Here is a 144179-nt window from a genome sequence, read left to right as displayed (position 1 = left end):
ATATTTAAATCATCAACATACACGGTGATTAAAATAAATTTAGATCCGGATCTTTTTATAAAGACACAAGGACAAATTGAATCATTCGTGTACCCTTCTTTCAACGGGTACTCACTCAGGCGATTATACCACACGCGCCCTGATTGTTTCAATCCGTATAAGGATTTTTAAAGTTTTATTGAATAAATTTCTTGGAAACCTTAATATGCTTCAGAACAATTTAAATCCTCAATGATATTTATTATACGCATATCACATTTTTCTTGTATTGCCAGATTAAAACCTGAAATGGCGACATCCACCACAGGAGAACATGTTTCTATATAATCAATGCCAGGATATTTACAAATTTTCTTGTGACACAAATCGTCGTTATGTTTATCGACTTGACCTTTTTTTTTTCCGCACAAGAACACATTTATACCTCCACTGGCTTTATACTTTCAGATGTTGGGACTATCCGTCCAACTTCATATTTTTCAGGTGAAATTAATTTTCACTGCGTATTTTTCATTTGGCCAATCATTTATCTGTCCAAATTTCATGACAGATTTGAGCTCAAGATCCTCGTCAATATTAATAATATTGAGCGCTACATTATATTAACAATATCGTCAAGATCATTTTATATCGGTTCTACTATTACCCAATAAAGACATAACTTATTGAAATCTCTTTATCTTATTATCTTCAGGTACATGAGCCTCTCCCATGAGGTCTTATGAAGTGTTATGTCGTGGTGCTCTTCTAGAGCACTTGCCTCCTTATTATGACCATCTTGAACATTTGCTCCTCTCCTTCTTCAAGGAGTTTTATCTTTGAAACCGATTAGTCTATTATGCTTCATGCATGCCATAGACTCTATTCATTATGAACTTTATTTTATTTGGAACATTAGCAGCTGAATATGACATTTAGTTTTGGGTCAGCAAATACGCCTGGCAATATTTTGCAAATGAATTATCACTTGAACTTCAAGTTCACATTTTCTCGTACGAGGATCTAGATGTACTCATAATAATTCATTACATGCATTACTTTTTCAGCTGCCCATTTTCTTCCCCTATTGTTGGGATTACCAACAAATATCCCTAGCCTTATTTGGGGATCTATCTTTGTGCATTGTGGTGGAACAATTAAATCATATAGCACATTCATATTTCTAGATAGAAATTATTTGGTTTCTGACCGTGAACCGATTGTGATAGGGAGAACTTATCATAACTTGGCTAGATGCGTAAAAGTATTGTTGTATATTAAATAATATATCACATTCCAAATTTTATTTTGGCAATTTTGTTCTCATTACTAATGGTTTAGATATAATTGGAGGCATACAATTTCTGCTAAACCAACTTGGATTTAAACCAGTATTATCAAGATAAATCATCAAAATTTATATTATGGAACTGTGCTCTAATAATTTGAGCAATCAATCTTGCAAAAGCCAAACTGCAAGTTGATAACAAATGCACATGCGACCATAGAATAGATGCATCTATTAAAATCATATAATAGTAAACGGTCCACATGGAAGGTGACTGGGCCCATATTTCTCACCTTTTATTCGTTTCATAAATCAAGGGATTCAATCCCAACCTTAACTGGTATATCATGAGAATAAGCAGCAGAAGAGAATTCTTGAAGAATCTTATATTTCTTCAATATATGCCAATGTAATTCTCAATTAAATTTTCGCATCATAATTAAACCGAGATGGTCAACCGGTCATGCCAACTAATATTTATTTCAGTAAACCTCTAGTTTACTTGTGGCTTGTGATTGCATCATCATGCTTATACTTGTGTAGTACAAATAGAAGAAAAGTCAGGTAACATTTTATATTTACCCGGTATGATTATAGTAATATAAAGATATTCAATATTTTTTTCATTTATAGTTTCAATATGCTAACCACTTTGGCTAATATATTTGTAAATCAAAATATTTTTTTTGACACTTACTACAAGATTAATGTCATGAACAATTTCATTCATTCGGGTAGTAACAAATTAGTTCTTTCAGATCTTTTAACTTCTTTTATACTACAAGATCTTTTGTCACACCATCAATATATATAATGAATGTCTCCTTCACAAAGAGAATCATATCATAATAATTGTCATGTTCAAAATCATCATAAGCTAAATAATTTCTTGCTTTAATTTTGCTTTTAATAACTTTCATAAGGCTTGACAAAATATTTGGCGTATCACATGTATGCGACCAATGATATATTCATGTAAGTACACAATAATATTCATTATCTTTCTTTGTCTCAAACCCCCATTAGAGGTGAGTTGTAGTATTTATCCAACCATGCACTAGTACATTATTATGCATAATCTTTATCACATATATATTTTCACATTCACTTTCAGGAATGAGTATGCATTCTCAATGTTTATCACATGTCATATTCTCTTCAAAGAATGGAGTATAATCATACAATGCGCTTTATTTTATTTTATTTTTTTTATACTAATTTGATAGTAAACATTGTCTTGTTCTCCCATTTTATAATTATCATAGTGATAACTATTATTATTTTGGCCTTTCGCACGCCCACATTTATTTTTCAACCACTTGTATTTATTTAGACTTATCATGCACTGCTCTCACATTTACTTCAAGAATTGAGCAAATCAAGTGGGACAAGCTTTGGAATTAAATGATGTGTATATAATAGGAATTGGCAAAGGGTGTGTTTTTGTCTAGTTAGATTGAGATGCATATATTGGAATTACAAGGACTGTTAGGCCATAATACGTTGGAACTTGAATCCAGCGTCTTTTTATCAACATAGTGCGTTGGGACTTGAACCCATCGTGTTACCCTCAATCTTTGGCATAATAGTCTAAAATTCACTAGGACTCGCACTCGAGCCTTTAAAATATTATTATTTCATAATTATAGACATAAGTAAATTAATTTTTAAGAAGACATATATAACTATTTCAATCTTGAAACAATTTCTCTACAACAAAAATGCTAGTTAGGATATATGCCATTTTTTTAAATGATACAATCACTTTTATATTTTAATAAATTAATTAGGGGAAAGATGCAGATAGCCTATAACCACTTTTATTTCAAAGACTATAAGAACTTCACCAAAAAATTCAATACGGAGGAATGAGCCTTATGTTTCCAGCAAAAATATTTAAGGCTTAATGCATAACTGTGACTATTATAAATTATAACTATAATGAGTTTATATTGATTGTATATTCGAATGCCAAATTTGTAAGGTACTGTAAAATCGCCTACATATTTGATAATTTTGCTTTCAATGAAATACATCATGTGATGGTAAAAATATTATTACTAAATTACCTTAATAATTATCTATCATAGTATGTAAAATGTCAGAACATATATATACGTTGGAATATTATATTTGTCCTATAAGAGATGTGGCAAATAAAGACGTACCTTTCCAGTTCTTTATTTCAGTGGATATAATTGAAAAAAATATTTTAACTAAATACTGCACATAAAACTAATGCAAAGATATGAAAATATGAATGGGTTTAGATGGATGTAAAATTTATCTTTGTATTATCATCCAAGATATTTTTCATCGTACTTGATCTCATTGTCTGCTTATAATTTACATAATCTTGACGTAGAAGATCATGAAATGAGCAATTCGTGCTGATAACGTGTTATAAAATAAAAGCAATTTAGTAAAACATGAACAAGATATGTTGTTATGAAATAAAAACAATTTAGTAAAACATGAACAAGAAATAGAGATAGAGAGAAGGAAGAGATTTTCTTCTTCAATTGTGTGTATTTTCTTATCTATTACAAGGCCTTTATATAGGCATGAAAAGTGAAGAAAAATATGTCATTAAGCATAGAAATATGTCATTGAATATGTTATTAAACATTTAAGAAGATCATGGATGAAGAGTAAACATCCACCATAATTTGATTTTTCTTATAACACTATAAACCTTTTCTTTTTCAGAATATTTTAGATACTTATTGGAATCAACCAAATATTCTACTAGTTTAATTTGCCGGTAGGTTTAGTAACCACCGACTTGTCCTACTAACCTTGTTTATTCCTTTTGAAAGGTTCTTTCAATTTGGAAGTCATTTTTTAATTATAAATTCGGTAAGATAGAGCACCTTTGCAGTCCCAACCTCACATTTTAAAACAAGACAGATAATATTTAATTAAAAAAATTTGCATTTGGTCAATCGTCCAATTTCCTTGAATACTCAAAACAAGATGACAAGATGGACCATCAACTATGTTATTTTAATATTTATTTTTTCCACATCGAATTGTCAATAAGTTTTACTCAGACGACAAACAATAAGGGTCGTTAGGTAATATATATTATGAAAAATAATATATGTATTAGTTTTGATATTATTATTTTTTTGTTTGGTAGTATTTTTTAATCTATGTATTAGTTATATACTCTATTCAGTACTATTCTTATACATAACAAACTATATCATTAGTAATACCATGAGTTTTAATTTATGGATAAGTATGTATAAAGATAAAACTATCCTTTCAAAACCTTTTTCAAATCCATTCCAAAGAATATTGAGAGTATTTTTGTAAGCAAATAATTTTTATGCAATACATGTTATTTTTAATACACCAAATTAAAGAAATAATCCCAACATAACTAATTCATGTATTATTAATCCCAACATTACTAATATGCCATACTCAATATTATTCTTATACAAGGGTCACAATCCAACTTTCAAGAATTATTGCGTTGACTATTTGTTTTTTTTAAGCATGGAAGATTGACTCTAGACCATTAATCAATACTTTGATTAAATGATTAAGTCCCTGCTCCTAAAACCCTTTCATTTAGATCCGAAATAAAAAGAAAGAGGAAGGTAATGGTGCCAATATTTGTCTAATCTTTTTTTTTTCTCCTTCTAAATCCTTCTGAATCTTTTCATCCAGAAGTGGAGTACTAAGACCTAAGTATTTCATTAGCTTTTCTTTGTTCCTTTTATTTTTGGGTTGTTTCTCATATATCTTTTATCTTTTATAGAAGAAAAAGGAAACTGAAACAAGAATAAGATACAATTGCATCCACACAAAACAATCAAATAACAGCCAAACACAAGCCCACACGTAAATCCTAAGAACCAAAGACACAGCTATCTGGCACTTCAATTATTATCATTATTATTACAGTATTTTTTAACATGATAATAATTGATTGCATATTTCACCATTTCCCACCACAACATACGAGTAACTAATTACATTTTCATATTCGCCCTTCTTTTTCATTCATTGCTTCGGTTGTCAGATTCCATTTTACAGTGCAAAAATACACTAACATCACGAAATCATAACATATTGATTGTATCTCACGTTTTTGCCCCCCTTTCACGGGTTCTTTGCCTTTTCTTCATCATTTCCCTTTCGGTCTCTTTCTTCAACACCCCATTTTGCAACAAATCTTTCTCTAAATACTCTTTTTTATTTGGCATTCTTATCCGTTTTTGTTTCTGGGTTTTCTGTTATGTGGTGGGCTGCATGCTGTTGGTTTCTGAAATCTGCATATTTTCGCGGGGTAAGAAGCAATGTGTGTGTGTGTGTGTGTGTGTTTTATTTTGATCTGCAAGCTTTTGTATGTATATTGCTTATGTATCTTTGCTTTACTTTTTTGGGTATTGATCTGATCTCTTGCATTATTCAAGATTTGACCTTTGATTTGGCAGCATCTAGTGGTCATAAAAACACAATCTTTGAAATGGGGTCGGTGAATATAGCAACTAGTGCCGTTGTTTTTGACCAGGGAGGGGGTGGGGAGGTGTTGTGCGGAAAAAGGTTAAATTACTTTGCTAGTAATTCACTGTCCATAATGTTATAATGCTGTGATTTTGTTTTTGAGGTACAATTTGTTCTCTGTTTATCTTAAGGTTTCTGTGAGCTGGAATTTCTGGTGATTTTAGTGGTATGATAGTTTGCAGGACTATTTGTTGTTTTTGTGTTAATATTACCAAGTGGCTTAGGAGTCTTAGCAGACAAGTAATTTTAAGTTGTGCATGATCCTTATCATGAGCTCTTTTACTTCCAGTAAGGTGTCAAAAAGATCGAGTCAAGCTGGATCATGATTGTATCATTGTGATTTTGGAGGCTCGGACTCTCCAACAATTTAGGAGGCAAAAAGAGGAGGGAATATAAGGCAAAGTATAGTAAATGATGTTTGTTGCTTATATTTGAGTTTATCATTAGTTTAGTTGAAATCTATTTGGGATACTGCCTGTATGTGGTTTGATCTTTAAGATATTTGTAGTTACTCATTTTCATTTGAAAGATTTCGAAATATTTGCTCCAATTCTTTTTCACAACGCACATCCAATACATTTATTATGCTCAAACTCCTCACTAAACTGATATTTATAATGCTCATACTATATCAAATAACTCTGCAGGCTGATAGATATATTGCTAAATTTTCCATTTCAGGAAGCTGGGGGATGTATTTGCAGTGTACATGTGTAGGTGATGTTCATTTTATAATCGGAGATAGTAGTTAAAAAGAGAGCTAAAGACATGGCAACTGCAATGGGTAGAAAGGCAGCTCCTGCACGGAATATAGTGGCATTTAGATCTTATCAGAGTCGGGCTGAGATATTGGTTAAAACTTATTTGTTAGCAGATCCTTTTATACCTTACACTTCTGTCTTTGCTGGCATATTTGCTTGCAAAATGGTAATGTTTATCGATCATATATCTTTTATCTTTCTTGTGACTATTGAAGAAAGGACTTCCCTTTTTTGATTCAAAGCTGACACATATTTGATGAAGAAACTTTACATGTTCTTGATCTTCTTTGTCACGGTAGTGATGAAACATACAAAAGAAAAAGAAAGAAAATATAAAGATTTGGGGGAAATTATAATATTTCTAATTGGTTTTTCGGAAAATAAAAGAAGTATAGAACATGTCCTACATAAGTTACTTTCATTTGCTGCACAATTTTCCCCCTGTACTTCCATTCCTTTTAAAACTGTTTTGGCTCTTCACAGGTCTATGATCTATGTCAGCTGATCAGCAGTTTTTACTTCAGGACGTACACTACCCTAACAAAAATTCAAAGGATTGAGTGGAACAACCGGTAAATATTCTATCTTTATACTTCCCAAGGTTTTATTAATTCACTACTCATGTTTGTGAGACTTATTTTTCTGCAGTGGCATGTCAACAGTCCATGCCATTTTCATATCTGTTGTGTCCACGTATTTTGCATTCTGGTCCAATCTTTTCTCTGATCACAATCCTGATGGCCTTTTAATCACCAGAAGTTCACCGCTATCGACTTTTACGTTAGGGGTAAGTAATCTTCTACTGTATATGCTGAGTATTGTCTTGTGATACCCCTTCCCCTTCGGGTTTCCTTGAAAGGTCTTGATTCAGGCATTCAAAATCCAGTGGCGTATCTCTCTGGTTGTAGAATAAAGATGACTCTGGTATTTATCCTTGTAATGCTAATGTAGATGGAACTTCAATTATAAATAATTAATTAAGTATGTAATATCTGAATTCACCTCTATGTATGCTTCTTAACTAGAAAAAGTTAGGGCTCAATTTTTCTTTGGCAAAAACGTTATTGGTTTGTTGTTTCCTGTATGGACCTGTTACTCTTAGGGGAAAACAATCGAATTTTGGGTTTAAAGGGATTCAAATTTACACTTTGCACGGGGTAGAATCCCTTTGGTGCCAGCTAAGCTAAGGCTTGTTTTCTTATGTGTCTTTTATGTTCTTCTTTTGTTTCTTTTTCCCTTGCCTTTTTTTGTGTGCAAACCAGGTGGTGAGGGTGCAGTGGTAGAGCCTTGATGCATGTTATTTGAAATATGGTGACATTTCCTTTTAAGATTGTTCTCACTTCTCTGATTTCAACTCGAATAACTTTCCTTGCATCAAGTATTTGATACTGAAATCTTAACCAAAGAAAAAAACCCAATTATACTTACTAAAATCATCTTTTGAGTTGAACATATTAAAATTCTTAGCAATATCCCAATTCTGAAGACCCGCATTGTTATATAGACATTTGCTGAGTCTTATATTCGGACCGCAATCCCTGTGGCCAGGGGCAGATTTAGGGGGGCGGAAGGGGGTTTGTCCGACCCCCCTTTGTCGGAAAACTGTACTATGTATATAGGGTTAATTTTCTTTTTTATGTATATATATAATATGCTGAATCCCCTTGACACAAGTAAAAAACTTAGATCAATGGTCAAGGGGGTCCAAATTTTCTAAAAGGTTGGAGGTTCAATTCCCATTGAGCACAGTTATCCTTTTAAATTTTTGAATCCCCTTCACAAATATCCTGCCTCCACCATTGTCTGTGGCCTGGCCCTCCAGGACAGAACACGTACATGCACACACACCACACACACTCACATTTATATATGGACACTTATATTTGGAATTAGGGGACGATATTTGAGACTGACTAATTACTTTTCGAAATAAGCTTAAAATAGTCTATTATTAACTTAACACTTTTGTTTTCCCCCCGGGTAAACCAGCCACTTATTGGAGTGAAATAATACATCAATAAATCGGTTATACGATAATATATTAAGATTTATAACCTACATGAAAAGGTTGGTCTCATACATGGATATATTAGATTCACACAGGATTGAGTGAGAAGGGATAATGAAGATGAAAAACCAGTTTTTGGAGTATCAGCACCTTGTGTAATGGGGTGAGGTTTGACTTTGGAAGATATGTGGTGTTGCAGAATTGGAATAAAATGGACCTGATAGAGCGAAATGGATGTAGATGATTCATATGATGAACTCTAAGTAATTCAGAATGAGGCATAGTTGATTTATGCACGGTTTAATTGCATGGTTCGGGATGTTATTTTTAGGAGGTTAATCAAGATTGAGAAAAGGAGGAGATAAGGAACTATTTTGGAAGCTCTAACTGGTCCAGAGGGAATTCAAGAAGGATGTGATGTTGTTGAGGCCTGAGGGTCAAAGGAATGAAGATGTTCGTGAAATCATATAATTGGGTGTTATATCGAGAGAGGGATAGGAGGGAGGTGTGGAAGAACATGTATGACACCAAAGCACGTAAGAAGGTTGTAATTTTCACTTTGGTGGACAACGTAATATTGAAGGTGGACAACATAAGGAAGAGGAGGAGAAGAATTGTGGTGATTTAATGCTGCTTGTGTAAGGAAATTGGTGAAAACACCGACCAATTCCTGTTACATTTTATATTCACTACACAGTTGTGGAATTCTGCTAGTTCTCTGTCAATGTTGCTTGGTTAGCACCAACAACAGCAAAAGAAACCATCATGAGCTGGAGGAATCAACATATCAGTAAAGAGAGACAGTGTGAAGAACTATGTTTTAATTTAAGCTAATGAGAGATGAAAGAAATAGGAGATTGTTCTACAGTAGTGAAGGAACAGAAGTAGTATAAGATGAACTTTTTTGCCTTTTTTACTTTAATAGTTAGAGGAACACAAGTAGGGGAAAAGGATCTCTTTTGTTTCATGTAATTTATTGGTTTGAGTAGAAATTATCAGTATTATAACTGATTAGGATAGCACAAATGAACTGTGGTTGAGTCACTCTCACTTTTTTACATATTGTCCACACCAGCTTGGCATCTCAATGGATGACCTTTTCTATTTAGCCCCCCCACCCCACCACCAGCACCACGCACACACACAAAAAAAATATTAAGATAGCCGAGAACTAAAAGTCTTTCCTTTTTCTTAAAATGTTTTCTATAAATACAAAATACAAAAACGTATTGTTTCTTTTGTTTCCTTGTTATCCTATTGCAACAGTTTCCTGAAAGATATATAGCTTCAGCAACAAATAAATCGGTCCAAAAGTTGGTTATTATTTCTTTAAGCTGGTATTATGTCTCTTAGAATTCCATTATGTGGCTCATTAGCTTTACACCATGGTATTTGCACTATATCATTTGGTTTTGTGGATTGGGCTATGTGGTCATGTTGCATTATCTTGCTTAACGTAATAGAGTCAATATAGCAGGCATGCTGGTCAGGACTTGCTAACCTAATTAGCTTAGAACTTGATTTACCTTTCTTATTTTCATGTGTCAGTAAGTAAATTAGATGTCAAATTCTCTTGTCACCTGGCTATTTTAATCCTCAGCTTGTGACGTTGTCAGGTATCAGCTGGGTACTTCCTTTCAGACCTTGGAATGATTTGCTGGTTTTATCCTTCTTTGGGCGGATTAGAGTATGTAAGTATATATTCTCAAGTGCAAGACACTCCACTTAACATTGAAATTATTTTCTTAGTTTTGAACAAGCAATAGTTGTGTTTCCTGAAATCAGCCAGGCAGATATCTCCACCAATCTATCTCATTCATTTTTTTCTTTCTTTTTCTTTCTTTTCCCTGTCGCGGTGCATCACAAAGTGGTTATCTTTGTTATGTGGCAAGTGATCCCCTTTGTTCCCTACTCTCTGATAGGATCTTTCTGTTGCTAGGCTTAATGCTTGAATTTAAGGATAGATGCCAGACTGTTTGGATCTTGGGTCTAGGTGTGAAAATGAAAAATAAACTTAATTACCTGTAAATACTGTTGAGTGTTAATATTCACGTAATATTAGGTAGATATGAATGTGTTTGTGATACATGCTAGCTTTTTAGCTTGTTGTACAAGTATGTAACACAAGGAACTTCACTTGATGAAGACTTCAGCATTTGATCTTCAACAACTACTAAAAAAGTTCAAAAAGTTCATACCTTTAAAGTAGATTCTGTGTTGTATACTGGAAATATTGACCCATAGACAGCCATGTTTGGCTTTTAAACATTTGTACAGTGGAGGTGCTAGAAAAGTAAAAGGGATCTTTTTATTTTGTTGTTATATGGACTAAATGATATGGTCGTAAGATGGAAGTACTAACCAGATAATTTAATTAAAATCAGACGTGTTGGGTGGTGGGTTACAAAATTTAAAGTTTAACCTACCACATCTGTTTCTCAATGAATGCTTCTGCCAATCAGCTTGCAAATCACCAGTAAATTCACAAATTTTATTATGTTTTGGATTCTGGGTACTCCACATTGATTTCTATCTCGAAATATTATTTTGGAAAAAGTTCAGAGGCATGGCAAATTATTTTGGCGGGGTGTAGTTTCTTGACAAAGGGATGACATTTATCTCCTTGTTCTAATCTTTGGCTCGTTTAACAAGTTCTGGTGCACTTCTAGTGGAAACTGGGAAAAGATAGAAAAGAAGATTGACCGCTCCTTAGTGACTTGGTGATTAACAATGTTCAAGAAGTGTTTCATATGTAGGACTTTAGAGGACAATAATTGTTAAGGTAGTTGCCGGAGACTTAAGTCGATAATGGAGAATCTAATTTTAGCCTCGCTGAATGTTTTTGTTGAGAAGACAAATTTCAGGTGCAGTGATGATTAATCACCAAGTTAATTTGTGGACTCGTGATTAAATAGTGAAGTACCTCGAGGAGTATTATGCAAGTTGGATATTGAAAAGGCATATCATATTCTATTAGGAGTTTCTGTTGTATATTAAAGGGGTTTGAACTTTGAAGTGGGGATTGAAAGGAAATGGATAATGGGTTTCTATCTTTTGCTATTCCCTGAATGATGCCTTGATTTTTGTGGGCCATAATGCAGAAACTTATAATATTTGTGTTGAAATTGATTCAGTTTGCAGCCGAATTAGGACTATATACTAACACACAGAAGTCTGAGTTGGTAGAGATGGGAGATTTGCAAAATATTCACACTGGCGAGTATTTTGTGGTTGTAGGACAACAACATCACACATCATTTATCTGGGATTACCACTCAGAAAAAAACTCAAAGTAAAGATTTCTAACAACAGGTAATTGATAATTTTAAGAGGTTGAACAGTTGAAAGAGACATATATGCTTAAAGGGGAAAAATACACTATGGAGGTCTATTTTAGATAATGTACCTACTTGTATTTGTTTCATATGCCGAGAGTACTGTCAGACAGATCGGAAAAAATGATGAGGGGCTTCTTATGGGAAGGAAAAAGGGAGAGAAAATGCATTTAGTAGATTGGAGGTAAATAATATTTAATTGATAATTTTAAGAGGTTGAACAGTTGAAAGAGACATATATGCTTAAAGGGGAAAAATACACTATGGAGGTCTATTTTAGATAATGTACCTACTTGTATTTGTTTCATATGCCGAGAGTACTGTCAGACAGATCGGAAAAAATGATGAGGGGCTTCTTATGGGAAGGAAAAAGGGAGAGAAAATGCATTTAGTAGATTGGAGGTAAATAATATTTACCAGTTTGCAGTGACCAATTCAATGTAGTTCGTATATATAATGCAGCTTATGGCAACTAGTTTTCCCTGGACTTCTCCGTTTTGATTGGAACTGAAAAACGGTCATGTCTTGTGTTTCGTTAGTATAATTGGAAGAGTGGCCATTAAATCTCTGGAAATACGATGTGCAGATTTATGTGTAGTATGTCAAATTTTAACTGTTGGATTTCAGGTTGTCCATCATTCTCTTTCAGCAATTGCTGTAGCATACTCCATGTACACTGGAGAAGGACAGCTTTATACATTCATGGTACTGATATCTGAGGTGACAACACCAGAGATCAACATGAGATGGTAGGTGCTAAGAAGAAGACACGTTGGTGAAGTTCAGCAGCATCCATGTTGCAGCACCCTATGAACTTATGTCTCTTTATGGCTTTCTTTCAGGTTTCTTGATACAGCTGGACTGAAAAGATCTAGTGCATATCTGATCAATGGCGTGGTGATATTTTTTGCATGGCTGGTAAGTGAGGTCTTCAATTCTTCATGTGGCATATACAATGCCATTTTGCATAAAAGGATTTGTAGCATGGTTTGTTACGTGGATGTAGGAACGGGTATTATCTGGGGTACACTACTTTTAGCAGGTTTTGTTATATGCTGAAGAATCTGCCTCATGTACCCTGAATCATGTCATAACCGTTTAACAGGGGTATGTCAAAGCAAATGAAGAGTCCATTTAACATAAGCTGCATGACATATAGAAGGGACTGTTACACTTTGCAGTGCATTGCTACCCCTCTCTCATCCAAAATTTTCTATTCTAGATAAGAGTGGGGAGGCGGTGAGGAATAGAGGTGATTTGTGGTGAATTGGAATGGTTGCTCCTTATAATTGACACATGCCATGATTCCATTGTCTTTGAGACATTTAACCATTTCATTGATCCCTATTTAGTATTTGCTAACTGAATTCTATTACTAAATGCAGGTTGCAAGAATTTTGCTGTTCATTTACATGTTTTACCATGTTTATTTGCACTATGATCAGGTGACTCTTTGTTTATTGACAACTCTCTCTCTCTCTCTCTCTCTCTCTCAATCAACAAGGTCTTAACTTTTTCTTCCAGAGAAATTCGGCTATTTTGAAATATGTTTTACCAACACTCTTTAAGCCCAAGGAAATTCCCTCAATCAAAATCCAAGTATTTTGGTTGTTAACTTTATTTGACGGTAAAATCCATTAAAGTTTTGATCTTAAATATTTTATGGCCTGAATTGTAAGACCAACTATATTATATGAGAGTGAATCCTCTATGATTCAACACATCCTTAAGATGAGTGTCCTAGAAATGCAAATATTAAGATGGATGTGCAATAATACAAGGTTACATAGACAATAAATTGAGAGGTTGCTTGAGATAGTTGGTCATGTCTTACGTAGACCTCCAAATGCGCCGTCCGTAGAAGTGAAACCATGACGATTGAAGGCGTTGTAAGCGGACAGGGTAGACTAAAATCACATGGAACGGAGTTGTCTGTTGTCTTAAAAGACCTACAATCTCTTGGAATCCAAGCATACTTGGAAAAGGTAAAACATAACGGAAGCAAAAGATCATATAGGTTATTCCCATTAGCTGGGATGAAGACGTAGACATATTGGTATGCTTACATTATCTCCATTTTTTTTTGAGAAGGTAATATGTTGTATGTATTAAACACAAAAAAGTACATGGGTTGTACTGAAACCATATATACAAGTGAGCATAAAGAGTAAACCAGTCTACATTTCTAACAGGAACCTAATGTGTCTAAGATAGATACATTATCTCCATTTCTTGGTGGTTTTCTTTTAATCTTTTACATATTTATATGTCTGTCGATTATGTACGGAACTTGTAGTGTTATAACATCCCAAACTATTTAATATTGGAATGAAACAGGTCATTATTGAAATGGATAGTTAGGATCCATATGGCTGACATCAGTTAGCTTGGAATTGAGGCGTAATTATCGTTAGTTTGAATTAAAATGGCCGGTTATTTGCAGTAAAGGATTTTGAAGAAATTGTTCAAAAACACATTATATTCTTTAAAGTATCCTCTAGGCAAGATTCTGTAGGGATTTCCCATATAACCACCAACTCATTGATATGGGTTTTATTATAAGTAAAGCATCTTCCCTCCGATAACATTATATATAGTTTATCATCAAAAAGTCTATCATTGTGATTACTTTTAGAATGCTGTCAATCCTTCACTTATGATGATTATTTGTTACATTACCTTTTCTTTCAGAATACATGCTTTCCATTTCTATTTTAATTGTTGTTTAGTTTTGAACGAATAAATCGCGGCGCTGTAGTTGCACAAAATATAAATTGTAAATACATCATAATGCAAGTTTGTATAGCACCTAAGTTTTAAAATTGTTATTATTCAACATTAATAGAAAATAAAATATATGCATATTTACAAATGCAGATCAACCAAAAATAGCAGCAGACAATCTAATCTTTTATTAACTGAGAAAATTGGAAGTAAAGATATAATTATACGCTTTAAACAGTTGATATACTAGTAAAGAGAACTATATGGATCTATAGAAAATTCACGTGAAGGAGTAAGCATTAAGCTTAACCTTGTAATTTTAAGATTGTCCATCTCCCTTGTTGAAATTTTGGCTCGGTGCAAACTATGTTCTTCACTTATAGTTTGTATATAGATTACACAGTATATGAGACAAACCTTTTGCTGGTAAAAGTATCTGCTTACTGCAAAAAAGTTATTGGCTGGTGAGTAATACTGTTACTGAAATTGATCAAGGGGTTTTATCACTCTATTATTTCTGAAACATGGATCAACATGAATATCTCTGCAATGGTGTATGAGGTTCGGAAATAGAAGAGAGGGTTTGGAAATAGTATACGAGGATCTTTTTTTAATATTCTTTTTCTTTTCCCCTCCTTTTTCCTTTCCTTTTGCATACTTTAAGGAGTTTAGGGCAGTATCTGGAATTCCAGAATCTAGCTTCATTTCCTTTCTTTGCCAAGAAGTGCATTCTATTTATCTTCTCTTATTATGTGCTAGTATCAAATGATTTCTAATTTAATTACTAAAAATTTTCTTTTTTGAAATATGAATAAATGATTGCAGGTCATTCACATGCACATTTTCGGTATTCTTTTGGTTTTTGGAGTCCCCTCAGCTCTTGGTGTGATGAACCTGATGTGGTTCGGCAAAATCATTAAGGGGTTGAAAAAGAATCTTGCAAAAAGGCTGTGACAAGATGTCAGCATGATCAGTGCCCATTGATGCATTTTTCCCACGAACTCCTCTATACTGTACAAATAGGTTATAGGGTAGCTGAAAGGGGAAGAGAGAAGGGTTAAAGACGTCGGAAGAATAGAGGGTTAGTAGAATCAACAGAAACCAACACATGTAATTGGCTACTGGCAAAGCATGTTCAAGACGTTCACATGTCCTATATCTGTTTTGAGAAGGAAAGTATAACAATGCAATGAGAAACACCACGGGAAGTAAGTAATACATGAGCCCTGTATATGTGATCTGTTCAAATGATACAGTTGTTTCCATGCGATAAACATCTCAGAGCCAGTAACTTCACTTGCATGTTAGCGTGTTCATATAATTTTGTTGTTTCCTTCAACTTTGATTTACTCGTGTACGAGCCATCTTATTTAGTTCCATATTCTACTCCTATTTTTTGCTTTTATTCTTTGATTGGCATCACTTCTTGCAAGTGTGGAAACTATTTGTTGAACTACCAGGTTTTCATTTACTTGTAAAGATATAAGTGTTCAAAAGTGAAAGATGTGAACTTAGATTCTCGTGCGAGTATTTCCTTAATGTTGCATTGGTCAGAGACTCAGTTTTTGTTTGATAAATGAAATATATTCTGGTGGGGATAGATTGCAGTTTAGGATGTTTAGCTAAATAAGAACATCCACATCCCTATTTCTGTAGCTATTGTTGGTAAGGAAGAATGTGTTAGAATATTGGAATGTTCCAATTACTTTTAAACTTTCATTGCAAGGGATAGAAAGAGGGAAAGGAAAAGACAGTTGTAAATTTCCCTCTAGTTTGGCATGTTAAAGTAAAGATTGGTTAAGTATCTTCTTCAGGCACAAATTTTCTTCCCAAAACAAGTGTACGACCATTTCCTTTTGGTATCCAAAAGATGGAAGTGTTAATTTTCCTCTCTTTCTCTCTTTTCCTCCCCTTGTAGAAACGTTTTCAGAGACCAACTATTTGGACTCTAATTTGAGTTGATATTTTAAATCTAAAACTTTCGTCTATTGATTTTGAAAATTACTATCGGAAATTGTTGCTCTCTGATTGTTACTATTTGATGCTACTCTTCCTTTAACTAACTGATGCTACTTTTTCTCCTCTTTTTCCTTATCGTCTTTTGTCTCCCCCGTCTTTCTTTCTCCCCCATCTTTCTTCTGCTTCTTTTTTTCCTTTTCTTCTTTTCTTCTTTTTCACCTTATCTTGAGCCGCGAGTCTATCGAAAACAGTCTCTCTACCTCTCCAGACAGGGGTAAGGTCTGTGTACACACTACCCTCCCTAGACCCCATTTGTGGGATTATACTGGGTATATTATTGTATTTTAAATTTAAAACTTATACACATAACCAAACAAGTACAGTGGAATGGTGAGTGCACGGATGGCAATGGGGCAGGGCAAAAGTTGGGTCGGGCAGGGCAAAGCCTTAATGGGGTAGGGCAGGGTAATTCTTAAATGGGGCAGGGCGGGTCAAAACAATTTCATAGAAAATTTTAGATTGGATAGGGCAGGTAACGGGTTTTAGCTTTATTAAAAAGGTCGAAAAGTTATAAAAACTTGAATAGAATCTTGCAAAATAAAATAAAAAAGTTAAAAAAAAATGAAGGAGAGTATAAATAGGGCATGACAGCGCAGGACTTAATATGGCAAACTTGAAAAATGCTAAATAGGACAGGGCGGATCAAAAGCTTAGCATGTCACAACTTGCCATGCCCTGCCCTACCCAATTGCCATTCCTAAGTGAATGTGGAATGTAAGGCAAAATCCCTCCATCCAAACAGGTAAGAACTTGGGGTTCATTTGGATGGCGAAATTCGGATTTAAGAGGAGATTTCAGAATATAAAACTGTAAAATGACATTAAATGTAATCTCAAATGAAATAAAAATTAGAGGCGGAGATGAACCTCTATTCTAGTTTGTATTTGTTATTCCGTTTTGGGTTTCAAATCTAAATTTTCTTAGGTATGAAAATCCAAAAACTTAAGCTTATGAATTTAAAATACATAGGGCTAATTCTTCCATCCAAACGAGCCCTATTGAATTTGCAAGACTAGAGGTATGCTAATTTGCGCCAATGCTAAAATCTGTCGAATCTTTTCATGCTCTAACGATATTATAATTTGCAGAATTAACATAAAAAGGTTGTTATAGATGATATAAAATAGCATCAGGAGTAATAATTCAATACTAATTTGCTTTTGGCTGACCTATAGCTGCATATCCAAATAATTATGTTAAATTTTATAATGCAAAGTGACAAAAATCTAATGTATTTTAAAATAGACATGTTCTATCTTGTTAGACAAGAACAAGTGCAGTCAGTTACATAACCTTAACTTTGATTCTCCAATTTCCAATAGTTCATGTCATTTTCCAATATCCCAAATTTACTATAAAAAGCGCAGCCACCTTTTTATTTAACAAATATTAGAAAGTACAATTCATTGTATAAACCATATTCATGAAAGTGACTAACTCATTATTTAATCAAAATTAGTATAAAGCAGTGAATTCAGTGGCGTTTTTCTACAAATAGAAAAAGGTATACTGCATAGTTAATAATATATATGTCCTTCTAATTCCTTTTTTCTTTTTCTTTTTGTTTTCAAATTTTATTGAAAAATACTACCTAACCCCTTACCTTTTCAAGTTTTGTGTGTTTGCCCCATGTAGTCAGGTCTTGGGCATTTAGCCCACTTGTTATTCTAGAATCTAGAACATTCAGTACGTACATTACAGATCAATATCTTAAATAGTTGGGAATTTTGACATAAGCATGATATTCTCAAACAAATGCTCATTTCTCTTATAAGTAGAGTGATGAAAGCACGGTTCACCTATTATCATAGAGATTACAACTTCCTCCCCCAATAATTATAATAAACCTTATACACACACTAATACAAGGAGAGAACTAAATTGTAGTACAATAAAACTTACACCATTATTTAGGAAATTATAACTCAAAATCTCAATAAACTTGAGATCTTAACATTCAACTCAAATACGGCCTCACTACTGTAAGTATATAAATTAACCAAAAAGACAAAAAGACCAAAAAAACAAAAAAGAATCATTCTTCACCATGCAACATCTGTTAGCGCAAAAAAACCTAAGTAGAAGTTCAGAAACCCTAATTTCCACCATTAACACTAGAATTGGCTATAAATACCAACTTCCCTTTGCCTTATTTCATGTGAAGAAATCATTTTTAAGAAAAATGACAACACCTTTCTGCCTCTCAACTTGCTTCTTAATCTTCTCTTTTCTTTCTAGTGCATTGGTTCATGTTAACCAATGCTATGCTAAGGAAAAAAACCCTTCTTCTTCCTTGGTGTTAAGTTTAAGTCGTTCGAAAAATAGCCTTTCGATTCCTAAGTCTTCGTATAACTTAGTGAAAAAAACCTCAGAAACGTTGGACGGCGTAATTGAGCCATTAAGAGAAGTGAGAGATGGTTATTTGATAACTTTGAATTTGGGAACACCCCCACAAATTATCCAGGTTTATATGGATACAGGGAGTGACCTTACTTGGGTACCTTGTGGAAACTTATCCTTTGATTGTATAGATTGTGATGACTATAAGAATCACAAGCTAATGTCAAGCTTCTCTCCTTCATTTTCATCTTCTTCCTCTAGGGATTTTTGTGATAGTCACTATTGTATTAATATCCATAGCTCTGATAACCCTTTCGATCAATGCACAGTCGCCGGATGCTCTTTAAGTAGCCTACTTAAGGGCACTTGCTCAAGGCCATGTCCTTCTTTTGCTTACACTTATGGTGAAGGTGTTGTAACTGGAACCCTAACTAAGGATACCCTAAGAGTACACTCAAACCCTAATTCTAATATTAGAGAAGTCCAAAAGTTTGTATTTGGATGTGTTGGAACAACTTATAGAGAGCCTATTGGGATTGTAGGGTTTGGGAAAGGACCACTTTCTTTACCTTCTCAATTAGGGTTTCTTCAAAAAGGTTTTTCACATTGCTTCTTGCCTTTCAAGTTTGCAAATAATCCTAATATGTCTAGCCCTCTAGTTGTGGGTGAACAAGCCATTTTTTCTAAAGAAAATTTTCAATTTACTCCTATGTTGAAAAGCTCTATGTACCCTAACTTCTATTACATTGGCCTAGAGGCCATAACTGTGGGGAATGGCGGTGCCACTACACAAGTACCCTTAGCCTTGAGAGAATTTGATTCTTTAGGTAATGGAGGAATGTTGATTGATTCTGGAACCACATACACACACCTACCCGAGCCATTCTACTCGAATCTTCTCACCACCTTTCAATCATCAATAAATTACACACGAGCAAAGGAAGCCGAGGCACAAACAGGATTTGATCTTTGTTATAGACTCCCATGCCCTAATAACAACATTAATACTCTAGTTACCGATGATTTCCCTTTAATTACGTTCCATTTCTTGAACAATGTGAGCCTTATTTTGCCCAATGGGAATAACTTCTATGCCATGGGTGCACCAAGAAACTCAACGGTGGTGAAATGCTTGTTGTTCCAAAGCATGAAAGATTCTAAAGAGGGGCCAGCTGGGATTTTTGGAAGCTTCCAACAACAAAATGTGGAAGTTGTGTATGACTTGGAGAGGGAAAGAATTGGGTTGCAAAACACTGATTGTGCCTCAGCTGCAGCTTCTCAAGGACTTCACAAGAAATAAATAATGAAAATTTTCGATCTGTTACCTGCTTTTGTCCAAAAAGACTATATATGGATCTTAGCTTGAAATTGTGAGTTTGAATTTAGTGTTTTTTTTTTAAATGATGCGTTTATGTATTGATGAAGAAAGTTTTCTTATTTTAAAAAGGCACAAGCAAAAATGATTCTCTTTCAATCCGAAGGATTGAGATGGATGTATATTCTAGCTAGTTGCTTGGAAATAAAGAAACATGCATATTGAAATTAAATGTATCTTCTTGTTCTTTTTCTTTTAAGAAAAGAATTAGTTCACATGATTTTTTCTTCACGGGGAAATGATGATTTTTAATATTTTAGATGTAACTAGTGATTGTATTGCTGCAAAGATGGGATATCAAAATCTTGGATCCTTATAATCACTGTAAGATTTGCTTCAGTTTTATAACTTGACAATGATGATAAATAATAAGTATAGGATTATGTGTGTCACATAATAGAAAACGATTGATATGATCCTCTTATATTAAGAAGATTCAAACACTATTATAACTCTTGTAAACATCAAAGACATCTTGTTTTGGCTTTGAACGGTTATTAAGAAGAAAATTATTAAAAGTAGATCTCTTAGCCTTTCACAGGACAGATGACGAACGAATATCTTTTTGTTAAGGAATAGAACAGATATTATAAAGTCACATTGAGAAGAGTAAAACGGAGGCTAGTACTATTTATTTGTATCGTGTTATTATTGGAACCTTCTTTGATTTTCGATACGAATATCTTTTTGTTAAGGAATAGAACAGATATTATAAAGTCACATTGAGAAGAGTAAAACGGAGGCTAGTGTACGACCATTTCCTTTTGGTATCCAAAAGATGGAAGTGTTAATTTTCCTCTCTTTCTCTCTTTTCCTCCCCTTGTAGAAACGTTTTCAGAGACCAACTATTTGGACTCTAATTTGAGTTGATATTTTAAATCTAAAACTTTCGTCTATTAATTTTGAAAATTACTATCGGAAATTGTTGCTCCCTGACTGTTACTATTTGATGCTACTATTCCTTTAACTAACTGATGTTACTTTTTCTCCTCTTTTTCCTTATCGTCTTTTGTCTCCCTCGTCTTTCTTTCTCCCCCATCTTTCTTCTGCTTCTTTTTTTCCTTTTCTTCCTTTCTTCTTTTTCACCTTATCTTGAGCCGAGAGTCTATCGTAAACAGTCTCTCTACCTCTCCAGGCAGGGGTAAGGTCTGTGTACACACTACCCTCCCTAGACCCTACTTGTGGGATTATATTGGGTATATTGTTGTATTTTAAATTTAAAACTTATACACATAACCAAACAAGTACAGTGGAATGGTGAATGCACGGATGGCAATGGGGCAGGGCAAAAGTTGGGTCGGGCAGGGCAGGGCAAAGCCTTAATGGGGTAGGGCAGGGTAATTCTTAAATGGGGCAGGGCGGGTCAAAACAATTTCATAGAAAATTTTAGATTGGATATGGCAGGTAACGGGTTTTAGCTTTATTAAAAAGGTCGAAAAGTTATAAAAACTTGAATAGAATCTTGCAAAATAAAATAAAAAAGTTAAAAAAAAAATGAAGGAGAGTATAAATAGGGCATGACAGCGCATGACTTAATATGGCAAACTTGAAAAATGCTAAATAGGGCAGGGCGGATCAAAAGCTTAGCATGTCACAACTTGCCATGCCCTGCCCTACCCAATTGCCATTCCTAAGTGAATGTGGAATGTAAGGCAAAATCCCTCCATCCAAACAGGTAAGAACTTGGGGTTCATTTGGATGGCGATATTCGGATTTAAGAGGAGATTTCAGAATATAAAACTGTAAAATGACATTAAATGTAATCTCAAATGAAATAAAAATTAGAGGCGGAGATGAACCTCTATTCTAGTTTGTATTTGTTATTCCGTTTTGGGTTTCAAATCTAAATTTTCTTAGGTATGAAAATCCAAAAACTTAAGCTTATGAATTTAAAATACATAGGGCTAATTCTTCCATCCAAACGAGCCCTATTGAATTTGCAAGACTAGAGGTATGCGAATTTGCGCCAATGCTAAAATCTGTCGAATCTTTTCATGCTCTAACGATATTATAATTTGCAGAATTAACATAAAAAGGTTGTTATAGATGATATAAAATAGCATCAGGAGTAATAATTCAATACTAATTTGCTTTTGGCTGACCTATAGCTGCATATCCAAATAATTATGTTAAATTTTATAATGCAAAGTGACAAAAATCTAATGTATTTTAAAATAGACATGTTCTATCTTGTTAGACAAGAACAAGTGCAGTCAGTTACATAACCTTAACTTTGATTCTCCAATTTCCAATAGTTCATGTCATTTTCCAATATCCCAAATTTACTATAAGAAGCGCAGCCACCTTTTTATTTAACAAATATTAGAAAGTACAATTCATTGTATAAACCATATTCATGAAAGTGACTAACTCATTATTTAATCAAAATTAGTATAAAGCAGTGAATTCAGTGGCGTTTTTCTACAAATAGAAAAAGGTATACTGCATAGTTAATAATATATATGTCCTTCTAATTCCTTTTTTCTTTTTCTTTTTGTTTTCAAATTTTATTGAAAAATACTACCTAACCCCTTACCTTTTCAAGTTTTGTGTGTTTGCCCCATGTAGTCAGGTCTTGGGCATTTAGCCCACTTGTTATTCTAGAATCTAGAACATTCAGTACGTACATTACAGATCAATATCTTAAATAGTTGGGAATTTTGACATAAGCATGATATTCTCAAACAAATGCTCATTTCTCTTATAAGTAGAGTGATGAAAGCATGGTTCACCTATTATCATAGAGATTACAACTTCCTCCCCCAATAATTATAATAAACCTTATACACACACTAATACAAGGAGAGAACTAAATTGTAGTACAATAAAACTTACACCATTATTTAGGAAATTATAACTCAAAATCTCAATAAACTTGAGATCTTAACATTCAACTCAAATACGGCCTCACTGGCCAATCTAAAATGTTCTATTAGTACTTTGAATATAGCTGAGATGAGAAATAAAGAAATAATAATTTCTTACAATAAGGTTTTTGCCCTATAATTTTGTTATTGTAGCTAGTGAGCTAGGAAGCCAATGATAAAAATTTTCAAATTATAGGTGTGTTAAGTGCTTTATTCTGACTGTATGAGTGTGAAGTGCAAAAGCGGAATATTAAAATAAAAAAGATGAAGAAGAAGAGATGATGACAAGATGGCGTAGTTTAAGGAATTTAGCATTATATCCACATCAGATCAAACTTGCTGCATTATCATCTGTCTAGAAGGTACTTTGATTTATGGCCTCTTTGTTTTCAAATATAGAATAAAACAAAATCAAGACTGGTAACTTAGTGGCCACTTTCTCTAATTCATGATCATTTGAGAATCATGCCTTCTACTTTTTCGTCATAATATATTTTGTTTTTTCTTCATTGTTTATTCCATGGTAGATTTTGATGCATGTCTCATGTTAAAACAGTTTAAGATCGTTTGGTGCCAGCTAATTTAAGGCTTGTTTTCTTATGTGTCTTTTATGTTCTTTTGTTTCTTTTTCCCTTGCCTTTTTTTGTGCGCAAACCAGGTGATGAGGGTGCAGTGGTAGAGCCTTGATGCATGTTAATTGAAATATGGTGACATTTCCTTTTAAGACTGTTCTCTGATTTCAACTCGAATAACTTTCCTTGCATCAAGTATTTGATAATGAAATCTTAACCAAAGAAAAAAAAACCAATTATACGTACTAAAATCATCTTTTGAGTTGAACATATTAAAATTCTTAGCAATATCCCAATTTTGAAGACCCGCATTGTTGTATAGACATTTTGCCGAGTCTCATATTGGAACCGCAATCCCCATGGTCAGGGGCAGATATAGGGGTGGAAGTGGGTTCGTCCGTGATGGGTCCATCTCATTCAAAAGCAAAAGTAATAGACATGTGCCTTAGAAAAAATATTTGGCTGAGAATTTCTTTGGATTGTTAGCCAACTTTATTGAATTTCTTTGGTTTGGTAGCCAACTTTGTTGAATTGTCAACATTGAAGAAAAAGAAGGAAAAGTGTGTGCAAATTGTCAAATATAGTAGGCTTTAGAGAGTGAGGCTTCGGCTATAAAAGGAGAGCTTCAGCTCTCATTTCTATACACCAATAAAGAGAAAAAGAAAGAGTGAGGTTTCACAAACAAGGTATCAAATAATAGTCTGTGAGAAAAATAAAGAGTAAGTGATATTGTAGTGAGGTGGGAATATCAAAAGAGGGTTATTTCTTTTGAGTGTTGTAGTGGTCTTTGGAGTATTTTACTCGGATCTACAAAGTGTAATTTTTTTTTGCTATAGTGATATCAGTTGCTCGTCTCGGGGCCGTAGTTTTTCCCCTATTCAAAAGGGTTTTTCACGTAAAAATCTTGGTGCCGTTGTCACTCTTTTATTCTTGTTAATTATCGTATGTCGGTGCTACGTTATTATTCTGCTTTTATTACTGTGAATATTATTTCTGTAGGGGTTTATTCCCATCAGTCCGAACCCCATTTGTCGAAAAACTGTACTATGTATATAAGGTTAATTTTCTTTTTTATGATATATATATATATATATATATATATATATATATATATATATATATATATATAATACGGCAAATAGCCATATATGCTAGTGAACTATGCGAATTAGGACAAATATGCTCGTAATTATTAGTTCGGCCCAGATTTGCCCAAACCGTCCAATATTTACTTATTCATACCCTTAGTTAGACGGAACTACTATTTTATCTTTCTTAAATAATTAATAACCGGATCCAACTAAATTCTACTGACCAGATCCGTTATGACCCGACCCAACCTTATTTCTAGATGACCCCACTAGTTATTCCTTATTTACAACCCTTCCTTTTCATATTCTCTCTTTATGAAGATGGCTCCTTTCTAAAATCCTCAATTAGGGTTGAATCTGCTCGCTATATTGAGTTTATTCTTAAGTAGGTTATCTATCTTGTGTGATTTCTACTCACTTTGCTCTCTTACTTCTTTCATTTACTTTTGAAATGTCGGAATGTTCCAGTTCTTCAACAGTCATAGAAGGATTTGTGGATGTGGAGTTGCTACACTCCATCTCACGTCGCGGACTGAAATGAATTCTGGGAGACGCTTTTTCAAGTGTCATAAGCCTAATGTAAGTTTTCTCTTTTTCCTTGTTAATCTTTGTTTTGACAGATTTGTATTGATGATTTTGACAGATTTATAACCGATTTTTGTTATGATGTTAATGTTTTATTGTAGAAAACTGGATGTGGTTATTGGGAATGGGAAGATAATGAATTTTCACCAAGAGCTATTGCTGTCATCAACAAATTGAAAAGGGAAAAGGATGCTCTTCGTAAAGAAAGAATTGGAAACAGGGGGAAAATTATATAGAATGAATTATCTAGATCTGGAAATAAGGAATAACTAGTGGGGTCATCTAGAAATAAGGTTGGGTCGGGTCATAACGGATCGGGTCAGTAGAATTTGATTAGGTCTGGTTATTATTTATTTAAGAAATACAAAATAGTGGTTCTGTCTGACTAAGGGCATGAATGAGCAAGTATTGGACGGTCTGGACAAATCTGGGCCGAACTAATAACGACAGGTATATTTGTCCTAATTCGTATAGTTCACTGGCTTATACGGCCATTTACCGTATATAATATGATGAATCCCCTTAACACAAGTAAAAAATATAGATCAATGGTTAAGGGAGTCAAAATTTTCTAAAAGGTTGCAGGTTCAGTTCCCATTAAGCACAATTATCCTTTTAAATTTTTGAATCCCTTTCACAAATATCCTGCCCCCACCATTGTCTGTGGCCTGCCCTCCAGGACAGAACATGTACATGCACACACACCACACACATATTTATATATGGACACTTATATTTGGAATTGGGGGATGATATTTGAGACTCACTAATTACTTTTCGAAATAAGCTTAAACTAGTCTATTATTAACTCTATAACACTTTTGTTTTTCCCCCGGGTAAACCAACCACTTATTGGAGTGAAATAATACATCAATAAATCGGATATACGATAATATATAAAGATTTATGTATACGGTCAAAATCGAGTTTGCCCTTCGTATGACTAATCGGGATTGGAACATGATGGTTCGAGGTTCATCATTGTAATATCGAGCCATGATGCGAAGTTAGGTTGTCGAGCTCGAGCCTCAGTGACCGATCAATATCGAGGTCAGCCAAGACCGAGCTCGAGACCCAGAGACCAATCAAGATTGAGATTGACCAAGATCAAGATCGAACCAAGAAATTAAAAAGTCGTTATAGCCGCAATTGGGGGGAGAATCTTGGCGGAAATCACGGCGGAAATCAAGGAGAGACTAATTAATTAATCTATCATGAGATTCCCACTATGTATTTTTAATTATATCCAAAATAGGTTTTTTTCACTATATTAACGGTTGTTATCATTTGTAGAAGGGAGGTCAGATTCATTAAGATTTATAGAATATAAAGCAAATACTATCCTTTTCTTGTTTTGATATTTAATCATATTGTTCTTCTACCAATCACTCTCTATTCAATTTGGAGAAGATAAAACTTGAAGGCTTGAGCTAACTAATTTATTCGATTTTCATTCTTTTCTTTTACAGCTAATTTCGATATTCATTTACTTATTTTTCCCAATTTATACCAATTTATACCATGTATCCTTAGAACTACGTAGAAATTCAATTGATATCCGTTTTTCGAGTAAACAGTTTGGCGCCCACCTTGGGGCTAAGGATAATAGTGGTTATTTGATACAAATCTCTGTAAAACACACTATTTTACACTTGCTCTTGGAAGTGTCTTTGATTTCAGGCTGAAAATGACGAACTCTCAATTATTGGCCCTACCTATCGACAACGAATCTGGCCATCAAGATGAGAATAACAACTTGACGCCCGGGGATGAAAGGCCACACGTTGGCCCTATTGGGACTCGGGCTGTGGACCCAATTGACGTTAATTCGCATGTGGCCATCGAAGCGAACCAACATTCCGGTCCTGAAAACAACATTCATGATGGAACTCGATTTGCAGTTCGAAATATGCAAAATATTGGAGAGGATGGGATCAACTTGTGTATGATTTTTGAAATGTTGCAAGCTCAATAGGTAGCGATAGCTCAGTTACAGAGCCAAACCTAGGCACTAAGCAGGCCTGGGCCCGATCCACCCTAAGAAGTCACCCACAGAACATGGCTAGCTATAGTAAGGTCAATTGAACAAAGAATCGAGGACTAACCCCGAAATTATAAAGATGCTCGAGGAACTGACACAACAGATAGAGTTAGGAGGAAAGAGGATTGAAGCAAACGACAAGAAAATAGAAACTTATAACTCTAGGGTTGATAAGATCCCGGGGGCACCACCAATATTGAAGGGTTTGGATTCCAAAAAAGTTCGTACAAAAGCCTTTCCCCCCAAAGGCAGCTCCCAAACCGATCCCCAAGAAGTTCCGCATGCCCGAGATTCCTAAATATAATGGAATGACCGACCCCAACGAACATGTCACCTGTTACAAGCGTGCCATTAAATGGAACGACCTAGAGGATGATGAGATTGAATCCGTATTATTAAAGAAATTCGGGGAAGGGAGCAATGATATGGTATCATAATTTACCACCTAACTCTATCGATTCTTTTGCCATGCTTGCATATTCTTTTGTAAAAGCACACGCCAGAGCCATAAAGGCCGAGACCAGGAAGTTAGACCTTTTCAAGGTAAGGCAAAAAGAGAACGAGATGCTAAGAGAGTTTGTATCTCGTTTCCAAATGGAACGAATGGATCTGCTATCAGTCATGGACAATTGGTCCGTTCAAGCTTTCACCCAAGGACTAAACAAACGAAGCCCGGTGGCTTCACAAGAGTTGAAGCAGAACTTGATTGAGTACCCAGCTGTTACCTGGGCCGATGCACATAATCGATATCAATCGAATATTAGAGTCGAAGATGACCGGTTGGGGCCCCTTCTGGATCCGTTACCAAAAGGGACATCGACCTAGAATCGAGGTTGAACAGGGACCGATACCAGTCGTATAATAGAGATCGTAAGGTCAGCGGACCAGGACACAACCCCGTACGAGGTGAAAGGAGAAGCGATCGAGGCTAAGGGTCTCGAGGGCTGATAAGAAAGAATGGTTTCGACAGGCATATTGGACCTAAGGAAGCACCGCAATTGTCAGAGTATAACTTCAACATCGATGCATCTGCCATCGTATCTGCTATCGGACGCATCAAAGATACTAAATGGCCTCGACCTCTGCAGAACGATCCAGCCCAGAGAAATCCCAAACGAATGTGCAAGTATCATGGCACCCATGTACACAGAACGGAATATTGCAGGCAGTTGAGAGAAGAATTAGCCCGGTTATTCAATGAAGGGCACCTTCGAGGTTTTTATGTGATCGGGCAAAGAATCACTTCAAACAGAGAGTTCAATAGAGAAAACGAACAAGAAGAGCTGCAACACATTATCCACATGATCATCAGAGGGATCGATGTCCCCCAAGGGCTAGTGTTTAAAGACACTAAGGTGTCGAATGCAAGAGAGAAGCAATCTCGAGCTCAGGATTACATACCAAAAGGAACCTTGTCCTTCAATGACGAAAACGCAGAAGGAATCATGCAGCCCTATAACGGTGCACTGGTAATATATGTACTTATGAATAAAACTCAAGTTAAGCGTGTGTTAATTGATCCAGGTAGTTCAGCCAATATCATTCGATTGAGGGTCGTAGAGCAACTCGGTCTACAAGACAAGGTCGTGCCCACAGCCCTAGTGCTAAACGGATTCAACATGGCATGTGAAACTACTAAGGGCGAGATAACTCTGCCAGTAAACGTAGCTGGAACCATCAAAGAAACGAAGTTCCACGTGATCGAGGGCGACATGAGGTATAATGCCCTGTTCAGGAGACCGTGGATCCACAACATGATAGCAGTACCCTCGACCCTTCACTAGGTTCTAAAATTCCCAACACCAGAGGGAATCAAAATAATCTACGGGGAACAACCAACCAAAAAGGAAATGTTTGCCATCGACGAAGTGATTCCGATATCATCACTCTCATCGACAAAGGGGTCAAATTCAAAGGAAAAACATGATACCAAATAGCAATCACAAACGCCAGCCTCGACCCAACTAGAGAAGCAGGTGACTGACGAAGATGATGATTATGGGATCCCTAGATCCTTTGTGGTCCCCGATGATTCTGACGCTATCAAATCAACGGTCGAAAAAATGGAGCAAATCACACTAATCGAACATCTGCCTGAATGAAAGGTATACCTAGGCACGAGGTTAAACCTCGAGCTCAGGAAAAAGCTTATTCAATTTCTTATAGCTAACATGGATTGTTTCACTTGGTCCCATCTTGACATGACAAGTATCCCACCGGAAATCACCACTCATAGACTAAGCTTGGATCCAAAATTCCATCCGGTGAAGCAAAAAAGAAGGCCCCAGTCCGAGGTCAAACATGCCTTCATCAAGGATGAGGTAACCAAACTTCTCAAAATAGGATCCATTCAGGAAGTAAAGAAAGTACCCCGAATGGTTAGAAAACGTGGTGGTAGTCCCTAAGAAGGGAAACAAACTTAGAATGTGTGTATATTATAAAGACCTGAATAAAACATGCCCCAAGGATTCTTTTCTTTTGCCTAATATCGATTGTATGATCGATGCCACAGACGGCCATGAGACTCTCAGTTTTCTCGATGCCTACTTCGGGTAAAACCAGATACAGATGAACCTAGAGGATCAGGAAAAGACCTCGTTTATCACTAAGTACGGTACCTACTATTATAATTGAATGTCATTCGGTCTAAAAAATGCTTGTGCAACTTATCAACGCCTATTAAACCGAATGTTCGAAGAACAAATAGAGAAATAAAAGGAAGTTTATATTGATGACATGTTAGTCAAGTCCCTGCGAGCAGAGGACCATTTAAAGCATTTATAGGAGACTTTCGATAAGCCGAGGGAGTACAATATGAAGCTCAACCCCAAAAAATATGCATTTCGGGTTGGCTCGGGCAAGTTTCTTGGTTTCATAGTATCCAAACGGGGGATTTATCGAGCCCGTCCTTGCTTCACACCCCGAAAGTGGACGAACAACTTTACATGTACTTGGCAGTCTCGGAGATAGCGGTAAGTGGAGTCCTGGTCCGAGAAGAACAAGGTAAACAATTCCCTGTCTATTACGTTAGTCGGACCTTAGGTGAGGCCGAAACTAGATATCCACACTTAGAAAAATTAGCGCTTGCTTTACTAAGCGCTTTTAGGAAACTAAAACCATATTTCCAATGTCATCCAATATGTGTTGTAACAACTTGTCCTCTCCAAAATATTTTGCACAAACCTGAGCTTTTAGGTCAATTGGCCATAGAAATCAGTGGGTATGATATTGAGTATCGACCCCGAACCGCCATCGAGTCTCAAATCTTGGCGGACTTCGTGGTTGACTTTACGTCGGCCTTCGTACCTGAGATTGAAAAAGAACTACTGATAAAATCGGGTACATCTTCGGGAGTCTAGAACCTCTTTATGGGTGGTGCTTTGAACGCAAAGGGGTCCGGACTAGGCATCGTACTAAAATCACCCATAGGTAATGTAGTTAGATAGTCTATCAGAATTACAAAATTGACTAACAATAAGGCCGAGTATGAGGCCATGATTGCAGGTCTCAAACTAGCTAGAAGCTTGGGAGCGGAGGTCATAGAGGCTAAGTGTGATTCCCTCCTCGTGGTAAACCAAGTTAACGGGATTTTTGAAGTCCGAGAAGACCGAATGCAGAGGTACTTGGATAAACTACAGGTGACTCTACATCAATTTAAGGAATGGACCTTGCAACACGTACCTCGAGAAGAGAACATCGATGCCAACACTCTTGCAGACTTAGGTTCATCGGTCGAAGACGACGAACTCAGCTCAGGGACTATCGTACAGCTCATGAGATCGGTAATTGAAGAAGGTCACCGAGATAAACTCTACAAGTTTAACCTGGATTGGAGAAATAAATACATAAAATACTTAAAGAACGAGAAACTTCTATCAGATCCAAAGGAGTCAAGATCTCTGCGTACAAAGGCAGCACGGTTCATTTTGTCCGAAGACGGAACGTTATTTAGAAGGACGTTCAATGGACCATTGTCAATATGTTTGGGACGGGGAGATACCGACTACATCCTACGGGAAATTCACGAGGGCACTTGTGGAAATAATTCCGATTCCGATTCGCTGGTCCACAAAGTAATCAGAGCAGGGTACTATTGGACCGATATGGGCAAGGATGCAAGGGAATTCATTCAAAAATGCAACAAATGCCAAAGGCATGTGCCCATGATTCATCAACCCGGGGAACTACTCCACTTGGTCCTGTCCCTATGGACCTTCATGAAATGGGGAATGGACATCGTTGGCCCTCTCCCATCGGCGCCAGGTAAGGTTTAGTTTATTTTGTTTATGACTAATTATTTCTCTAAATGGGTTGAAGCACAGGCTTTCGGAAAAGTCATAAAAAAAGAAGCCATAGACATCATTTGGGACCATATTATATGTCGATTCGGGATACCCTCTGAGATTGTATGTGATAATGAAAAACAATTCATCTGCAGCAAAGTAACTAAATTTCTTGAGGATCATAAGATCAAAAGGATCCTATCAACACCTTATCATCCCAGCGGGAACGGACAAGCCGAATCGACCAACAAAACCATCATCCAAAATCTTAAGAATATATTGACCGATGCTAAAGGAAAATGGAGAGAAATACTACCCGAGGTTCTATGGGCATACCGCACAACATCGAAATCCAGTACCGGAGCAACACCATTCTCATTAGTTTATGGCGCTGAAGCTCTGATCCCGGTCGAGGTCGGAGAACCTAGCATCAGGTTTCGATATGCAACAGAGGAGTCGAATAACGAGACCATGAATACGAGACTAGAATTTTTGGACGAAAGACGCGAAGCCACCCTCGTCCGGTTGGCCACCCAAAAATAGTAGATCGAAAGGTACTACAATCGAAGAGCCAATCTTCGACATTTTAATATCGGGGACTTGGTGCTAAGAAAAGTCACTCTCAACACCCGAAACCCGAATGAACGGAAACTGGGTCCGAACTAGGAAGGATCGTACCAGGTTCTCAAAATCATCGGAAAAGGATCCTACAAGGTCGACACGATAAACGACAAACAACTACAGAGCAATTGGAATTTATCGCACCTAAAATTATACTACTGCTAAGGTACGACCCCTCTCATTTTTATTTTTATTTTAAATTAACCCTTGCAGGTGTTCAGCCAGAAACAACGATGAATTCTTCCACATGAAGCCTTTAGGTCTGAAAGCACGCGTTGCACTCTTTTTTCCATCGACCAGTTTTATCTCAAATAGGTTTTCCGACGAGGTTTTTAATGAGGCAACCATTGATCGTGCTAACTTAAAACAATTCAACAGTATCTAAGGCCTCTTTACAATCAACCTCGAATACTGGGGGCATTTTCCTCGAATATCAACTTTGATGGGAGGAAGTTACTTCATGGCAGCAGGGTCTCGATAGGAAAAATTTGTAAGGGCCAAACGGTCAAACGAACCATGCCCGCGTAGTTTGCTCGAGCCCTGGCACAGAACATGTATGCATGTATAATCATTTATAAAGAGAAGTATTTTTCTTTACCGATATCTCGTGCCTTAGAAAATATTTTCTACTTTACAATATCATACTCTCGATCTATTATGTACACATGCTTAAGGGCTGACCATGACCAGAGTTCGGATGATTACCCCCACGCTCGGGGACTGCCATCCAAAAAATAAACGAGATCGAATCATTAAAACTCCGAGATCATAAGACCTTTTGGGCAACTCTCGATTTTTATAGGCCACGACCACCACACTCGGGGAATGACACTTCAGGCAAGCTCGAAGTAAAATGGGAAAATAATCCCAAGGGGCAAATCCCGAATGAAAGAGGCTATGACCGAATTAACACGGGTCGGAGGCGTTCGAATTCCGTAACAAAATAGGCCTTCAAATCCTTTCATAAACCGGTTAAAAATGCTTCCCCCGGCAAAATCATAAAAGGCTTTGATAATATCAAGCTTCAAAAACTCTAATGAGTACAAAATTGTTCGAACTCTCGAACAATTCCTTATTTCATGCTAAGGCATTACAAGTTTTGCAAATACAAATGATAAAAAACTTTTTTAAGCCGAAAAGGGGAGAAAGCCATAAACAATCTTTTTACAAAATCCTAAGGGTTGTTTTTTGATTTGGTTTCGAGAGACCATCCTCACTCAAATAAAAAACCTAAGGGTTACCTTACTTGGAGTTCGAGCAAGCACTCACTCGATCATAAAGCCTAAGGGCTATACTAGTTCGGTTTCAATCAAATTGTCTAAACCTCGGACCTTAGAATACAACTTCATAATTTTATAAGGCCGAAAGGAAATAAAGGAAAAGGTTTTTTCAAACCCTCGAACACAAATTTATACTCAAAAGCTTTTTACAAAAGGCCGAATCGGCCCCAGAAAAAATACAATAGAAAAACAAGAAACTTAATGTCCTAAGTGGCTTGGTATTCATCGGAGGTTGCGTCCTCGAGATTTTCTCCGTCTTTAGATTCATTCGAGCTATTGGATTCTTCCTTAGGGAAGGCCAAACTTCGGGCCCTGGCTTCCTCCGCCTTAATATTTTCAATTTCGGCCGCAACATCAAATCCCTGAGCACTGACCCCTTCGAGAGTTTCCCTCTGAGCCTGCCATTTAGCATGTTCGACCATGTTCTTGGCCTTCGCCTGGTTGACCTCAACATCGATCCTGAACTGGGCCACTTTAGCATCAGCTCTTTTATTAGCCTCGGCCACCTCAGATCTGGCTACGGCCACTTCAGATTTGGCTACGGCCACCTCAGATCTAGCCACTTCGAGTTCATCGGCTAAGCTTACCTTATCAGAAGTGGCCAAGTCCAACCGATGCAGAAGCTCCTTAATCTTCTCGATCTGCACCGAGGCATTTTCTTTTGCAGCCCAAAGCTGGGCCTCAGCTAACTCCATTTGCACTTGAACAGTCTCCTTTTTAGAGGCGAGGATGTCCATATTCTTTTTGAATTTTTCAGCCTCGGCCAATAGCTCATCTACCTGCGAATTGAGCCATCCGATCTGTTCGAGCCTCTGTCAAACTTGCAGAATCGGATCATTAGTGGTTATTTCCAATTCATCTTCACTATCGTGAAGAATTCAGAATACCTACTCAGCCATCTTCTCGTGCTCGTTCCGAGCCATTTCCAAGTCTGTAGGAGTCATTCTTTTCAGTAAGGTTCTGAACTTCCGCCTCGTGCTCCTCCCGGATTTGGAGGAAAGCCTTGTGATGCAACACTGAAGCCTTCAAACATGGAAAAAGATGTTAGAATTATATATAATTCTAAGTATAAAAGAAACAGCATAGATACCATCAAAGTTACCCGATTCAGAGCATGTTGGGCCTCGTTGAAAAGGCAAGCGGGTCCTACCGCATTCATCATGGTTTGATCCTCTTCGATCACCAAGGACCGAATGTAACTAGCAATCCCCACAGGGGTAGAGAAAATTCGGGCATCCTCCGGGACGGAGAGCACTATCTTCCGCTTATGATCGGGATTAACGCTTGGGGCCGGGAATCAGTCCACCAGTTTTGGGACCAATGAAGACCCGAAAAAGCCCGACCATGATGCTTTCTTCGGTACCGGTAATACACCCAACCCGATAATCTCCTCTGAGGTAGATGACTCGAGCCTATCCAGAAATTTGTGGATATCATTCAACTCCTGAATACCCTCGTAAGATCGACCTTCCAACATGTTGGCCTCACGGATCATAGCATTCGAAATCTGAGGGGATCCACTAATGTCAATTATCCCAAGCTCATCCCTCGAGATATCTTCTAGTGCCCGAGAAGTCTTGCCCTCGGTCTCCCCTTCAACCATTTCAGATCTAGACGGGATAGTCTCGGCTTTTCCTTGTTCAGGAATTATGGCTAGGGTTCCCTTATCTACCTCCGCCAATTCGGAGGATTGTTGTATCACAACATTAGCCCGTACACAGGCTAATTCCTCTTCTCCTTATTCGGGCTCATCCCTTAATCGGCAAATCGAGTCCAGAGGCATGATACCGGAGCCCCCTTGGGCTTGCGAGATTTCTTCGCCGGGTTTTTCTTTTCCGAGACCGGGGAACTGGGTGCATCTTTTCTCTTCTTCTATTTAACCTGCTTCGGGGCAGTGACCTCTTCATCACCAGATGGGGGCCTTATAGAAACGTCCTTCCCAAGTCCTACAAAAGGAAAAAGGGGGTAAGCAAGTGAAGAAGATCAAACGACAAACAAACTAAGAAAGAGACTTACCATGACTGTGGGCCTCCCGTCAACCCTTTGCTAGTTCCACCCAAGCGCGCTCGGAGTACGGTCTCTGCAGCACCAAACCTTCAACCCATTGTTTAAGTTTCGGAATAGGTTCCGGTATCCGATCCACATCTATAACAAGAAAGAAAAAGTGGATTAAGAAAATGAAAGGCAGTCACAAATTAAATCGCTCGAAGGGAAATAAGTACTCATGGTTCATATTCCATTTCTCATGAAACGGCATGTCATCGGCAGGGATCAGGTCCGAGGTTTTGAACAAACAAATCGGCCCATCCAACCTCGATCACGAGTCTCATCTATACTCGAGAACGGTGCTTTGGTGGCTCGACGAGCAAGCTTGATTAACCCTCCTCGATAGAGTCGGAGACTATAAAAGCACATAAGGTGATTGAGGGTGAAAAGACACCCCTCGATTTTGCTTGAGAAGAATTGGAGGAGAATCACTATTCTCCAAAAAGAAGGGTGGATCTGGCCAAGAGTCACGTCATAGCTTTTGAAAAGGCGACGATGACAGGGTCTAATGGACCCAACGTGAAAGGATAAGTATAAATTCTTAAGAACCCTTCCACATGGGTAGTAATTGATTTCTCAGGCGATGGGACTACCATGTGCTTGTAGCCCAGTTGCATTCCTGTTTTACTTTGTCAAGAATTGTCTCGGTGATTGTACACTGGTACCTTGAGATCGGCTCACATCGGCCCGGTACCGAAGAAGGTTTTTCAACCTTAAAATCGATGACAATTGAGCACCCTGCCGGAACAAATTCCTCGGGGCGAGGCTCCGCCGCATCCTCGCCGCCGGCGGGTCAAGATAAGGTTCAGGAATTGCAAATTCAACTGAATGGCATGCATAAATCTACTAGTCATAGTTCCGTCAAGTCTAACTAGGCAACTTACAAGTAAACTAGAAAAGAACTAATTCCTTAAGTACTAACACTGGTGATAGATCAAAAACTGGATTAATCAATGTGTGTTATTACTGTAATAAAGTTGGACATAAATATTCCTTTTGTAGATTTCAAAAGTCTAATATTTCAGGATGGATTTGGAAACCCAAAGACAAACCTGATTCCAGTAGAACTATCCAACAAGGACCCAAGCAAGCTTGGGTACCTAAAAGAAGGTGATAATTCAATTCTGCAGGAACACCACAGAAAGAGTCGCAAAGGAAAATGGTACTTAGACCGTGCGGGTTCCAGTCACATGACATGTGACAAAAACCTGTTCAAAGAAGTTACAAAGATAAATGGAGGAAGCATCAAATTTCGTGATGATTCAAGAGGAAAGATAGTTGGCACCGGCAAAGTTCCATTCAATACCAATTGCGATATTACTGAAGTATACCTTGTAAATGGACTCAACTATAATCTCCTGAGTATAAGTCAGCTATGTGATTTAGGGTATGAAGTCAAAGCCATTGAAGATGATTCAGGTAAAACAATACTTCCAGGGAAAAGATGAAGCTTTGAATTTTTTTGAGATTTTCTGTAAAAGAGTTGAAATAGAAAAAATGTATCTCATTACAACCATCCAAAGTGACCATGGATGAGAATTTGAAAGAAGATCATTTGAAGATTTCTACGATGATCAAGGATATACCCACAACTTTTCAGCTCCAAGATCACCTCAATATAATAGAGTAGTTGAAAGGAAAAATCGAACTCTGCAAGATATGGCTAGAACAATGATATTAGAACATTCCCTATAAAATCACTTTTGGGAAGAGGCATTAAGAACAATGTTACATCCCGTACTTCAGACGTCACTATCATCATATGATTATTTAATGTGAGCTCAAAAAGGACGAAATCCTTCTACAAGGATAAGAAAGGATTATCGAAGTCTTAAGTAAGTTAAGATGAATATGAGACTTTTTAATAACGATTTAAATGAGTTTAAAGTCATGATATGACTATATATGATGTTTTTATATAAAATATAAAATTTGGGAAAAATCGGATTTAAGTTGCGGAAAAACCGACTAAGGATTAGCCTTGTAATTGAGGTTTTTGAGCAATATATTTTATGTGCTATATGGGGTCTTTTTGGGACATATTATATATCAAAGTTAAGTTCTTGGAATGTAGTTTTCAACGCTCTTAACTGTTTGTTCATATGATATCCAGATAAAAAGATATAAGTATCTGAAGAAGAGCCAATCATAGGGTGCCAAGTAGCACTTTTTTGACTTTTTAAAATATGGGATATTTACATCCCTTAACTCGTATCTTTATCCATTTTTTCCAGAGAGCACGTACAAATAACACCCCTAACCTTACCCTTAATCTCTCTACAAGTGCTTCAAACAAGATTATCATCCCGGGCACGAAATCAAGTAGCGATAACATTAAAACGATCCCTACGACGTAAGTATCGCTATATCGCCTCTCTTTTTCTTTGTAATTTGAGTTTTGGAAGGTATTTAATAGTTAAGAAAATTCTTACTTTCTGTATTTTTAAATATCAAGGAAGGTTGATAAATTCGTTTCCTAATAGTTAGAACTCACAGGACGGTGATCGGAAGCCGTGAGTTCCATTTATTTCACTTTTAGTGGACTGTTTTGTAGTCCACCCGTGTTGTCCTCTTGTACTGATGTTTTATGGAGTTTTGGAGTAGAGACGGTGTGGATAAACACCACATAATGACTGAATGGTGGGCTGGTCGTTCGTCATTACATTTTTAGGTTGTTTGACACTACTTTGGTCGTCGTTTTATGTATGAAGTGATTAGGGTGTGTGGGCTGTTTTGTGGTATATTATGATGGAGATAAGATTGGAAAATGATGCTTACATGTTGTTATTGTTGTGTTCTTGTTGTTTTTGGTATATGGTATTGGCGGAGGGCCTAGTTACAGGGGAGATGCTGCCCAAATTTATGTAAACGAGCTACTAGTTTAAGTTGCGGACTTAGCCTTTACTCAGCACTGATTTTGAATCTCCTTATGCTGTGGTAGATTGAGTTGAGTTGTTTGAAGAATTTCTTGGAAGGTATTAAGGACTCAATGGATTTAAGGTATGTTAAGGCTACACATTTCCTTCATTTTAGTATGATCCCGTAACTACATATGTTTGATAACGAGACATAAAGAGAAGTTCGTATTCATGAATTTATTCACATTATCCTAGTCTCAGAAGTTATAGTATTCTCCCTTATTGGGAATTTATATTCAATTGAGTATTGTCTTCTTCCAGTCAATAGAGCAGAGGGTGTGTATATATATATATATATATATATATATATATATATATATATATATATATATATATATATATATATATATATATATATATATACACACACACACACACAGTATTACATTATTTTCACCACCATTGAGCTATAATCGGTGGGCAGGCCCCTATTGGGCAACCTCTGATCAGATGGTAAGTTATATACCGAGCCTACTGTGGCCGAGCACCTATGAGCGAGCCCAGGATGGCCGAGATACATAGCCTAGTATGGTCGAGCGCCTACGATCGAGCCTACTACGGCTGAGCAGTTACACGTACCAAGCCTTATAGGGTCGAACATTTATTTTACTTACTATATTTAAGGAGTTGAGTCAGTATCAATAGGTAAGTACATCTCCAGATCATCTTTGACTCCCAGTTACTTTCAGTTATTATATTATCAGTTCAGTTTCAGCTTTCGGTTATGTTATTGCCTTACATACATGGTACATTATTTCGTACTTATGTCACTTTTCTGGGGACGCTACATTTCATGCGTGCTGGTTCAAATAGACAGACAGGTAGACCTCCTCAGTAGGTATTTCTCGAGTTCAGCATGATCGGTAAGCTCTACGTCCTTCGGAGTTGCCAAGTCTAGGGTTTTGTGTACATCTTCTGTATGTATGTATATATGTTATGGGTAGGTCGGGGCCCTGTTCCGATCACAATACATCCATCAGTAGAGGCTTGTAGACGAGTCCTGTATATTTTGTATATCATTAGATGTTCATGGTGGCTTCGCCGGCCTGCATAGTTATATATATCACCTTTTAGGTATGTTTACCCCATAGACAAGAGAGACGTTATTTTCAGCCGATTCAGAATATGGCATCATCGACTTAAGTTTAGGGTTACCCCTCCAGAGGTCACAGTTACAGAGTGGTACGCTCAGGCCGAGTATGGCACCGGGTGCCGGCCACGCCTCTTCAGGTTTGGGGCATGACAAACTTGGTATCAGAGTAGTTCTGTCCTAGGGAGTCTACAAGCCGTGTCTAGTAGAGTCTTTTTTATGGGTGTGTTGTGCACCATACTTATAAGCAGGAGGCTACAGAGCATTTAGGACTGTCATTCTTTCTTCTTACTCTAGATCGTGTGGTAGAGATTAGTTGTAGGAATTCAAACTCCTAAATTTTATTTTATCGTAATACAACGATACCTACATCTAGAAAGATAATTTTTAAGAGATTGAATGTAGCTGTGGAAGAGTTGAGTTAGAGGAACTCGATTTTGCATCATGCTTATGATGAGTAAATGTGAGATCTTCAGCAGATCATGTGTGTACTAATATGTGTAAGCTTCTTGATAAGGAGACCTAAGGCAAGAATATCTATCCACCTATATCGTAAAAAGAAATAAGAGAATCAGAAGGTAGATACAAGTTTCAACAAGTAAAAGAAGCAAGATGAAGAAGGGCACGAGGTACCTAGTTAATGGAGATTATCAATATTTGCAATTCAGACAGAGAAATACAAGCATTATGAGTTACTTTTAACAGTAATAGAGTTCTATACAATTGGCCACACTCATCATAATTATGCCCTCTGGGGGCCAACAGATATAATTTAAGAGAAGGATAGGATATCAGAATCCAGCTGGGGTTAGAGTAACCCAAAAATAGTGGATGAATTGTTATCATTAGCTAACATTTCCGAAGATAGTGCAAATATGGTAATAGATCTCTTTGTGAGACACCCAGATGGTGAACTATAGAATAATACAGTCAGATATGAATACTAAAATTTTCAGAAATTTCAGAAGATAGGCAGTGGAATCCTATAAGGGATAAATATTTACCTTAGTATGACTCCAGCCCCGAGTAAAACAAAAAGGAGAATGTTAGGCATTCCGAAGAGCCAGTAAGATGAAGCAAGGGGAGCTAAAAGTGAAAGAACATTTTGTTGAAGTTTTCAGAATAAAGTGATAGACAAAAATATTATCCAGAGAATAAGAAGGGAGTAAATGAAGTATCATGAGTAAGATATGATATATGGGTGATAACGTTAAATCAAAATATGACACGATGACAAAGTCTATAGTCAAGTGAAGGAAAAGACAAGTGAAGACATGCCTTGAAACAATAGAAGAGTATAATCCATAAAGTAATATCCTTCTTTTGAGAAATAAGTTGGTGACTCCAACGTGATTGCCGAAAGGAAATGCTAGACCCCGGAGTAATAGAAATTAGTATGAGCTGGTGAACAAGATAAAATGAATATGAATTAGGGACCGAATGATTTGACAATAGCCAACATCGTGAGAATTTTAGAGATCACGTTCTGGCGATAAAAGAATGGACAACAGAAGAATAACCTTTAAAGGTCATTCAGGAAGACGCTTCCCTAAAACGAGCACTGTGAGCAAAGTTAAGCTTAAGGGACTAAGTGTGTCAGTTACATTAGGTGTCACCCTCATGTGTAAGAATTTTAGTTATCCTTGGTACAGAAGGGTTACTGCAAGGTGGTTAAGATGTCAGTAAATATGCGAAAAGATTACAAAGATGAAGAGGTAACTATAGAATAGTAAATAAAGAATGTAGTAAAAAGGTGAAAGGAATGAGATTGCATTTATTCAGATCCTACAGATATGATACGACTCTAGAAAATTATGCAAGAATGACACCGAGGAGGGGCAGTAAGGGTTCCGCACCAGATGATACTGATAAATAAGTGGGAATGAACACTCGATACATAAGGAGCCAGTACGAGAGGTAAGTTAAGACAAAAGACATAACCCAAAAAGGGTTACGCAGAATATAGATATGAGAATGGACCAACGAGTAGTCTGTAGTGGATTCAGGAAGAGTCTAGTTATGACTAGACAAGAGGATACAAATAAATCAATAGATCGTGCAAGATAAACATAGTGAACCCAACATAGGGAATCCAGTCTCGTAGATACGAGATCGCAATTGTTGAAAAGATTTCAGATAAAAGTTAGGGTAGTTAAAGGTACTGTATAAGTGTTCCAGAAATAAAAGAGAGTGCCACTGGAGAGACATTCAAAATTTCAGTTTAGAAGCAACCCTACGAGCACAAGGGCATGAAGGTATGCAACTAGGGATAATTATAGGCGAGTAAGAAGCTCAAAGATTCCTTCGGGTATGCGATGTAATAAGCTCCTAGCTTTACAGGAGTCAAAGGGTCTCCACTACGTGCTACAAAGAAAGAATAGCTGAGGAAATAAGGAAGAAGGCTTCCACCTAAGCATAGTGACATAAAGAAGAAATGGTCTTGTAACAACAATTCCACTACAACATTGTATGCACTCAATAAGAAAGTGGCACATATCGTGGCTAATGAACGGGAAGAAGAAAAAAATCAAAGGTGATATTTGAGATCATATGAGTTACAGGAAATTCCAGTATTCGTGGGCAACAAGATAAGCCAAGTATTCATGCAACAAGTGGCAGAACGACTAGGAAAAGTAATTGCTTACATTTAAAGATAGCTGAGAAGGCACGAAAGGAAATCTATGGTTCTAGCAATTTAAAACAAGATTGCGGGTAGTATAAATAGATATGTGTAGGTCGCAAGCTAAAGTATGATAGAGCGACAATGTTTTAGGTAGACAAGAGTAAGGTTATGAAAAGGTGAGTGGGAAGGTGACGAGAACAGGTAAGGCCTAGAGATTAAGCCTATCAAAACAAGAAAGCTGATGGTTTCCATAAGTTATAGAAAGCTTGGTACAATCTAAAGGAACTTAGAGGAGTCTAAGAATATGAGCAATTAGAAGAGATGAAATGTTGTCCTGGTAGTAGAATAAGGGTGTAATGGTGATAGATAAGAGGATGACGTTTAGGATTTTGAATGAGTAATGATTTTAAGAAAAGGGATTTCATGAATTGCATGGGATTAAAATAGCCATATAAGATGAATCACGTCAGGATGCTATGAAATACGGTTATTGAAGTATAGTATTACCACTAGGTGGATCAGGAAAATCACTTTAGATGTTCCCCGATGAGACGTGAGTCCTAGTGATAATGTATTACGTAAGAGGTCTCAAGTTATCAGTGGTAGAAATAGATCAACATTAAGGTGAATCAACAATAGATGGACAAAAATTCCAAAGTATAAGAGGAGATTATAATGCCATTCTTTAGATGAACAGTAATAAGGAAGCATTAAAGGACTTAGATTTATACATATGGGATAAGCAGTGAGAAAGTAATCTAGAGTTGTGTAGCACACCTCAGTAATAATAAGCTGAAGTAAGTGTTATAGTACAGTACGACCTACCTAGATGCACTAAAGCCATAAGGAGAGATAACCAAGGCTAGAAAATAAAAAATAGCAATAGTGGTATATTCGACAAAGTACCAAGCAAAGAACTCTAGTACACATATATATGCTCTGAGGGACATCTTGTCATAGTTTTGTATAAGTTCACAAAGTGAGGCCAAGAGATTGGCAAAAAGCTGGAGAAAAAAGAGAGAAGATCCGCGCATAAAAGGACAGAGTCACACAGGTTGCATCGCAGAAGGTAGTCAAAGTTACGAGATTGGAAGAATTATGATCACAAGTCGTGATGTGAGAAGAGGCCTATAAGGGAAATGCCCCGGTCTTTGAATTTATTCACAGAACAATTGCCTAGATGGCAAGGACAATATTAAAGTATTTGCAAGAGCTATAGGCTATGAGACTGATAAGCACATTAGTCAATATATTGGAGAAGTTCGTATTCATGAATTTATTCACATTATCCTAGTCTCAGAAGTTACAGTATTCTCCCTTATCGGGACTTTATATTCAATTGAATATTGTCTTCTTCCAGTCAAGAGAGCAGATACATACATATATATATATATATATATATATATATATATATATATATATATATATATATATATATATATATATATATAGTATTACAGTATTTTCACCACCATCGAGCTATAATCGGTGGGCAGGCCCCTATTGGGCAACCTCTTATCAGATGATAAGTTATATACCGAGCCTACTGTGGCCGAGCACCTATGAGCAAGCCCAGGATGGCCGAGATACAGAGCCTAGTATGGCTGAGCTCCTATAAGCGAGCCTACTACGGCCGAGCAGTTACACGTACCGAGCCTTATAGGGCCGAACATTTATTTTACTTACTATATTGAAGGAGTTGAGTCAGTATCAACAGGTAAATATATCTCTATATCATCTTTGACTCCCAGTTACTTTCAGTTATTATATTATCAGTTCAATTTCAGCTTTCAGTTATGTTATTGTCTTACATACTCGGTACATTATTTCGTACTGACATCACTTTTTTGGGGACGCTGCATTTCGTACGTGCAGGTTCAGATAGACAGACAAGTAGACCTCCTCCGTAGGTGTTTCCCGAGTTCAGCCTAATCGGTAAGCTCTACGTCTTTCGGAGTTGTCGTGTCTAGGATTTTGTGTACATCTTCTATATGTAAGTATATATGTTATGGGTAGATCGGGCTCTGTTTCGATCATAATACATCCATCAGTAGAGGCTTGTAGACGAGTCCTATATATTTTGTATATCAATAGATGTTCATGGCGGCTTTGTCGGCCTACACAGTTATATATATCAGCTTTTAGGTATGTTTACCTCATAGATAAGAGAGACGTTATTTTCAAACGATTCAGAATATGGCCTCATCGGCCTAAGTTGAGGGTTACCCCTCCAGAGTTCACAGTTACAGAGTGGTACGCTCGGGCTGAGTATGGCACCGGGTGCCGGCCACGCCTCTTCGGGTTTTGGGGCGTGACACACAATCTGCCACATTCTCAACATATGTCTTATAAGACCTATTCTGAAGAAAACTCCATATGAATTATGGAAAGGGAAACGGCCCAACATAGGCTACTTTCATCCATTTGACAATAAGTGTTTAATTCACAATAACGGTAAGGACAACCTTGGAAATTTGATCCAAGGAGTGACGAAGGTATCTTTTTGGGTTATTTTATCAATAGTAGATCTTTTAGAATTTATAATAAACGTATTTTATCTATAGAAGAATCAAAGCATGTCATATTTGATAAAAATAACACTACAGACGAGAAAGGAATTATTGCAGGTGATGAAGATATCAGCCAAGAAACATCATAGACAAGCAAGTCACAAAAGTCAACTGATAGCTCAAACGCACTCATAGAGTCGACTAATGAACCTGCCAATAATCAACCTGAACCACAAAAGAAGTCAACTACTCCTACGATTGGAACACATCCAAATTAGTGGAAAAGTGAACAGAATATCCCCAAAGGTTTATCATAGAATATCTAAGTGAAGGAATGAAAATCAGGGGAGCTCTCAAGAAAAAGAAAAATGTAGCAGTCATCTCTCAAATCGAACCAAAGAAAGTTGAGGAAGCCTTAAAAGATTCCAATTAGGTACAAGCAATGCAGGAGGAACTCGCTCCATTTGATAAAAATCAAGCCTGGGAACTGCTACCTAAGCTTCAAATGCTGCCATAGTTGGAACCAAATGGGTTTTTAGAAACAAGCTGAATGAAGATGAAAAAGTCGTACGAAATAAAGCCAAATTAGTAGCCCAAGGCTACTCACAACAGGAAGGAGTCAACTATGATGAAACTTTTGCTCCAGTAGCTCGACTAGAGTCTATACAGATTCTTCTTGCATATGTATCTTTCAATGGGTTTAGACTTTTCCAGATGGATGTCAAAAGTGCCTTCTTAAATGGCTTTATTGATGAGGAGGTGTATGTAAAACAACCTCCTTGTTTTGAAGACTCAAAATTTCCTTACCATATGTATAAGTTAACTAAAACTCTGTATGGACTCAAACAAGTTCCTCAAGCCTGGTACAAAAGGCTTAGCTCATTTCTACTTGATCATGGTTTTACAAGAGGTAAAGTAAACACCACATTATTTATCAAAAGATCATCATGAGGTAATCTTATTATCCAAGTCTATGTTGATATTATTTTTGGAAGTTCTAATCCTCTTTCGTGCAAGGAAATTGCTAATCTCATGCAAAGTGAGTTTGGAATGAGCATGATAGGAGAGCTTATGTTTTTCCTTGGATTTCAAATTCAACAATATGAGGAAGGAACTTTTGTATGTCAGACCAAATATACAAAGGAATTGATTCAAAAGTCTGGCATGAGCAGTGCTAAAACAATTGGCACACCAATGAGCCCATCAACAAGTCTCGACAAAGACGAAAAGAGAAATCCATTTGATGAAACTAAATATCGTGGAATGATTGGCTCTTTACTTTACTTAACTGCCAGTTGACTAGATATTATGTTCAATGTGTGTAAATATATCGGGTTTCAGTCAGCTCCTAAGGAATCGCATTTAACGGCAATAAGAGAATAATTCGCGATCTCATCGTAACTGTTTCATATGGACTATGGTACCCACGTTCTAACAATTTTAAACTTGAATGTTTTTCAGATGTTGATCTTGCAAGTGATAAGGAAGATATAAAAAGCACTAGTAGAACATGTCAATTACTGGAAAAGGCATTAATATCATGGAACAGTAAGAAACAGTGCTCAGTTGCATTATCAATAACTGAGGCAGAGTATACTGCCATTTGACAGTGTTGTGCACAGTTATCATAGATTTCTCATCAACTGGGTAACTATGAATCATCTTTTAAACCTATTCAAATATTTTGTGATAATTCTAGTACTATATGTCTCTCAAAGACTCATGTGCATCATTCTAAGGCTAAGCATATAGATATTAAACATCATTTCATTAGAGATCATGTCATTAAGGGGGATATAGATTTATCATTTGTTAGCACCACTGATCAACTTGCAGATATTTTTACTAAGCCTTTACTTGAAGATAGATTATGCTCACTAAGAGAACTACTTGGTATTATTTCGCTTGATCATAAAAATTAGGACCTATGTGTGAATTTTAATTCATGTGTATCTAATGTTTTTAGTTTTCATTTCTTCTGTAAGTACGCATTTATTAAGCGCCTTCAATTTCTCTCTCTTTTCCCATCAGTCACAGCTTTCAAGAAAGAAAAATCAATCATCATGTCCTTTCACTGACACCCTTTCCTTTTCTGTACTCAACCGTCAAACATTTTCTTTTTTTAACCCCCTAAACCATCTTCTTTATTATTCATTGTTCTTATCGCTCAGAAACCCAATTCCAAAATTCCTTCAGTGGCTAAACACTTCAAGAATCCCTCTGGCTCTACAAGAAAATGTACTCATTCTAAAGGAAAACCTTCTTCTCAGCCTCCATACAAGTAGACCTAGGGTCTGACAACTCTGAAGGGTTTGCCTCTTCTTAGGAAGAGCTATCTAACCGCTCACACCAAATAGGAGAAAAGGCTCTTGGCAAAAGACCCATGGAAGACCCCCTTGAATCTTTTACCCCCAAGAAATCCAAAGTAGACCTCTCGAGTTCATTAGAGCTCGAACCTCAATTTCTGGGATACCCCAAATAGAGATTTCTTTGTTGCACTCAAAGATAAGTCCATTGCTCACGGCAGAGTAATCGACCTTGACAACGTGAAGGCCCTTAATTGTAAGGTAAAGGATCGATTTTGCTTTTCAAGGATGGTCAAAATTCTTCTCTTTACCCCCCTCCCAAAGTTTATGAACCTGTAGTGAGGATGTTCTATACCAATCTTTGTTCTAGCAAGCCTGATAATTAGAATCCCTAGTTCTAGGAAAATAAATTATCCTTGATATATTGTGCCATGTTTGACTCAATTTTTCATTGTAAGTGCTCTAGTTTTCCCATGATTTTCAAAAATACATGGCCTGAAGATTTTGAAATTTCTTTTGATCAAGCAAAACATTGTATAGTTGAGTGTCCATCTGATTTTCTCTCTAACCAGTTAGGTCCTAGTGATGTTAGTTTCGAAACCCGAGTTCTGGCCCACATTGTTGCAACTACCCTTTTTCCTCGCACTGGCTCATTCTCCACCTTCTCTCAACGAGACACCTTTCTTGTCTACTGTCTAGTGACCAAGCTTAAGGTTAAACTGTCCTCATGGGTCATAAATTTTATGATTGAAAGTGTTGATGATCCCACTAGTCTACCCTATGGTATGGTTATCACCCATCTCTTGGAAGCCCACAACATCTTTATCTCAGAATACCCTTTTGTCTCTGACTCAAAATCCTACAACTTTAGAGCCTTTGCCAGTATGGAGTATGTGTGTATTAAAGGTTCCTGGTGAAGAAATAAGAGGGTGAAGTCAAGAATGTTCAGCTTGATTCAAAGATCAAAGCCTCTGGTTCCCATCATAGCGTAAGTGATCATGATCTTGTAGAAAAATTAACTGCTATTGACAACAAGCTGACCATCATCAAGGACCTTCTTGCTGCAACTCAATCAACTATTGGGGACATACATGCCATATTCGAAGAGACTGGGTCCGAATTTTCAAAGATAAAGGTCAAAATTCTCAAGCTTGCAGAAAACGCAGTCAAAGCCTTAATGGAAATACATGACAGGACCGATGGGGTGACAATTTCAGCAAATGCCAGCTTTGAGCGTCTGAAGGAAGCTATTTGCGACACTCTCACTTATTTCTTGCGTCGTTAGTTGTGGATGTTTCAGACAATCGTTTGATCTTTTGGATTGGATAACCAGTCGCTGGATATTTTCTTTATTTTTGCTAAACTATGCATGCCTACAATTGCCCAAATTGCTTGTCTCTGTTTATTTTACTTTATATATATATATATATATATATATATATATATATATATATATATATATATCCCTCTTTGCTGATGCCAAAAGGGGGAGAAAAGGTAGTTATATAGTGCAGTACAAATAGCAGCACTTGTTGAGGGGGAGTCGACTGCAGCATATGAAGCACATCACAAACAACGGCACCTTTTGTGGGGGAGTCGACTGTCACGTTATGGAAGTCAACTTAAAGGTCAACTACAGCAAAGCAAGCACCAATAATAACAGAGAAGTAAATTGATTTTATATATTATTTTGTCATCATCAAAAAGGGGGAGAATGTTAAATATAAGTTTCAATAATGAAAAATAATATATCACTATTGGTGCAGGATCACAAGGGATAAAACAAAGGAATCAAGAATCCCTATCATTCAAGTATGGATTAAGGAAACAATCTATCAACGGGAGCTCGAGAAGCAAAGGAAATGAAAAGTATCAATGCTTAGAGATGAAAAAGGAAGAAGAAACGGAGATCTGAAAGAAGAATCAATCAATGATTTAATAGATGATTGACAGAAGCTATTATAGTAAGGTCCCAAATCAAAGGAAAACAAGATTGCGAAGCTCTGCACTGGATATCGTTGAAGCCCGAAATCAAAGGATCCATCGTTGATCACTCAAGTAACAAAAAGATCTGCCTAGCGGAAATTAAGCCTGCCAAGACCACAAGTCAAAGAAGATCAACAACAACTTGACCTTATTCTTGGAAAGAATCAATTTATGACTCCTTTCAAGGATCAACTCCCTTGGGTTTGTAATCTCTCAAGATTCACGTCAATCAAGAGTCAAGAAAGTCTCAAGAAGTATATATACATTTGTTCCAGGCTTGAAGCAAATATACTTTGACTGAACCACTATCACTCTTTTTGTTCTACTCCAAACAAGCATTGTAGTTCTCTTTAGATCTGTTGTGTAATTAGCAAGAGAAGAAAAATGAGATAAACATTGTTGGGGCATTGTATTTAGAAGAGAGAAGTGACTTAGTAACTAAGTTGTTAGTGTAAAGCTACATCAACCATATTGTAATCGAGAAACTTCAAATACTGAAAGAGAGCACCCTTGCAACCCAAGGGGATTGGGTGTAGGATTCACATTGAATCCGAACCAGTATAAAAATCCCGGTGTCTTTAATTTCTGCACTTTATTTCTGCATTATTACTTTTCTGTTCTTATCTCTAGTCGAATAATTGGTAAACTAGTCAACTATTTAGAATACAGAAAAGAAAACTCGATAATTCACCCCTCCCCCCTTGTACTTCCAGTTTGTTTAAGATATTTTTGGATGTTATAGCGAATTGTTGTCATAGAAAATATATATTCTAACAGAACATGAAATTTGATTTCGGAAAAATTAGGTTTTATGGTGAAGTGTTGTTATATAAGGATGTTGTTATAGAGAGGTTTGAGTGTCTGACTGTATCTATACCCGGAGGCCGCCTTTACTAAATCTAAAACCAGTCATATTAGGAAGCCTGACATAGGAAATTCTGAAACATGCTTTAGAAAATAAAGTTAAGAAAACACATTATGCATCGTATCACAAGCATAATATCAATCTAAGCACTTAAAATATTAGCCGAAATTAAAAACTCATCTTTCTTCGTCTGAATAAATGCATATTTCAATAGAAATCATGCTAGTTATGAAAAAATAATTACGGGTAGGTTTGTACTCATCTCTAACTCGAATACTTAGCTGGAATTAAAATCAATTTAAATAGCCCAGTCGCGTTTCTGAGTAGTTTAATTGAAAATAAGAGGAATTAATATAATGCCATCATCAAGGTTAACAATCTCAACTAACTCATGTTTAGAACAAAAGAGATAGTCCAGTACATAAAGTATCCCGCACTCATGCGGGGTTCGCTGAAGGATCGTACACAAGGGTTGTAACGTAGACATCCTACCCTAATACAAACATCAATTACTGGTTATATGACTCGAACCCGTAACTTATAGCTCATGCTTTGAACAGTGATAAAAATAGCAAGTGCTTTCGTGGGTTCAACTGACCGACCCCAGAACTAGCCAGCCTTCATACTACTAATTAGTCTCAACGAGAAACCATTTTAACGCTGTAATCTAACTTGCTAGTTACTACATTCTGTGAATTCGTGCACCTACTTTTGAAATTCATAACTACAATTGTTAGAAAAGTGGTCCAAATATTATACAAATCTCTGTCAGATGCGCAGCTTCTCGCGTCATCATCTGCTAGTATGAATTAGAAAAACGATCTGTTAATAGCACTCCTAGCATTTTTTGTGTGCATTTCCACGTGCATTGCTCGTGCAAGCCACTCTTCCATCTAATTTGCTTTCACAAGGCAGCCTCTAGACTCAAACATGATACCCTCTTCACTTTATTAACAACTAATGAACTGTCCTAAATAAAAATGATACTACCAATAATAATTGATAGAAATAAAATAACAGCATGCCTAACAATTTTTCAATACATTGGTATGTACGGAATCGATCCATTCAGGTAATGCCGCCTATTATCCCTTTCTAGAATGAGTATAAGCCATGCAAAGCTTAGTCATAATTTTCACTGCCGCAAACATTTGAAGAAAGAAAACAAATATTGAACTTAAAATATTTGTAGAACAAGAATCCGCTGTACACTTTCTTATTTTCTTTCCTAACACGAAAATATTGAACTACTATAAGTCTATAAATTAACCAAAAAGACAAAAAGACAAAAAAAATAAAGATTCATTCTTCACCATGCAACATCTGTTAGCGCAAAAAAGCTTGAGTAGAAATTCAGAAACCCTAATTTCCACCATTAACACTAGAATTGGCTATAAATACCAGCTTCCATTTGCCTTATTTCATGTGAAGAAATCATTTTTAAGGAAACTGACAACACCTTTCTGCCTCTCAACTTGCTTCTTAATCTTCTCTTTTCTTTCTAGTGCATTGGTTCATTTTAACCAATGCTATGCTAAGGAAAAAAACCATTCTTCTTCCTTGGTGTTAAGTTTAAGTCGTTCGAAAAATAGCCTTTTGATTCCTAAGTCTTCGTATAACTGAGTGAAAAAAACGTCAGAAATGTTGGACGACATAATGGAGCCATTAAGAGAAGTGAGAGATGGTTATTTGATAACTTTGAATTTGGGAACACCCCCACAAATTATCCAGGTTTATATGGATACAGGGAGTGACCTTACTTGGGTACCTTGTGGAAACTTATCCTTTGATTGTATAGATTGTGATGACTATAAGAATCACAAGCTAATGACAAGCTTCTCTCCTTCATTTTCATCTTCTTCCTCTAGGGACTTATGTGATAGTCACTTTTGTATTAATATCCATAGCTCTGATAACCCTTTCGATCAATGCACAGTTGCCAGATACTCTTTAAGTAGCCTACTTAAGGGCACTTGCTCAAGGCCATGTCCTTCTTTTGCTTACACTTATGGTGAAGGTGTTGTAACTGGAACCCTAACTAAGGATACCCTAAGAGTACACTCAAACCCTAATTCTAATATTAGGGAAGTCCAAAAGTTTGTATTTGGATGTGTTGGAACAACTTATAGAGAGCCTATTGGGATTTTAGGGTTTGGGAAAGGGCCACTTTCTTTACCTTCTCAATTAGGGTTTCTTCAAAAAGGTTTTTCACATTGCTTCTTGCCTTTCAAGTTTGCAAATAACCCTAATATGTCTAGCCCTCTAGTTGTGGGTGAACAAGCCATTTCTTCTAAAGAAAATTTCCAATTTACTCCTATGTTGAAAAGCTTTATGTACCCTAACTTCTATTACATTGTCCTAGAGGCCATAACTGTGGGGAATGGTGGTGCCACTACACAAGTACCCGTAGCCTTGAGAGAATTTGATTCTTTAGGTAATGGAGGAATGTTGATTGATTCCGGAACCACATACACACACCTACCCGAGCCATTCTACTCGAATCTTCTCACCACCTTTCAATCATCAATAAATTACACACGAGCAAAGGAAGTCGAGGCACAAACAGGATTTGATCTTTGTTATAGACTCCCATGCCCTAATAACAACATTAATACTCTGGTTACCGATGATTTCCCTTTAATTATGTTCCATTTCTTGAACAATGTGAGCCTTATTTTGCCCAATGGGAATAACTTCTATGCCATGGGTGCACCAAGAAACTCAACGGTGGTGAAATGTTTCTTGTTCCAAAGCATGGAAGATTCTAAAGAGGGGCCAGCTGGGATTTTTGGAAGCTTCCAACAGCAAAATGTGGAAGTTGTGTATGACTTGGAGAGGGAAAGGATTGGGTTTCAAAACACTGATTGTGCCTCAGCTGCAGCTTCTCAAGGACTTCACAAGAAATAAATACTGAAAATTTTGATCTACTACCTGCTTTTGTCCAAAAAGACTATATATGGATCTCAGCTTGAAATTGTGATTTTAAATTTAGTGGTTTTTTTTTTTAAATGATGCGTTTATGTATTGATGAAGAAAGTTTTCTTATTTTAAAAAGGCACAAGCAAAAATGATTCTCTTTCAATCTGAAGGATTGAGATGGATGTATATTCTAGCTAGTTGCTTGGAAATAAAGAAGCATGCATATTGAAATTAAATGTATCTTCTTGTTCTTTTTCTTTTAATAAAAGAATTAGTTCACATGATTTTTTCTTCACGGGGAAATGATGATTTTTAATATTTTAGATGTAACTAGTGATTGTATTGCTGCAAAGATGGGATATCAAATCTTGGATCCTTATAATCGCTGTAAGATTTGCTTCAGTTTTATAACTTGGCAATGATGATAAATAATAAGTATAGGATTATGTGTGTCACATGATAGAAAACGATTGGTGTGATCCTATTATATTAAGAAGTTATTATAACTCTTGTAAACATCAAAGACATCTTGTTTTGGCTTTGAACGATTATTAAGAAGAAAATTATTAAAAATAGATCTCTTAGCCTTTCACAGGACAGATGACGAACGAATATCTTTTTGTTAAGGAATAGAACAGATATTATAAAGTCACATTGAGAAGAGTAAAACGGAGGCTAGTACAATTTGTTTGTATCGTGTTATTATTGGAACCTTCTTTGATTTTCGGTATGAATATCTCTTTGTTAAGGAATAGAACAGATATTATAAAGTCACATTGAGAAGAGTAAAACGGAGGCTAGTGTACGACCATTTCCTTTTGGTATCCAAAATATGGAAGTGTTAATTTTCCTCTCTTTCTCTCTTTTCCTTCCCCTGTAGAAACGTTTTCAGAGACCAACTATTTGGACTCTAATTTGAGTTGATATTTTAAATCTAAAACTTTCGTCTATTGATTTTGAAAATTACTACCGGAAATTGTTGCTCCCTGATTGTTACTATTTGATGCTACTCTTCCTTTAATTAACTGATGTTACTTTTTCTCCTCTTTTTCCTTATCGTCTTTTGTCTCCCTCGTCTTTCTTTCTCTCCCATCTTTCTTCTGCTTCTTTTTTTTCTTTTCTTCTTTTTCACCTTATCTTGAGCCGAGGGTCTATCGAAAATAGCCTCTCTACCTCTCCAGACAGGGGTAAGGTCTGTGTACACAGTACCCTCCCTAGACCCCACTTGTGAAATTATACTGGGTATATTATTGTATTTTAAATTTAAAACTTATACACATAACCAAACAAGTACAGTGGAATGGTGAATGCACGGATGGCAATGGGGCAGGGCAAAACACTACTAGAAATTCGCTAAAAATCGATCAAAAATACCGACCAACGTTGGTCGGTTATGGCAAATTACCGACCAAAACGCGACCATTACGGTGTGGACGGTGTTTTGATGGTCGGAATGGCTTACACCAAAGTTGGTCGGGAAATTACCGACCAACTTTGGTCGGCATATTAAAACGACCATCTGACAAGTTTAATTACTTACTGACCAACTTTGGTCGGAAATATATTTTATTAATTTAATTTTACCGACCAAAGTTGGTTGGTTTAACTAAATTATGTTATTTTTATTAATTATTAAAATTAAAAAAAACCAACCAACTTTGGTCGGTAATTGAAAATATATATTTTTTAAAACTAATTAAAATTAAACATTACCGACCAACTATGTTCGGTAATCTCAACAATGCAAGCAAAATACCGACCAAAGTTGGACGGTAGTGTTGAATTCTGGGAATTCAATGTTCATTAACCGACCAACTTTGGTCGGTATTTTGGAATAATTTATTTATTTTTAATTAAAAACCGACCAACTTTGATCAGTTTTTCTGGGTTTAATTTTGGCATAAAATGCATGTTTTGTCAGCTAAACCACCTGCCAGCATACCAATACAACAACAACAACAACACAACAACAACAACAACAACAACAACAACAAAAACACAACAACAACAAAACAACAACAACAACACAACAACAACAACAACAACAACAACAACCAAAACATTCAATAAATACTTTAAAACTAACAAATTAAAGTTCAATTGAACATAAAAATCCAAAACCAAGTTAAAACTAATTACAACTAGTTCAAAACTGATTCTATTTGTCTAGTTCAAAGTATATAAAAGTCAAGGGGTGTTTTGTACAATATCATCATCACCGTCTGATGAACTTTCATCTACAAGACGATATAGAGAACGGTCTTGTGGAGTACGGGAAGCACGATCACGGGGAGGACGGGAGGAACGATCACGAGCAGGGCGGGAGAAACGATCACGTGGAGGTCAACCCTCTGGAGATGACTCACGAGATCGGGGCAACGGAAAAGCTCCACTAGATAGGAGAGTTCTGATCTGAGCTTGCATGCCAAGGAATTGAGCATCTCTAAGCCTTTCTCTTTCCTTGGCCGCTTCTATCTCTGATGTGAGCTTTGTCACTGTCTCCCGCATAGCGGAGAGGCTCTCCCTATTAAGTTTCTCGCCTTGCGAGGAAGTCCCTATTCCTCGTATTCCACACTTATAGCGATGGAAGTTTTTAGTAGGAAGCCCGTATACCTTCCCCCATTTTGGACCGCCAACAGACTCCAACCATATTCTTTCAGCATCCTCGTCCGAAGGTTGGGTTGGTTCACCCGATTCACCAGCTGGATGACTACGGATGAATTCCTCCACGTTACTTTGGTAGCGACCCTATATTATTTTAAATTAAATCAGTATTTTAAGTTTTTTATAAAAGTAAATTATAATACTTAAATAAAATTGAAAGCTTACATATGCAGTCGAGGCCCGATCCTCGACCCACCTATCTTGATCCCTCTCTTTCTTCTTCTTCACAACACGTGTCTCCTTGAATAGCTCATCATGACTCATTGGACGCCCAAACTTCTTTTCCTGAAAATAAATTAATTTAGTTAATAAACAGAATAGATATACTTAGAAAAGTAAAATAATTTAAGCAATTACGTACCAATCTTCTTTTTATTGTCCCTAGGCTGATCGCACCTCCAGTGTGCAAGGAGCCTCCCTTCTCGGATGCGCGAGCTTTCTTTCCTTTTTCCTCCTCTCTAAGAACTCTGCGGTAAGCCATTTCCTTTGCAAATCATTCCACAAATTCTCAAGTAACCAGCCAGGCCTCTTATTCTTCTTTCTAGCATCCGAGAAAGCATCCGCCAATCTCTTGCGAGCCTTATGATGAAAATTTGTAGCCACTTCCGCGCTATAGCGGTCTTCCCATACACACTTGCTCTGTATTTAAAAAGTTAAATATTAGATGGAAACATCATAAATATAAATTATTAAACTGTTTAAAAGAACATTTATACCTTAAATTAATTGAAAATTTGCTCTTTCAGTGAGAATGGGCAATCAGTCCAAGTCGTATAAGGGCCATCATAAAGCTTTTTGATAGCATTGGTGATTATCCTCGTAGTCTTATTACCCGGCCTGAACTTGCAATTTAACAATAAAAACACATTAATATCTTAGTAAAAATGTTACAAATCAATAGACGCAAAAATAATGAATAACACTTACCCATCACCCTCAGGGACTATGATGATCCTGCCATATCGATCATAATGTACTACCTCGTCATCACCATCCGAAGCATGTGTATTAGAGGCATGTGAAGACGGTGTAGGAGGGTCAGAGCTAATGCCTCCCAGGCGAAGGCCTGCAATAGATAGAGTCGATGATGAAGATGGTTGTGATCCCTGTGACTGCGACATAGCTGGATGCGACCCAAGTGGATGTGATACCGATGGCTGTGACCCGAGTGGCTGTGACGTGGGTGGATGCGATCCATGTGGCTGTGATATGTAAGGATGTGATCCATGTGGATGTGATGCAGATGGCTGTGAGGCAGCTAGACTGTATGTCGGACGTATAGTCCTGTGGCCCTGTGATGGAAGACTGGGTGTCTGAATGAAGGTGTACGGCTCGTGATGCTGTGGCAGCTCAGTATAGCCGTGTGGTGGAGGATAAGACATAGGCATCTCTGAAAAGGGTGGACACGAGGGAGTATTATTTTCTACCCTCCTCTTTCCCTTCCTACCCTTTTCTCGACCCCGAGAACTAGTAGGGTCATTGTTACCTTGACCCTTGCCTGCCATCTGCATAATATAATACACATTTAGATTGAAATATATAAGAAACTAGCTATAAAATGAGAGTGCTTTAAAAAACCAACTTTTTAATCCTCATCGACGTATTGTTCCTCATCCGAGAATTCTTCGTCCTCACTTGTTTGAGCTTCATCAGTTGATTCTTCGTCCTCATTTTCTATAATTGTTACTTCATTTATATCAACTTCTTCCAATATGCGTTCAGGATATTCCAAATTATTTTCTAACTGATCGTCCACTATTTGGTGAATATTGGAGATATCGTTTTGATATGCAACATCTAACACATTCTCGACTTCCACCCTACCTACATGCTTAGTTTTTATTACAACCCACCAATCGGACTTATTCCGCCGCAATGGATAAGGAGCATAATACACTTGCCTAACGTTATGTGCAATTATGAAAGGATCATAGCGATCATACTCCCTCGTATGATTAACCTCAATTATGTTGTATTGGTTGTGTACTCTTGTACCTCTTATTGGATTTGGGTCAAACCACTTGCATCTAAAGAGTATCAATTTCTTATATGGCCAACCTGTATATTCTAGTTGTAATATTTCTTTGAACACACCATAATAATCAATATCTCCAACTTGGTTGCTATCACCACCTTGAACCCACACCCCGCTGTTGTTGCTATTTTTATTTTTAGAGCAATCCTCTGTATGAAACTTATAACCATTCACTACGTACTTAGACATTGTTGTGACCTGAAGCCCAGGCCCCTAAGATATATCTTTTAAAAATTGATTTACACCATTATTTGGATTATTTACCAACATAGAGTTAAAAAAAGTCATAAGTTAGCACAACTTATGAATCAATTTTTATACATTCACTACATATGTATATATATATATATATATATATATATATATACTACATATATATATACACACACTTACAAACTGTTTGAACCACGTATCAAATCTCGTATATACAACATCATAGCCAAATTGACCCACGAAGTGACTGTGACATATCAAATATTTTTAGTAGTTGCATCAATATGTAGTCACAGTAAATTTTACATTTTGATAACTAATAAATCAATACTTACTTGAGAAATGGTACAACTTCGGGACAATTTAGCAACACATGAAGTGTAGCTGACTTGTACTCCATATCACTCAAACTTCTCTTTCTAACATCCTTAGAACATCGGCCTGGTTGATTGAATATGGACATTGGTGGATATAATGGATCATTCACACATTCGACCTTGTGCCTATTCCTAGAACATGGCACGTTACTCTCAAAATAATAAGAACAAAAATGTGCAGTTTCTTTTGCAAGATAGGCTTCGCATATAGATCCTTCAATCTTATTCCTCTGCTTAACAAATTGTTTGCATTTTCTAATTGTCCTACATAATCTCATATTAGCCAAGAACATTCAAATAAAATAGAATATTACATCAAACTTATAATATTACCTCTCAAAGGGATACATCCATCTGCATTGAACAGGCCCTCCAAGTCGTGCCTCGTGTACAAGGTGTATTGGAAGGTGTTCCATCACATCAAATAAACCACATGGGAATATTTTTTCCATCTTACTAGAAATTACACAGATGTTCTGGTCCATCCAAAGTAGGTTTTCTTCCTTTAATGTGGTAGAACACAAGTCTTTAAAAAATAAACTAATCTCTGTGATAGGTTTTCAGATTCTTTCAGGCAAACCACAAAATGCAATAGGCACTAAGGTCTCCATGAAAACATGGCAGTCATGACTTTTCAAATGGCTCAACTTCCCTACCTCCATATCTACTTTTTTTCCAAGATTCGACACATAACCCTCACGCATCTTTAATTTCGTAACCCAATCACAAATTTGTCGTCTTTCCTCCAAAGTGAATGTGTAACTTGCTTTGGGCTTGAACACCTTACCATTGTTTGCTGTCTGCAAGTATAATTTAGGCCGCCTGCAATATTCTTGTAAGTCCATTCTAGCCTTCGGGTTATCTTTTGTCTTACCTTTAACATCCATCACTGTGTTGAACAAATTATCAAAATAATTCTTCTCAATATGCATGACATCAAGGTTGTGTCGGAGAAGATTATCCTTCCAATAAGACAACTTCCAAAATATACTCTGTTTTGTCCAATTATGATTAACACCATATCCGGGGAATCTATAAGGTGGAGCCTCAGTAACTTTACTGAAGTTCTGGACCCTCTCCCAAATTTCCTCACCTGAAAGTATCGGAAGTGGAGAATCATATTCCACTTTATTCTTTTTGAATGCATTTTTTATCCTTCTAAACTCATGATCATCAGGCAAGAATTGACGGTGACAATCAAACCATGATTGCTTTCGGCCATATTTCAAAGTGAACGCTTTACTACTTTCCATGCAGTAAGGACAAGCTAGCTTCCCAGCAGTCATCCACCCAGACAATATTCCATACGCAGGAAAATCATTAATAGTCCACATTAAATTAGCACGCATATTAAAATTCTGCTTGGTTGATATGTCATATGTTTCAATACCATCATACCACAATTGTTTTAGCTCATCAATCAAAGGTTGCAAATATACATCAATCAAACTTTTCGGATTACGTGGACCGGGGATAATACAATTTAAGAATATATATGGACTAGTCATACACAACTCAGGTGGTAGATTATAAGGTGTAAGAAAGACAGACCAACATGAATATGGTGTCGCAGATATAGAAAAAGGCGTGAAGCCATCAGCACACAGACCTAACCGAATGTTCCTTGGTTTACTAGCAAAATCTGGATATGTCCTATTAAAGTGCTTCCAAGCTTCTCCATCTGAAGAATGACACATAACACCAGGTGGTCTTCTATTTTCAAAATGCCATCTCATATGAGGAGCAGAACTCATCGACGCATATAACCTCTTTAACCTAGGTATAAGAGGTAAATAATGCATTACCTTGACAGCGACCATATTCCCGCTGGAAAGCCTCTTGAAACGAGGCTTTTCGCAAAATTTACAACTGTCTAAAGTTGCATCATCTTTATAATATAACATGCAACCATCTTCACAACAATCAATTCTCATTGACGAAAATCCTAACTTAGAAACCAATCTCTTCGCCTTATAGAAATCACCAGGTAAGTTGATATTAGGGTCAACTAGTTCACTCATAAGGTCAATGAAACAGTCCATGGCTGTTTGAGAAATATTCCAATTAGATTTGATACTTAGTAATCTAACTGCAACAGACAGCTCAGAGTGCGGACTTCCTTCACGTAGTGGACGACTAGCTTCCTCTAACTGTTCATAAAAATATTTTGCGTCATCATTAGGAGTTTGTTCAACATTTTCATTGGGCTCACCCCCAAAAGCATCCGCAACCATATCCTGAATTCTAGAATCAAGATTTGTATTCTCCACCGACCTACTACTTTTACCAACAACCATGTTATGAAATATCCCACGGCTACCATCGATCTCTCCATGATTAGTCCACACAAAGTAATTCTCTATAAACCCCTTCCTATAAAGATGAAGCTTAACTTCCTCCGATTTTTTAAACTTCATACAATCGCACCTGACACAAGGGCACCTAATTACTCCTTCACTTTGGTATGGTGGAAGTGACATTGCATGTCTAATAAAGTCATCAACCCCTTCTACAAAATCCTCCCGCAATCCCCGCCGATTAGGATAATTTCTATTGTACATCCAAGTACGATGTTCCATCTATACAAATAAAACAACAACAAATTAATTTATTCTACAATTATAAATTAATTATATCTTTTTTAGTTATTTCAAGATAATTATTTTTTCCTAATTACACCAATTTATATCCTAAAAGTTCAATTCATATCCAAAAGGTCCAATTCATATCTTAAAAGTTTAATTCATATCCTAAAAGTTCAATTCACAAGAACAAATCCTAAAAACTAAAATTTCAATTCATATCCTACGAGTTTAAACATAAACTAACTAAACTAAAGAAATTCAACCCATACCCTAAAAGTTCGATTCACAAGAACAAATTAATTTATTCTATAATTATAAATTAATTATATCTTTTTTAGTTAATTCAAGATAATTATTTTTTCCTAATTACACCAATTTATATCCTAAAAGTTCAATTCATATCCAAAAAGTCCAATTCATATCTTAAAAGTTTAATTCATATCCTAAAAGTTCAATTCACAAGAACAAATCCTAAAAATTAAAATTTCAATTCATATCCTACGAGTTTAAACATAAACTAACTAAACTAAAGAAATTCAACCCATACCCTAAAAGTTCGATTCACAACAACAAATTAATTTATTCTACAATTATAAATTAATTATATCTTTTTTAGTTAATTCAAGATAATTATTTTTTCCTAATTACACCAATTTATATCCTAAAAGTTCAATTCATATCCAAAAGGTCCAATTCATATCTTAAAAGTTCAATTCATATCCTAAAAGTTCAATTCACAAGAACAAATCCTAAAAATTAAAATTTCAATTCATATCCTACGAGTTTAAACATAAACTAACTAAACTAAAGAAATTCAACCCATACCCTAAAAGTTCGATTCACAACAATAAATTAATTTATTCTACAATTATAAATTAATTATATCTTTTTTAGTTAATTCAAGATAATTATTTTTTCCTAATTACACCAATTTATATCCTAAAAGTTCAATTCATATCCAAAAGGTCCAATTCATATCTTAAAAGTTCAATTCATATCCTAAAAGTTCAATTCACAAGAACAAATCCTAAAAACTAAAATTTTAATTCATATCCTACGAGTTTAAACATAAACTAACTAAACTAAAGAAATTCAACCCATACCCTAAAAGTTCGATTCACAAGAACAAATTAATTTATTCTACAATTATAAATTAATTATATCTTTTTTATTTAATTCAAGATAATTATTTTTTCCTAATTACACCAATTTATATCCTAAAAGTTCAATTCATATCCAAAAGGTCCAATTCATATCTTAAAAGCTCAATTCATATCCTAAAAGTTCAATTCACAAGAACAAATCCTAAAAACTAAAATTTCAATTCATATCCTACGAGTTTAAACATAAACTAACTAAACTAAAGAAATTCAACCCATACCCTAAACTAAACTAATTCATAAATAATTGACTAATTAATAAAACTAATTAGTTAATAAAACCAATTAACAAAACTAATTAAAACAAGACCTAAACCCTAATCCTCAATAAAATGCAATGTTCAAATAATTGAAACACTAATCAATTGAAACTAATTCATAACTAATTAACAAAAGCTAAAAATAATAAATAAATGGGTTGTAATTCAAACCTAGAATTTTTAGGAGATGGAGAAGGAGATCGAGGGGCGGCAGTGGCAGCGGCAGCGGCAGCGGCGACGACGACGGCGCGGCGACGGCGAGGGTGAGGGCTGGACGGCGAGGGGGAGGGGGAGGGATAGACGATGAGGGGGAGGGCTGGGAGAAAGAGAGAGGGGAATGAAGGTTTAGAGTGACGAAGAGGGAAAAATTTCAGAGAAATGGGGGTTTTTTCCGTTTTTCACTTCTCTAATTTTAGAATTACCGACCAAAGTTGGTCGGTAATTTTGGTCGGTACATTAAGTGATGACCGTTTGACCAAAAACCGACCAACTTTGGTCGGTTTTTTTTAAAAAAATTTAAATTCTTTAACCGACCAATGTTGGTCGGTAATTTTAAATATAAATTCTTAAATATTATAAAATATTTTAAATAATAAAATAATTATTAAAATTTAAAAAATTGAATCTAGATTACCGATCAACGTTGGTCGATAATCCAAAATTTTCTTGTCTGACCAGCTATTGACCAATTTACCGACCAACGTTAGTCGGTATTTTATTTTTAAAAAATGTAAATATTTTTTTTCCCCAGTTTGCGTCCAACCTGAACGGTTTTTGGTCGCATTTTTTGACCGACCAACGTTGGTCGGAAATAGTTGGTCGATTTTTAGCAGATTTTTAGTAGTGAAAGTTGGGTCGGGCAGGGCAAAGCCTTAATGGGGTAGGTCAAGGCGGCTCAAAACAATTTCATAGAAAATCTTAGATTGGATAGGGCAGGTAACGGGTTTTAGCTTTATTAAAAAGGTCGAAAATTTATAAAAACTTGAATAGAATCTTGCAAAATAAAATAAAAAAGTTAAAAAAAATGAAGGAGAGTATAAATAGGGCATGGCAGCGCAGAACTTAATAGGGCAAACTTGAAAAATGCTAAATAGGGCAGGGCAGATCAAAAGCTTAGCATGTCACAACTTGCCATGCCCTGCCCTACCCAATTGCCATTCCTAAGTGAATGTGGAATGTAAGGTAAACTCCCTCCATCCAAACAGGTAAGAACTTGGGGTTCATTTGGATGGTGATATACGGATTTAAGAGGAGATTTCAGAACATAAAACTGTAAAATGACATTAAATGTAATCTCAAATGAAATAAAAATTAGAGGCGGAGATGAACCTCTATTCTAGTTTGTATTTGTTATTCCGTTTTGGGTTTCAAATCTAAATTTTCTTAGGTATGAAAATCCAAAAACTTAAGCTTATGAATTTAAAATACATAGGGCTAATTCTTCCATCCAGACGAGCCCTATTGAATTTGTAAGACTAGAGGTATGCGAGTTTGCGCCAATGCTAAAATTTTCGAATCTTTTCATGTTCTAACGATATTATAATTTGTATAATTAACATTAAAAAAGTTGTTATTGATGATATAAAATAGCATCAGTAGTAATAATTCAATACTAATTTGCTTTTGGCTGACCTATAGCTGCATATCCAAATAATTATGTTAAATTTTATAATGCAAAGTGACAAAAATCTAATGTATTTTAAAATAGACATGTTCTATCTTGTTAGACAAGAACAAGTGCAGTCAGTTACATAACCTTAACTTTGATTCTCCAATTTCCAATAGTTCATGTCATTTTCCAATATCCCAAATTTACTATAAAAAGCGCAGCCACCTTTTTATTTAACAAATATTAGAAAGTACAATTCATTGTATAAACCATATTCATGAAAGTGACTAACTCATTATTTAATCAAAATTAGTATAAAGCAGTGAATTCAGTGGCGTTTTTCTACAAATAGAAAAAGGTATACTGCATAGTTAATAATATATATGTCCTTCTAATTCCTTTTTTCTTTTTCTTTTTGTTTTCAAATTTTATTGAAAAATACTACCTAACCCCTTACCTTTTCAAGTTTTGTGTGTTTGCCCCATGTAGTCAGGTCTTGGGCATTTAGCCCACTTGTTATTCTAGAATCTAGAACATTCAGTACGTACATTACAGATCAATATCTTAAATAGTTGGGAATTTTGACATAAGCATGATATTCTCAAACAAATGCTCATTTCTCTTATAAGTAGAGTGATGAAAGCATGGTTCACCTATTATCATAGAGATTACAACTTCCTCCCCCAATAATTATAATAAACCTTATACACACACTAATACAAGGAGAGAATTAAATTGTAGTACAATAAAACTTACACCATTATTTAGGAAATTATAACTCGAAATCTCAATAAACTTGAGATCTTAACATTCAACTCAAATACGGCCTCACTGGCCAATCTAAAATGTTCTATTAGTACTTTGAATATAGCTGAGATGAGAAATAAAGAAATAATAATTTCTTACAATAAGGTTTTTGCCCTATAATTTTGTTATTGTAGCTAGTGAGCTAGGAAGCCAATGATAAAAATTTTCAAATTATAGGTGTGTTAAGTGCTTTATTCTGACTGTATGAGTGTGAAGTGCAAAAGCGGAATATTAAAATAAAAAAGATGAAGAAGAAGAGATGATGACAAGATGGCGTAGTTTAAGGAATTTAGCATTATATCCACATCAGATCAAACTTGCTGCATTATCATCTGTCTAGAAGGTACTTTGATTTATGGCCTCTTTGTTTTCAAATATATAATAAAACAAAATCAAGACTGGTAACTTAGTGGCCACTTTCTCTAATTCATGATCATTTGAGAATCATGCCTTCTACTTTTTCGTCATAATATATTTTGTTTTTTCTTCATTGTTTATTCCATGGTAGATTTTGATGCATGTCTCATGTTAAAACAGTTTAAGATCGTTTGGTGCCAGCTAATTTAAGGCTTGTTTTCTTATGTGTCTTTTATGTTCTTTTGTTTCTTTTTCCCTTGCCTTTTTTTGTGCGCAAACCAGGTGATGAGGGTGCAGTGGTAGAGCCTTGATGCATGTTAATTGAAATATGGTGACATTTCCTTTTAAGACTGTTCTCTGATTTCAACTCGAATAACTTTTCTTGCATCAAGTATTTGATAATGAAATCTTAACCAAAGAAAAAAAAACCAATTATACGTACTAAAATCATCTTTTGAGTTGAACATATTAAAATTCTTAGCAATATCCCAATTTTGAAGACCCGCATTGTTGTATAGACATTTTGCCGAGTCTCATATTGGAACCGCAATCCCCATGGTCAGGGGCAGATATAGGGGTGGAAGTGGGTTCGTCCGTGATGGGTCCATCTCATTCAAAAGCAAAAGTAATAGACATGTGCCTTAGAAAAAATATTTGGCTGAGAATTTCTTTGGATTGTTAGCCAACTTTGTTGAATTTCTTTGGTTTGGTAGCCAACTTTGTTGAATTGTCAACATTGAAGAAAAAGAAGGAAAAGTGTGTGCAAATTGTCAAATATAGTAGGCTTTAGAGAGTGAGGCTTCGGCTATAAAAGGAGAGCTTCAGCTCTCATTTCTATACACCAATAAAGAGAAAAAGAAAGAGTGAGGTTTCACAGACAAGGTATCAAATAATAGTCTGTGAGAAAAATAAAGAGTAAGTGATATTATAGTGAGGTGGGAATATCAAAAGAGGGTTATTTCTTTTGAGTGTTGTAGTGGTCTTTGGAGTATTTTACTCGGATCTACAAAGTGTAATTTTTTTTTGCTATAGTGATATCAGTTGCTCGTCTCGGGGCCGTAGTTTTTCCCCTATTCAAAAGGGTTTTCCACGTAAAAATCTTGGTGCCGTTGTCACTCTTTTATTCTTGTTAATTATCGTATGTCGGTGCTACGTTATTATTCTGCTTTTATTACTGTGAATATTATTTCTGTAGGGGTTTATTCCCATCAGTCCGAACCCCATTTGTCGAAAAACTGTACTATGTATATAAGGTTAATTTTCTTTTTAATGTATATATATATATATAATACGGCAAATAGCCATATATGCTAGTGAACTATGCGAATTAGGACAAATATGCTCGTAATTATTAGTTCGGCCCAGATTTGCCCAAACCGTCCAATATTTACTTATTCATACCCTTAGTTAGACGGAACTACTATTTTATCTTTCTTAAATAATTAATAACCGGATCCAACTAAATTCTACTGACCAGATCCGTTATGACCCGACCCAACCTTATTTCTAGATGACCCCACTAGTTATCAGTGATAAAAATAGCACGTGCTTCCGTGGGTTCAACTGACCGACCCCAGAACTAGCCAGCCTTCATACTACTAATTAGTCTCAACGAGAAACCGTTTTAACGCTGTAATCTAACTTGCTAGTTACTACATTCTGTGAATTCGTGCACCTACTTTTAAAATTCATAACTACAATTGTTAGAAAAGTGGTCCAAATCTTATATAAATCTCTGTCAGATGCGCAGCTTCTTGCGTCATCATCTGCAAGTATGAATTAGCAAAACGATTTGTTAATAGCACTCCTAGCATTTTTTGTGTGCATTTCCACGTGCACTGCTCGTGCCAACCACTCGTCCATCTAATTTGCTTTCACAAGGCAGCCTCTAGACTCAAACATGATACCCTCTTCACTTTATTAACAATTAATGAACTGTCCTAAATAAAAATGTTACTTGATAGAAATAAAATAACAGCACGCCTAACAATTTTTTAATACATTGGTACGTACGGAATCGATCCATTCAGGTAATGCCGCCTATTATCCCTTTCTAGAATGAGTATAAGCCATGCAAAGCTTAGTCATAATTTTCACTGCCGCAAACATCTGAAGAAAGAAAACAAATATTGAACTTAAAATATTTGTGGAACGTCAAGAATCCGCTGTACACTTTCTTCTTTTCTTTCCTAACACGAAAATATTGAACTACTATAAGTCTATAAATTAACCAAAAAGACAAAAAGACAAAAAATAAAATAAAGAATTATTCTTCACCATGCAACATCTGTTAGCGCAAAAAAGCCTAAGTAGAAGTTCAGAAACCCTAATTTCCACCATTAACACTAGAATTGGCTATAAATACCAGTTTCCCTTTGCCTTATTTCATGTGAAGAAATTATTTTTAAGGAAAATGACAACACCTTTCTGCCTCTCAACTTGCTTCTTAATTTTCTCTTTTCTTTCTAGTGCATTGGTTCATTTTAACCAATGCTATGCTAAGGAAAAAACCCCTTCTTCTTCCTTGGTGTTAAGTTTAAGTCGTTCGAAAAATAGCCTTTCGATTCCTAAGTCTTCGTATAACTTAGTGAAAAAAACCTCAGAAACGTTGGACGACATAATGGAGCCATTAAGAGAAGTGAGAGATGGTTATTTGATAACTTTGAATTTGGGAACACCCCCACAAATTATCCAGGTTTATATGGATACAGGGAGTGACCTTACTTGGGTACCTTGTGGAAACTTATCCTTTGATTGTATAGATTGTGATGACTATAAGAATCACAAGCTAATGTCAAGCTTCTTTCCTTCATTTTCATCTTCTTCCTCTAGGGATTTTTGTGATAGTCACTTTTGTATTAATATCCATAGCTCTGATAACCCTTTCGATCAATGCACAGTTGCCAGATACTCTTTAAGTAGCCTACTTAAGGGCACTTGCTCAAGGCCATGTCCTTCTTTTGCTTACACTTATGGTGAAGGTGTTGTAACTGGAACCCTAACTAAGGATACCCTAAGAGTACACTCAAACCCTAATTCTAATATTAGGGAAGTCCAAAAGTTTGTATTTGGATGTGTTGGAACAACTTATAGAGAGCCTATTGGGATTGTAGGGTTTGGGAAAGGACCACTTTCTTTACCTTCTCAATTAGGGTTTCTTCAAAAAGATTTTTCACATTGCTTCTTGCCTTTCAAGTTTGCAAATAACCCTAATATGTCTAGCCCTCTAGTTGTAGGTGAACAAGCCATTTCTTCTAAAGAAAATTTCCAATTTACTCCTATGTTGAAAAGCTCTATGTACCCTAACTTCTATTACATTGGCCTAGAGGCCATAACTGTGGGGAATGGTGGTGCCACTACACAAGTACCCTTAGCCTTGAGAGAATTTGATTCTTTAGGTAATGGTGGAATGTTGATTGATTCTGGAACCACTTACACACACCTACCCGAGCCATTCTACTCGAATCTTCTCACCACCTTTCAATCATCAATAAATTACACACGAGCAAAGGAAGTCGAGGCATAAACAGGATTTGATCTTTGTTATAGACTCCCATGCCCTAATAACAACATTAATACTCTAGTTACCGATGATTTTCCTTTAATTACGTTCCATTTCTTGAACAATGTGAGCCTTATTTTGCCCAATGGGAATAACTTCTATGCCATGGGTGCACCAAGAAACTCAACGGTGGTGAAATGCTTCTTGTTCCAAAGCATGGAAGATTCTAAAGAGGGGCCAGCTGGGATTTTTGGAAGCTTCCAACAGCAAAATGTGGAAGTTGTGTATGACTTGGAGAAGGAAAGGATTGGGTTTCAAAACACTGATTGTGCCTCAACTGCAGCTTCTCAAGGACTTCACAAGAAATAAATAATGAAATTTTTTGATTTTCGATCTGCTACCTGCTTTTGTCCAAAAAGACTATATATGGAACTAGCTAGTTGCTTGGAAATAAAGAAGCATGCATATTGAAATTAAATGTATCTTCTTGTTCTTGTTCTTTTAAGAAAAGAATTAGTTCACATGATTTTTTCTTCACGGGGAAATGATGATTTTTAATAATTTTAGATGTAACTAGTGATTGTATTCCTGCAAAGATGGGATATCAAAATCTAGGATCCTTATAATCACCGTAAGATTTGCTTCAGTTTTATAACTTGGCAATGATGATAAATAATAAGTATAAGATTATGTGTGTCACATGATAGAAAACGATTGATGTGATCCTCTTATATTAAGGAGATTCAAACACTATTATAGCTCTTGTAAATATCAAAGACATCTTGTTTTGGCTTTAAACGGTTATTAAGAAGGAAATTATTAAAAGTAGATCTCTTAGCCTTTCACAGGACAATGACGAACGAATATCTTTTTGTTATGGAATAGAACAGATATTATAAAGTCACATTGAGAAGAGTAAAACGGAGGCTAGTACAATTTGTTTGTATCGTGTTATTATTGGAACTTTCTTTGATTTTCGGCGATTTTGAGGTTGTATTCTGATATAATCTTTTTAGAATTTCCAGCTTTCCATTTTCATAAGGTTTGTTCTTAATCTTAACTTAATCAGTCTCTTTAGCGTAGTTGGTGCTATTCTATTATTTCAGTGAAAGTGATTAATATTATGCATATAATAGAAAAGGATTCACATAATCCAAAACAAACAGTGGTTGTCGAGTTCTAGAATTCAGATTGATTAGCTCAACAATATCGATTACTGATAGCTGACTGATGGTTGCTCCAATACAACAACGACTGTTACCCTTCAATCGAACCAACAACAACTATTATTCCAATCCCAAGTTACTAACTAATGGCCTGAATACTAAATAGTGATACGAGGTTGGTGTATATGTGATTAGTGTAGTCAAGATGAGGACAGCTCGACCAAGTGATATCATCGATAATGGCAGATTTACGGGCCCATTTGGCCATAAAATAAAAAAAAAATTCTTTTTTCCGAATTTTTTTTCACTTTTTTTTCGGAAGGAGTGTTTGGCCATAAAAAATTCAAATTTCACCTGAAGTTAAATTTCGAATTTTTTTTGGAATTTGAAAAACTCCAAAAAATTATTTTTCAAAATTCACTTCACTCACAAAAATTCAAAAACAGCTCCAAATTATATTTATGTCTAAACACAAATCTAATTTTCAAATACCATTTTCAACTTTGAAAAAAAGATTCACTTTTTTCGGAATTTCACAATTGTTATGTCCAAACGCCTGATCACCAACAGGACTCACCACAGTGAGACATGCAGTAAACTGCTTTGCCGTAGACAGGTGAAACCAGAAAATGAAAGAAAAAACTAACTTCTTGTTTGACAGCTCGTTTTTAACAATTTTTAATCTTTCATAGTGGCCAGACTAGGGTCAGTAAGAATTAAGAAAGTTGGTACGGGAAGACATCTCTTGGGATCTAAGTTTGATTTTGTGGCACTAGCTTTGGCACCAGATCAAAGGTCAGCTTTCTTTTCCAGTTTTTGTACATGAAATAGTTTTCCACTGAGTAAGCTAGTCTTCGAAACGATAACTTACCCCCAGTCATTTCCTCCAAAAAAAGATGCTCGTCCACAAGAGGACTCAAACTATAGCTAGTATTTTACTAACCAAAACTATAGTTTAACGTAATATGCACCGACTTGAGCAATTACTCTACTTGCTATATATTACAGCTACTATTTGGAAACCATTATATATATACTATTACAGGAGTTGTAAATTAGCTTCATCTTGTACTACACGTGGGCGACCCAACTAATGATCCTAATCTCATTAGCTATGTTGTGTGGACTCTCTAAAATGATGCCGCACCCGTGTCGGATCCTCCAAAAATACATTATTTTTGGAGGATCCGACACGGGTTCGGCATCATTTTGGAGAGTCCGAGCAACATAGCTCATTAGAATTGGAACCCATAAGAAAGAGCACATATTATTATATATTGTTAAATAGCATACTGAAGCATGTCATATATATATATAGAGAGAGAATCTCATTACATAAGGAGGATTCATAGAAAAGAGCCGATCATCTTGAAGAATTTTTCATGAAATATCTGTACAATGATGGACAAATGGCACAACAAACTCTTAACAATCAGCACAAACACATTAAACAAAAAACAGCATTGTAGTGAGAAGCACTAACAGACATTTAAGAGCAACAAGAAGCACTAGCCGGTGTTTGAGCAGGCCTATCCATAAGAACCATCCCAGATGGATTTTGTGTTGGCTGAAGCCGAGGCAGTCTCTTTGCTGCAAGTGAATAAACAGTTTAAGAACTATTCAGATTGATAAAAATCACAAGTCCCCTGTTATATGCACAAGTCGAACACAAAACAAAATTCAACTTGGACAGAGATATTTAATAGGTAAGATCAACCACCCACTACGCCTTGGAAGTTCCAAAGTGTATTTGTCATTGGGAGTTTTGGTTCATTGTATTAAAATCTGGATATGTAGTATCATATAAACGTGTCTGTTCTTAAATCAAACAGAGATTTGTTACCAATAATATACTCAACCTGTATTAAATCACTTTTTACACTCTAGTATTTGCGTTTATCATCATATTTGAATAAAAATAATTAGTGTAATATTGTTAATTATATTTTTTAATATATCAAATTAAGAACATCACTAAGAGGAAGAGGAAGATTTAGATATACTGGAATACTAACTAAAAGAAATATGAGATTTACTAAAATATGGATGAATGAATAACACTGTGCTCTCCAGAAAGTAACTCTTCTCATAACTAAATAAAATACTATAAACATTAGTAAAAACAAATGAGAGATAATAGGTAAGAGGTGATTAACTAAACAACTTTAAAGGCATTTTGTTACTTCTTTTATATGTATTGCTGCAACATGTATTATTACTCCGCATCAGCATGTCAATTGCAACATAAACAATACAAGGTTTCTAATAAGTGGACGAACATGGCACCCGAACATAGTATTATTAATTGTTTCCAATGAACACATCTAACTAATCTAAAGATCCAATAACTGAAAATTACTAAAAACACATTTTACAAGCATTATCCATTGACTTCCTCATCATAAACAATTGTCTAGACCAATTAATAATTTATTTTTCCTCTACTTTATTAAAATGTATCAAAGTAATTACTCAATTTTGTTCCCAGTAACGTCATGTCATACAAAATGCATATAAGTAGTGGTTCAAAACCGATAGCACGCGATAATGATATGCATAGCCAACAAGAGCAGAACATTGACTTCATACGCAAATGACCTCTTACCACAAAAGCTGGCAGCCCATAACACAGAAAATGAATGCAAGTATTTACCTATTTCATAGAAAATGTCATTAACATTAGATGCAGTTTTTGCAGATGTTTCCATGAAGAAAAGGCCATTCTCCTGTGCATATGTTTGTGCTTCCTGAAACAGCATTAGTAACGTATCAGTAATGATGCTCTTCCAGTGAAAAAACTGTTATTTAGAATATCAATTCCGATATAATGCTAATGCCTTGAGAACTTTGAGATCTTGTGGATGGTGTATTTAAGTAAGTGAATAGATAGACTAAAACTCATAGAGACAGATTTATATTTGTAAAATGGGTCATAGGCAACAAGAATTGACATTCAGTAACCAATTGAATTTTGGACCATGATGCTATCTTTAACTACCAACCCAGTTTATAAGAAAAATTCAAAATGTGTGGTTTAATGTTTTCTACAGAAACATCTAAATTGCAAGTTTCACAAACTCACAGGTTTTCTGCCATATAGAACCTCTTTTCTCATAGCTGGGTCAGAGGACCTGTATATGAGTTTAGGCCCCAAGGAAGTGGCCTAACAGTAGAGGAACTGGAGTAACAATCTTGGAACCAAGGTTCCGTATCCAACCGAAAGAACACTAGGTAAGTCTTCTCATTTGTCAAAACCTTACAGTTTGGAGTTACTCGATGACTACGCTGGTAGTAGGCAGCCGATAAACTAATCGAGGTGCACAAGCTAGCCTTGATCCCACCGTTATCAATAACTACAGTTGAGGTTTTGAATACTGATTATCCATTTCACTTTGTTTGAAACCATTTCATTCCAAGATTCAATCATATAGGCTCTCCAACAGAATAATTTTTCTATATTTTCTACTGATGTACAAATATCACCACTATTAAGAAATGGAAACTGTATGAGTGCCTGTTAGGGAATTTTCTTGATCTAGATTTAATGGGAGCCACTAATCCTATTTTGGCAACAACATTTTTATTTTCTTTAATGTGTTTGGGGTGGGGTGTTTCCAAGCGTGATCCAAAGTGGCATAATCTGGACGTGTTTCCTCCAGTGTGCATCATTGTATATTTGGACAGCACCCAGATCAAACTTAGTCCAAAAAGATGTGAAGCCAAAGTTTGAAGGATTAAGCTCACCTATTCTAATTTTCTTTTGAGAAGTCTAATTTTCCACAAAACCCGTAATTAGCTTTGTTACTCTCTCTGTTTCCAGTTCCCACCCTGCCAGCACTTTCTTTGTGCTGATGAATAATTGTTACCTTTCTCAAAATTAAAGATTGCTCATTAAATTTTTTCAAACAATTCCAACATTACTGAGAAAGAGAGAGAGGAAGAGAGAGAGAGAGAGAGAGAGAGAGAGAGAGAGAGAGAGAGAGAGAGAGAGAGAGAGAGAGAGAGAGAGAGAGAGAGAGAGAGAGAGAGAGAGATACCAATTTTTTTCAATAAAAAAGCAACCCAAGAAAAGGAAGAAAAAAAAAAAAGAAACACAACAGCGTAGACCAAGAATGATGGTTTAAGCACATGCATGTTGTAAATTTCTAATTTTCGGGTCTAGGCAGTAACATGAGGTTGAGAAAAGAGCACTGAAGAACACCTCCATACCGTAGGGTATCCGGTATAACCTTGCAAACCTTGAATAACTGGTCATGTCGGCCATGTAGTTGAAACTATCATTCACGCAATTCTTAAAAACTTGGGCAAATAACAACATCATGTGTAAATTGACACCCATATCTCCGGCTAATCTTTTGGTGGTGCTTTTGCACATTACTATCGATGGTATGGAAAGCAGTGTTGAGTCATAGGTACGAAAACACTAACCTCTGCAGCCACTTTTCTTGCATCTAACAAATCTGCCTTATTTCCGGCAAGTGCCATCACCATATTTGGATTACCTGGGGCGTAGTTTGAGGAAGAGAAAAGTAAGATACATGAAAAGACAATACGTTATACTGAAAAAACACTGCTGCATGCATCATCCCCATTCTGGCTTCATTGTGTGACAATGTTCAACTTTCGCCTCACCCATATGTGAAGCACCAAGTCCAATCGATCCCCTCCTATTACACACTAATTGATTGTTTCAGCATTTTTTGCCATAAGATTCTACCTTACTCCTAATCATACATCACCAAGTATTTCAGACATACTAATTTAAGTTAGGATATTTCGATACAGCCTTACAGGAATAAAGTCAGACAAGGATGCAACTTAAGATGTCACAGGTACCTTGTGCCTGAAGCTCCTGAACCCACTTTTTTGCCCTATCAAATGATGCCTATAAATAAAGAATTAAGAAACTAAGTTAACAAGTTCACATGCTAGCAAATATTTTCAGAGCAGCACCGAGTAATTATAACGAATAGTTGGAATCAGGTGAGAGAGTTACTTGATTTGTGATATCATAAACAATTATAGCAGCTGCAGCTCCTCTATAATACATTGGAGCAAGACTGTGGTATCTCTCTTGGCCTGCTGTGTCCCATATTTCAAATTTTACAGTAGCATCATTTACTGCTACTGTTTGGGAGAAAAATGCTGCACCAATAGTTGATTCCTACACATAACATAAGCTGAGTTAAATCGAAAGGTCCAAATATAAAATAGGAAACGCAGAACTAGACTCGATTTTACAGCTCACATATCAAATGGTAAACCAAGAACCTACCTGAAATTCAATAAATTGTCCTTTAACAAAACGCAGAACTAGACTAGATTTTCCAGCTCCAACATCTCCAAGAAGCACCTACAACCAAAAAACACTTCATTACCTTATCCAAACTTCAGTACAACCGCAAAAGGCATAAAAGATATCATAATAGCTACAATGGAAAAAATACATAACCAGGTTTACTATGAAAACATAGCATTAACAAATGAATAATAAGCAAGTGAAAAATCAAATTGAGCATATTACTGTACAAACTAATTCTAACCATAACCAATTTTATTATGACAACATAGCATCAGCAAATAGTAACCAACATGAATAATAAACTTACTGGCAAAGCACAAAAATAAAGAGAAATACCATATTTAAACTTTACAGATAAGGAAACAAGGAGCAATAGAAATCCAAATTGAAGAACTTTTCGTGATCAAACCCCAAAAAAAAAAAAAAAAAAAAATTTCTAAGGCAAGAATCAAAATTCTGAAGAACTAAAAAAGACCCAGATCATATAAGCCAAAAAGAAGGAATCTTTATGGAATTAAAGCTGAACCCATAAGGAAAAATTGATAAAATCAAAGATGAGAGAACAAACCAATTTGGCGTTCATATTCTTGTTTCCACTGGTTGCCATAGTTGTTAATTGATCGAAATTTGCAAAAGAGAAGTGATTATTTGGTCGTGATTGAGATTTATGTGGTTGTTCGATTAGGGTTCTGATTAGAATTAGGACTTGAAAGAAGGAAGAGGAAGAAGAGAGGTTGACGTCAAGAAATAGCAAAAAAAGGGACACTCAACCAAAGTTCCTCTCTCTTGTTGATGATGAGAAGATTCCTTTATTTTTATCTGGAATTTTCCAACTCTTTTTTTCCTATTAACTTATTAATTTGGACTTGGAATTTTCTATCAATAAGAAAATAATGCAAATTGTGCCAGTTATTTTTCCACCGTCCAGTCCCCCTTCCCCTATGTAAAATAATCTAAAAAGAAAAGATTTTTGTGTGGTGCATATCTTTTAGGTTAAACTTTAATTTGGTCTCTAATGTTTCTTTATTGTTTCAGATTGAACTGACGGTCCAATATTCAGTATATTCATACTGTTTTGGTGGTCCCTTCAGGTACATCCAATAAAAAAAATATAGGCTTGGTGAAAAGTTTTCTGTTTTTTTTCTAAGTTAGTCAGTATGGACTCATGGAGATTGGAGTATTTGAGTTGAAATGTTGAACTATAAATCTTCCCTCTAACTTGGCTTAATTTGTCATAACACAAGATTTAACTGAAGAAATGAAATATTATCTTTATGAATTGTTATGAACAAGTTAGACCTTCTAATCGATGAAGGAAAACATGAAAAAATATTAAATATGTATTATTTTCTTTACACTCACCAAAAAAATACCATAGAATTACGTGACAATTTAAACTTTTCAAACTTGTATCTTTTATACTTGTTTTTTAAATTGGGGTGGAATTAAATTACAAAGTCGAGGGAGATGCATGTAATTTAACCCAGGACCTTTCCTTTCTTCTTTTTTTTGTGTGTGTGTGTTTTTTTTTTTTTTTTGGGGGGGGGGGGGGGGGATGTAATAAGACGCCGCGACTACCTACCAGTTTGACTTCTGTTGGAACCTTCCCAGTTTTAGCGTCGGCTCTTGACTAACAACAAGCAGTAATTAGGAGAAAACCAACTAAAAATAATACTCCTTAACAATCAGTATTATATCAACAAGCATATTGAAACTCTTTTAAAAAAGTAAAGGAGAGGGGAATGCAGGTGTTATGCTCACTTCACCTTCAGCATCTAAAGAATAGTATAACCTGCGAGATGTAACATCCTCTCCCCCCCCCCCCCCAAACTCCCCCAAAATAACTTTTAACTTTGTTAAACTAAAATTACAGATAGCATTTTACTGATGAGGTTCCTCTGGTACTATACAAGGTAACAAAAAAACCAAGCATTTTGTCAAATCTCCACTAACAAAGGGCGACTGCTAAGTCACTCGAATAAGTAATACAACCATGACAAAGACTAATGTCATCACAAAGATCAAAAGCCATTGGAAGCATGTAGTCTTGAAGCTTCGGGAATACACATCCATAGCCCTGGAAGTTGCATGCCCTGTACTTGCTAGGCTATGCTCAACTGCTTTCTCAGTTGAATCAAGTATCTGCATCCACATTATATGTGACAACAACTAAGAGGCCAATATACACAAAGTGACCAAGTTTAATAAGAGACAAAAGGAAAACATTATAACTGGACAAGATAACTCAGAATCCAAGTGAATCCAAACAGATTGAACACTGAAGTATTCCATTTCTTATTTCACACAGAACTAGTAAAGAATCATCAAACATGTAGTAATGCCAGAGTTAAGACTAATAAATAAATGTTGTGTGCCAGAAAAGATGGTATCAGCTACCAAATAGTCTCAATTGCCTCCTTCAGGCAAAATAGTTTATATGATTTGGAGACGGCAAAATCATCTCAAAGCAAAAATTGCTGAGATAGTTCCCAACAATTTAAGCAGGGTGGAAAGAAATGGAGTATAAAACTTACTTTCTCAGTGTTTTTGATGGATTGATTCATCACGAGACTACTCTCTTTGAGCTGCCGTGCTAAAACAACCATTTCATCAGTCAAGTCCTCCTGAAGTTTCCTGCAAAAGATGAGAATATCTGATAATTGATCAGGACTCTCCCTAACTACCCTCACCCCTCTCCAGAGAAAAGAAAAGCTGCACAAATAAGTGATTAATTTCTCTTGTAACTTTTCTCCTACAACGGAAGAAAACTGGACAAACATATACGTAGCAGCAAAATGCAGCTGTAAGTCTATTATCTGCCTCCATTCACAAAAGCATATTGAGAATCAGACTAATTTAGTAAATGCTAATTTCAACCTTTCAACTAGCTTTGTTAGTATGTTATCAATAAAACATATATAAAACTTATGGAATATAATCTTCTAATTGCAACGCCCTTTCTTTTTTGCATTAACTCAATGAAAGAAGCATTAAAGCTCCTTCCTATGATGTTGATCAAGCCAGATTTCAGAGCAGCCCCCACCTTTAATGAAAGGCAATTTTCAAACCATCAGTCTGAAGACTCCAACTATAGTTTAAGCAAAAGGTGTTGGAGCTTGATAGGCTCTATATTGCATTGATCATTTATTTATTTACTTATTGTGATAGAAATGTGTGTGTCAAACAGTGCGTACTGCGAGTGTGGGCATTTCATGTGGATTCTTAAAAATACACTATAAATTAGCAAAAAAAGACTGCCTGTGTAGCCAAGTCCATCAAACATAACTGGGAATTGGGGTGCATATAACCTCAGAGCTAAGATTAGTTTAGTATGTCAAATTGATGCAATTTCAGAACACTCAAAGCACAAAAAGAAATTCTAAAACTTACACAAATGAAGATGAACAGTTAGCTAAAAGATACTTCTCTTCAGCTCAATCAATTTGAAATGCTACCTTAACTAGAATGTCAAAACTGCCAACCTACATCATCTAAGAGAACTTCAGAAAGGCAAGCTGTTACCCATACAGCATATACCTGATAGGCCAACAAAGTGAAAGAATTGTATGTAGCTCATAAAGGCTTACTCGGTGTGCTCCATCTCTTCTACTTAGTAAATAAAAGAGAAAAAAAAAAGAAATGGAGTATCCTAAAAGAAAGGATTATCATGCTTCCTTTATACAGGGACTTTTCTGGTTATATTTTATAGCATATCAACTATTTTTTCTAATAAGTAAAGAAGAGCACATACCCACTGTCACTTTTAATCACATGGAAAGCTGCTTCTTTACAGGAACAAACACACACCAGAAATCCCTTGGTGGAACAGATGCCAACACATAAAAACTGTCTATAAGTATCAATACGGAAAAGAAGTACAGATAGAGCACCTGTGCTTCTCAATATGTGTCCATGCAGCATCATCCAGTTTGACTGCAGCTGATTGACCAGAATCAATGGAGTCTCGAGATCTCTCCTCATTGTTTGAATGGACCCTGTTTCACTCAAAAAGAAAATCACGTTCAAGCGAGATAATGATAAATGGCACATTACAATGGCTATAAATGACAAAAGAGCCATGCAGGTACCCGACTCTTCTTCTCAGTCCTTCAGAAGCAGAACTCACACTGTCTTCTGCTTTGGGAGTTCCGCTGCTCGAAGTCTCAGCCACAGGTTCCTCAGGTGTTTGCACATCAGACTGGATTTGCTTAAACGACAATAGCAGATCATTGATATGTTAATCATACAAATAGAAGCAAAAACATTTACGACAGACTACTTGCGTATGACTATACAAGTTGATCTAATATAAGTTGAAAGATAGACTCCAGAAGAGAAGATTGAACCACGTTCAAAGACATCAATAGAACGGAGTTCTGGAAACAACAGTAGCAGTAAGGCCAAAAGAATGGTGAAGTCTGAAATGCTGAGTACTATGGACTAACAATGCAAATAATGCACTAAACTTCAGTGACAGCCTATTGATAAAAAAAATGCCAGCTCTTTCATATTCCGTAAAAAACAGTAAAATACCTCCATATGATATGTTTTCGTATAAGAAAGCAAGGTGAATCGGAATGATAAATCACAAAAAATGAAACTAGCTTGCGCATACCATGGGCATAGCTAACTTGGCAGCAATGACTTCAATGTTCTCTGCATATTCGTTCACCTTGGCTTTTGAAACTCTGTTTTGGGAAACAACATGAAAATTGAACGCAAATCAGGAAAAAAGCATCTGGTAACTTAAAAAAAAATAAGAGACCACTAAGAATATATACCCCGGCAAGCAAAGTTAATAAACATTTAAAACATTCTCCTGGTGCAGTAGATTAAGAAAAAGTAAAGTTATCTGTGGAATGACCAGGGATGCATGAAAGGAATTATTGTCCTCCTGTGGTATGGCACTGCACACCACCAAATGGTCAGCACAAAGATTACTAATCCCATCATCATGACTTCCAGTGTCACAGTACTAGGCTATAAGCCATGCTCAGGATGCAGATTTTTCATTATAGGCAGGATATTTGTCCACGGACTCAAAAATATAACTGTAATATGTCCAACTTTGGAGAAGTGTAGGAGTTGAGAGTGAAAGAGGGTGATTTTCCTTTTATTCGATCCTGAGAAGGTTTCCAATTTATTACTTAGGTAGAGTGAAATGACTAGGCAGCATACATTTAAATTTAAACGATAACTCCAACTAAAGAAACAGAACGCAGGGACTTTATTAAAAAAATCACCGAAGGTAAGGAAGGCAAAAGTGCTGGAAATTTGTGTAGCAACATGTAATTTTATTCAAATTATATAATTGGAAAAGAATAAAGCATATAGACCTTGGTAATCCGTCTGAATTCCTCTCTTCAGCCACCTGCTCCAGCAGTTCACGCAAAGTAGCAACATACTGTGAAAGATGTAACAAACAGAAATAATAAATGCATATCCCTGTTGAAAGAAAAATCGAGATGACAAAAATTGCACAATTCCCTACATTAGCAATTGCCTATGCCATGATTTTCTGAAAAGCTTTTCATAGAAACAACCTATGTCACAGTTTGCAGCTGCGTGCACGTAGAATTATTAACTTTCACAAATAACAACTATGTCAGAGAATATACAACTGAAAGGGAAAAGATCAGATTCCTGAAACAAATAGTATCTACCCGAGACATCAAAAAATCAGTTTGATGCATGTTAATTCCGAAGATTTGGGGAGACAAGGAGGTATTACTATGACTCTCTATCTCTTATCCTATATCAGATTTTTTTTTAAAAACAGTAGATGGATGAGTCATCCTAAGCCATGTTTATCCTGGATATCGTGATATTGCAGTATTACTAATCTTAATCACCATGTCGAGATCAGAAAAAAGTACTTTTGCTCCAAACAAAATTTTTTACAGGTAAAATGTGTTGAAGGCATGCAAGTGGGGTGCAACATTGTATACAAAATTTGTATGCAAAGTCTGCGTACATCTTACCCTCACCAAACCCCACTTGTGGAAACTCACTGGGTTTGTTGTTGTTGTTGTTGTTGTTAAAGTCCGAAAAGATGTATACTTAGAGAAGGCAAGTATTTTATACCAGTGCACTCCAGTCCAAATACTGAACCCCTAGAACACTATGACTGGACTACACTCTTACCAACACTAACTAAAATAGGAGGAAGTATATTTAACAAGCGGACAGAGTTAACCATTAGTCCTCTCTGTCCATCAAATGCACAATGGTTCATCTCTTTCCAAACGGTCCATATAAAATTACTTGAGGAAAGACCCACTTAATCAGTAGCATTATGCCTTTATCTGATATTAACCCAAAGTAGGATGAAAATACATAGCCTTTTTTAAGGATGAATTCATATGGGGATTGGACAATGGAAATCCCCGTCATCCTCCATTGTCTTAGTGAATCAACAGAGCTACTAGTTCACTCGAAGCTGCCCAAATATTTAAAGCTTCCAAAATACAAAGAAGACATACTTTTAAATGCTCACAGCCCCCACAGATAATATGAGCTCCATTAAATAGCACAATTTTTTAAATTCTTAAAAACCTCGAGCAAAATAATCAACAAGATGAAGAGAATTTTTTTTTAAAAAAAAACAAAAGCATATAGCTACTGAACTATTGTTAGTCAAAGAAACCTATTAGGTTCTTTTACACAAGCCTAGTGTTTCAAAGTAAGTTTCTTAAAGCATATCATCAAAGTCACAGAAATAAGCCTCTTAATAGCTCAGGAAAACAAGATGACCAAACATCCTTTTTGTGCATTTATAACATGTGATTCAGGTCTAAAAACACTTTTCCAAATGAGATAACCAGATGTACCCACACTCAAAGACCAAAACATGAAATTAATTACAAAAATCCATATTAGAGTATAGGCATGTCATAGTGATCAGAAAGTTTAAATCTTTAAGGACTAGAATCATCTGTACAAGAATATAATATCTTAATATATATCTAAAAAGAAGAAAAAAACAGCACAATGGAATCAATGATATGATAAACTCATCATATTCACGACCAGTCTCACATAAATGCAACAAAAAGCACCCAAGCTATTTCGAAGAATGAAAAGAAAAATGAGAAAATGCAACCATCATTACTTTATAAAGAATCGAACTTGCATGATATATGCACTTACATGTATAAGCTTTGCTTGATTTTGCTGTTGTGGTGCAGTTACAAGTAATCTCTTCAAGTTCACTTCAGTTTTGCTCAACCCCATGACACCCCTCTAAAATACTTTCTGCCAATAGAATCAAGAAAGTCAATCTTCCAGACCCCATCCGTTATCTAGTGAAAAATGTACAACAATATGCCAACTTTCTACTCATCACAGCAGATTTCTTTTATATATATATAATTTTCATGGTCTAGCTCTATCACACACTTCTAGACATATTCTTCAAATGTTAAAATTACGAACTAAAAAGAAGTGTACATAGTCCTAGTTAAGAAGTTCCTCTTTTTCCCACTTCAATTGCCCAAATAATCACATATTCATGTATTTCTAATTCGAAACAAAGTAATAACTGAAACAGATAACTACAATCAACTCCAGTACATTACAAATGCACAATGGGTCAACAAAATGAAGAAGAACCCACTTGAATGCATATTATAATCAACTCCACTAATTAGTCAATCCAATCGCACAGAGAAAACAGAAAACCAAGAAAACATTTATAGAACTCAGTTGGATTTCGTATAAATTGTGTCTTATTCGTTAACACCCATTTGGATTTCGTAATAGATTTTGTTCATTTCACTCCCAAATCTAATGTTCGCGACGAAAAAGAAACAGAAACAAAAAAAAAAAAAAAAAAAAAAGAGAGAGGGAGAAACCTTACAATTTTGTATTATGGATCAAACGATAAAGATTCAAAATCTTGGTAATTCGGATAATTCACGATCTCCTATCTTCTTTAATATACTACTTCTTATAAGCCAGAATAAGCACACACCAGATACTCAGATGAAGCTCAGTCAGAGGCGGAGTCAGGATTTCAAATTTATGGGTTCGGGGATTCTAATTGTTTTAAGTTACTGGGTTCCAAATTAATAATTTATACTATATTCAATGAATTTTTTAAGACAAATACATAGTTCGAACCAAAGCTACTGGGTTCGGCCGAACCTGCACGGGGAACTCTAGCTCCGCCCCTGAGCTCAGTTTAGAAAGAAAATCAACTAATTACATATGTTCGTCAACATAGTGAAGAGCTACTACATATAATCACATCTAGATATGTGAGCTAATGGCGCAAATTGTATTAATGAACACTAGTATCTAATGGGAGGAAATGAAAAAAAAAGGAGAGAGACCTCATCTTTCAACATATGGAGCAAGGTGGTTTTGCCAGCACTATCGAGGCCCAAAAACAAGATCTTAGCCTCCTGCCGTAAGCCTAGCGTTGCAAGAATTCCATAGAACTAAATCTAATCTACCAAGAACATCCTTCAGATCCGAAAGAGTCCAAGAGAAAGCCCAATATGGCAGTGGGAAAAAATAAAAAATAGCCAGATTTACAACTGGTATTTAAAAAATAGCCACAGTTTCAAAAGCAATCGAAATTTAGCCACTTTTTCATGTAAATATAAAATCTGAACAAAAACACCCCTAAAAATCCGAAAATATTCCAGCATAATATGCTGGAATTCGAATTTTTTACATATGAGCTTCCAGCATAATGTGCTGAAATTTTATAATGTGTTGGAGTTCCAACATATTATGCAGTAAATTTATATGCAGGAGCTCCATAATCCCGCATATTATGTTGAAACTTTCCATGTGCTGGAGTTCCAACATAATATGCTGGAAGATTATACATAGGAGCTCCATAATCCCGCATATTATGCTGGAACTATCTGTGTTTCAGCAAAACACTTTTATTTTTTAATAACTTTGCAAACACTGGCTATTTTTTATTACTAGTCCGAAAACTAGCTAGCTCGTGCTATTTTCACTAATATTGAATTATGAGGGAAGAGAAAAGGGCCGGGGCTATTGGGTCCTTTGGGTTCCATCCGATTTTTTCCACAATTGAGAAATATATAGTTTTAGTCCAAAAAATAATAGTGGATAAAATGCATATTTATTATATATATATATATATATATATATATATATATATATATACACACACACATACACACACACACACTATATTAAAAGCACGAAGCCCCTTAGCGAAATGTTGTTCGCCTTTTTTACCTTTTAAAAACTGATTTCACATTGGATAAAATTGTAATTTTAACTGTTTTCCTAATATTTAGGACTTCTAAATCAAATAAAATTTAGTTATTAAATTTTTCCTTTTTTGAACTAGGTAAGAAGTCCTAATATTTAGAACTTTAAATGAGTAATATTACTTTTCCATGTTTAGATTTTGTTGAAGTTGTAAAAGTATGTACAACGACAAATATATTACCAAGCACACTATTATCATGGATAGTGGGTGCAAAGTTTATACGTAGAATAGTGGCTAATACCTTAAAAACTTATCCCATTTTCAAAATCAACTAAAAATTTGTTATTTAGTTATTGCTTTGAACCATGTAAAAAAATTTAAACATGAATTTAAAATCAATTAATATTTTAATTTTCTAATATAAATCATTATTTATTTAGAGAAGATGTAACATAATTGTAATCTATAAATTCTAGACGTAAAATAACGGGTAATACTTTAGAGAGTTATCCTTTTTTGAAATTAATTAAAATATTATTTATTAAATCATTCCTTATTTGTACTGTGTAAGAAATCTTAATATAGGACTTTAAAATTATTTAATATTTTAATTATCTAATATAAATTAATTATTTATTTGGATAATATAACAATAACAACAACAATAACGACCCAGTAAAATCCCACTAGTGAGGTCTTGGGAGGGTAGCGTGTACGCAGACCTTACCCCTACCTCGAGGAGTAGAGAGGTTGTTTCTGAAAGACTATTTGGATAATATAACATAGTTGTAATTCTTTACATGTTACCTTTGAACTATATATATATGAACCATAATACATTTGCATATCAAATTTGGGCTACTTTTAACCCAAACAATATTTTTATATAATTTTATATAATATTTAAATATAACATTCAATAATTAAAATAAATAACAATATTTAAAAATATAAAAGATATAAAAGAGATTATAAAAAAGAGAGGCCAGAAAAGTAGTTGGCCAGAGTCAATAACATTAATTATTCTGCATACAAAGAATCAAAAGTAAAATATGATCAAATCTATTTTTTTATCCTTTTGAACATAGAATTCATAGTATAAAGTTATAATTATATTTAAATGTTTAAACTATGAGATAAAAATTTTAAGAATTTGAATCAATAAAAAATAAATTATTTTCTTTATATTGAGAATAAATAACTAAGTATCTAAATTATATAACTAACTAGTAAAAGAATCCTATTTAATTCTTTTTCAAATTTATCATACGATAAAAATAAATTTTCAAGTTGACAAACTCTTAATTAGGGTACATAAATTTATTTCCATAGAAAGAGCATTGGTAGTGAAAGCAATTAAAAAACAATTATAATATAGTATAAGGGTCAGATTGGTAAAATGCAAACTTGAAATAATAAAGATAAAATAGTAAAAGATTTGTTGTATTCTATTTGAATTGTCAAATATTTAACTTTTTCTCTTTTTTCATTTATTCCAGCAAATGAGAGGTCCATTTTTTTCATATATTAATTATTTGTTGTAAATTAATAACTAAACGTTAGTCAATTTTAGATTTTATATTGTCATGTATCAAATTTTTAAGAGCTATAAACTAAACTTCTTATTCCCAAAACTTTAAAAGATCAAAAGATTAAATTTCTTGATATATATTATTTATCAAATCTTTAAATAATAGTGGTAAAAATATATTTGTATTATTTATTTTCAGTATTAGATCATTAAATATCAACAATTTTCTTAAATATTCTCATAAAAGTCCTCAAAATCACAACAAGGCATTTGCAGAATTTAATGGGACATGATTACTTCCTTTATTGAGCTATAGCTTAATAAGATCAACTTTCATTATTTTTAGGAACTTACAATTTTATTTTTTTACTTTTATAACTCAAACACATTATTTGATACTCACTCTGGTCCACTTTAATTGATGTTTTGGCTATTTTTTTGTGGTCCACAATATTTAATTGTTTTGGGTATCAAGAAGGAATTAACATCTTTTTTCCAAAGTTGCCCTTGGAGTAAAGAGCCTGGGAATATTTGTTATATTTGCAATGAATAAATTAAGGTTAATATGGTCAACTTCATTGTTAATTAATGCTAAAAGGTGAATTTCCTTAATATGTGTGTAAACAACAAAAAAATTAATTAAAGTGGACCGGAGGGAGTAATAACTATGTGATTTTTTGAACTTATTTACTTATCAATATGGCTACACGCGCAAAGCGCATGTCCTAACCTTAGCGAAATGTTGTTCGCATTTTTTATCCTTTAAAATAGAGTTTACACTTGACAAAATCATCATTTAAATTTTCTCCTAATATTTAGGAGTTTTCAATCAACTGAAACTTTGAACTGCTATATAGGAAGTCCTAATACTTAGGATATTAAAATTAACTAATTTTTTACCTTATATAAATCAAAATATTCACTTATTCTTATATTGACGTAGACCTACAAATTACGAACATACATATACGACTTTGATAAGAATTTCAAAGTTCCAATTTGATGTGCACTTCTTTTCTAATATTTAAATATTTAAATTATTGTATATCTGTAAAACTATATATTATTTTCTCAAACAATATACTTCTATCGTTAAATATTTAATGTGTAGTCCATATTTTGATTACCTATAACTTTTAATATATTCTGACGGTATATAAGATAATTTTAAATTATAGTAAAAATAGATAGGTAGATTTGGACCTTCCTATTTTTTGACACGTAGGGTGTGTTTGGTATGAATGAAAATATTTTTCAATTTTCTCATGTTTAGTTGGCTTAAATATTTTGGAAAATATTTTCCTCGTGAACTCATTTTCCTCCAATTGGAGGAAAATATTTTCCCTATCAAGAGAAGAGAAAATATTTTCCAAAATTCTTTTTCAACCTTGTCACAAAGTTAAGGTCAAGCCACGCGAACATGCACTTGAGTTTGGGATTATGTGTCGCAGTTGTGCCACGGAAACCGTACCCACAACCATTACATTTATTTATTAATTAAAATGCGCCTAAAGCAACTAGCGATTATATGTCATTATCTCTTACAAATCCGAGACAATTATTTTGTTTGTTTTTCACTCTTTTGTTTTTTTGGAACGAGTCTTGAAGTGATTCGCGACTTGCCTCACTCCCCCTCACAATTGTTATTTCCACTCTTTTATTCCTTTTATGCAATGGACCTTGGATATACCGCAAGCCCATATCTCCTACTCGCAATACTTTTTCAGTGGGCTTAAACTTCCATTTGAGCCCAAACCAACTCAGCAACGCATCACAGCCACAACCCAATACTTAAATGAAATGGTCCACAAGACTTAGCTGCTAAGGTCAAGTTCAAGATCTACCAAATCTCTACCATCATAGCCATAGAGTATGAAATATGAACGAGAAATAACAACGCAAGGAATCAGACCAAACTCAAGTTGATCACATACATAGAGATACTCACTAACATTGTTATTCCATTCAAATAGGCATCATAAAACTCTAAAATTTAGATATCAATCAAGAATAAGATAAAGAATGAACCCTTACATGAATTTGAGCTTTGATTTAGCAACTTGAAACTCAAAACAACAGCAGGACACGCAAACTGGAGAGCCTCAACATCGACCTCGCTAACTCGACCGAAACTTGCGTGTTTTAATGGGTAAGGGATGCTGCATTTTGGCAGTAGCTTTGGGAGCTGAAACAAGGAGGTTTTGGGGTGCTTTAAGGGTGTTTTTGGAGCTGTTCGGGGACCTTTTTTCAGCTGGTTCGGCAGCTGATTTGCGGCTGTTTTCAGCTGCGTTTTTGGCCTGCTTTTTGCTGCACTTTTGGAGTGGTTAATGGCTGAAACACTGGAGCTTCAAGGCTGGTTTTCAATGGATGTTTGGGGGTGTTCTTGGGTGGTTTCGGGGCTGATTTCAGGTGAGTTTACAGCTGGTTTGTGTCGGTTTAAGGTGGAGGAAGAAAGCTGTAAAAAGGGACAATTTTCGTGCTCCTGAAGCAGCTACTGCTGTTGCGTTTTTGCTGCTAGAAATTGGTGTTTTGGGTGACGTTTTGCTGAGATTTTTGGCTGCAATTTTGGACTGTTTTTTCACATTGGATTTAGGTCGTTTCCATGGGAGTTTTGGGGTGAAGACGATGAGGAATTGATGAGAAAGCAGGGGAAACTCTCAGCTGCTCTTTTGTGTTTTAGCTCTAGGCTTTTTCTAATGTCTCTCTATCCGTCCCCTCCCAGATCCGTTTTCCCCCCTCTTTATCGCTCTCTCCCTATCTGTTTTCTCCCCTCAAAATCAGCCATGTGAGGCAGCCAAAAACCACCACAAAACAGCCCATAAATCAGATTGAAATCCGCTTTAAAAATAGTCCAGACGCCATCCTTGACTTCAAGTGGATTATACAATATTTCCGTTTTACAGAAGATGCCAAATTCAAAATTAAAGGATTTGCCTAACTAAAACCAATCATTGCACGAATAGGCATACTCAAACGCTTCCCTTAGATTTCGAATCCGTTCAAGCACTAAATAAACTCATGACTTGATATTGATATTTTCAATTTCCATTTAAACTGAGGATTTCAATTTCGGAACCTATTTCAAATGAACGAACACGTCCAGATATCAAAACACTTGAGCAATAAACCAATGGTATCACAAATGAAGCTCTAACAGTGATTATCAACAAATGACTTTTGTACACAGATTTATTCTAACTCTACGCACCAAAATAGTTCAACATTAATTCAAACTTGCAATTAACAGTGATGAATTTTTCCAGAGGTATAAAGGAACAATTATTGCGAATTTCAATACAATATAGCATCTAAACAACAATTACAGCATTTTGGATCGAAATTCATACCTGAACCGCAAATAAAAATCGAAAGCCAAAACAAAGGCTGAAAAACAGATGTAATGTTGAAGCTCAGCTACTGGACAACATCGTAATCAGCGGCGAGATCAGCTCCCAATCCAAGCTTCAACAGCTTTATAACCCAGAAGAAAAAGGATTTGAACTTTAAACTTCCAGGAGTTAATTCGTCTCCAAATCCTTTCCGAAATCCTTATTTTAATTAGCTTTTCAGAGATTGCTTTTGGAACTTTCAGATTGCAGAATTTATCCTCCGCTATCTCGTGTGTGCTTTTTGAGAATTTCAGATTGTGAATTGCGTGTGTATCCAGATGATAGTGAGGTGAGAATGAGCGTGTGCGGGGAAGTGCACAATTAGGAGATGTCTATTTAATCTTTAACCGAGCTTAATAAATTTTTATAAGTAGGGACGAAAATATTCTTACGCTAAATATAAGGCCATGGTGTCATAAACTTCATGAATAATGTATAAATATTAAGGATAAAGTATTCTATATTTACATATTCCGTTGTTAAACTTTAGGATATCATGATTTTAACTTCATATGTGCACACTGCAGTGTAAATATTAAAGACATGGCGTCCTTAACTTCACGTGTGTAAATGTTAAGGACATAATGTCCTTAACTTATATTTGCACCTTCTATTGTTAAATTTTAGTACATCATGTCATTAACTTCATATGTGCAATGTAAATGTTAAGGACATGGTGTCCTTAAATTCACGCGTGCAATGTAAATATTAGTGTACTTAACTTTATAAGTGTTGTGTAAATATTAAGGACATGGTGTCTTTAACTTCATGAATATTGTGTAAATATTAAGGACAAAGTGTCTTGTATTTACACTTTCCGTTGTTAAATTTTAGGACATCATATCCTTAACTTCATATGTGCAGTGTAAATGTTAAGGACATAATGTTCTTAACTTGTATTTGCACCTTCTATTGTTAAATTTTAGGACCCCATATCCTTAACTTCATATGTGCAGTATAAATATTAAGGACATGGTGTCCTTAACTTCATGTGTACAATGTAAATGTTAAGGACATAGTGTCCTTAACTTTATGAGTGTTGTGTAAATATTAAGGACATGATGTCCTTAACTTCATGAATGTTGTGTAAATATTAAGGACAAAGTGTCATGTATTTGCAACTTTAGTTGTTAAATTTTAGGACATCATGTCATTAACTTCATATGTGTAGTGTAAATGTTAAGGACATGGCGTCCTTAACTTCATGTGTGCAGTGTAAATGTTAAGGACACCATGTCCTTAATATTTACACAACAATCATGAAGAAAGAGTAACAATGTCTTTTTGTATTAATTTTAACAGAGTAGTAGCTATTTTTGCTCAAGCATTAAAAAAACTGGATAAAAACTAAATATCATGTTAAAAATGGCTATCTCACGCCATTTCTACGATAATTAGGGGAAATTTGGGGCGGGCTTGTGGAGTAACTGGGCTGGTTTTGGCCCAGTTCAGAAATGTGAAACCATAGCCCTTTTTTTCTTTTTTATCAGATTTTACAAAATTAGCCACTTTAGACTCAAATTCTAATTAAATCCAACTTTTGTATAGCTAACTTATTTATCTATTTTGCCTAATGATTGCCTAATTAACTAATTTACTAATTAATTAAACCTAAGAATGCAAAACAAAGGCAAAAGCAACTAATGCATCTTTTGTGATTTTTAGATTTTAACTATGCATTTAAGGGATGATGAAATCTTAAAAATGCAATTAAAATCCTAGAATGCCATGGAATGAAAGATAAAATATTTGTGATGATTTTTTGTGATTTTAAAGACGCTTTTAATGATGCAAAATGACTTACTCGATGCAATCAAATAAACAAACAAAATTCCTAAAATTCTACAAAAGTGATTTAAAACTATTTTGAATATTTTTTAGGAGTAATTTCATATAGGGTAAAAACTATGTGCTCACAAACCTTCCCTAACATATTCCCCATCCCCCCCCCCACACAACACACCCAGCCCTACCCCACCCCACCTTACCCCCCACTCACCCCCTACCCTACCCCCGAACCCCACCCTAAATATAAAAAAATTATTAAGAATACTTTCTTTTCATGTTATAGAATAAGTATTTTCCTTTTCATTTCAACAAAATGTGTAGTTTTTTCGTGATATAAAAAAAATATTTTCTTTCATTCAATAAAAAAAAATTCTTTTTATGATGTAGAAAAAATAATTTTATTGCAACGAAATGATATAGTAAAAATTATTCTCTTTCATTTCAACAAAATAAGTATTTTCTTTTAATGATGTAAACAAGTATTTTTTTCATTTTAACAAAATGATTGTAGAAAAAGTATTTTCTTTTTCAACCAAAAAAGAGTATTTTCTTTTTAGTTATGGAGCACAAATTTCAACGTTATTTTTGCGTGGAAAAGTAAAGCAGCATATTAGTTCTTTTGAGTTTGTGTGAATTTTTAAAATAATAATTAAATTCTTAAAGAAAGTAAAGTCCTGAAAACGTTGGATATCTGGGGTGGGAAGGGGGTGGGGGCACAAGAAACATAGGGATTTGGGGGAAAAGGGGGTGAAGCATAAAAATTATTTTCCTAAAATATATTTCCTACTCTCTAATCAAACAATACAAAAAAAAAAATCGTAAATTTGTTTTAACTCACCATTCAAACAAGAAAAAATAAGTGACAAAACTATTAATTTTTCTGAAGAATATATTCCAAGAAAATATTTTACTTCGTACCAAACATACTCGTATAGTCCATCCATTTTATGATGGAACTCAATTAATGGTAAGTACAAATATGAAAAGGTTTTGTCAATGGCAATAATATGAATATACCCATAGAATAACATATGATAAAATTGAAAATTTTTAGATAGTAGATGGACAAATTAAAATATTTTCCGTTTATTAAAAAGGAAAAAATATTTCAGCACATGAGCACAAGTGATAACGGAAGTACAATTTCACCTTTTTCTTATATCACATACATACGAAATTGCTTATACTTTTACTAGTAAATTAATTAAGTCACAATTAGTTTTCACATTTGGAAAACCATTTACATGTAATATACCCTCTAATATTATATCAACCACTTGCTTTGACTTGTAAGAAACTGTAATTCACCCATAACTCTAACAGTTCGATATTCAATAAGTAGCATTTTCGTTTTGAATGACAAAGGCTTGTTTTTTTAATTTTTTATTCAAAGTACTTCCCCATCTTACCTTTCCCCAAGCCGCAAAAGAGAGAGTTTGTTCTAATCAAGCGAACATAAAAGAACAGAAACCAGAACTAGAAGCTTTTAATTATGATTCACATTATTATGATTTAGATTCTAGGTAGATAACTAAAATGAAGTTGTAAATAGATAATTTAAATACAAAAAAGAAACAGCTTGATGCCCCAAGCTCTCACTACGATTGAATTTGGTGAAAGAGCCGAATTGGACTCATTACATGTAACCTTACTTTGTATTTGGCAAAATCTGTTTTCATAGCTTGAACGTCCTAATCACTCGATGATAATCTTACCCTTGCACCAAGAATTACTTTAAAATATTGAAAGGCAGTGATAGAAAAAAGTAAAGGAAAACAGACTGACTGACAACAACCCAGTCTAATTCCATAAGTGGAGTCTGGGGAGGGTAGGATGTACGCAGCATTGCCCTTACCCTGAAAGGGCAGAGAGATTGTTTCTGATAGACTCTCGGCTAAATAAAAGATGGAAGAAGCACCGATAGCAAGTAATAGCAAGATAATACATTTAGAAAGCTAAAACCAAGATAGCACTAGAGACTATGAAAGAAGTACTGATATCAAGTAACAACAATACAAGGTATGCAGTGATAGCTAACTAATGCAATACTAATGACAAGTAATAACATAACAAGATATGCGATAATAGCAAACTAAGGATAAAAGGGGTACCATACTAACACTAATACTATTGAACTAATGGAGACAATTGATACATAGGAGTACTCACTAACCTTCTACCCTAATTTTCTACCTTCACACCTCATATCAAGGGTCATGTCCTCGGTCAGCTCAAGTTGCGCCATGTCCCGCCTGATCACCTCTCCCCAAGACTTCTTTGGCCTAACTCTACCCTTCCTTTTACCCCTCCCCCCCTCCCCCCAAGGCTTACCTCTTACATCTCCTGACTGGAGCATCTGTGCTTCTCCTTTTAATATGCCCCGACCATCTCAGCCTCGCCTCTCGCATCTTTTCCTCCATAGGGGCCACTCTCACCTTATCCCGAATAACTTCATTCCTAATTCTATCTAACTTAATATGCCTACACATCCATCTCAACATCCTCATTTCAGCTACTTTCATCTGCTAGACATGAGAGTTCTTGATTGCCCAACACTCTGCCCCATACAACATAGTCGGTCTAACCACTACCTTGTAGAACTTACCTTTAAGTCTCAACGATACATTCTTATCGCACAAGACACCGGAAGCAAGCCTCCATTTCATCTACTCCAATACGATGTATGACATCCACATCAATCTCCCCTTCATTCTGAATTATAGACCCATGGTACTCGAAACTCTCTCTCCTGGAAATGACTTGCGCATCAAGCCTCACATCTCCGTCCGCTTCCTGGGTAACACCGATGAACTTGCACTCCAAGTATTCTGTCTTTATCCTGCTCAACTTGAAATCCTTAAACTCAAGAGTATGTCTCCAGACCTTCAATCTCTTGTTAACACCACCTCGCGTCTCATCAATCAGGACTACGTCATCTGCAAATAACATGCACCAAGGCATCCCCCTTGAATGTGTCGCATCAATGGGTCCATTGCCAAGGAAAACAAAAACGGGCTAGGTGTTGATCCCTGATGCAATCCCATCTCAATCGAGAAGTATTCAGAGTCTCCTCTTACTGTTCTACTACGTGTTTTAGTTCCATCATATAAGTCTCAGATCACTCTAATACACACTACAGACAGACATATGGATAATATACTATGATATCCACATAGTAACTTACCCTTATAAGTTATAACTATGATATCATACTTTTTTCTCTATCATGTTAACTTATATTTATTATTTTACAATTGTTAGAATACTGTAACTTATATAAGTAATTATTTATATTTAGAGAAATGGTTAGACAAAGTGATATCTCAGTCCCTAACAAATGAAGAAAAAAATGCTGGAATAATAACACATTGCAGCTCTTTTCCATGTCTCGCTAAAGGAAAGAAGAAAAAGATAAAAATAAAGTGTAGGATTTATGTCAGAAAAGTTCAAAAAGGCTTACATATATAGCCAATAATAACTCTTTCAGTCCTGTGATGGGAAAGGGAAAGCCCAACCTTTCCATCACCTACAGCCTTTCACAAAGACTGACACCAATAATAGCACATAAATGGCCATTTTGCAATGCTAGTCAAGACCATCACAGAGATCATTGACTGGAAGGTACCTTTGACCAGTCCTTTTGCCATGCCCTACACATGTTTGCTCAGAACTTTTTAGTCAGTCTTTCCCAGTGCTCTATTTTTCTCTCACATTTCTGAAATGTGTAGAAAATAACACTAACTTGTGTACAAAAACGAGTAAGCACAGTAGCTCTTGGGACACAGTTCATCTTAATTAGTATATTTATTCATCTCTTTTGCAATTTGTAGTGCTAACTCATAATGTTAGATCAATTCTAAAAAATACATACTACATAATACCTAATTTGACAAAAAAATTATAAATTCATGTACCCCTAACATGGTGGCTTCACCTATCAATTTGTTTGTATACATTTTGAATATCCTACTGGATATATACTATCTCCCACACTCTTTAATAGTGAACCAAATTTAAATTATTTTTTTAACAAAAAAAAAGTAACTATCATGCAAAATTAGAGATTGTGAGGAGTTCAATTTAACCAAAGGGAAGTGTACAAAAGAAATGGCTTAAATTCCATTCAATAAATTAATAATGTTACAATCGGCCCTTCAACCTGGAATTATATGAGAGGATATATAGTATGAAACGACAAGCATAATTCAGGTGAAATACTATCCACAAGATTAGCAAAGATACAATAATAACAATAGCAAGTGAGGTATGAGAAGAGTAGTGCGTACGCAGACCTAACAACTACCTTGAAAAAAAGAAGATTATTTCCGATAGACCCAGAAAGAAGATTAGCAAAGATACATGATGACAATAATCAAATATTCATCAGCATTGTACAATCAATTGGAATTTAATAATTATAGTCTTTCCAATTATACCTTTTAATATTTTTCTAAAGTACCTTTTTAGCAAATGAGTAAGAAGAATGAGAATATAGCTACATAATTTAGGGAGCTGATTGGTTCTTGTTACCAGCCAAAGCAAGGATGGAATTAGCAAGTTTATTGATAGAATCCACAAGTCCATTGATGCCTTCTCTATTGATCTCAGCTTTTGACTCCTCAATTTTCAGCCTTCTCTCATGTAAGCTTAAGAGTTCTCTGTGCCTTTTCTCTTCTCTCTCTTCACAAGACTGAATGGCTTCTGCTATAATGACAGCACTCTTTGAGATAGCAGAGCCAACTTCTTGTGATGAGTTGTTAATGTTACCTTTTGCTGTGCCACTGCTGGTTCCTTCACCACTCATTCTTCTTTTCTTTGCTGGTGAATCTGAATGCAGATCACTTGTATCAGGATCTGAGCAATCACACGTCTCCAACATATAAACATATCATAAACGAAACTCCATTAATATAATATACTATAGTATATATTGGATAAATGAAATGTCACTATAAGAATCTTGAGTGATTGAAATAGTCAAAACTGTCAATGTCTTACTCGATTGATGTGTTAGATTGAAATAAATGCTAATATAAGATTCATTTACAGCAAGCATTAAAACGTCCCTATCCCCCTCTCTTACCAAAAGGGAAACATACAGGGAGAGAGAGAAGAAAAAAAAGATAAAAAATTTAAAGAGGCATTCAACAATGGTTTTATAGGCAGTGCAAGAACAGTTGAAGTGGATGAAATTAATCTTGAAAACTCGATTGAATAATAAGCTACTCTATATTTCAAGAAAGCAAACAAATAACTTGTCTTTGGAAAGTGCTAAGAAATATTGCTCAATAGCATGAAAATATGTTGTTAAAGTATAGGAAGAAGGATACAAAAATGTCCAAACAATTATGGGAAAACCTCAAGCAAATTAAAATCAAGATTCAAAATGCAACATAGAGGGTGTTTGGATTGGCTTAAAAACTGGTCAAATCAGCTTAAAAGCACTTTTTAGTTTGATTTGGTATTTTGCAAACACCAAAAGTTCTTAAAAGCATTTGACTTTTAAGCCAAAATAAGTCAAACGTAATAAGTTGGATAATCTCAACTTATTACTTTTTAGTTAACAAATTTTTTTGTTTGACCAAATAATTTACTTTTTTGTCCCTTATACTTTATATATATATCTGTTGCTTTCTTCTTTCCTCCGCCTTTAATCCATGTCTGCCGTCTCTATCTTTCTTCTTTATATTTCATCACTACGATTTCTTATGATTTTGCTTATGATTTCTTGTGCCTTATGAAGACGTTCATAATGTGTCTCCGTTAAACCTGGAACATGTTGTCAAATTTCTATCACGTAAATTATTATTTAATTTCTTTGCATCGAGTCGTCGATTATTATTTCTACGAAGGCACTCCGCCGATTCATTTTTGTTTCCATCTTGGTTATTATCAAGGAGAGATGCTTTTTAGTAAGAAATCGGCGTAATGCCATCTTACTTTTTACTTACAAAATTCAATCAAATTGTTAATTATTACTATATGTTATTTTGATAAATAATTTTTATTTATTAAATTGAGTAGACACATAAATTAACTGTATTTAAATCAATATAAAATTAAATTTTTTGTTTTGGGTTAATTGTTCGAATGCCCATTTAAGTCATTTTAACAGAAAATGTATTTATAAGACTTTTTTTATAAACAAGTAATGCTTATTCTTAAAATTGGCTCCACTACTTAAAAGCCATGCTTTAAAAGCTAAGTACTTTTTTTCGGCTAATCCAAACGGGAGAGCAAAAGAACTTTCTCTCAACCAAAGTCAAATAATACAGGTTACTACTTTGCCAAAGTGAATTTTACATCCAAGTCATGGGGTTCAGAAACAGTAAAGCAAATGAGAGTGGACTTTAAGTAGTAGTACTAGCTAGTTAAATAGCGAGCATTTACAATGTTTTGTACTAATGAATAAAAAAAGTTGGAGATAAGAGTACCTACTGTGGGAAAAGGATATTGACCAGTGTAAGCAACATCAGATAGTTGATGAGCTGCTGTTTGTGCTACTACTGCTGTTGTTGGTGGTGGTAATGGTGGTGGAGGAAGTGGCAAAGCTGTAATTTGAGGTTGAGTAGATTGTTGTTGCAATGTAGGAAGCAAAGAAGCAGGCAACATTTTTTGGCCTTTTCTGTCCACAACTTCAACTAATGCCTCATAAATCTCAGGCAACATATTAGTAGGCAGGCTTTTTTCTTTTCTTTCATTCTTCTCAATCTTCCAATAAGATGTTATTTCTTCTCCAACTTCAGCTGCTTTCTTAGCCTCTCTTCTTTCATATTCCCTAACTTTCTTGAAATCTCTCATGAGATTATCCCATTTGTCATTACACTGATTTTGGCTCCTCAAACAAGAATTTCTCCAACAATAGTCCTCTACCCATTTCCATCTTAGCTCTGTTGGTTTTCCCCTTTCATTAATATCCCCTTGCCTTCTGTTTCTCCTTTCATCGTCCATTTTTTTCGCTTCTATAAGTACCATAGTTTCTTGTACTGTCCAATTCCCTTTCCTATAGTCCCTCAACATGCTACTCCCGCCTTGATCACCTACCAAGATGTTATCCATGCAAAATAACAGCAAAAAGAAATCAAGTTTAATTTAGGCAAAAATAATTGAAAAGGGTATTTTTGTGTAGCTTGTTTTTGCAGTATATTTGACAAGAGGTATGGTATTTGGGGTATATGATATGATAATGGTTTATGTATGGTTTTGAAATTTGGGAATGGAAATGATACGAAGTAGTGAAGAGCAATCTCTTTCTTCTTTTCTTACTTCATATTTAACTATCTTTATTATAGCTATCTTCCTCTAGCTCCAAATCTTCAAAAAACTTAAATTGAAAATTAGTATAAGTTTCAAACCCAAGAGGCCAAGACTAAGTAATTCAAGCAATTATATATGCCCATAAAGTTGCATAAGGATATGAGAAAATAGGTGATAGAGGGGGGTTAATCTAAGAGATTGGGAGGGGCTTGGAAGGAGAGACTAATTAATGGAGAAAGAGAGAGGATAACTAATAAGTAATGAAGAAAGTGTGTTCATTATAAGAAAAGGCCAAAAAATTCACTCAGCGAGAGGAGGGAGCCGGGGGGGGGGGGGGGAGGGACTGTGGGGTGGACTGTGAAGTGGGGTATAGGGGGTTCGGTGTGGGTCGGGGGTGGGGACTAGGAAGAAGGATTCAGGGGCTAACTAGTCATTTGCTGCATGTAATTTGATGAGCATAAAGACATACGTCACACGTGGTTAAGCCAACAACTAGCCATAATAACACCAGGAATTCTTTGCAGATTTTCGATGGGAGTAATTCATAATTCATAAAAAGGAAAAAAAGGCTAAAAGTACTCATTCGTTTCATTTTATGCAAAAGCGGATCCAGAATTTTAAAAAAATAAATGTATTATTATAAAGAGTTGAATTTTTTATTTAAATTTAATAGGTATATAAAAATTTACAATGACCAAACGAGAATAGGATAGGGATTTCAATGTGTTGATATGAGAATTTTAAATGAACAAACAAAATAAAATAATAATAATAAAATACAAGAGGAACTAGACATGCCCACAAACTTGAGTTTGAAACCGTGAGCTCAATTATATATAAATATATAAAAAAAGGAAAAAATAACAAGATAGACACGGAATTTGAACCCTCAATTTTACTTGTAAAGGTGCATTCAACAATCATTGTCCCGTAGGACTCTTTAAACCTACACACATAGTTCATATGCCTCATGCTCCTCCACATAGATGCACCATTAATTTCATGGAACACTATTACTAATTGGAAGGCTAGAATGTTTTTTTGTTTGACTATCATTTTTCAAGTACTATATTTTAAATTATTAATTATTGAAATATATTATTTTTAAATATATTAATTTTATTTCAAAAAATTAAAATATTGTCTAAATACACATCAAAATTTATGTAATTTGAATTTTATACGCGAACATGCCGCATAAAGTGAAATAAAGAAAGTATTATTCATTAAAAGGTTAAATGTGTGAGTAATTTCGTAGTCTATATGTTGGGAAAATAAAACGTAAATCGAAGTTTCGAAATCTTTGTTCTTAGTTATATCACTCTGTATGGTTGGAAATATACTCTAGAGTCAATTGCAAGAGAAATGATAGGGACATTTTTCTAATTAACAATCATGATATTATAAATTGAAACAAGCTCTCAATCCAATTACAAAAGATATAGGATAGGTATATTTTGCAAACAATCATATTTGTAGTTTTATGAATATCAACAAATGCATCCTTCATCCCATAATGTGCCATGTATTTCTATAATTCCTTATTGGATCAACCCAGTGGATCATGGCAGAGGCGGCCCAAAAGATCCTGGAGGCCCGTAAAAGCCCATTGGGCCCCTAAAACAGTCTTGCAGTAACCAGCAACAGCAGAAGAAGCTCAGGCTGTACAATTTTAAACATGCAAAACATTTAGTTAAGTTCAATAACAATAAGCTTAACCATCAATAATTTGATGGTGAGTAATATTTAAACATTCAAGAAACACAAGCTTATAGAAAAACACCCAAATAAAAACAAAGCAAAACCAAACTGTTTTCTAGTCCAAAGATTTTATTTATTTTTTCTCCTCAAAGATTCAAAAAATATTCGGAAAAACATCTAAAATTTTGAAATATAGAAGAAAACTATTGGTTCCAAAATGACTTACCAAGAACCTATAAAATCACATAAACCACCAAAGAAGCCGCAAGGTCCTGGCATTGGGGGTCCTCCGAGACCTAGAGGAGGACCCCATCCAGGCCCCGATCCGGGTCCTGGTCCTGGCCCTGTCCCCGGTCCTCCTGGTCTCATAATTTCACTTAGGCTAGATTAACCAAACCTAACCAAATCCCTTATACTAACAATCACAATGTTGGAACAGCTTTAGTTTACTTTCAATCTTGAGTTGGAACAATATATATAGGTATTAAGTTACTAAATATATACTGCTCTCATCTACCATTCTCTATTCTACTAGTCAAAAGGTAAAGCTTGACCTAATCTTCCTTTCTTCTAAGTGTGCACACTTCTAGTGCATGCAAGTATCTTAACCTGAATAAGGTTTTGCTTTTATTATTATAGAGAAGATTATGTAAACACGCGAGACTAGCAAGTAAAAGAGTGTTCAGAAGTTTTCAACAAAAATGTCGTATTGACTAATCAGCCACACACCAAAGAGAGAGTGTGAAGTCGACTTGTTTACGCATGAACAACAATTCTACTAGTATTGTTTTTTTTCATGTTTCTTTTAGCATCCTATATAAAATTCTTTAACAAAAAGAATGGTGAGAAACATTTTGCGTTAAATGTGAAATAACTCATATATAATTATGTGTGAACTTGACTAAGAAAGTAAGGACATTAAAATAAATAAATAAAAAGAATGTTAAAAATCCGAGGGACATGTTGGCCTTTTTTCTATTGACATTGGTGAAATCATTCTTGAACAAGAGACAATGATAGAGCTTAATTTTTTTGTTTTTCGGTATTTGATATTTGTATCACGGCCCGACTAATTTCGAATTCTCGTCGTGAAGTTTCATATTGGGGTAAAGCGTTCCCTAACAAAGACGACTTACCCAGAGCTCAATTCCGAGAATGATAGAGCTTACTAGGTGCTACTAATGTAATGTAGAGGTCTATTTCCTCGCCTCTCCCATTCATGACACTAATTAAACCAAATGTTACATTCTGTGTTCACACTTGGGTAGCAACTCTTGAATGGTTGAAACAAGTCCACTGTCGTATAACATAAGAATAAATTCACTATCATAAAAAACTAGGAAAAAAAATATTCCAAATGTGCATAATTGTATATTTATCATATATTTTTTTCTTTCTTTTTTAAAGGAAAAGGAAAGGAAATGCTACACATGATGAAGTTATCCTCCATGCCTCAATGTAAAAGACAGAGATTTTATTAAGAGCCCGTTTGGACATAAGAAATTTTTTTCTTTTTTCCCAAAAAATTTAACTTTTTTTCGAAATCAGCATTTGTTCATAAAATTTTTAATTTTCATTTGATATGCATTTTGGAAATTTTCGAAAATTTGAAAAACTCCAAAAAGTTGTTTTTCAAAATTTTCACTCAAATCTCTCACAAAACTTCAAAAACAACCCAAAATTATATTCATGTCCAAATACAACTCTAAATTTCAAATACCATTTTCAATTGAAATTTTTTTCCCCCCTATTTTAGAATTTTACAATTCTTATGTACAAACGCCCCCTAAGTGAGCTAGCTATCAACCTCGTATTTATTATGCATAATTTTGTAGTTATAGTGATTCTATCACGCTATTTAATATTTCTAACATCCTCTCACACTTTGCTCCTAAAATGATAAAAAGAAAATCATATTCTTTTCATCTCATTTTATGTGATGGTTTTGAATAATTATATACGAGATTAATATTATAATTTGATATATATATTATATTAGCAATAGCTTGAAACAAATACTAAAGTAATTCCTAACTTTTTTGAATAGAATGGAATATTGGAATGTATCGCTTATCGCCATGTAAATTCAGGAATTAGTTATTCCCACGCGTTGTTGACAAAAGCTGGAATTAGAAACCCAGTTTGTCTGAAGCTGCTCTCCACCAATGGTGTCCCTGTAAGCAATCACCACTAGTAATTAAACTTGTCAGTATTATAGTCTTCAGATTTTTATAGATCTTCATCTTCAATTCCAGGTATAGCACTGGGCTAGAATTGGGCAATCTATTGGTAGGATCAGACCTATTAAATCATTCATGGGACGCAATTTCAAAGCTTCAAAAAGACACCCTTTTGCTGGATCAGAACCCATCTCTTCCTTTCTCTGTTAAATACCAAGTTTATGAATATCCACCAGCAAAGGGTTTTATTATTGCTTTTGTATGCTCACCCAATTCTGCTGTAAATCACTTGCAAGAAGAAGATTTTAGAGAGCTGGCTCCTTCTGATGCAATTATGTCCTTTGATTTTCTCTGTACTAAAAGTAACAGTTCCGTTTCCCTTCATAAAGCTGCTTTTACCCTTTTCGCTTCTCTTGAGAATGAGCTCTCTCTTCTCAAACAGCAGGTACACTGCCTTAAATTGTTTAAGTTTCCCTTTTTCTTACATGTATATTGAGCATTAGCCTATTTGCATTCTTGAAATTTTGAATATATATTCTATGTGTTTCCGAAATGGAACAATTTGTTAGTCAATTAAAAATGTAATCTTGAGTTGATCATTTTATTTGTGATGTAGAGAATATACAGATTAAAGTTATTAAGGAATCATTTATAAGGTATGATTTTTATTCAGTTTGATTTTGTATGAGAAGGTTATGAGGAGACAATTTAATGAGATTAGAAATGATTGATAATTAGAGAACTGTAAATTACATAGGAAATAAACAAAAAATTATCTCGTGTTTTGGTCCATGGATCACGTTGAGACCAACTGTCACATACAATGACATCCCATATAATACAGCTATCAATAGAAGATAGACGGATCACTTTTTTGAGTTTATACCCATATTAGCGTGGGGCTACATGCGCCTCAGCTTGCAAATGGGATCGCTAATGTCTTCAATAGACAAGTAGCTAAAGTTTAATTATCCCTTCTTTAGTAGGGAGGACCAATAATAGTAGTAACGAAACACCAGTTATGGAGGAAAGATAATAATGATTCCCCTCCAGTTTGAATTTGCAAATGAAGTGTAAAACTATCGGCTGGATTTTCTCTTATATGTGTAACTAATTTTGGTGTTTTTGCTTTGTTTGCTTCGATGTAGTTCACCAGCCACCAGCCTCTAATTGTAACCGGACATTGTCTGGGAGGATCTGTTGCGTCTCTATTCACTTTGTGGCTGCTTGATAGCCTTCCCAGATATGGTGTGCAGCGTCTCCTCTGCATTACTTTTGGCTCTCCACTTCTTGGTAACAATGGCTTTCAAAAGGCCATATCAGAGCGTTCCGCCTGGAGTTCGTACTTCTTACACGTGGTCTCAGACAAAGATCCAATTCCAGGTTTTCTGATCTCAGACCATAATGCCTCCGCTGCTACCTTGACTACTCCGACCTGTTACATGCCATTCGGTATCTATCTCTTCTGCTCCGAATCAGGTTTCTCTTGCTTCGAGGAACCACAATCGATTCTGGAGTTGTTGATGATAATGAGCTCAAGATGTGCTGAAAGTCAAAACCCAAACAACTGCTCTCAGGTTATTGATTATGGACATATCTTGGAACATCTAAGGAGCAAAGCTATTTGCAGGGGAATCTTAGAACTGCCTGACTCAATAGGCAATCCACTTCAAGCAGGAACCTACCTATTGCTAGAAGCAGCTGGAGTTGGAAAGTTACAGGTAAATACACTAAATTGCTAATTGTTCAAATTGTGTTGTTCCACTTTGATGGATCACGAGCCTGGGTATTAACATCCTACTGAAGTACAGTATGAATTGAGGAAAGATAAAAACAGTTTTGAGTCATTCAGGTGCATATACAAGTTGTGAAGAAAGAATTCTGTTGAAGCATTGATGAAAGAATAAGGCTATGTTTGTTAGTGGGCTAGGAAGTTGTGGACATGAAATTAACTTAAGGCAAAAAAATTGCGTTTCTTGATTAAATGGGCTATAACACTCCAGAATAGTTTATTCTTTTTTTTTGTAGTCCTCATTTTTTTTTTTTTTTTCTGGTCTCAAAACTTTATTTTTTGCCTCTTCCTGCAACTGCAGCAGGAAAACGTTGACATGAGCTATCTTGCAATAAATATTGCGAAAAGGACAGAGGTTCAGGCTAAACACAGGCAGAATGTTTTTGATCCCTCCAAGAAACTAAGTACACTTAAAAAGTCCATGTCTTACCTTGAATGGTACATGAAGAACTCTTTGGAAGAGGCTGGGTATTATGACAAATATAAGCTCAGACGTTCCAGAAGCAGAGATGAGATTGAAAGCACAGAACAGCTTATCAAGCATCACAGAACTTTGAAACTGTTCTGGAAAAGAATGGTAGCTGAAGTAGAAAATATGCCTTGGAAAGAGGGGAGAAGTCTCCGAAAGCGTTGGCTTTATGCAGGAACAAACTACCGAAGGATGGTTGAACCACTCGACATAGCAGAGTATTATGGTAGGGGAAAGAAAGATTATATTAGTCATGGAAGATCTGAACACTACAAATTATTGGAGGAATGGTTAACTGATGAAAATTTTCATGCATACCAGAGAACTCAAGCGTCTAGTCTTACGGTTGATTCTTGCTTTTGGGCTTATGTTGAGGAAGCTGTGATTTCTTGTGAAGTGTTGAAGGATCGACAAAGCAGCGCACAAGACCAAGAATCAGCTAGAGAAAACCTGATCAAATTTGAGCAGTATGTAATGGACATGATTAATAACTTCTTGGTGTCTCCTGAGATTTTCTTGCCTCAGAGCAGCTTCATGCGGTGGTGGAAAGAATATTGCAGACTTGTAGGAAATTCATATACTTCAACCTTGATTAATTTCATGAAGGATGAATTTCGTAGATATGTTTAGCAAATTATATCAAGCAATAACTCATATGTCCCAACTTAGAAAACTAGTTAAGTACTTTTCCTTTGGTTTTCTTTAACCTGGAACTGTATAATCAAGTTGCAAAAATGACTAATTGCAGCGCAAAGTAAAATTGTAGCCTGTAATAAAAATGATTTGGCTTTTCTCCCCTTTATTTATTAACTCTTATAGAATGATATGAGCTAACATTCACCCAACCCTTTTTATGGGTTGATTTGAGTTGTGCCCATTTTAAACTAATTAGACAGATAACACTTTTTATAGTTAAAACTCCTAACTTCAATGCTACGTATGGGCAAGATTTACCTAGTCGATTGCATTTTTGCAGATACTTAACAAGCATTTTAGAGTTCCGCCTTATAAACGAACTCATCTCTGAGTTCTTTTTTAGTGAGGGACAAAGAAATAATTCTGAAACAATCTACTTAAACATTAACACTGTCCAAAAAAAGAAATGCTCATTCAGACACGTAGTTGGAACCGCAACAGCATAATGAAGATTAAGAATAGCACCAGAAAGTTTGAAAATTTTCCAGAAAGGTGGAATGAAGCTCAAAATTGAGAAGTAATTCCATAAATGGATAATTATAGAAAGTAAATGGCTGCTAGAGCAATACATTTTACTTACAGTACATATCTCATATAACTAATTTTACAGCATCACAATTACACTCGCTGGAAAATTTTGAAGCAATTAGCTTTTGAATCAAACATCAGGACCTCTGTATTTGTTGTAGCCTAGAAATCGATAGATCTCCACCACCAAATCCATCCATTACCGCTTTAGCTCCAGGAAACTCAGCTCTGGCGGTCGAACTTTTACACATCAACAAAAAGGATATTATTATTCAAAAAATATGTCCATCAACATTTATGCTAATATAACATTTAAACAGCACATTTAGAAAGTAAATTAGCTAACATGGAATTAAGTACTATTTGTTGTTATACTTGAGCAGAATACATCGGCAGCCCCTTTAACTTGTTTTCACTTTCCACTTTAACACTTATTCTTACGGTCGTTCCATTTAAACACTCCAACCAACCCTTTAGTGTGTCATCTAGACACAAAAAGCTGATATGACAAGGTGAATGTTTCTCACATTTTTCAAGCGCGTGAAATGGTCCAAAAAACAAACTCCTCATACTTATTGCCCGAAAATAAATAGTTTTTGCCAGAAAATTTTCCACTAAACTTCTCTTTTAAATTTTCAGTGTAGGATAAAAATACTATGTACACAAAGGAGTAATTCTAAGTTATGCCAAGCTTCTGTTTCAAGATCGAAGCTTCTGCTTTAATACATAGAATTTAATGATTATCTCGTTTTTAAGATCCAAGCTTCCATTTCAAGACTTACTCAAAAACAGTCATGACTAAAAGTAGCGTTCTGGCCGAAAAATTTAGAGTTCATATATGGACAAGAACTACTCAAATCGGTCCAACTATTCTTTCTCAAAAACTATATGGGGGGATTGTATTTGATGAGAAGAAGCATGTACAATATATGAACCCTGTCGAATTGGCGTGAAATTGGAACTGGCATTTTGTCGAACATCTTGTATGCTCAACTTGCCAAATTCTCCAATTTTCAAATTCGTTGCAGCTGAGTGAATCAAACCTGAAGAAGAGGGGTTAGAAACACTCGCTCAAGGTGCAGAAACTGTTTGGCATTGGTTTTGCTGCATTTGATTGGCTTGAACACCATTTTCGGCCAAATGGAGCTCGCCGGAGCTTGGAGCTTCATCGGAGTTGCCAATTTTGAAGTTGGAATGCTCCAAATTTTAGTGGGGAGATAGATTACAACCTAGGGAAGAACCTCCGGCGCTTTATGTCCAGCCAGGTAATGATCGTGCAATTCACTCACTTCTAAATTTATTTTATGTCCAAATTAAATTTTTTTTGTTTTGTTATATTTCAGATCTACCAATGTTGAATAACTGAATGTATAAATTGGAGGTTTGTGGAAGAATTTGTTTGATTATTAAAAGGAAAGATGAAAGAATGATGAAGAAGACGCCCACGTTTTTACTGGCAGAAGAAGTTTGGGTTGGGGGGTCGGGAAGATGATGGAGGGTTCTTTTTCTTTTAACTTTTTTCTTTTTTTAAAAGTTTCCTTTTGAAGTTAAATCCACGTGTCTTTTTCTTATTGGTTATTCTGGCGTGTGAATTACAAGCATCTATCCTGTTTGGCTGCCTAAAATTTTAGTGTCTGGATGACACATTAAAGGGTTGGTTGAAGTGTTTAAATGGAACGATCTTAAGAATAAATGTAAAAGTGGAAAGTGAAAACAAGTTAAAGGGGTTGCCGATGTAGTCCACTGTTTTTCTTAAGAGTCCTTTTATTCTGGTTAGAGACTTGTATGTTCGTGTTGGATAAGGGCAAAATTTAGAGAACCTCTATTACTAGGAACCCCTAATTTCCCTTAAAAGGAAATTATTTAGTACTGATATGAAATGAACCGATAAAGAGCATAATGGTTACATATGATTTATATAGCCGATTCCTACTTATTTAGGATAGAGGTAGTTAATTGATAATCGGCTTAATGTATGCATATTTTGATATATATCGCCTCACATTTTGCTCATGTCTCAACGATTTGAGATGGTTAATGTGATTATTTGTGCTAAAGTTTGGTATTTCTATATGTAGGGATCATTCGGATGCAATTTGGGACGAACGAGCGCGAATTGAAGCGAAATCGGGACAAAAAGGCAAAAAGTGAAATTTGAGGGCCACAGCGCTGGCTGTGGCGCAATTTACAGCAGCTAAAATATTTGAGCGCCAGGGCCAGCGCCCCACGCTGCCCTGGACGCTCAAAAACGTGAACATGTCCTATTTCGGCCGGGACTCGGTTATTTCGATCCCAAGATGCCCCCAACTCATATAAAAACCAACCTAAACCTATTTTAAAAAGGAGAGGACGTTTTGGAGAGAAAAACACAAGCACAGAGCCGCCGTGGAGGCCGAAATTCATCAAGTTCCATCTTTCTCTCACCAAACTTAGTAATTTTTATGTTTCTTTGTATGATTTGTTGTTTGGCTACCATGTCTATGTGGAGCTAAACTTCACGTTCTAGGGTTGTGGTTCTTTCATGACTTGTTATTCGGATATTGATTTTGCCTTCTTGATTTATCATATTGGTTTATTTATTCAATCTTGCGCTTAATTATTTAATTGCTTGATCACCAATTGAATACTATCTACGAATCTAGAATTGAACTCGAAAGTGGGAATTCTATATTGCATATAGGATTGAGTAGAGCAAGTTCTTGAACTCGGGCATCGGGGAACATATTCGTGGTTAGGATAGACATATACCTAATTGTCTTGCTTGGTTGATTTACAGGAATTATAAATGCGTTCTTGTTGATTCTAACTCCATAGACATATAGGCGTTAGGTTAGCTTGAATAGGCGAGTAAGAACTCGACAGATTCTTATGAGCAATATTAACCCTGTCAACCAATAAGCTAGATAAATTAGTCGGTCAATTCAATTTAAGAATACAATATGATTGTTAGATAGCCCATAACCCTAGATCGTTTTCATTACATTGATATCATAAAAAATCTGCTCTTTCTCTGTTCAAAGTTCATTATTTATATTTTTTTATTTAATTAGTTTAGAATAAAATATTTTTAGGTTTAATTCTTGTTTAGATAATTAGGATAGTCTAATTTAGTTAATAGTTAATCATAAGTCCTCGTGGGTTCGACATCCGACTTTTAGTCACTTTATTACTTGACGAACGCGTATACTTGCGTGTGCGTTTGGCCGCAACAAGTTTTTGGCGCCGTTGCCGGGGACTTAGAAATTAACTATTTTTCTACATTAGGCTTTTACTTTTATCTTTACAAGTTTTTTTTCCTTCTCTTTTTGTAAATATTTTATTTTTATAACTATTTGATTTTTCTCTTAGTGTGTTTCTAGTTCTTTCACCATGACATCTGGGGATGAAATATATGGAGGTAAGGTTATTGATGAAGACTCTTGATTGACGGAAGACTTATATGGCTCGTCATTTTGGGCTTGTCATGACCTGAACTCTTGGAAATCTGAATTTGAATATGGGAGTAAGGGTTGGTATTGGGACGAATATTCTCGATTAAGGGAATATGCGGAACGACGTTGTCTTCTGACAATGTTGGTGAATGATTGGTCTAAGGAGAGAAATGATCTTGCATATAAAATTGATAATTTTGGCTTGGCTTTACATAACTTGGATGCAAATTTGAATGCAAAGGTTGATACGTGTAATGGCCAACAATTTAATGATGAGTTGTGTGAAGCTGAAAAAAATCTTCTAGACCAAATTGAGGAGCTAAAACGAGAATACAAATCATTAGACCATGTTTTTCTTGAGGATGCCAATGTTGAGAAGAATGCTCTAAAGTCATATGAGGGAATAGATAACATTACTTTGGGAGACTTGAGTGTGTGTATATATGGGGATGTAAATAGTAGTACAATTCATGAGTTAGGGCGCATTAGACCTCATTCCAATCATAGCCGCAGACTGGATGCCATGTTAGGGGCTAAATTCATAAGTTCGAGGTGGAGACAAAAAGCGGTTCACGTCGTGCCGCTACATTAAATTAGGCACTTGTTGGGAGGCAACCCAACTTTACTGCTTTATTTATTTTTGTTTATTTTATTATTTTTGTAGTGTTGTTTTGTTTTGTAGGATTATGAGCATAGGAAGAAAAGTCACTGGACGCGTGCAAAAGCAAGCCAGATAGTTGGAACTAGTGTGAGGTACCCGCACAAAGGACCATCCATGGGAGAAGTCTGAGTACCCCGTAAGCTGCTATTGCTTCGGCCTTTGGTCTTTCAGGGAGTTTCTTGTCCACCCTTGTTATTTTTACTTTATTTGTGCATTGAGGACACTATGCTCTTTTAAGTGGGGGGTGAAAGATTCTCTATTCTTTCTATAGTATTATATTAGTATATTGTTAGTTTCTTATCTTTTTATTGTTAGCTAGCTTCTTATTTTTAATAGCATAGTTAGTAGAATTAATGGTGTAGTATAGTAGTAGTAGTAGTAATTAAAAAAAAGATTAAAAAAAAAACAAAAAAAAATTGAGAAAAAATTAAAATTTTGTTTTTGGACTTTTCCCAACGATGGATCTGTTGGACAATTTTCTTGAGGGATTAAAGTCCGATTAAAAATACCAAAAAGATTTCCTTTTATTTTTTTTAGGTAGTTAGGTAGTATCCCTTGGTTTTTCTTTTGACACCGGTTCTTTTCCAAGGATGTAGCTCGAACCGAAAAATTTAGTTTAGTTTTTTTTTAGGAGTAGGATAAGGGAGAAAACTGAGATTGCTCTGAGGTACCTGTTGACATGTTTGGTGTTGGCAAGTTAAGTTAGGGCATGCGCTCTGTCTTCCTGCATATATGATTTGAATTGTAATGCCCAAGTAAATTAAGTAGTCTACTCTTTGACGACTTTTTCTCAGTTAATTGACTTGTATGCCACCTAGTGCATTGTTGCTTAAAAATTCTCAACTTGATATGCTTGCTTGACTTGAGAGTCACACATAACCGTCTTGAATGAGTCAAGTGCCATGTGTGTGTAAGGATCGTTGATATTATGTGCTATCCTGTGTAGTCTAGAACTTGCCCCGTGTGTTAATCAACACGAAATTATTAAGTTGTGCTAGTCTAGGAGATGACATAGGCGTTTCTTGCTTGACCATAAAGGTGTTTGTCACTGACAAATAGAATTTTTCCATTGCTATCCCCTTTGAACCTATAGACCGTTTCCTTGGCACCCATATTACAAGCCGTACTACTACTTTGTTCTTAATGTGAGATTGTTGAACCTTTACCTCCTAAGGCACTTAGTCGCTATAAGAAGTAAGGTGAGAGATTGGGAAGTGGCTTTCGAGTGGAACCAGGGAAGGGCCCTTAAGGTGCACTAAAATTGTGAATAAATGTCACTAGCTTATGAACTTCAATGTATGGAGTGTGTAAAAAAAAAAAAAAAAAGAGGAAATTTTTTGCAAGAAAGAGCAAACAAAAGTTCAAATAATGTAGAAAGACACACCTCCTAATCCTTGTCACTCGTGCTAGTGAAACCATAGAGGTGCTTGATGGAAAAGAGGGCTATGTTAGTTATGGTGTATGACAAGTGAATGGGTTGCGAAGCAATTGCGCTTGAATTGTGAGTGTAGTGTATTAAAGTGCTTAGGAGGGTTAGTAACTATTCCTAAATATATCCTACCTATCCCTTAGCCTACATTATAACCTTAAAGTCCTAATTGATCCTAGATTTAGCTAGCTTAGATTAGTAGAGATGTACACTGTTAGTTTACAACATGTATATAGTGTAGTATTGTCCCACATTGGTAGAAGAGTAGTATGTCCTTGTATAGTATAGCTATAAATAAGGACCTCTTGTATTGTATTGTTTATCTAATATCAATAACATATTTTCTCCCGTGCCTTCTCACATGGTATCAGAGCAATTGTGAGAGACTTATCGTTGTGCATAAATTCCAGCGATTCCGGGAAAGAGAAATCGCTGTGCATAAATTCCAGCGATTCCGGGAAAGAGAAATCAGTACTTTTTTAAGGCTGTTTTCTATCTGCTTCATTTCTGTCAGTGTTGTGCAAAATCCAACACTACCACAAGAGTCGTCACTGTCCGGCGACCAAACCCCAGTAAAAAACTCCGGCAGCAGCCTCCTCACGCGTCTCCACGCACCACCAGAAGCTCACGCACGTGAGCTTACACGCCGGCGCGTACGACCACTTCCGGCCATTTTTTGAAAATCTTCCTTCAGAACAGTTGGGTTGCCTGGTAATTCCGATCCTACCCCCACTGTTTTCATTTCATTCCGACAACTTTGAATTTTTTCCGGCAGCTACAGTACTATTCCGACAACTACAGTAGATTCCGGCAGCTACAGTATTTCAGTATTATGTTTCTGTGTTTCCGTACACTGTTTCTGTGGATTACAGTTGATTCTTTCTCCTATTTGGTAATAATTTGCAACAGTCTTTGGGATTTGATGCTTTTGGGTCTAGAAACATGAGTTCTGGAAGCTCTAGTGCTATTATTATCTCGTAACCTTTAATGGGAGGTTCAAACTACTTAGCTTGGGCTTCATCTGTCGAGTTATGGTGTAGAGGTCAAGGTGTTCAAGATCATCTAATCAAACAGTCTAGCGATGGAGATGAAAAGGCAATAGCACTTTGGGCAAAAATCGATGCTCAGTTATGTAGCATCTTGTGGCGATCTATTGATTCCAAGTTGATGCCCTTGTTTCGTCCATTCCAGACATGTTATTTGGTTTGGGCAAAGGCACGCACCTTATACACTAATGACATATCTCGCTTCTATGATGTGATATCACGGATGACAAACTTAAAGAAGCAGGAATTGGATATGTCTACTTACTTGGGTCAAGTACAGGCAGTCATGGAGGAATTTGAGAAGTTGATGCCAGTTTCTGCTAGTGTGGAAAAACAACAAGAGCAGCGACAGAAGATGTTTCTCGATCTTACCCTCGCTGGACTTCCTAATGATCTTGATTCAGTACGCGACCAGATTTTGGCTAGTCCGTCTGTCCCGACAGTTGATAAATTATTCTCTCGATTACTCCGCCGTGCTGCAGCACCAAGTCCACCAGTGATCTCATCACAGATACTTGATTCCTCTGTTCTTGCATCCCAGACAATGGATGTTCGGGCATCTCAAACTATGGAGCATAGACGAGGAGGAGGTCGTTTTGGAAGATCTAGACCCAAGTGTTCTTATTGTCACAAACTTGGACACACTCGTGAAATGTGCTATTCCTTACATGGTCGTCCACCCAAAAATGCTTACATTGCTCAGACTGAGACTCCAGGTAACCAAGGATTTTCTTTATCTAAAGAAGAATATAATGAGCTCCTTCAGTATCGAGCAAGTAAGCAGACATCTCCACAAGTAGCCTCAGTTGCTCAGACTGATACTTCTGTTTCTGGTAATTCTTTTGCTTGTGTTTCCCAGTCTAGCACTCTTGGCCCATGGGTCATGGACTCCGACGCTTCTGATCACATCTCTGGTAATATATCACTTTTGTCAAATATTGTATATTCACAGTCTCTTCCCACTGTTACTTTAGCCAATGGATGTCAAACTAAGGCAAAAGGAGTTGGACAAGCTAATCCATTGTCTTCTATCACCCTAGATTCCGTTCGTTATGTCCCTGGCTGTCCTTTTAGTCTTGCATCTGTTAGTCGTTTGACTCGTGCCCTCCATTGTGGTATATATTTTATTGACGATTCTTTTATTATGCAGGACCGCAGTACGGGACAGACAATTGGTACAGGACGTGAATTAGAAGGCCTTTACTACCTTAACTCACTCAGTCCTTCCACAACATGTCTAGTTACAGATCCTCCAGATCTAATCCACAGACGTTTAGGACATCCGAGTTTATCCAAACTTCAGAAGATGGTGCCTAGTTTATCTAGTTTGTCTACATTAGATTGTGAGTCATGTCGACTTGGGAAACATACCCGAGCCTCTTTTTCGCGTAGTGTTGAGAGTCATGCAGAGTCTGTCTTCTCCTTAGTTCATTCTGATATATGGGGTCCTAGTAGAGTCAGTTCATCCTTGGGATTTCGTTATTTTGTCAGTTTCATTGATGATTATTCAAGATGTTCTTGGCTTTTCTTAATGAAAGATCGTTCTGAGTTATTTTCTATATTCCAGAGTTTCTGTGCTGAAATCAAAAACCAATTTGGTGTTTCTATTCGCATTTTTCGCAGTGATAATGCCTTAGAATATTTATCTTCTCAATTTCAGCAGTTTATGACTTCTCAAGGAATTATTCATCAGACATCTTGTCCTTATACCCCTCAGCAAAATGGGGTTGCTGAGAGAAAGAATAGGCACCTTATTGAGACTGCTCGCACACTTCTAATTGAATCTCGTGTTCCGTTGCGTTTTTGGGGCGATGCAGTTCTCACAGCTTGTTATTTGATTAATCGGATGCCTTCATCTCCCATCAAGAATCAGATTCCGCATTCAGTATTGTTTCCCCAGTCACCCTTATACTCTCTTCCACCTCGTGTTTTTGGGAGCACGTGTTTTGTTCATAACTTAGCCCCTGGGAAAGATAAGTTAGCTCCTCGTGCTCTCAAGTGTGTCTTCCTTGGTTATTCTCGTGTTCAGAAGGGATATCGTTGTTATTCTCCAGATCTTCGTAGGTACCTTATGTCAGCTGACGTCACATTTTTTGAGTCTAAACCTTTCTTTACCTCTGCTGACCACCATGATATATCTGAGGTCTTACCTATACCGACCTTTGAGGAGTTTACTATAGCTCCTCCTCCACCTTCGACCACAGAGGTTTCATCCATACCAACCATTGAGGAGTCTAGTGTTGTTCCCCCTAGTTCCCCAGCCACAGGAACACCACTCTTGACTTATCATCGTCGTTTGCGTCTTCCATCAGGCCCAATTGGTTCTCGTCCTGCACCTGACCCTGCTCCTGCTGCGGACCCTGCTCCTAGTACACCGATTGCACTTCGGAAAGGTATACGGACCACACTTAACCCTAATCCTCATTATGTCGGTTTGAGCTATCATCGTCTGTCATCTCCCCATTATGCTTTTATATCTTTTTTGTCCTTGGTTTCCATCCCTAAGTCTACAGGTGAAGCGTTGTCTCATCCAGGATGGCGACAGGCTATGAATGACGAGATGTCTGCTTTACATACAAGTGGTACTTGGGAGCTTGTTCCTCTTCCCTCAGGTAAATCTACTGTTGGTTGTCGTTGGGTTTATGCAGTCAAAGTTGGTCCCGATGGACAGATTGATCGACTTAAGGCCCGTCTTGTTGCCAAAGGATATACTCAGATATTTGGGCTCGATTACAGTGATACCTTCTCTCCCGTGGCTAAAGTGGCTTTAGTCCGCCTTTCTCTATCCATGGCTGCGGTTCGTCATTGGCCCCTCTATCAGCTGGACATTAAAAATGCCTTTCTTCACGGTGATCTTGAGGATGAGGTTTATATGGAGCAACCACCTGGTTTTGTTGCTCAGGGGAGTCTCGTGGCCTTGTATGTCGCTTGCGTCGGTCACTTTATGGTCTAAAGCAGTCTCCTCGAGCCTGGTTTGGTAAGTTCAGCACGGTTATCCAGGAGTTTGGCATGATTCGTAGTGAAGCTGATCACTCTGTGTTTTATCAGCACTCTGCTTCAAGTCTCTGTATTTATCTGGTAGTCTATGTTGATGATATTGTTATTACTGGCAATGATCAGGATGGTATTACCAATCTGAAGCAGCATCTCTTCCATCACTTCCAAACTAAGGATCTAGGCAGATTGAAGTACTTTCTAGGTATTGAGGTTGCCCAGTCTAGCTCAGGTATTGTTATTTCTCAAAGAAAATATGCTTTAGACATTCTTGAGGAGACGGGGATGATAGGTTGCAGACCTGTTGACACTCCGATGGATCCGAATTCTAAACTTATGCCAGGACAGGGGGAGCCGCTTAGCGATCCTGCAAGCTATAGGCGGCTGGTTGGAAAATTAAATTATCTCACAGTAACTAGACCAGACATTTCTTATCCTGTGAGTGTTGTAAGTCAGTTTATGAATTCTCCCTGTGATAGTCATTGGGATGCAGTTGTCCGCATTATTCGATATATAAAATCGGCTCCAGACAAAGGGTTACTCTTTGAGGATCGAGGTCATGAGCAGATCATTGGATACTCAGATGCTGATTGGGCAGGATCACCTTCTGATAGACGTTCTACGTCTGGATATTGTGTTTTAGTAGGAGGAAATTTGGTGTCCTGGAAGAGCAAGAAACAAAATGTAGTTGCTCGGTCTAGTGCAGAAGCAGAATATCGAGCAATGGCTATGGCAACATGTGAGCTAGTCTGGACCAAACAATTGATCAAGGAGTTGAAATTTGGTGAAATCAGTCGGATGGAACTTGTGTGCGATAATCAAGCTGCCATTCATATTGCATCAAATCCGGTGTTCCATGAGAGAACTAAACACATTGAGATTGATTGTCACTTCGTCAGAGAAAAGATACTTTCAGGAGAGATTGCTACAAAGTTTGTGAGGTCGAATGATCAACTTGCAGATATTTTCACCAAGTCTCTCACTGGTCCTCGTATTGGTTATATATGTAACAAGCTCGGTACATATGATTTATATGCACCTGCTTGAGGGGGAGTGTTAGTTTACAGCATGTATATAGTGTAGTATTGTCCCACATTGGTAGAAGAGTAGTATGTCCTTGTATAGTATAGCTATAAATAAGGACCTCTTGTATTGTAATGTTTATCTAATATCAATAACATATTTTCTCCCGTGCCTTCTCACATACACTACGGGCAAGCTTATGGTACGATCACGGGATGCTCATGAATTCTTTGTGAGAGTGACTGAATGTTGTTCAATTGTGTGATGTCCTTAATTTATGTTAAATGACATATTTAAATTTGTGGACTACTTTGATATTCACTCTTTTGCTTGTGGTGAGGGCACTTGATTTCATGACGGATTGGTGATATTGTACACTTTCTTGTGTTGGGTGAGTGCGTGTGTTGAGGATGCTTAGTGGTAACGAGTCATCTCTTGAGGTAAGGTGGTTGTGGAGAGGTTGCTTGAGTTGATTGAGTTGGTTGAAAAATATTGAGTATACTTGGGCTATTTAAAAACGGGAAGAATGTGCAATTTGTGTGTTCATGCTTAATTGCTGACATCGATCATAGTCAAAAGGTAGGGTGTTTGATTGAGTTAATTGCGAGGTCCTCTTTCATAGTGCTAAGTACGTTTTGCGGGTGCTAATATAGTTCCATTACTCGAGGACGAGCAAGAGACTAAGTGTGGGGTGTTGATAATCGGCTTAATGTATGCATATTTTGATATATATCGCCTCACATTTTGCTCATGTCTCAACAATTTGAGATGGTTAATATGATTATTTGTGCTAAAGTTTGGTATTTCTATGTGTAGGGATCATTCGGATGCAATTTGGGACGAGCGGGCGCGAATTGAAGCGAAATCGGGACAAAAAGTGAAATTTGAGGGCCACAGCCAGCGTGGGGCGCTGGCTGTGGCGCAATTTACAGCAGCTAAAATATTTGAGCGCCAAGGCCAGCGCCCCACGCTGCCCTGGACGCTCAAAAACGTGAACATGTCCTATTTCGACCGGGACTCGGTTATTTCGATGCCAAGATGCCCCCAACTCATATAAAAACCAACCTAAACCTATTTTAAAAAGGAGAGGACGTTTTGGAGAGAAAAACACAAGCACAGAGCCGCCGTGGAGGCCGAAATTCATCAAGTTCCATCTTTCTCTCACCAAACTTAGTAATTTTTATGTTTCTTTGTATGATTTGTTGTTTGGCTACCATGTCTATGTGGAGCTAAACTTCACGTTCTAGGGTTGTGGTTCTTTCATGACTATTGTTATTCGGATATTGATTTTGCCTTCTTGATTTATCATATTGGTTTATTTATTCAATCTTGCGCTTAATTATTTAATTGCTTGATCACCAATTGAATACTATCTACGAATCTAGAATTGAACTCGAAAGTGGGAATTCTATATTGCATATAGGATTGAGTAGAGCAAGTTCTTGAACTCGGGCATCGGGGAACGGATTCGTGGTTAGGATAGACATATACCTAATTGTCTTGCTTGGTTGATTTACAGGAATTATAAATGCGTTCTTGTTGATTCTAAATCCATAGACATATAGGCGTTAGGTTAGCTTGAATAGGCGAGTAAGAACTCGACAGATTCTTATGAGCAATATTAACCCTGTCAACCAATAAGCTAGATAAATTAGTCGGTCAATTCAATTTAAGAATACAATATGATTGTTAGATAGCCCATAACCCTAGATCGTTTTCATTACATTGATATCATAAAAAATCTGCTCTTTCTCTGTTCAAAGTTCATTTTTTATATTTTTTTATTTAATTAGTTTAGAATAAAATATTTTTAGGTTTAATTCTTGTTTAGATAATTAGGATAGTCTAATTTAGTTAATAGTTAATCATAAGTCCTCGTGGGTTCGACATCCGACTTTTAGTCACTTTATTACTTGACGACCGCGTATACTTGCGTGTGCGTTTGGCCGCAACATTAATTGATTGATATATGCCTACCGCTAAAGATAGAGAACGTATTTCTACTGCATTCAAGATTTTGGTAATTAAATTTGTGATTGAAAAATCTACCTGCTCCGGACCACAACGCAAGGCATGCCAATTCGCTCTGCTCCAGCAACCCCAGATTGACTTCCGGCAACAAGCACGCAATAATCCACAGGTACATTGGCATATTCTGCCCCTGCCCGTAATGCAGCCACAACATTCTTCATTCTACATTAGACGAAGATAAAGTATTAGACTTGACCACATTTACCAGCCACTAAATAACCAAACTGGTGCAGACTTGCTGTGTGCCAAATTGCACTACGCACTCAATACAAATATGCATGAATTTGCAGATTTCCCCAAATGTTTCTGAATATTCTGGCTTGAACTACAAATAGCTCCAAACTCGAGCTATATGATCCAGTATGTTGCATGGACTCTTATTTTTCCTTTGATATACAGTTGTCCAAACTCCAACAGGTACGATATTGGTATATGGCTATTTCACTACAGATTCTTTTTTTTTTTTTGGATAATCGTGGTGTCCAGATCAGCTTACGCGGGATACCTGCTACCTCCCACCAGCAAAAGGTAGCGGGTAAGCAAATGATAATAATATTTAGTTGTTGCATTCAATTCCGTGTAACCCTAATGATTCAGCAGTTGTTCTTATGATTTAAAGATGCTCTTTAACAAATAGAAAGATCACCTACTAGTTTGGCCAATGTGATTTCGAAACCAACGATTTGGCATGATCCTTCAGAATACACTGTAAAAACTTGCATAAAACTGATCTTACATCTATCAGATAAAAACCTTCAGCCAATATTTGTATCTTAGTGGGGTCTGGGGAGGGTAGTGTGTACGCAGACCTTACCCTACCCTGGGGTAGAGAGGCTGTTTCCGATAGACCCTCGGCTCCCTCCCTCCAAGAACTCCCCACCTTGCTCTTGGGGTGACTCGAACACACAACCTCTTGGTTGGAAGTGGAGGGTGCTTACCACTAGAGCAACCCACTCTTGTTACAACTGATCTTACATCTATCAGATAAAAACCTTCAGCTAATATTTGTATCTTAGTCCAGTAACAAGGTCTGTAATAGCACATATGAGATCAGTAAGAAGCACATGTTTACTACGATCTACCAGAAAAAAAGGAGTTCTCTTTGCACCAGATATCTTTTTTCCTGACAACTCGGATAAAATGAGTTAATTCATAGAAAATAATTTCTTTTCTCCCTTTGGCATATCTCAAACTACCAACTAGATACATGAAATCTCCAGCTCCAAAGCATGTTGGAAAAAGCATATTGGCGCCCTCCATCAAGCATCTTCAATTTTTTTTTTTTAAATTGTTGATAAGATCCCAACTATGTCAAGATTGAAGTGTAGTTGATTTATTGATTTTTGATAAGTTCCGTCAAGCATCTTCATCCAGGTAATATGATGTCATACGGTGTAAAATTGAAGATGTATCCATCAAAACAACCCAAAAAAGAAAAACCAACAATGAAGAGAATGATAGGACTAACTCTTCACTTGAAGTTGTATCAATGTCGACACTCAACTTTAGCATGGAAGCAACCTCCTTAGCAATTCTTTGCTCCTCTGCAGAAACTGGACCAAAACAATATAGAGGTATGCATTTTCTTATAGTGAGATATGGTAAAAGAGAAACAACCAGCTTATGCAATGAAATTTTACCAGATTGTCGATGCAATTTACCTGCTTTTCTTGCTTCTTTAGCCAGTTGCTCACCTAGGTCAGACGCCACTCCTTCACCAAATACAAGTTGGCCATAGAAACTTTGCTTTACCTCCTCCATTCCAAGTATTTTTATCCTTGCCATTTTATCATTTCCAAGCTTCTCAATGATGGATCTGTAGCGAATCAACCAACTGGTTACTCTTTCATTAATTGTTAGAAAGCATGCAGTAGAACACTGTTATGGAATTACTACACATGCCAACTACAGTCATTTCAATTATCTGTTACAAAACTAGCTTCACCTAGGAAAAGGTCAGATGCTAAGGTGACAGCACTTCTCAAGTTATTCCTAGTGTCTGCCAGAGGTTAGAAGTCTTTAGCAACAAATGATTCAAACGTCATTCATCTTCTACCATTCAGACGAATGCTAAATCAGTTGCATTTTCAAAAATTTACTTATTTTCCTTCTCGCTTCCCTGCCATATTTTTTAATTATTCAATGAACTAAATTCAGTTTATGCACAAAGAACATGCTATAGGTTGTTTCTTTATTGCATTCACCCAAAATTCTCTAAAGCTAATTGCTGATATTAGAGGTGTTAGCCTAAAGAAGATTAGTAAGCATAGTAGCATACTAAGAACTGACTAAATATTGAAAACTAACGCATGTTCAACAACCCAACACTTATATGATTTTGCTACTTATTTTGGAGACTTAATTATTTTCTAATATTTCATAAATTACATAAAAAAATATTTTCCGATAACCAACATTATGTAAAATTGTTTAATTTCTATAACACATTCAAGCAACAAAGTCCATAATAAGACCACATAGTTGTTATCTATAAAATTTTATCATCCAGATTCAAGAATGGAAAATTTTCTTTTGGGAAATGGTCCAAATATACCCCTTACGTTTGCGATTTGTCTTACATTTTCCCTCTGTTCACCTATCCGTACATGAAAGCCCCCGCAATATTTTTTGTCTCAAATATGCCCCTATGACTAACGATTTTCCATCGTGGAAACTTGGTCTGATTTGGCTAATACAATGGAAGCCACATAGCGGTATTATTTGGACATTTTTCTATTGCTCGGGAGTATATTTGGACTTTCTGTTGTTCAGGGGCATGCTTAAAATTACATAAGAGGGTATATAACTATATATAAACCTATTTGATACTTTAGGGATAAAACTGGATCTTTTGTCTGTCCGTATGGCTTCATCGTGACAAATGTCAGAGCCAAACTGGACAAACGTTAGTTGGAGGAGCATATTTGAGATAAAAGATAACAGTGAGAGCTTTCATGGAACGATAGTCAAGCGAAGGGCAAATGTATGACAAATTGGATACTTGGGGGTAAATATGAACATTTTCTCCCTTTTTTGTTTTAAAGGTTGTATCAGCGCCAACTTGCGAGCACCTCGACTATTCCACTGGGTATCTGCTACTTCCCACTAGCACATGTACCGGGTAGCTGTGTCCACCAAGTTTAGCCAAATGGGAAGAATCACCTAGTGTTTTTTTGTCTAGCTGGGATTTGAACCTTGGTCTCCCATTGTTTTCATCCACTAGGGGTGACTACTAGGCCACACCCTTGGGTTCTTCAAGGGAAGGAAATTTGACACTGGCAGCTTCGGAAATCCAACAATCTTAAGTGTTCAGCAAGAGCAATTTCAGTCTTTAGATGTTAGACTTCACTTTTTCAGTTTGATTCAGTCATACCTCACTTAGAGCTATGTAAAAGAACTTAGTGTTAAAATAAAACTTACAGATTCATATTTGAAATGCAAAACTGAGTTGTAATTAGCAGTAAACCTGGCTGATTTTTCCCCACATTTACAGTATGATGTCAGCATCACTACTGGGACACCTTTTTCATAAGCTTCAACAATAAATCTGCAAATTAATAGGAGAATTATTACAAGAAATATAACAAAATAAAGGAAGATCAACCTAATAAATTATAAAAATAGACCATGGCATAAAACCAACATTTACACTGGTAATCGAGGAGGTAAGCTAGATAGCTATCCTGATAACATAACGCTAAATATTCTTACCTATAACTCCTCCTTTGAAAAGTAAACTCTTATGGCATTTGAAAATGATACAACTAAATCTATGAATCAGTAATGTGATAAACTTTATTTTACTCATGAACTACATCATATTGAGGAATCGTCGAATGCATTGGCTTACAACCAGATACATACGAGGCAAGAGACACATGCTTGTATATACTAAATATCTTCTGATTTCTTAAGTTCACAATTGTTATAAATTTAATAACTGTAGATGGATTGAAACCACTTCCAATAATTCAAATGATGCTACACTCATTTTTAAATAAACTCCGTGTCCATTAAATATATGAATGGAAAAAATAAATAAAAACAGTATCTTGCATAAAGGTGGATGACTATATCTGTATATGGCATTCCTAACATTCCTAGGACATGATAAGGATGCTTAGCTAATATACCAGCATAGCTTATGGCAAATACTGTTGACCTTTGGAAATTTAAAAGCTAGCTAACAAAGATAAGAAAAGAGAAAACACATGTACACCTTAATCATGCAGTTGAAGAATTAGATACTCTTAACAGAGGCTCCAAATTCCAAAGTTTATTGAATGAGAAATGGAAAAGATGAAGGTCAAAGAATTGGTATGAGAGCTGCTTTGTCTACAGATATGGGGCTGTTCGTGGTACACATAGTATACTTGTCAGGAAAGGAGGAGGGCCCTAGGAATAACCTACTATGAGAAGGCTACAAAAAGCACCAACGGAGCAACACATAATTGCAATAATATCAAAAACTTATGACAAATTCCTAGAAATTAACTCACAGATCTCCGCAATTAATCGAAAGAATAACTGAGTATTTGCAAGATGCATGCCACGACTCCATTCTGATACAGACTACCACCAAACATTGAGGACAGCAACTTGGAATTTTAAGATGAGTTGGACACCAACTCAAATTGGAAAACATTAAATAACCTACGCTTTTGAGTGAGTTCTCTCTATCAGTTTCTGAAAATAAAAGGAGAAATAGCCTCAATTTTTAATGAAAAAAAACTTAAAACCTGACAGCAATATTAAAATCAACACATAAATCTTTAAACAAAATATGGAAACATGATTCAGAGCTTCAACCGCGTGGACGGAAATCTTTCTCATTTTTTTTACACTTACCACGCACAGCATTACCCAAAAACTGCTTATAGAAAAGAATGGAATAACCATAAGAAACCTCACTCTGATATAAGGTAAAAGGAGAAATCATCAGCATGCCTCATAAATCACTGAACTTCAGACTAAGATATTCTTTTTTGATAGGTATCCAGAATATTACTTCATCATGTAATAGAAGATCGTCTGAGGAGAATACATGTAACACATGGACAAATGACTTTTGGCAAGAAAGACTACTCACTCTTCAACACCAGGTCTTAAAGGTAAAGATTTTGACAAGACCAGTTCATCCAATGCAATTTTCTGCAAGCAATGAACCCATTGTTCAGATTATCAATTCAACGAAGATCAAGTGAGCAATATTATGTTAAGTTAAAAAATATCAAAGTTCCAATAAAGTAAAAAATAAAGGAGCTGGAAAACAACAGCTATCACACTGGATATAACAGTTAGTACAAGTGAGAAAACACAATAGCAAATTGATTTGAGTAAAAGCGGAAACTATTAAACCACTGCAAAAGAAAACAAAAGAAAGGCACAGGAAACAAGAACTATCAGATTGGATATAACAGTCCGTATATATACATGAAAACAAAAATGCAATTTGATTTTAGTCAATGGAGCAGAGCTAAGCGTGTCAACAGCTCTATGAAATTACCTTATCCGGAATGTTATTTTGGGTTCTTATTCCGATAATAGGCCTACTGTCTTGTGTTTGACTTACATTCACTTTGAAGCTCTATGTTAGCCCGTTATAACTAGAGATGTGGGGCAGGAGCTGCAGGACTAGAGTTTGCAGATAACATGTTGGCAGCTGTGTATTACTACTGATATTCTAAATATATCTAACAAGGGGCACGAGATTTTATCACCATATGTTAAAAAGCCTATTAAACTTTACTTTTGAATGCATACCTTTTCACGCAGAACACTTTTCATAAATGTCTCCTTCTCACTTGTGGGCAGTGATGTGGGCCAACCAATCTGAACAAAAAACAAGCTTATTCGAACTGGAAGGGAGGGGGGGGGGGGCTTGAAAGGCTTTTTAGAATTTATACAAGAACACATCTATGAACTTTTCCATGTGAGCTTACTCTGTTAAAAAACAAGACCAACATCCTTTCTTCATCACCCATGCTCTTCCTGGAGAAAGCAAGTACCATATGTTTATGTCAATGCTCATTTAGTCAGAAGGGCAATCTAAGATATCGTGGACTGAGATCAAATATGAAACTAAGAAGGTTACAAATTCCGGAAAAGTTAGAATTTATTTAAGAGAAAAAATCAACTATGTAATAATACTCTTATTCAGAAATGATATATGCATGCCTCAGCTAAATCACGAAATCACCTGGATAACACACCTTACAAGATCCTGATAAACTGGCTGGCTCCAATTTGCACAGTCCAATCCAAGCTTCCGGAATGCTGACATTAGTAGAAGGAAAAAGACCTTTGGATTATCCAAGGTAGACTTGTTTTTATTTGTTATACATTAGCTTGTGCACTATACTGGTGCATTCAGTCATTAAGATTGACTTTCTTAATCATCAAGGAATAAAGATCATATCAGGAAAAACTTTCCCCTTAAGACATCTAGAATTTATTTGATAAAATAACAAGGAAATCTTCCCAACCTGCATTGAAGGCTTGACAGTTGCCCAAGCGATACACATCCATTAAAACCCTAAACAAATAAAAGTTGTCAAGGAAAGAAAGTAAACGGAAATAGTTACCAGTAGAAGATGAAAAGCAGAAAATGTTGCTGAAAATAAAATACGAAGAAATAAGCAGACAAAAACCTTGAACATAATACCTCTGGGATTTGGAAACTCTAAAACTGAACCTTTCTACAATTCTGGTTTTCACCCCTCCAATTTGCCATAATATTCTAGATAATTCTAGCTTCCAGATTAAACAAACCTTTGTGATTGGAAACTCTAAATGAACTTTCTCATAATGCAGTTTTTCTCATTCAATCGAGCTTACTTAAAACACAAAAGAATCCGCAACATACAAAAAACCAGTTCACGGACAATAAAAAGGACTAGCAAACTGTGGAATACAACAACTAAGCCTCAACCCCAAATAAGTTGCGTCGGCTATATGAATCCTCATATAGCCGAGGGTTCATCACTGCTGCTCTTCCTTTTATCTATCTTAAGCCGAGGGTCTTCCGAAAACAACCTCTCTGCCTTCTTGATGGTAGGGGTAAGGTCTGCGTACATACTACCCTCCCCAGAACCCACTTGTGTGATTACACAGGGTATGTTGTTGATGTTGTTGTTGGCAATATGAATCCTCACATACTATGTTCCCATGTAAAAAAAAATGATCTGTGAGGATTCATCATGAATTAGCTAGTTTTAAGTTGGCTGGTTGTCAACCTACCACAACCCCCCTCCTTTCTTCGGATGTGGGATCGGCAATGTAAGCAAGCTCACACTGGAATACAATAGTGAAATGCGTGCAAAGTCGTAGAAAGCTCACATTGGAATACAATTGTAGAAAGCTCACACATATTCACTCCTATGCTTAGTTCCTATCTCCTATGTGGTTCTACCAAAGTCAAGAACCGCAAAAATTTGATGATAAACCTCAAAATAGATCATATAAACCCTCCAGATTCAGCATAATTTCAATAAAATATTTGTTGGATTCGTTTTTTGTTTTTCCTTGGGGGAGGGATTTGAGCATATTTTTCATTTCAGCCAATTTATCTAATTCAGATAATTATGCCAGGACATAAAATAATCAGGCATATTTGATGGAAAACTTAACTACCCAGTTCAGCTTTTCCAAACACTCAGTCTGTCCCTTAACTCATTCTTTTTCTTCTCACAATTGACTTCCAAATTTCAAAGTTTCAACTTTTGTTCACAATTAAATTTCAGAACTTCACACGACAGACAAACAAAATGACAGTAATTACTTTAATTTACATAAAGAATGTGTACCCTTCAACTTCAAGGAGAAGAGCGAGTTGCTGAGGTGGTGTATCTTGGGTACTGCTGGAGAATGAGCTTGACGAATTGACAAAACACCCATCACTGTACAACTTGCCAATGCTAGAAGTAGTGCTCAGGTAGTTTTTTGGAGGCAAAAAGGAGAGGGATTTTCTTGGAATGTTGTACAGTTTGGAAGAGTTGTTGGTGCTGAAACGGAAAATGTTGAGAATGGGACGTGAAGCTGTTTCCATAGCCACATTCACCATTACACTACACTGGGATCGCATGTGCAAAGTTTTCTAATAAATCGGCCCAACAGTCCAACTAGATTTTTCTTTCCTTCACTTTCTTTTATCTTTTTCTTTTTTTAAGAAACTACAGAAATAGCTACAAATAGAAAATATATATCAACTATTAGCCGTTAAGTTATGCTAAAAAAAATAATTATAAAAGTTATGAATGATATATAACATTCAAAAGACCCAGGCAAAAGATAATTTTGATACAATTGGTGAATAACAAAAAGAGAATAAAAGCAAGTAATTTGATACAATTTATTTTGGGTGCAGTAAAAGTACAACAACACTTTTTACATCTATTATCACTCTATCACTATGTGTCAAGTGGTGGCAGGGAGAGTGGTTTCAGCTCCTTATTGTTATGTGAGAACAAATAAAAAGTGAAAATAAGCTTACACGTAACTTTTTGTTCCAACAACTAACATGATCATGTTGAGATTTTATTTTTAAGATGTAATATTCTTAAAATGAGGATGAATGGGAAATGGAGGGAAAATAAAATTTTGAGTAAAATTTTAAGTTTCCCCCTCTTAACAATGAGACATTGTCCCATATTGGAAGTGGAAGACATTTTTGGTGGGTATATATATAATTGCTCTTCTTGTAGCTCTTAAAGAGTTAAGAAGAAAGCAAGCCTCGCGCCGTCGTCGTCGCTCGCTCGGCTCGGCTTCGGCTTCGGCTTCGGCTTCGGATTTGGTATATACTCCTTCGTTCTGCATTGGTTTTTAACTTCAAACAAAGCAACTGTAAGTGTGATTTGCTACCGAACTTTGTGTTCGCCGAAACACTGGGGTTTGAAGTACCGCTACACCAGTGTGTTATTCGTTCTATCCTGGGAGAAAATAATCCATTACCTTGGGTACTAGGAGGGGATTAAATTCCTTAAGGAAACACTGTGAATTCAGTGGGCTCGAATTTATTATTATTGTTTCATTACGTTAACTTATATTTTGCAGAATTAATATTTACAAATACAGCAATATTGACCGGGAATAACAATCTTAAGGAATTTAATATTTATTTCTGTACTTGTGTTATTCTTATTATTCTGCAAACTAAAACCTTTGTGGTTTGTGTACTCCCGTTTTGGAGAGTTAAGCCTTCGTGGCGTTTTGTTGGATATTAAAATCTACGTGATTTTTACTCCAGTTTGAAAACGTGTATTAAACGTTTGTTTGTGTCATTCTTTTACAGAAAAGATGATGACTGAAAACGAAAACCAAGCTGTTCCGATGGCGACTGCCAACGCAACGACAAGCCGAACACCGGCGTTGGCACCGGCAGAAAAACCCGGAAAATTTTCCGGGATTGATTTCAAACGCTGGCAGCAGAAGATGTTCTTCTACTTAACTACGTTATGTCTACAGAAGTTCATCAAGGAAGATGTTCCTGATCTGCCGGATAAAACTCCAGATAATGAACACTTTCTCGTGATTGAAGCGTGGAAGCATTCTGATTTTTTATGCAAGAATTATATTCTTAGCGGACTGGATGATAATCTGTATAATGTATACAGTAGCATGGAGACATCCAAAGAATTGTGGAATGCGCTTGAAAAGAAATATAAGACTGAAGATGCCGGGATGAAGAAATTCGTTGCCGCAAAATTTCTGGACTACAAAATGATAGATAGCAAGTCTGTTATTACTCAAGTTCAGAAATTTCAAGTGATTATTCATGATCTACTTGCTGAAGGTCTTGTAATCAACGAAGCATTCCAAGTAGCAGCAATGATTGAGAAGTTGCCTCCGTTGTGGAAGGACTTCAAAAATTATTTGAAACACAAACGAAAGAAAATGTCCCTTGAAGATCTCATTGTTCGGTTGAGAATCGAAGAGGACAATAAAGCTGCTGAAAGGAGAGGCCGTGGAAATTCAACAATAATGGGAGCAAATATTGTTGAAGCTAACAAAAAGAGGAAGAAGGCTTCTGGTCCGAAATACAACCCAAGCAAGAAGCGGTTCAGTGAAAACTGCTACAACTGTGGGAAAACCGGACACAAATCTACGGAGTGTCGTGCTCCGAAGAAAGACAAGAAAAGGGGTCAAGCAAACATGGTAGTAAACCATGATGATGTTGATAACTTGTGTGCCATGCTCTCTGAATGTAACTTGGTGGGAAATCCTAAACTGTGGTGGTTTGATTCAGGAGCCACTCGCCATGTTTGTGCAGTTAGAGAGGCTTTTGCTACCTATGCTCTTGCTGAACCCGGAGAGACAGTTTATATGGGAAATGCTTCAACAGCAAAAGTTGAAGGATATGGGAAGGTATTTCTAAAAATGACTTCTGGCAAGGTCATGACTTTGAACAATGTCCTTCATGTTCCCGAAATGAGAAAGAATTTAGTCTCTACTGGACTTCTTGTTAAGCACGGTTTTAAGTGCGTTTTTGTATCCAACAAGGTTGTAATTAGTAAGAATGGAATATTTGTGGGAAAAGGTTACCTCACCGAGGGCCTTTTCAATCTAAATGTAATGGTTGTTGAAAATAATAATAATATTTCAGCTTCTTCTTACTTACTTGAGTCAAATGATTTATGGCATGTACGTTTGGGTCATGTCAATTATAAAACCTTGCGGAAAATGATTAACTTGAAAGTACTGCCCAAGTTTGAATGCGAAAAATCAAAATGTCAAATATGTGTGGAATCTAAGTATGTTAAACATCCTTATAAGTCAGTTGAAAGGAATTCAAATCCTTTAGACTTAATTCACACAGATATTTGTGACATGAAGTCAATACCATCTCGCGGTGGAAAGAAGTATTTCATAACTTTTATTGACGATGGTACTCGATATTGCTATGTTTACTTACTGAATAGTAAAGATGAAGCAATAGACGCATTCAGGCAATACAAAAATGAAGTTGAAACGCAACTTAACAAGAAAGAAAAAATGATAAGAAGTGATAGGGGTGGTGAATATGAATCTCCTTTTGAAGAAATATGTTTAGAATATGGAATTATTCATCAAACAACAGCCCCTTACACGCCCCAATCTAATGGGATTGCGGAAAGAAAGAATCGCACATTAAAGGAGATGATGAATGCGTTGTTGATAAGTTCTGGTTTGCCACAGAACTTGTGGGGGAAGCCATTCTTACGGCTAATCGAATATTAAATCGAGTGCCCCATAGCAAAACACAATCCATTCCTTATGAACAATGGAAAGGAAGGAAGCCCAACTTGAATTATTTTAAAGTGTGGGGGTATTTGGCAAAAGTGCAAGTTCCTAAACCCAAAAGGGTAAAGATAGGACCGAAAATCGTTGATTGTGTTTTCATAGGATATGCGACAAATAGTAAAGCATATCGATTTCTGGTTCATAAATCAGAAAATCCCGACATTCATAATAATACGGTTATAGAATCAGATAATGCTGAATTTTTTGAAAATATATATCCGTATAAAAAGGAATGTGAGTCGTTTGGTGAAGGATCTAAACGACCTCGGGAAGAAACAAAAGAAAGTACATGTAATCAGGAGAATCCAAGACGTAGTAAACGTCAAAGAACGTCTACTTCATTTGGACCAGATTTTGTGACTTTCTTATTGGAGAATGAGCCTCAAACATTTAAAGAAGCTATGACTTCTTCGGAATCATTGTTTTGAAAAGAGGCAGTCAATAGTGAAATAGAATCCATATTGAACAACCATACATGGGAATTGGTTGATCTTCCTCCTGGAAATAAACCTTTGGGTTCTAAATGGATTTTTAAGAGAAAAATCAAAGATGATGGCACTATTGATAAATTCAAGGCAAGGCTCGTAGTCAAAGGGTATAGACAACGAGAAGGTCTAGACTACTTTGATACATACTCTCCAGTTACAAGAATTACGTCCATACGGATGTTAGTAGCATTAGCTGCAGTGTATGGTCTTGAAATTCATCAAATGGATGTTAAGACGGCCTTCTTAAATGGAGAGTTGGAGGAAGAAATTTACATGGAACAACCTGAAGGGTTTGTGGTTCCAGGTAAAGAAAAGAAGGTATATAGACTTGTTAAGTCTCTTTACGGACTAAAACAAGCACCCAAACAATGGCATGCGAAATTTGACCAAATAATGTTGTCAAATGGTTTTAAGATAAATGAATGTGATAAATGCGTGTATATTAAAAATATTCCAAATCACATAGTCATTGTTTGCCTATATGTGGATGATATGTTGATAATGAGTAATGACATTGCCAACATAAATGCTACTAAGCGTATGCTCAATAGCAAGTTTGATATGAAAGACTTGGGAGTTGCTGATTTAATTCTGGGAATTAAGATCAATAAGACTCCTCAAGGTCTGGCATTGTCACAATCTCATTATATTAAGACAGTACTTGAAAAATTCAAGCACTTGGGCTTTAAAGTTGCAAAGACTCCAATTGACGTGAATCTTGCATTAGCAAAGAACAAAGGCCAAAGCATATCACAATTGGATTATGCTCGTGTATTGGGATGCTTAATGTATATCATGAATTGTACACGACCAGACATAGCTTGTGCTATAAGTAAACTGAGTCGATATACGAGCAATCCAGGCCAATCTTATTGGATGGCAATGAAATGAGTTTTGGGATATTTAGAACATACCCAGAACTTTGAATTGCACTACAATAATTTTCCTGCGGTGATTGAGGGATACTGTGATACAAATTGGATCACCGGTTCAACTGATTCTAAGTCCACGAGTGGATATGTATTCACTATTGGTGGAGGAGCGGTATCTTGGAAGTCATCCAAACAAACATGTATTGCCCGCTCTACAATGGAGGCTGAATTCATAGCCTTAGATAAAGCCGGTGAAGAAGCTGAATGGCTCCGGAATTTCTTGGAAGACATTTCATTTTGGCCCAAACCGTTGGCACCAATATGCATACATTGTGATAGTTAAGCGGCAATTGGAAGGGCTGGGAGCGTCATGTATAACGGTAAATCTCGTCATATACGACGAAGACATAAAACCGTTAGGCAATTACTCTCTAGAGGAATTATCACAATTGACTATGTAAAGTCAAGTGATAATGTGTCGGATCCACTTACAAAAGGCCTAACTAGAGAGGTAGTTGAGAAATCATCAAGGGGAATGGGGCTATGGCCGAGAACAAGTCATTGTGGCGGTAACTCTACCTAGAAGACTGGAGATCCCAAGATCTAGGTTCAAAGAGATCAAACAAAGTTATTAATGACGGTTCAACATTGTCAAATAAAATTTTAGTCCATTCTCGTAATGAGACAATGTTCAGTACCAAGGATAAAGCATTAAGGCTTTTTAATGATTTCTAAATTTGATACGGGGTATATCAAATAGTGTATCTACAGGATGACACGTTTAGGAATCACCTATTTAAGTGTGAAGTGTGAGCCGCTTCAAGGAGAACTTTGTAAGGCCAGTTCTCTACGCACTTATGAAACCAGGCGGTGTTCATGGCTGAAACGAACACAACAATAAGAACCAAAGACGGTTAAGGGTTGATTGTGTGACTTATGGTTGTCTAGGTATACACCAAAGATCGACGGTTCAAAGATATCAAATCTACCGATTGACCGAGTATATCCGACATAAGTTTACTACGGAAAGTTCAAAGGGAAACCTACTTATCCAGATGCAATTAATCCTTGCTTGTAAATCACACAGTTTTTCATGCATACTTCCGTGATATAGCCATTCCCCATTCATGTGGGGGATTGTTGAGGTTTTATTTTTAAGATGTAATATTCTTAAAATGAGGATGAATGGGAAATGGAGGGAAAATAAAATTTTGAGTAAAATTTTAAGTTTCCCCCTCTTAACAATGAGACATTGTCCCATATTGGAAGTGGAAGACATTTTTGGTGGGTATATATATAATTGCTCTTCTTGTAGCTCTTAAAGAGTTAAGAAGAAAGCAAGCCCCGCGCCGTCATCGTCGCTCGCTCGCTCGGCTCGGCTTCGACTACGGCTACGGCTACGGCTTCGGCTTCGGCTTCGGATTTGGATTTGGATTTGGTCAAATGATCGATTGATTGATTAATTTTTTGGACCAAATTTATTTGTTAATAGTAAATATTAACGTAAGATTATCCGTATTTGTAACGGATATTTTCCAATCCGTGTATTGATAATTTGGCAGCCGGATAATGGTCTTCCCACCATGAAGTGCTTGCTCCACAAACATGTAATGCTTGCTCCACCATGAAGGGTGGACGTTTGGTCTTGCACTCCTTCTTGGCTGCTATATATATGAGCAGCAAATGTTGAAGAAAGATACTCAACTCAACATACAATTCGCTCAACAAATTGGCTATACATTGCACTCCTTCCTCTCAGAACTTCCATACGTTTTTCTGAGTATATACTCCTTCGTTCTGCATTGTTTTTAACTTCAAACAAAGCAACTGTAAGTGTGATTTGCTACCGAACTTTGTGTTCGCCGAAACACTGGGGTTTGAAGTACCGCTACACCAGTGTGTTATTCGTTCTATCCTGGGAGGAAATAATCCATTACCTTGGGTACTAGGAGGGGATTAAATTCCTTAAGGAAACACTGTGAATTCAGTGGGCTCGAATTTATTATTATTGTTTCATTACGTTAACTTATATTTTGCAGAATTAATATTTACAAATACAGCAATATTGACCGGGAATAACAGATCATATATAATGATATTTGTAAGGACTATGTTTTTAATTTTTAATGTATTTTGTTTTTTGTTTCTCTCATTTCTTTGTTCTTCTTATTTGTTTAGATCATTGGATCTAGCTCAAAAGAAATAAATTAGATCAATTTTGTTACGTAGCTGGCCGAAAAAAATGGATTCCCAAAAATGCCCGAGTAAAATAAAAAAAAAGTTTTAATTAACCTAAAATAAAATACCCCATGTTTAAAATTTAAAATTATATTTACAACGGTAGTTAGGTTGTACATGGATCGGGTTAGTTCGATTTTTATCAAAATCAAACCAAACCAACTATATTGGCTTAGATTGGTTCGGTTTTGCGGGTTATTTTATTACATGAATATTATTTCAATTTTACTTTGTTAAATTTTTACTAAGTAAATATATGTTTAGTAAAAATTGAAAAAATTGACAAATATATGCTCTATTAACATATTCTTATGAGGAAATTTTCTTAGTAACATATAATACTTATTTTTTTAGTCGTCTGACAATAATTTTTCGTTGATGTACACTTTCACGGTTAACTGAATTTAATAATTAAACATAAAAATCAATGTGATACCTATATAATGATATATTCTATTTAATTTTAAATTATCGAAATATCACTTCAAATCCAAAAAAGATATAAGAATATAATAGATCTTGACATATGAATATGGAAGAACAAATTAAAGAAATTGATGCATTTTTCGGTTCGGTTTGTACAATTCTAGTGATAGTTTAGCCTTTTGTATGCTCATGCGCAGCAATAGATAAGAGGAACAAAGAAATGATAACTTAAGAGTAGCTGTTTTTAGTTTAGTTCACAAAACTTGGAAGTTGGAACTATATATGTGTATAGCAGTTCACTGAATTAAATATTTGTTTGTCTTCTAAAACCTAGTAGTATTAATCTCAGGACTTAAAACTTAAAAGCAACAATTTTCACGTTTTTAATCTAGATGCATTGACAGTTGCGTTAAAAAATTCACATTTCTTTAAAAGATTAACATTATTTAATTTGTAGATCCGTGAACTATGGCTTCTGCAATGCATAACAACCCAAGTGGCTGTCTGAATTTTGAAATCCGAATAATGTATTGCAGATTCAGTTTTTCTCCTTTAAGAAATAAATGTCGTCCAACTTTTCTAATGTAATTTAATTAGTTTCACTTCTTGAGAATATATATATGTATATATATATATATATATATATATATATATTGTAAACTAGGGAACCCGCCACCGCATTTCTTGAGGTACATTATGGATAGACCCCGCTTCAATGCAATAGCTTTCATCAAACCACACTGAAGAAATAAATCGCATTAGGCAAGTTCCGTGCGACGAACTCATCCGAAAAAGTATGCGGGGGGTTTCGAACCTGCGATCTCTATTTGGGGATCTCCTGCTCAACCAACTCGACCACCCTTGCATATTTTGAAATGAAATATCTACTTTTTTTCTTGAGCCTTGCTACCTCCCACCAACACAAGTATCATCAACTTATTCATTAAGGCTTAATCAAATAAGAAAAAATCACTTAATAATTTTTTGTTTTTATTGAAATTTAAAGTTAAACATCATGATTCTCCACTTACTTTATTGACTAATACCATTATGTGCCATTTAGAAGTGAAGTATCTCTTTAAAAGCAAAATGATGCTGATCAAGCTAAATTTTCATTAAAAGAGTTTTTTAAAGCCATAGGTTAATATTCTGCAAATCAATTCAAATTGAATATTTTAAATTGTTTGATTATTTCATCTAAATTCTCAACAAATGTCTTGTAATACTTAGAAAGTCAACTTTTTACATCTCTAACCAAAACATAAAAGGAAGAACATGTAAAACCATTGCTCACGCTAACAATGGGAATCTGTGTTTCCTTCTAAGATTATCTCTAAAATAAAACAGAAAGAAGAAGAAAAAAAAAGAAAATTTGCTTAGGGAATATCATCAACCAGCTGAGTCCAAAACTGCAAATACTAAGTTTTTAAGTAGAAATGGTTTTTATTAAAGGCCTGCTTGATCCAAAGCACAAAGTGTTTATAATTTTAGGTCATTTGGCAGTTGAAGATTGTCTTTTCTTAAGTGAGAAGCCGGAGAGTGCTCAAGCAACAACGTGGTCTATACAAAATACCTTAAGCAACAGACAAGTAAAAGAAACTTCCTTTCTTGAGATTGCCGTCTGTATATATAAAAAAGCTTGACCAAGTCTTAATTTTCCAGTTCTGACATTAAAAAAATAGAGAAAAGGTAAAGAAGAAGGATAAGAACATGGTTTTTTGCTGCCTGTCCTGCAATTTAACTAATTGCAAACATAGTCCTTGGAATATTGTGCCTCTAACACATTAACCTTGATTATAATTATAAACAAGATATATAGTCTTTGTCAATTTATTTAGGATTTAAGTAGTTGGTAACTGCCTTATTTTTTAAGGTTGCCTCTAATTATATTTTAAGTGAACCTTATAATGTAAAAAAGTATTTACACGGAGTGAATATAATTTAAACTCATGTATTAACTCTTTAAACCATATTCTTATCCTTTCTCCATCACTCATGCTTTGGTGAAAATTAGTTGCATCATAGTGTGAAAATTTAATCATTTTCAACATTTAATGGTAAAATAGTAACATTTTATGACAAATAGAGGGTGAAAGTTATAATTAAGTAATATTTCAAGGATCAACAAGGCAATTTTCCCATACAGATTTTAGTTAAAGTTCATGTGTTCTAGTTGAATATCAAACATTGGAGTGTCAAATCTCTAGCACATTTTTCTCCATTTCCTAAAATGGCAGCAGGAAGAAAGAAACAGAAAGTAAAATGGAGCAAACTCTACACATTCTCATGTTTGCATCCTCAAACTAATGAAGGTGATCCTGCTTCTTTTGCTGGTGCACCATCAGCTCAAAGTTTTATTGGGCAGCCAGGTTTTTCCAGGGTGGTTTTCTGCAATGATCCACATTGCCACAAACTCAAACCATACAACTATCCTAACAACTATGTTGCCACAACTAAATACAACATTGTCACCTTCTTTCCTATAGCACTTTTCGAGCAGTTTCGTCGTGTTGCCAATCTGTATTTCTTGTTAGCTGCTGTTCTTTCTGTCACTTCTTTGGCTCCCTTTACTCCTGTTAGTGTCATTTCTCCTCTTGTTTTCGTCGTTGGGATTAGTATGCTCAAGGAGGCAATGGAGGATTGGAATAGATTCTTGCAGGTAACTCCAAACTTCTATATAGTAAGCACTACTAATGTTTATTTATATTGTCATATCTTGTTGATGAAAATGATATTGCAGGACTTGAAGGTGAATGCAAGAAAAGTGAAGGTTCACATAGGAAATGGAGAATTCATGGAAAGAGCCTGGAAAGAAGTATATGTGGGAGATGTTATAAAAGTAAACAAGAATGAGTATTTTCCAAGTGATCTTCTATTGCTTTCTTCAAGCTATGAAGATGGTCTTTGTTATGTTGAGACTATGAATCTAGATGGTGAGACTAATCTGAAAGTTAAGAGAAGCTTGGAAGCCACACTTAGCCTAGATTCAGATGAACAATTCAGTAAGTTTTTAGCCACAGTTCGTTGCGAGGATCCAAATCCAAACCTTTATACATTTGTAGGAAATTTGGAGTTTGAAAATGAATCTCATCCTTTGTCTCCATCTCAAATTCTTTTAAGGGATTCAAAGCTCCGAAACACTGACTATATCTATGGGGTTGTGGTCTTTAGTGGACCGGATACAAAGGCTGTGAGGAACTCCACAAGGTCACCATCTAAACGTAGTCGAGTAGAGAGGAAGATGGATCATGTAATTTATGTCCTCTTTACCATGCTCATTTTGATATCGATAATATCCTCTATCGGTTCAACTATATTCACAAACTCTGAGGCTGTTAAATGGTATTACCTTGAGTTGAAAAGAGCTTCTGATTCATCTTTTGATCCATCAAAGCCGGTTGTATCGTGCTTGTTACAATTCATAAGGGCTTTAGTGTTGTATGGCTACTTGATACCGATTTCTTTATATGTTTCGATTGAAGTTGTCAAAGTTCTACAAGCTATGCTCATCAATAAGGACCAGAAGATGTATGATGATGTAACAGATAAAGCAGTTGAGGCTAGAACTTCGAATTTAAATGAGGAGCTTGGACAGGTGGAAATGATTCTGACTGACAAAACAGGCACATTAACTTGTAACCAAATGGAATTCAGGAAATGTTCAATTGAAGGGATTTCATATGGTGGTGAAATCACTGAAATTGATCTTGCAGCCTCGAGAAGAATGGACATTGAGGTGGAGAGATATCGGTTCAGTCTAGGTGGATATGATTCCACTGCTCGAAGCCTAGAGATGTTTGAGTTTTCAATGGCTGATCCAGCAGCAGAGAAGATGGTCCTTGGTTTGGATCAAGGAATGGAGAAACCAAATACTACAACATTAAGAAATTCTGTTCAAGAAAGAGACTCGGTTATTAAGGGATTCAATTTCAAGGATGATCGACTAACGGACAAAATGTGGATTAATCGATCTAATGTATCAGATATGATGATGTTTTTTCGCGTCATGGCTCTATGTCATACTGGCATTCCTGTTGAAGATGAGAAAAGTGATAGACTGAAATACGAGGCAGAGTCTCCGGAGGAAGTAGCCTTTCTGATAGCTGCACAAGAGTTTGGATTCAAGTTCTGTCATAGAACTCAGTCTGTGATGGCTGTTCAAGAACTTGACCCCTCTTCTGGAATGGATGTTAAGAGGTGACTTTCAACTATTTTAATTCAATTTCATCTCCTCTTCTTTCAATTCTCCATTCATTTTTTTCTCATTCCTTATGCTAATCGCTTATAGGGAATACAAGCTTTTGAATCTGTTAGAGTTCAACAGCTCTAGGAAAAGGATGTCAGTGATAGTGAGAAATCAAAATGGAGACATCTTTCTCCTTTGCAAAGGGGCTGACAAGTAAGACGTAATTGCATACGTTACATCAGATTGTTATTAGTTTTTCTAGTCTATTTCTAAGTCTGTCCCTTGTTCTGCAGTGTTATTTTTGATAGACTCGCAGATAATGGTAGGACATATCAGCAAGCGACAAGTGTGCATCTTTCAAACTATGCAGAAGATGGCTTGAGAACCTTGCTTTTTGCATACAAGAAAATCAATTCAGATGAGTATGAGAAGTGGAGCTCAGTATTTACAAAAGCCAAGGCCACTATAGGTCCAGAAAGAGAGGAGCTACTAGAAAATGCCTCCGAAATGATTGAGAAAGATTTGCTCCTACTAGGTGCAGTTGCAATAGAAGATAAGCTACAAAAAGGGGTGAGCTCTCTATTCCTTTATTCTGCTTCCATAAACGCTGAGCTAATTTCACAAATCATCTTTGGTGCTTTCTTGATTAGCAAATCAATATGCAATTTGTCCTTTTAGCCGAAAACTTAAAGAGTGCAACATTTTGGACAAAGACACTGATATAGCATCACATGACAGTCTAGAGGGAAAAGTCGAAAAGCAATATTTGCCGGCAACAGCCTTCTCTAACATCCTATGACAAGCTTGCTTTTCCTCATTCCCTCATTTGGTTGCCACTCCTCCAATATCCTCTTAATTGGCACAAGGAAAGATGAGAAAGCTAGTGTCATGGAGGGGGACAAGGAGGAGGTGTTGGCCAAAAGCATAACTCTAATCTGCTGCATTGAAGACATTAATGTATCCCTTGGAATTAATGTATCCCTTAGAGCTGGAAAATGATTCTGCACTGACTTCTTTCAGGTTCCTGAGTGCATAGACAAACTTGCACAAGCCGGATTGAAGATCTGGCTGCTGACAGGAGATAAAAAAGAAACAGCAGTTAACATTGGGTGAGAACTTACTTTCTTCTTCGGATAGCAAAAGTACGCAGCTTTTGAAATATTATCTATTACTATTAAAAGAATCTAAAGGTAGCACAGAGAAAGGTCACTCACTAGCTAAGTGAAATCTTGCAGGTTTGCTTGCAGCTTACTTCGGCATGACATGAACCAAGTTCATTTGACTCTAAGCAAAGAAGCTGAGTCGAAAAATATTGTGAAGGTGACAACAAAGTATCATTTTCTTGGAACAGAAAAAAGACTGATGCACTGAATACGTATAGAAAATTGAATTGGAATTAAGGTAGTCAACTTTTTTTTCTAGTTTTTCAGGTCATGAGAGAAGATATATTGTGTCAGATTGAAAGATCTTATCAGATGGTCATTCAAGAAGACAGAAAGGATCGGCCTTTTGCCTTGATAGTGGATGGAAAAGCTCTTGAAATCGCCTTGAGTGATGACATAAGAGACCAGCTTCTAAAACTAGCTGTTAGATGTGATTCTGTCATATGCTGCAGAGTTTCTCCCAAACAAAAAGCTCTTGTATGTCACTGTTTTTTATGCTTAGGGCAGCCTAATGACTTTTTCTCATATTCATGCTTTAATACACAATTTTATATAAGTTTCTGACTAGATTTTCTAGATCACGAGGTTGGTTAAGCAACATACTGGCAAGACAACGTTGGCTATAGGCGATGGAGCAAATGATGTAGGCATGATTCAAGAAGCAGATATTGGCGTTGGAATCAGTGGCATGGAAGGAATGCAGGTAAATGCTTTCTATCCTTAATTTCTACAGTTATTGAAGCCTAATTTTCTTACTAACTTCTAATTCTGCTGATTACTGAGGTTTGCAGGCTGTTATGGCAAGTGACTTCTCAATGCCTCAATTTTGTTTCCTGGAGCGCCTACTTATAGTCCACGGTCACTGGTGTTACAAGAGGATATCCAAGCTGGTGAGAAAATAATCTTTCTTTTAATCCAAGACAGACAAATTTTCTCCATCCTTAAATCTCAGTGTACTAATAAGAATTTTGTTCCTCATTCTGATGCTGCAGATTCTATATTTTGTCTACAAGAACATCACTTTTGGCCTCACATTGTTCTTCTATGACATCCTCACCACTTCCTCAGGCCAGGTTCTGTTTGATGATTGGTACATCGTCATCTTCAACGTCTTTTTGACATCCTTGCCTGTGATCTCCTTGGGTGTGCTGGAACAGGATGTTTCATCTGAAGTCTGTCTTAAGGTAAAAAAAAAACAAGAACTTACCCGATCCACCCCCGCCCCCTCCTAATTGTTACCATTATACATTATGAAAGTCTTAACTCAGTTAGTTGCACCCCTAGGAAACAAAGACTTCATGTGTAAGTCAGACACTAACAAATACATTATATCACACATCTGAAAATCCAACATGATGTATTCGTGTTCGTGATACTTAGGCTGCACATAATATAGGTACTATAATTCCTTCCAATGGTTTTTCAACAATATCCTAATCACTCTCTTTTCATGTTTGTTATTCGAGAAGTTTCCAACCCTTTATCAGCAAGGACCAAAAAATATCTGTTTCAGCTGGAAACGAATCATCGGATGGATACTAAATGCCTCACTTACATCACTAGCAATCTTTGCAATCAACATTTATGCACTTTCCCCAGCTGCATTCACAGAAAGAGGAAAAGTGGCAGATATTGGACACATTGGTGCAGTTATCTACACTTGCATAATATGGACAGTGAACTGCCAAATCGCGCTAATAATCAACCATTTCACTTGGATAAGCCATTTACTCATATGGGGTAGCATCATTTGCTGGTACATATTCTTGTTCTTGTATGGTGTGCTACCACCACACCATTCTAAAACTGGATTTCACCTCTTAACTGAAGCCATTGGCCCTACAGCAGTGTACTGGATTGTCACATTGCTAGCTGTTGTAACATCACTACTTCCATATTTCATTCACATTATTATTCAGAGATCATTCTTCCCAATGGATGATCATTTGATCCAAGAAATGGAGCATTTTAGAATGGATATTATCGATGGTCCGATGTGGTTGAAAGAGCAGCAGAAATCCAAGGAGAAGACTAAAGTTGGATTTTCTGCTAGAGTTGATGCCAAGATTAGACAGTTGAAGGAACAGTTGCACAGGAAGAAAAACATCAATCTATAAGTCCTGTTACAAAATTATAAATCAGTGGAAATCAACTCTGAGTACGCTCATAAATATAGGTTTTAGTTCTATTAAGGACTTTATATTATTTAGCAAGCTCTAAAGTGATGATAGAAAGAGGTTTAGTGTAAATTTAGAGATATATGCTTTGCTATACATGTAATTTTTGTATTCCAAATGTTCTTTTTTCCCCAATGGAGATGAAACATGAATAAAATGGTGGGCTTAGCAGCATTTTTAGTAGGGCTCATACCGGCTCTGAGACAAAGCTTTGTAGGAGCAGACTATTCCTGTAAACATCTTTTGTTTAAACCTTAAGAAAACGAAGAAGTAAAAAGGTTCACACAGGGTTTGGGAAAGAGCGGCGGCACTGCAAGGAATGTGATGTCGACAACCTTCCACGGTTCGAACCCTTAACCTAGTTGTTGGAGCTGAGCTCCAACTATGAGAATTTGCTTTTTATCTTTCTCGTAGCGCTTTGATCAAATAGGGGATCAGACCAGTCCTGATATTTTAACTAGTCGTTAATGGTCGGCTTAATTAGTACCCCTTCGGTATGTGTTGCGAACACTTTCATACTCGAAAACGAAACCCTTTCTCTAGCGGTCTCTTGACTTTTTTCTTTACAATCAGTCCAGGCCAATAGCTGCTCCTGGCTTTCGGACAACTAGAGCACCGACAGATAGGTCAGAGGCGGATCCAGGATTTAAAATCTATGGGTTCAACTTTTAAAATTTTTAGTATTGAACCCATTATAGTTTTAAAGTTATGGGTTCATATCTACTATTTTTATAATTTTAATGAATTTTTACATATAAATTTTTACTCCGCGTCGAAAGTTATGGGTTCAATTGAACCTATCGAATATACCCTACATCCGCCCCTGAGACGACGGAGACAGCTTAACCATTGCTTCAAGGCTACCCTTAAAAAAAAGGATTAAGTACTTTATTTAAAAATTATTTTTTCCCATTATAGGAACTGCGAGAGCAAAGCTTACCATATCGCTACTACTTCCTAAGTGTAAACATGGTCTTACCAAAAGTACTGAATTTTCCTAAACATACTAAGTCACTTTGATAAAGTGTAGAATATCATCACTTGCTTGTAAACAAAATGAGTACAGTAGGCTTATCGGTAATAATTTTGCATAGAAAATGTACACAACCCGAGAGACAAAAAAGAAAATGCTTGTCTCTCCTTTTTTTTAAACGTATTAAAATCAAGCATTATCAATACCAATTGTCTACTTTCTTAGAGTGCTGACAATAAAATCATCTTTTTGTTTGCTTTTGTTACAAAAACACTTACAAGAAAGAGTACTACGGACCCCCCATGGCTTCAAAAGATTTGGTACTCCCACTTTTTTGGTGCCTTTATTTCTTAAAATTTTTTATTTGGACAAAAATCACTTTTAGCCTGCGACTTTATATCCCGTAGTCACAAAAGTATATCAAATTTGTATATATTTTATATGTTATATATTTTTAACTATTATTTTCAGAACAGATATACAATATTATTTTGCCTTTTTATAAAACTATAGAAATAAAGTAGGTTAGCTTAAAAAATATGTGGATAGGCAAAAGGCTATATATACCTACTACCTACTTATAGATAGTTCACTTGTTAGTTGGGTTAGGCCCAAAGAATTGCTCCTTTAAATATCCAAGAAAATATCGTAGTGGTAAGTTTCGAAATTCTTGAAAAGCAAAATTTTACAAATTCAAATGATATTGTTTATACGAAAAATGGATAGAGTTAAATTTATACGTAGTTCTAAGGGTATGTGATGTAACTTGACACAAATCGTAAGAAACAATAGAAATATCGAATGTTTGACCGTAGAGAATGAGAAATAAACAAAGTTGGGAAGAAGATGATATATAGATTAAGCAAGATGAATCAATCTATGAAGCTAAAAAAAGATAACTTTTCAATAGAAGAGTGTATGATATCTCAGTTACCATGTATGCAAAAACTCTCCCTTACAGAAATAGATCCTACTTTAGATATAATTAAAAATACATAGTGGGAGACCCATGATAAATCAGTTTTTCCATAAATCCTGCCAGGATTCTCTCCTCTAGTGGGATTGCAACGGCTCTTGTCTATGAGCTCGATCTTGACTCGAGCTCTCGATCTTGACTCGAGCTCGATTCTGACTCGGATCCTTGTATTGATTCGGGGTCAGTGTTGGTCAGTCTCTGCCTCATAAGCTTGATAACTTCACTTTGCATCATAGTTCGATTTGGGTTCGAGCTCAATAATGATATCGAGCTCGACATTGATCGGTCCTTAGGGCTCGAAGCTTGGTGACCTGACTTCGGACCTCAACCAGATATTATGAAGACGCTTCTCCGATCCAATGCATTACCATTTCGACCAGTTCGTACGAAGGACTAACCGACTTTTACCGTATACAGATAGTCCCCCCGTTTCTCGGGAAGGATGCAGCAAGAAACGGCATGATTTTCCAACGGCTCGATCAGATAGAAGCTGACATTTACATTGGGCTCGATCATGACGCACATGATAGTTGTCCCGTCGGTTTAGTTTTTCAAGGTATTTAATGCGTGTCAGACGGTGATCGGCCATTATCAAAATTGAACCGCCATTGCTATACCTATAAATAACACCTTTATTCACTTTTAATCACTTTTACATCTTCAAACTTTAAATTTTCTAACTTCTTTCTCACACTTTCTGAATTCACTCGCAAATCTGTGATTCTTCTATGCAAAATCTTTCTTCAAAAACATCAAATCTTTGTTACCTCCTTCTACTCTCGATCTTTAAATCCAAAAATAGCGAAAACATCAAGAACCATTCCTCAGAAAGAAAAAGCCTATTCGTTACAGCCTGCCGCCGAAAAAACACCGGTGGAGCCACGGCTTGAGGAATGCATTCCTGGGGCGTGTGTTCTTACGTCTGATTTTAAGGTCGACAAAGGCTCATCGATTCTCGGCCGATGTGAGCCAGTATTGAGGTATATGTGTTCGATAACCGAGAGGCATCTTGAACAGCTAAAGAAAGATTGCAATTGGGAGAACAAAGAAATAGTAATCCCGTCTTCTGAAGAAGATATCACCATTTACGTGAAAGGGTATTTAAGTCTTTCACGTTAGGTCCTCTCAACCCTGTTATTATTGATTTATGCCGTCAATACCAAATAACCCTAGGCCAGATCCATCATTCTTTTTGGTGGATCATTATTTTGATCCGTTACTTCGTGAACAAAATCGAGGGGATTCCTTTCACCCTCGATCATCTCATC

General features: G+C 35.9%; 8 protein-coding genes, 1 long non-coding RNA gene and 2 pseudogenes across 20 annotated transcripts; 6 read left to right on the top strand and 5 right to left on the bottom strand.

Annotated features, from left to right (window-relative positions):
- Window positions 1–5062: 5062 nt before the first annotated feature.
- Window positions 5063–16007, top strand: LOC107807499 (uncharacterized). Of its 5 annotated transcripts, none has more exons than XM_016631907.2 (10): window positions 5063–5570; window positions 6078–6185; window positions 6470–6715; window positions 7033–7121; window positions 7198–7336; window positions 10174–10248; window positions 12520–12641; window positions 12735–12810; window positions 13278–13337; window positions 15442–16007. In XM_016631907.2, the coding sequence occupies exons 3-10, from the start codon at window positions 6557–6559 to the stop codon at window positions 15568–15570; spliced, it is 849 nt and encodes a 282-aa protein (XP_016487393.1). In that variant the 5' UTR covers window positions 5063–5570; window positions 6078–6185; window positions 6470–6556; the 3' UTR covers window positions 15571–16007. The 5 variants fall into 5 exon arrangements, with proteins under 5 accessions (XP_016487393.1, XP_016487392.1, XP_016487391.1 ...); XM_016631906.2 differs by having other exon boundaries at window positions 5064–5570; window positions 6078–6190; XM_075235103.1 differs by lacking the exon at window positions 5063–5570 and adding an exon at window positions 5936–5954 and having other exon boundaries at window positions 6078–6190.
- A 2810-nt stretch (window positions 16008–18817) lies between these two features.
- LOC107801374 (putative aspartyl protease At4g16563) lies at window positions 18818–20275 on the top strand. Its single transcript, XM_016624695.2, has one exon. It carries the CDS (start codon window positions 18818–18820, stop codon window positions 20273–20275), a length of 1458 nt encoding a protein of 485 aa, XP_016480181.1.
- Window positions 20276–51348: 31073 nt separating this feature from the next.
- Window positions 51349–52941, top strand: LOC107801369 (putative aspartyl protease At4g16563; annotated as a pseudogene).
- Window positions 52942–67433: 14492 nt separating this feature from the next.
- LOC107770683 (putative aspartyl protease At4g16563) lies at window positions 67434–68891 on the top strand (annotated as a pseudogene).
- Window positions 68892–70939: 2048 nt separating this feature from the next.
- LOC107770679 (ras-related protein RABF2a-like) lies at window positions 70940–75815 on the bottom strand. The gene is made up of 7 exons (XM_016590013.2): window positions 75559–75815; window positions 74964–75041; window positions 74685–74852; window positions 74525–74573; window positions 74117–74190; window positions 72342–72435; window positions 70940–71278 (listed from the first exon to the last, which is right to left on the bottom strand). The coding sequence occupies exons 1-7, from the start codon at window positions 75595–75597 to the stop codon at window positions 71178–71180; spliced, it is 603 nt and encodes a 200-aa protein (XP_016445499.1). The 5' UTR covers window positions 75598–75815; the 3' UTR covers window positions 70940–71177.
- Window positions 75816–76866: 1051 nt separating this feature from the next.
- LOC107770677 (uncharacterized) lies at window positions 76867–89416 on the bottom strand. Of its 4 annotated transcripts, none has more exons than XM_016590008.2 (8): window positions 89068–89416; window positions 82140–82244; window positions 80327–80394; window positions 79606–79678; window positions 79079–79197; window positions 78881–78985; window positions 77525–77624; window positions 76867–77132 (listed from the first exon to the last, which is right to left on the bottom strand). In XM_016590008.2, the coding sequence occupies exons 2-8, from the start codon at window positions 82221–82223 to the stop codon at window positions 76956–76958; spliced, it is 726 nt and encodes a 241-aa protein (XP_016445494.1). In that variant the 5' UTR covers window positions 82224–82244; window positions 89068–89416; the 3' UTR covers window positions 76867–76955. The 4 variants fall into 4 exon arrangements, with proteins under 4 accessions (XP_016445494.1, XP_016445498.1, XP_075091203.1 ...); XM_016590012.2 differs by having other exon boundaries at window positions 79079–79188; XM_075235102.1 differs by having other exon boundaries at window positions 79079–79188; window positions 82140–82240.
- Window positions 89417–95067: 5651 nt separating this feature from the next.
- On the bottom strand, window positions 95068–98466 carry LOC107770676 (uncharacterized). Of its 3 annotated transcripts, none has more exons than XM_075235098.1 (2): window positions 97332–98466; window positions 95068–95751 (listed from the first exon to the last, which is right to left on the bottom strand). In XM_075235098.1, the coding sequence occupies exons 1-2, from the start codon at window positions 97954–97956 to the stop codon at window positions 95402–95404; spliced, it is 975 nt and encodes a 324-aa protein (XP_075091199.1). In that variant the 5' UTR covers window positions 97957–98466; the 3' UTR covers window positions 95068–95401. The 3 variants fall into 3 exon arrangements, with proteins under 3 accessions (XP_075091199.1, XP_075091200.1, XP_016445493.1); XM_075235099.1 differs by having other exon boundaries at window positions 95068–95724; XM_016590007.2 differs by having other exon boundaries at window positions 95073–95767; window positions 97336–98463.
- Window positions 98467–99523: 1057 nt separating this feature from the next.
- On the bottom strand, window positions 99524–100306 carry LOC107770675 (uncharacterized). Its single transcript, XR_001644668.2, has 2 exons — window positions 100082–100306; window positions 99524–99816 (listed from the first exon to the last, which is right to left on the bottom strand). It is a non-coding gene; the product is annotated as an uncharacterized LOC107770675 (long non-coding RNA).
- Window positions 100307–101704: 1398 nt separating this feature from the next.
- Window positions 101705–105098, top strand: LOC107770674 (senescence-associated carboxylesterase 101). 2 transcript variants are annotated; one of them, XM_016590005.2, is made up of 4 exons: window positions 101705–102031; window positions 102111–102480; window positions 103184–103756; window positions 104129–105098. In XM_016590005.2, the coding sequence occupies exons 1-4, from the start codon at window positions 102021–102023 to the stop codon at window positions 104924–104926; spliced, it is 1752 nt and encodes a 583-aa protein (XP_016445491.2). In that variant the 5' UTR covers window positions 101705–102020; the 3' UTR covers window positions 104927–105098. The 2 variants fall into 2 exon arrangements, with proteins under 2 accessions (XP_016445491.2, XP_016445492.2); XM_016590006.2 differs by having other exon boundaries at window positions 101749–102031; window positions 104132–105098.
- Window positions 105099–105464: 366 nt separating this feature from the next.
- Window positions 105465–126262, bottom strand: LOC107770682 (CBBY-like protein). Of its 2 annotated transcripts, none has more exons than XM_075235101.1 (11): window positions 125941–126262; window positions 124621–124670; window positions 124348–124411; window positions 124078–124126; window positions 123899–123967; window positions 123225–123286; window positions 121602–121682; window positions 119797–119951; window positions 119640–119688; window positions 118154–118297; window positions 105465–105760 (listed from the first exon to the last, which is right to left on the bottom strand). In XM_075235101.1, exons 1-11 carry the CDS (start codon window positions 126216–126218, stop codon window positions 105658–105660), a joined length of 1104 nt encoding a protein of 367 aa, XP_075091202.1. In that variant the 5' UTR covers window positions 126219–126262; the 3' UTR covers window positions 105465–105657. The 2 variants fall into 2 exon arrangements, with proteins under 2 accessions (XP_075091202.1, XP_075091201.1); XM_075235100.1 differs by having other exon boundaries at window positions 119604–119688; window positions 125941–126260.
- A 9353-nt stretch (window positions 126263–135615) lies between these two features.
- LOC107770673 (putative phospholipid-transporting ATPase 5) lies at window positions 135616–141143 on the top strand. The gene is made up of 11 exons (XM_016590004.2): window positions 135616–136095; window positions 136177–137633; window positions 137725–137835; window positions 137916–138192; window positions 138643–138731; window positions 138858–138942; window positions 139053–139262; window positions 139363–139488; window positions 139577–139675; window positions 139778–139969; window positions 140255–141143. The coding sequence occupies exons 1-11, from the start codon at window positions 135667–135669 to the stop codon at window positions 140900–140902; spliced, it is 3723 nt and encodes a 1240-aa protein (XP_016445490.1). The 5' UTR covers window positions 135616–135666; the 3' UTR covers window positions 140903–141143.
- The last annotated feature ends 3036 nt before the right edge of the window (window positions 141144–144179 follow it).

The sequence above is a fragment of the Nicotiana tabacum genome, chromosome 17 (genome assembly GCF_000715075.1).
Source record: "Nicotiana tabacum cultivar K326 chromosome 17, ASM71507v2, whole genome shotgun sequence".
Classification (NCBI taxonomy): domain Eukaryota; kingdom Viridiplantae; phylum Streptophyta; class Magnoliopsida; order Solanales; family Solanaceae; genus Nicotiana; species Nicotiana tabacum.
This window is presented reverse-complemented; position numbering and strand designations above follow the sequence as displayed.

What these genes read in the sequence shown, in the direction of transcription:
- LOC107801374 (XM_016624695.2), top strand. Translation starts at nt 18,818, where the DNA reads ATGACAACACCTTTCTGCCTCTCAACTTGCTTCTTAATCTTCTCTTTT.
- LOC107770682 (XM_075235100.1), bottom strand. Translation starts at nt 126,218, where the DNA reads ATGCGATCCCAGTGTAGTGTAATGGTGAATGTGGCTATGGAAACAGCT. An exon ending in AAAGTGTTCTGCGTGAAAAG is followed by an intron (nt 123,287 to 123,898) that starts GTATGCATTCAA and finishes CATTGCTTGCAG; the next exon opens with AAAATTGCATTGGATGAACT. An exon ending in TGTGGGGAAAAATCAGCCAG is followed by an intron (nt 119,952 to 121,601) that starts GTTTACTGCTAA and finishes GATTCGCTACAG; the next exon opens with ATCCATCATTGAGAAGCTTG.
- LOC107807499 (XM_016631907.2), top strand. Translation starts at nt 6,557, where the DNA reads ATGGCAACTGCAATGGGTAGAAAGGCAGCTCCTGCACGGAATATAGTG. An exon ending in TATCGACTTTTACGTTAGGG is followed by an intron (nt 7,337 to 10,173) that starts GTAAGTAATCTT and finishes TGACGTTGTCAG; the next exon opens with GTATCAGCTGGGTACTTCCT. An exon ending in CCAGAGATCAACATGAGATG is followed by an intron (nt 12,642 to 12,734) that starts GTAGGTGCTAAG and finishes GCTTTCTTTCAG; the next exon opens with GTTTCTTGATACAGCTGGAC.
- LOC107770673 (XM_016590004.2), top strand. Translation starts at nt 135,667, where the DNA reads ATGGCAGCAGGAAGAAAGAAACAGAAAGTAAAATGGAGCAAACTCTAC. An exon ending in AAGATAAGCTACAAAAAGGG is followed by an intron (nt 138,193 to 138,642) that starts GTGAGCTCTCTA and finishes GACTTCTTTCAG; the next exon opens with GTTCCTGAGTGCATAGACAA. An exon ending in GAAACAGCAGTTAACATTGG is followed by an intron (nt 138,732 to 138,857) that starts GTGAGAACTTAC and finishes GAAATCTTGCAG; the next exon opens with GTTTGCTTGCAGCTTACTTC.
- LOC107770676 (XM_016590007.2), bottom strand. Translation starts at nt 97,956, where the DNA reads ATGGATAACATCTTGGTAGGTGATCAAGGCGGGAGTAGCATGTTGAGG. An exon ending in GTCAATATCCTTTTCCCACA is followed by an intron (nt 95,768 to 97,335) that starts GTAGGTACTCTT and finishes TATATGTTGGAG; the next exon opens with ACGTGTGATTGCTCAGATCC.
- LOC107770677 (XM_016590008.2), bottom strand. Translation starts at nt 82,223, where the DNA reads ATGGGGTTGAGCAAAACTGAAGTGAACTTGAAGAGATTACTTGTAACT. An exon ending in AATTCAGACGGATTACCAAG is followed by an intron (nt 79,679 to 80,326) that starts GTCTATATGCTT and finishes TTCCCAAAACAG; the next exon opens with AGTTTCAAAAGCCAAGGTGA. An exon ending in CCATCAAAAACACTGAGAAA is followed by an intron (nt 77,133 to 77,524) that starts GTAAGTTTTATA and finishes ATGTGGATGCAG; the next exon opens with ATACTTGATTCAACTGAGAA.
- LOC107770674 (XM_016590005.2), top strand. An exon ending in TCTCTCTTCTCAAACAGCAG is followed by an intron (nt 102,481 to 103,183) that starts GTACACTGCCTT and finishes GCTTCGATGTAG; the next exon opens with TTCACCAGCCACCAGCCTCT. An exon ending in CTGGAGTTGGAAAGTTACAG is followed by an intron (nt 103,757 to 104,128) that starts GTAAATACACTA and finishes CTGCAACTGCAG; the next exon opens with CAGGAAAACGTTGACATGAG.
- LOC107770679 (XM_016590013.2), bottom strand. Translation starts at nt 75,597, where the DNA reads ATGGCAACCAGTGGAAACAAGAATATGAACGCCAAATTG. An exon ending in AGAATATGAACGCCAAATTG is followed by an intron (nt 75,042 to 75,558) that starts GTTTGTTCTCTC and finishes TTTTGGTTGTAG; the next exon opens with GTGCTTCTTGGAGATGTTGG. An exon ending in CAAGAAAAGTGGCTGCAGAG is followed by an intron (nt 72,436 to 74,116) that starts GTTAGTGTTTTC and finishes ATGCTGTTTCAG; the next exon opens with GAAGCACAAACATATGCACA.